The 142,228-nt window shown below is 43.2% G+C and overlaps 11 protein-coding genes and 1 pseudogene across 23 annotated transcripts; 7 read left to right on the forward strand and 5 right to left on the reverse strand.

Annotated features, from left to right (window-relative positions):
- Nucleotides 1–4,103: 4,103 nt before the first annotated feature.
- Nucleotides 4,104–4,944, reverse strand: LOC144717048 (pollen-specific protein C13-like). Its single transcript, XM_078592364.1, has one exon. It carries the CDS (start codon nt 4,628–4,630, stop codon nt 4,139–4,141), a length of 492 nt encoding a protein of 163 aa, XP_078448490.1. The 5' UTR covers nt 4,631–4,944; the 3' UTR covers nt 4,104–4,138.
- A 26,480-nt stretch (nt 4,945–31,424) lies between these two features.
- Nucleotides 31,425–33,526, reverse strand: RBL14 (RHOMBOID-like protein 14). 2 transcript variants are annotated; one of them, XM_078588399.1, is made up of 3 exons: nt 33,276–33,526; nt 31,904–32,694; nt 31,425–31,787 (listed from the first exon to the last, which is right to left on the reverse strand). In XM_078588399.1, the coding sequence occupies exons 1-3, from the start codon at nt 33,480–33,482 to the stop codon at nt 31,781–31,783; spliced, it is 1,005 nt and encodes a 334-aa protein (XP_078444525.1). In that variant the 5' UTR covers nt 33,483–33,526; the 3' UTR covers nt 31,425–31,780. The 2 variants fall into 2 exon arrangements, with proteins under 2 accessions (XP_078444525.1, XP_078444533.1); XM_078588407.1 differs by having other exon boundaries at nt 31,904–32,699; nt 33,276–33,417.
- Nucleotides 33,527–36,350: 2,824 nt separating this feature from the next.
- Nucleotides 36,351–39,117, reverse strand: BNS (bonsai). Of its 7 annotated transcripts, none has more exons than XR_013584152.1 (5): nt 38,861–39,117; nt 38,728–38,781; nt 38,468–38,576; nt 36,929–37,031; nt 36,351–36,838 (listed from the first exon to the last, which is right to left on the reverse strand). XR_013584152.1 is itself a non-coding variant. In XM_078588454.1 (4 exons), the coding sequence occupies exons 1-3, from the start codon at nt 38,949–38,951 to the stop codon at nt 38,515–38,517; spliced, it is 213 nt and encodes a 70-aa protein (XP_078444580.1). In that variant the 5' UTR covers nt 38,952–39,117; the 3' UTR covers nt 36,846–37,031; nt 38,468–38,514. The 7 variants fall into 7 exon arrangements, 3 of the variants coding, with proteins under 3 accessions (XP_078444580.1, XP_078444593.1, XP_078444569.1); XR_013584142.1 differs by having other exon boundaries at nt 36,385–36,838; nt 38,468–38,582; XR_013584146.1 differs by having other exon boundaries at nt 36,404–36,793; nt 38,468–38,582.
- LOC144713755 (protein LEAD-SENSITIVE 1-like) lies at nt 39,114–40,169 on the forward strand. The gene is made up of 2 exons (XM_078588435.1): nt 39,114–39,279; nt 39,399–40,169. Exons 1-2 carry the CDS (start codon nt 39,120–39,122, stop codon nt 40,052–40,054), a joined length of 816 nt encoding a protein of 271 aa, XP_078444561.1. The 5' UTR covers nt 39,114–39,119; the 3' UTR covers nt 40,055–40,169.
- Nucleotides 40,170–40,219: 50 nt separating this feature from the next.
- EMB1138 (DEAD box RNA helicase (RH3)) lies at nt 40,220–44,578 on the reverse strand. 2 transcript variants are annotated; one of them, XM_078588424.1, is made up of 8 exons: nt 44,048–44,578; nt 43,815–43,951; nt 42,233–42,647; nt 41,441–42,142; nt 41,196–41,342; nt 41,010–41,105; nt 40,592–40,923; nt 40,220–40,514 (listed from the first exon to the last, which is right to left on the reverse strand). In XM_078588424.1, the coding sequence occupies exons 1-8, from the start codon at nt 44,465–44,467 to the stop codon at nt 40,478–40,480; spliced, it is 2,286 nt and encodes a 761-aa protein (XP_078444550.1). In that variant the 5' UTR covers nt 44,468–44,578; the 3' UTR covers nt 40,220–40,477. The 2 variants fall into 2 exon arrangements, with proteins under 2 accessions (XP_078444550.1, XP_078444545.1); XM_078588419.1 differs by having other exon boundaries at nt 40,220–40,517; nt 44,048–44,577.
- Nucleotides 44,579–44,804: 226 nt separating this feature from the next.
- Nucleotides 44,805–55,408, forward strand: LOC144713792 (uncharacterized). Its single transcript, XM_078588483.1, has 8 exons — nt 44,805–44,971; nt 45,141–45,299; nt 45,372–45,564; nt 53,628–53,701; nt 53,791–53,940; nt 54,045–54,330; nt 54,419–54,652; nt 54,726–55,408. Exons 3-8 carry the CDS (start codon nt 45,418–45,420, stop codon nt 55,068–55,070), a joined length of 1,236 nt encoding a protein of 411 aa, XP_078444609.1. The 5' UTR covers nt 44,805–44,971; nt 45,141–45,299; nt 45,372–45,417; the 3' UTR covers nt 55,071–55,408.
- Nucleotides 55,409–69,887: 14,479 nt separating this feature from the next.
- On the forward strand, nt 69,888–72,365 carry LOC144713812 (cathepsin B-like protease 3). Its single transcript, XM_078588509.1, has 9 exons — nt 69,888–70,154; nt 70,229–70,297; nt 70,473–70,553; nt 70,649–70,891; nt 70,997–71,122; nt 71,385–71,603; nt 71,697–71,810; nt 71,924–71,959; nt 72,051–72,365. The coding sequence occupies exons 1-9, from the start codon at nt 69,903–69,905 to the stop codon at nt 72,186–72,188; spliced, it is 1,278 nt and encodes a 425-aa protein (XP_078444635.1). The 5' UTR covers nt 69,888–69,902; the 3' UTR covers nt 72,189–72,365.
- A 951-nt stretch (nt 72,366–73,316) lies between these two features.
- On the forward strand, nt 73,317–78,990 carry LOC144713796 (metal ion-binding protein). 2 transcript variants are annotated; one of them, XM_078588491.1, is made up of 15 exons: nt 73,317–73,520; nt 73,616–73,732; nt 73,819–73,890; nt 73,983–74,053; nt 74,209–74,308; nt 74,410–74,508; nt 74,594–74,860; nt 74,954–75,013; nt 75,110–75,769; nt 75,853–76,776; nt 76,887–77,066; nt 77,174–77,389; nt 77,513–78,063; nt 78,155–78,277; nt 78,742–78,990. In XM_078588491.1, exons 1-15 carry the CDS (start codon nt 73,317–73,319, stop codon nt 78,869–78,871), a joined length of 3,774 nt encoding a protein of 1,257 aa, XP_078444617.1. In that variant the 3' UTR covers nt 78,872–78,990. The 2 variants fall into 2 exon arrangements, with proteins under 2 accessions (XP_078444617.1, XP_078444624.1); XM_078588498.1 differs by lacking the exons at nt 73,317–73,520; nt 73,616–73,732 and having other exon boundaries at nt 73,833–73,890; nt 74,255–74,308.
- Nucleotides 78,991–79,030: 40 nt separating this feature from the next.
- On the forward strand, nt 79,031–80,179 carry LOC144713819 (Tetratricopeptide repeat (TPR)-like superfamily protein). Its single transcript, XM_078588522.1, has one exon. It carries the CDS (start codon nt 79,031–79,033, stop codon nt 79,850–79,852), a length of 822 nt encoding a protein of 273 aa, XP_078444648.1. The 3' UTR covers nt 79,853–80,179.
- Nucleotides 80,180–118,297: 38,118 nt separating this feature from the next.
- On the forward strand, nt 118,298–120,857 carry COAD (4-phosphopantetheine adenylyltransferase). Of its 3 annotated transcripts, none has more exons than XM_078588543.1 (7): nt 118,298–118,436; nt 119,400–119,551; nt 119,699–119,770; nt 119,857–119,916; nt 120,170–120,264; nt 120,435–120,504; nt 120,598–120,857. In XM_078588543.1, the coding sequence occupies exons 1-7, from the start codon at nt 118,412–118,414 to the stop codon at nt 120,727–120,729; spliced, it is 606 nt and encodes a 201-aa protein (XP_078444669.1). In that variant the 5' UTR covers nt 118,298–118,411; the 3' UTR covers nt 120,730–120,857. The 3 variants fall into 3 exon arrangements, with proteins under 3 accessions (XP_078444669.1, XP_078444661.1, XP_078444676.1); XM_078588535.1 differs by having other exon boundaries at nt 118,374–118,523; XM_078588550.1 differs by having other exon boundaries at nt 118,385–118,523; nt 119,438–119,551.
- A 134-nt stretch (nt 120,858–120,991) lies between these two features.
- Nucleotides 120,992–122,005, reverse strand: LOC144712472 (pentatricopeptide repeat-containing protein At2g03880, mitochondrial-like). The gene has a single exon (XM_078586790.1). The coding sequence runs from the start codon at nt 122,003–122,005 to the stop codon at nt 120,992–120,994; it is 1,014 nt and encodes a 337-aa protein (XP_078442916.1).
- Nucleotides 122,006–123,093: 1,088 nt separating this feature from the next.
- Nucleotides 123,094–126,027, forward strand: LOC144713843 (UPF0481 protein At3g47200-like; annotated as a pseudogene). The gene is made up of 2 exons (XR_013584174.1): nt 123,094–123,471; nt 123,612–126,027. The product of XR_013584174.1 is annotated as a UPF0481 protein At3g47200-like (transcript).
- The last annotated feature ends 16,201 nt before the right edge of the window (nt 126,028–142,228 follow it).

A 142,228-nucleotide genomic window follows, 5' to 3' on the forward strand; every position in this document is an offset into this window, starting at 1 on the left:
ATCTCTCATCCACTTGACACTTCTTGGACAACTTAGGGTATGGTCAAGTATCAAACCCCAATCGGTCATCCGAGTTAGTACTAATGCATTTGTAAATCATCATAGAACTCTTCTCTGATATTTCACTACTTTGGCTAAGGACTTCATTGCATCATCTTCCTTGAGCTGTCACCTTTTATACCAAGGTTGGACGATCCCATCTTGTGATCACTCAATCCTCTTTGTGAACTTCTTGATGTACCCTAACTAAGACTATTTAAAATCCCATGATTAGGGACACGTACGTCATCATTGAAGCACAATTGTCTATCCACAAGACGTCTTTAGTGTCGCAGGTCTATGGACCACTTACACAACCGTGATATGAATCAACCTGATTGGCAGTTCAGTATAATATCATTTACGGATTTGTATGGATCAATTTAGTGAACTCTTTCCACTAAAGAGCATCCACTATCCATCCTTCGTGTCTCCACACTAATGGCTATGATACCGGCCATACTGATCATATGAGTGAGGCTAGATAGTGCTATTTTATCTGGATACTTTGATGTCCTTCTCGCATATCCTTTGAATATGAATATCTAGAACACATGCTTAAAGACTAGTGATCTCCATATTACAATCTCATCATAATTCACTAAGTCCAATCATGTATTCATGGACTTCATTATAATCTTCACATGTGCACTATAATGAATATGTTCTATTATTAAACATGGAATGAGATGCGGAATGTGCGATTAGCATACCGGTCACATATATTTCCATTAGTTATATCAAAATGTCAATCAGTTTGACTCATGGCATGGTCATATAATTGGTCTTGAAACCTAGGACACCAAATATATCTTAGGGCTGGATAGATACATTTAAAAAATGACTTACAAGTCTCTAATCAGGAGATTCAAATTACTTTTAGCTTAGACGTACAAAGGTAGTTTTGAGATCAAGATGGAATTTTTTGCCTGTGCTATTAAAGGAGACGAATTCAAAGAAAAAACACATTAAATCATTAGTAAGGGAAGTGAAGATATTGGAGAAGAATTCTGAAACTATGCATTAGTAATAACGCATTAGTAATAACTACACTGATTAGGGTTGAATAGTTAACCATATCTTAAGTGATTCAAGGGTATTGTGCAAATAAAAGAGGATAAGTATTTGACAACAGATGACGATAAAGGTCTAATGAGATAGTACAGTCACAACTCTACATCATCTACAGTATGAGTTGTAGCTTTGTACTCGGAGGAGTAAAAACTTAACAGGTCCATGTGGTGAAATTGATCATTAATTAATTAGTCTACAATTTGATATAGTTAATTAACATTGGTGGCCAATTAACATTAGGCCATTAAATTTATTAACTGGACTTATACATGGACCTAGAAGGTCACACATACAACATCTACAGACATTGGTAGATATAGTTAAATTAAATGTGCTTTTGTGAAAATTTTCAAGTTAAGTTTAAATAGAGGTGGAACCCATTTTAGGTACCCATGCCACTCAGATCTATTCAGGCATCATTGTCTTATCCCCTTTTCATATTTGTCTCCCTTCAAGTGATATTGGATGTCGAGAAGAACAACTAGATCTTTAAGGATGATTGAAGAAGTTTAAGAGGAGATCCATTATTTCAGAAATCACATGGATACATCTAGAGGTTGGAGACATGAATGGCTAGAAGGTATTCATCTAATGTGCAAAGCGAGAGTGGAAATGGTTCCATGAGATGATGACATCATCTTCAATTGTATATTTGAATTTGATTTGATTTCAAAGTTTTTTATGAGAAAATCATTTTTGTATCTTCAATTTAACCCACAGAACCCAACACTAATGTTATTTCTTAGTCACCCAAGCCAGAACCCAAAATAATATTTCGAGGGAAATTCAACTTTGGTCAGATTGATTACATTCTTATATTTATGTGTTGGACCTTACTTTCTCCGATCTCCCAACTTCTATTAGCAATGAACCAACATGAACAATTTCTTGATTATCAAAATCACATGGATTCGGTGCCTATGTTCACATTGCTACATTGTTAGACCAAGAGAGAGAGGATTGTGTTTATTTCAAATTATGAAAATGTTTACTATCCACATTTCAGAGTAATTTCTCAACAAACTATCCACTTTTCCAACATCAACCAACCAGTAAATTATTGAAGATCAACCATCTATACCGGAAAATTTATTTAAAACGGCTGATTGCATTGATGGAGAAAGCAAGCATACGTGTGAGCAAAAAATGTACTAGAGATGAACTTGATGATTACTTACAGAGCCTTGCATTGGTCCTCGTGAAGACCCACTCAAATAGTGGTATGAAATTAGGTTTACACAAATTGTAGTGTTTGCAAAAGAGTTCCTCTATATTTATACCTCAAGTTCTCAATCAGAGTGTCATTTTTTTACAAGGATTGACAATTTAAAAGAGTATGACTGTCTTCATAGCCTAAATTGATACAAATGACTTTTAATTTTCTGGGCTTATAAAGCCAATGTGGCATAGAATGAGGAAGATGACGATGCGGAGGAAACTAAAGAGGACAACATTCAAGACTAAAAATATTGTGATTATTTTTGGAACTATTATTATTTGGAAATTATTTTCCATTTTGAATTTCAATCAAGGTTTGTTGTATATGCTTATTTTTGGAAGCACCAGCAAGGTGACACGTAAGTAATAATACGTTGGATGCAGTGCGACATTCAAACAAAGCTAATGGGAGCTAGGAAGCAGCAAAGAATGTGAGTGATTTTATTTCCCATGATGGAGTTTAAAGATTATTTAAATACATTATCCCATGTATGGGAAGTCCATTTTTCTCATATTTAGTTGGAAGAGTTTAGGTTACCAATTTTTTATTTTGAATGTTCTACTTTGACATTAACATTGACTAGTCAACCTTGCTGGACTGAACCTAACTTGGATAAGTTTGAGGTATTTGCTCAAAAACTAGGACCGAGCGGAGTGTCCAACCCTACTTGCAGAATGCAGCTCTCTCGATCCCGGTTTCTCATGCCCTCTCAGTCTTTAGCTCTCTTTCTCTCATCTTTTTGTCTTCTCTCTCTCGCCACCAACCTCTTGATGCATCGGCCATGGTTTGAGCTGTGAACATACGAAGAGAGGTTCCTGGAGGGAGGGAAAGAAGGAGAGTGAAGGAGAGAGATAGAGAGAGAGAGCTCTTTAACTAGAGATAACATCCCATCCCATCACCCATCCAGCCTTATTACATAATTAGCATCTAAGTAAATTGTTCCATCTTCCAGACTATGATGGTCTCCCATATCTGTCTTCCTTCACAACTTTGTCTCCTGTCACACCTCTCATGACATACCAGGGGACTTGAGAAATTGTAGCCAAACCCAAACTGAGACAGGAAATCGTGAGTCTTAACAATAAGCTCTATAGATTAGATCACGCCATTGCTGGGCCTTCTCAGATATGAAATTTTGTGAAATGGAGGAAACATTCTTGATACCATTTTCGACTTCTAGGTGAGACTTGCCCATTTGGATGACGATACCAAGATGTAATAGGGATATCAGATATCGAAAGAGTGAAAACTGATATCCACCTTAACAAACATCATTTTGTATAGGTTGTTACAGTACCAATAGCTGGTGTTGATCCGTCCCAGTATCGGCCTCCATCTTTTGTGGAGGACTGGAGGTTTGCCTGTCAATATCATTTACCAATATCCATTAATTATTTTCAATACGTTTTCATAAAAGTAAATAAATAAATGTCACAAATGTCTAATTATGTTATGTGATTAATTAAGTCTTATTATGTTAAAACTAGTGGCTGTATGCTAATTAATGTATATCTATAATAATAAGTAATCACTTTGCTAATTGGGGTGTTTCCCACTTATTAGACTGGTGAATGGTGAGCTGCGGCAAAAGGCTGTGTTCCGTCGTCCGTTTAGGAGCCATAAAGGGCCACGGAAACGACTTCTCCCGAAAAGAGCGTGTTCGAGCGTGAATTACTCAAGAGTCGAAGTTTATGACGAAAGCAAAGGATCAAGCTTCTTCTTCTTCTTCGGAAGAAGAAGATCAAGAAGATGAAGATGAAAATGACTGATGATGAGGAGGAGGAGGAGGAGGAGAGAGTGAATAATTTATTCGTTGTCGTCGCCCAGCTGGTACTGCGCGAGAATCGTCCCGCAAGAGGAGAGGGGCTCCTCCCGGAGGAAGCCGAGCGAGTTGGCGAGGCGGACGTTGGTGGCGAGGCCGCTGTTGTGTGCAAGCAGGATGGGCGCGCGTTCTCTCCCCTCCTTAATCTCCGCGCACTCCGACGCGGGACTCTTCACCAGCACCACCTCGCAGATCTCGTCCTCGTGGTCGTCCGCCACGCTCAAATGGTACGTCCCCGTTTCGTCCGTCTCCCCCTCCACCGTGTGGACCAGCTCTTGCGAGTCCTGGTGCTTGCACTCGAGCCGCACCCGCGCCCCGGTCAGGTACGTCGTGGCCGTGGTCTCGAACCCCGCGCGACAAGTGTCGCAGTACACTCTTCCTTCGACGACGAAGGATTGCGCCTCCGCCGCCGGCAGCCAAACCGCCGCGCACACGGCCGCGAGAAGGCCCATCACAGTCCAATATTTGGCCGCCATCGTCAGTGATCGGTTCTCTCTTCTTGTTCTCTTGAAGCCCGAGAGAGCGAGGATGATAATAATGGCTCGTCTTCGGTTCCCATTTATAGGTTGATGTATCCAGCCCTTGGGGGGGAGGAATGGAGAGGCCAGGAGTGAATTCCGAGCTTTGGTGGGTGGGAGGAGAAGAGCGAGGAGGAGAGAGGAAGCTATATTTGGGTTATCCTCTGTCTCTCGTCAACTTAACTTCGTCGATATCTATATTTGTCTTGGATCTCTTTCTTCCACGGTCTTCCTCTCGTTCATCACTCTCTCCCTCGTGTCTCGTCTCTCTCTCTCTCTCTCTCTCTCTCTCTCTCTCTCTCTCTCTCTCTCTCTCTCTCTCTCTCTCTCTCTCTCTCTCTCTCTCTCTCTCTCTCTCTCTCTCTCTCTCTCTCTCATCTCGCGAACCACATTTTCCTATTTTCCCTAGTATACTCAACGTCTGGCCATTCCTCCTGCTTCCAGACCCCTCCCCCGTCTCCACTATATCAGAGTTTTCTTATAGAATAGTGTCATTTATAATGGTTGTTAATTGTTATTTTCATGACAACTTACTATCAATTGAATCCAAAGGTCCAGGTGTAGGTTTTGAAGTTGGGCCACGGCCAGGGCCCGATTTAGGATCAGGTTCAGGTTTTCAAAGAAAATGAGGCAGAACCAGGTCAGCCCCTTGACAGTTTTCTTTGGGCCGGGCTATCCAGAAGAATCTGTCAATGAAATGCCTCGTCTGAATAAGTGTACAAAAGAATATTAATCAGTCATCAACGATATATTAACTGCAAATGATGATTGATAGTCAAGTAAACTGTATCTGGATTTACCCTAGAGTGTTACACTCTTATTACTTCTTATTGATGATATTTTTCATGATAGTTTTCCGTGGAAATTTATTTTTGCAATCATGCTATATTTTACCTGGGCTTCTTTCCGCTTGTTTTTCTCGTTGGTGACACAATAAATATAAACGAGAAGAGTCATTGATGGGTCTCGCAGACTTTTATTTTCCCTTCCATCACACTTTTATTATCCTAATTAATGTTCTGTAGACAAAAGGGAACTAGGTTTTCAACAATCGAAACCGAATGAGAGTTGTTTAGGGTTTTATCCTTCTTTTTTTGTTCTTACCCATCAGCATTTGCTCTTGGTGCTGCCAAGAAGTGGAAGTAGGGATTCTATCCCATCACATCTAGCCTTATTTGAGCAAACCAAATATTCCATTCAAAAGGCAGCTACGAACTGATTAAATGCAAGTAGATGATGTTCATAAGTAACCTTCTTGACTTTTACAATTATTCTCTCAGAAACAATGATATCCAGTCAGTTGAGAGTTGACATGATATTATAGGTATCTTATATTTATGGATTTCTTTATGTTTATATATGTGTTTGAATATGTTTTTTTATTATTATTCTATTGTGTTATATCTAAAGTATCTGGGCGATTCATACAATAGAAAAAATATAATTCAAAATGAACCCGGAAAAACAAAAGTTCAATGACTATCTAAACTATAATTTGGAATCAGATTCACAACCAATTGATTGCTTGAAGGAGTCTCATTAAGTCACACAACTCTTGCTTTTAGATAAATCCATTTGGTCCTCAATACATCAAACCTCTTCATTATCTTCTTAAAAAATGTTCCAAATGATTTTGTGAATATGTTATCATCATTCCAATATCCTGGATACAAGGAGGCGCTTACCAAGAAACAAGGAGAGTGCCACTGGGAAATTCCCTAGGTGTTTCTTGATAAAGCAGAAATTAGGGATGATTATGCCGTTGAAGGCTTCTGATCTATACATCAATATTAATTTAATTTTCCTTACAAGCATATGGTAAGTAATGGTTGAATCCATAGGGAGAAAGTATAAATAAGTGGATATGAACGTTATTTTATATTTTAATGATTTTTAATATATTTTCATAGAATAACTATAACGTAATAAAATTATCGTAGTGAAAATTAATATAAAAATAATTCTTAAATGATAAAAAATAATTTTACTAATTATCTAATTTATTCTAAATTTATAAAAGAATCTCAAGAATTTAAGTATCTTTTATTCATAATTAAGTCTATTCACATACCTTAGCCAGCACTTTGGCAGCCTCAGGTTGCAGTTGAAGGCAACAGTGTGAATATTATCAAGCGAATGAATACTACATCTGATTACAATAGGTATAGTGTTAGTTGCATAGACTGAAGCACCAGAATAAGGATTCATATGGATTTACCTGACCTTGTAGCAACAGAGATGGTGTGTGGAGTCAGTGGTGTTGTGTAGAATTGTGAAAGCTTAGGTTAACCTTGTAAATAAAGACCATGGATGAAGGATGATCATGTGAATCTGAAAATGAACAATATTAAAAAACATGTTGTTAGGTGTCTAACTCGTCGGATGTCTTGTTCAGAATATATATTTTGAATGAGCAAATTACTCTGATAATCATAGCTTGGAACCAAATCCAAGTGTGTTTTTTTTATAATGATGGGGATCTATCTATCAATGAAAGAATTCGGATGGATAGAGGAGTATAAGATGGAATTCCCTTTAATAATTCATACCTGAAAGTCCCGGATGAATATATGTCATAATTTGAAGTTGGAGCAAGATGTGTGATGGATAAAAATTAGGGGTATTATTTTCATTCCATCAAATTTGTATTTATTAATTTTAATCTCACTCAGGGATTTTTAGTAGAAGGTGAGATCATCACCTCAAAGAATGGATTTTAGTGATAGAATTAAATAAATAGTCGAAGCACTCTAGATAAAATCTCACTCAGGGATAATCTTAGTCAGGAATAAGAGATGAAGATAATAAATGTTAGACATTCTACTATTATTACTAACACTCTAGATAAAAATGTAGGAAGTCGTATGTATAGGTAGATAGGTAGAATGTATGGAATTAGTAGGAGAAAAAAGAGGTTTCAGAATAGAAAAATATCGTAAAACACAAAGATAGCTAATAAGTAACTCAAGGACTTTGTGGAAATGTCTCATTGAGAGAAAATATTTATCTATATTTTTTAGTGAAATTGTATTATTATTTTTATTTCATGAGAAGCACAACAATGGGAGAATAAGGTGGTACTTAGACCTTAACAGCTCAGGTTATTCCTATGATTTTTGTAATGGAATTATGAGAAGGCAATAAGCAAAATATTAACAAAACAAAGTAGTCACTAACTTAATATTTGTACGATCGTTGGTGTGTTATTCTTCATTATTTGGATTCTTCTTTTCATAGAAATATTTCCTATATTTATTTGATATGTTAACTTATCGTAATTTGTCTCTGTTTTAGATTTTCACTATCAACTTCAGTGGTCTCACGGCAGTTTTCCTCAAGGTGAGTAAATGGATATGCATCTTTTGATCTCTTTCTCGTTCATCTCCTTTCCAAATTGAGTTGACCCGCATCCTCTCAGCTGGAAATATCAATTAAATGTGACATAATAGGAGAATATTCTCTCATTTGAATATCAAGAGTCATGTTTTGTCTGAGAGGCAGTATCAAATATATGGGCAAGGAGAGCAGCTCATTTCCTCATTGATTGATTTGCCATCAACTTGAGACTTCTTTTGTGCTGTATGAGTGCATTTTGGCCTTGTCATCATCAGAAATTACTTTTCGTTGGAAGAGAGCAATGGTCAGGGGTGGAAGCTGATAGTTTTTCCCCTAGACCATGATTTCCACCTTTTTGGATTTAACAACTGCTATTAAATCACACTTATGAACCCCTCTTGTATTTGGTGGTCCATCATCCTTGTCATCATGATCCATCAACAATGGCAGCCATGTGCCGCTTGCAGACTGGTTCTATTTCTAGCTCATGTCAATATCAGCGTTATTGATTCACCAATTGAAAGAAGAATAATGCTATAAGAGAAGGAAGAGGTCTTGGTCGTCCAATCTTTATAAATAGTATTTGAAGGACAAGATTTAAATGTGGTATTCCTAGAATGGCCCACTATAAGCAAGCTTCGGGCTGGGTTGGCTCAAAGCTTGTAAATCATCTTTTTTATTTTCTTTATTTTATAGTGGTCATGGACCTTGATTAACTTTTTCTTTTTTTGCCTTTGGCCTGGCCTCCATTTCAACTGAAGATTGCAAGGGAATAATCTCATATCAAGGTATACCAAAATGTAAACATGATATAAATTTCAACATCGTAAACACATTTGAATTCCAAAAAAAGAAATCTTTCATATGCATGCAAGCATGGGACCACAACACAATGTGTACCTTTCATGTCTATGCCACAAGCACTGCTGCGGTCTGCTGCTATCTACAGCTGTCATGGCGGATGCAGCTTGCTGCTGGCTTGATGGTTGGAATTTGTTGCTGCATGTGGCTGTAATTGTTGCATCAACTCTTTCTTTATATTTTTTAGAATTATCTCCTCAATAAAACCTTTGATGACTAATTACCTAGAAAAGCCAATTTTTTTCTTACCACAGCCTCTTTTTTCCCACTCATTTTCTGCTTAATATTCCTTAGACAAAATGGAAACAGATTTTCCATGATTCAAACAGAAAAAAGGTTTTCCACTCATTTCAACCGTTTTTATTATTCTCTGTAACCTATGAGAATGCAAGTGTTTTTGGAGACACATAGTCTATGGGAAGCCATGGAGGCAGACATGGTGATGAAGAACAATAATTGATAAGCACTGTCAATTATCTATGGTGTAGCGTCTGGTGAGATATTGGCTCATTTGGCTCATTTGGCAAGGTGATGTGGATGACCTTGAATATGAAGATTTTGGGAGTTGCTCTCATTCATTAAGCTAGAGCTTAGGCACTCAAGTGCGAGTTTGAGCTGCTGATCATGGGAGAAAATGAATCTGTGTCTGACTGGGGAAGTTATCCAAAGTTTTTACTTGGTTAACGATTATGGGAGAAAAGATATAATAAGGAATTGTGGCATTAAGGCTTCTCCAAGATACACCAACAAACTATGATTTCATTAAATTCTCCATTGAGTAGGTTGGGGAAATGGACTTGATCATAAGACGAATTAGTGTGATCGCTGAAAATTCATGAAAAGAACTTAAATGATCACCAATCTAGGAGGGAGGAGGAAATTCTTCTAGCAAGAGCCATCATAAAGGGAAAGACTAAAGAGTAAGATGAATGTTCCCATGCGCATGGATGTGGTTGTAGTAGAGGAATAGCCTGTGGCCATACTAGTGAAGGCAATATACGGAGCAAGGATGAAGACTGAAAGTCTCGAGATAAGACCAAATTTAAATATTAAAATTTTGACAAGTTTGGGAATATTTTATGAGTGCAACAATGATAAGAGAAAGGAGAAGGTGAATTTAGCCAATGCTAAGAAGGTTGAGCTGGCCTTGTTGATGACTTTGATCGGGCCTCTCGATCATTCATTACTTCAAGGAAGAGGGAGATCCTCAATTTCCTAATATGTGGTACGTCGATACTCAGGGAACCAATAAAATGATTTGCATAAAAACTCTTTCATTAGCTAGATGAAGCACACCTTGGCTGTGTTCATTTTGCTGATGTGTTAAAGGTGGATATACAAGTCAAAGGAATCATAATATTGTAGTGTCAGAGTAGAGGAGAAATGACATGGAGTAATGTACTCTAAGTCCTAAATTACTCTCCAACATCTTGACGATTGGGAAGCTTGATGAAGATGGCTGCAAGAATATGACAAAGCATGAATAACAGTTTGTTTGTGATTGTCATTTCTTAAAAGGGGATTTTTCCCTACATTTTGACATCTTTTAAATATTGTGTTTGACCCTCCAAGCCCAGATATTTGTCAAGTTAATAAATCCAAAGCCAAATAACTCATTATTGGCTAAATTAGTTCATAAACTTTATACAATATAGATTATTAAATGAATGTTTGATTCAACCTAACTGTTAGGTGTTAGAAGCTGTCTAAGTCTTTATATTCTTCCGCTAATGCTCCCTTCTATGCTGGCAGAAGACAAAGAGCTCATGGCTAGGGTTTGAATGGATCAAATAGACTGGCTTAAATACTAGCCCATAAAACAAAGTCTGTACGCCTTACAGATGTGATCCGCAGTCATAAGGGCCATAGGTGCAATGCTACTACTCTAGAAGGTTAAACGGAGTTTAATAATTCTTCTATGGAACATAAATTCCATCAGTTTCATTTTACATATAATTCTTCATCTGCCTCACACATCGAGGATGATTTCATGTACTAAGAAATCATTGGTTAACCTAGTTCAAATTGATAAACTAGGAAGTCATTAAATGAATATTTCCCTATAATTTCCACTAACCTAAACCAAGGGTTCCTTGCTATCATATTTCTTGAGTAAGTCTCCTCTTATATGAAACACGATGATCATCTAATTGCTACATCTGAACTAAGATACTCAATAATATAGTTAATTAATGATCCATGGATTATAACCATTATACAATAGTGCATCCATGAGATGTATTTGTGTATCATGTCTGTATAAGGATCACTTATATAATCATGACCATGAATCAATGTGATGATCAATTAGGTATAAAACCATGTTGGGATTCATACATATCCATTTAGTGGAGTCTTACCTTAAAGAGTACCTGCCATTTCTCCTTAGCATCTACTTGTTCAGATTGATGGTTTATCTTTTGATTTTTTGGATGGTAATACTACGGATAATAAGTGACACTCAAAGGATAGATTAAGGCATAATAATGTTTTAACCATTTTTATTTATCCCCTTCAATTGGGATATTTAAATATACCTATAAAAATAATCAACAGGAAGTTCTTAATCATTAGGTTCAAAAGGAGTGAAAATTTTATCCCAACATGAAAACCCCGTTATATAAGGGTCTAATAGACATTTACTTATTTTGGTGAAACAATATCATGATTTTATGCAAAACAAGCCATATTTTTTTAAGAGAAGTGTGCTTAACCTCATATGTATGGAATTATGAAACTTCCACCTTAATACAATCAAGTTTATAGTGATTATGTTCATGTATTAAAAAGATAATTTACTTATTACTAATGAATGCCACAATATAACTTTATTTGGTCAGTACATACTGAACCATGAACATCAGCTCAAATTTTCATGGCAGAACAAACTGACCATACAATTTTAGTACAACTTGTAAATCGAATCAACGACCTGAGCCAAATATCTTATAAATTTAATAAATCACAAAAGTATATGAGGCTGGTGGGACAATCACAGATTCCATATCTTCTTAAAAATTCATAAATACAACATATTCATTATAAATTCCTTGTGAAGCTTGTCATGAAGTTCATAAAGTTCACACTGAGTAAATTATGTAGATATTACATAACGGAGATCACTTGTCTTTAAGCATGTGTATTGAATATTCTCATTCAAAATAAACATAGGAAATACATCATAATATAGGATAGAATGACAATAGCTAGTCCCAATCATATGATGAATTTGGCCTATTCCATGGCCATTGACGTGGATATGTTAAGAAAAAATATCAGGTGCTCTTTAGTAGATAGAGTAGACCGAATTGATCTATATAAGTTCCTGAATGCTATAATATTTAAATTTGAATGAAGCTTATTCATGTCATAGCAGTGTAAGTTGTCCTTTGGATTAGGATATCAAAGACATACTGTGGGTGGATGGTTTCACTTTAACTACGACCAACAAGTTCATATTCATATAATTACAAACAGCCTTAGCTCTATTTATGATAAACTCAAAATTACCGTAAATTGCATCATTGTGAACTTGAGTTTGATCAATGATATTTATAAACCTTTACGCATGAATAATTTATCAAGATAGCCTCCACAGGGAATGGATCTTAAGGAAATAGCTCTCTCTATAGGGTGAATTTGTGATGACGACAAAGGAGGCGTATAGCATTAGAGGTCGCGATATTAATGGAGATAGTGAGAAGATTTTAGGATTAATCCTATTTAAGAAGATTGAGACAAGTGATGCACAAGTAGTTGTCACAATCGAGAGAGTGAGAACGAGAGAAAAGGATGAAAAAAGTTGTTAAAAAGTGATGATTAAATGAAATGAGAACTAGTGACCTGGAGTATTCGATTTACAATTTTCTAATTTAGGGTTTAATAAATATAAAAGGCTTGGAAGTTGACACGGGATGAATGTTACTATGGCATTGCTAATCGCAATGTCGTAACGGTTTAGTTTAATGATTGGGTTTTGCCAATCATCAACCTTTACCATTGATTAGTCGGTGTTCGATGAATCAAAAGGCGATACGTAACATTGTAAAAATAAAAATCCAAAAAATATAAATATATATTTGACTTAGAAAAATCTTATATCTATGAATATAATATCACAAAATTTAGGAAAAGTTATATGTTGTATATGAAAATTATTTTCTCTTAGAATATGTTGTCCAAATAATCCCTAAAAATAATTGAAAATTCATAGAATTCAAAATATTATTCTAAAAATAGATTGAATCATTTTAGCTTGATGTGGTACGTATACAATCAACTTAATCAAATAAAGACATAAAGATGATCATATTAACCTACTAAAAATGTAAGTTATCAGTTGAGAAATATGATTGAGTGGTCAAGATAGGATTGTTTGCCCTTGGTATAAGATGTGATGAAGTACATAACTAAGGAAATGGAATATTGGAGAAGAGTTCTCTGATGGTCTTCAAATGACTAAGTTATAGCTTATATAACCAATCAGGTTTTGATAGTTGACCATACCTTAAGTCATCCAAGAAGCTTGGGGCAAAGGAGGTACTAATGACTGAATCAATATTTGTTTGTATCTTCTAGACATGTGTAGCTTCGTACCCCATGGGTTTTAAACTCAAAAAATTAATTGGGTTAAATCAATAAACATTTAATTAATTTATATGATGATATGGATTATTAGGCCAGTAAAGGTTATTGGGCCATGAGAGTCTTTAAAAAGACTGATTCATGGCCCTAAAGGGTTACATGTTTATGGGCTTTTGTATGTTAAAAGATATACTTTAAGCATAGGGATTTAGGGGGAAATTACATGACATATGAATTAGGAAAGGCCTTGAACAAAATTCACCTATGCCAAAAAATTTTAAGTGCCCACCTTTCTTCTCCCTTCTTCCATTGTCTCCTCCATACTCTCAAAACAACTACAAAAATGCAACGACAATGGTAGAGCCATAGTAGGAATCATCAACATGGAGGAGATTTTATGTATAATACTATGAAATTTTCATATTTTGTGGAATAAAGTAATTATAACTGTGTTATGGGGTTATTTCTATGAAAATTTCATATTTTATGCATTAAAGTAATTATAAGTGTATGTTATCAACCTTAAAATCATTAAATCTACTTTTAGAGAAATATTCAGATTATTTTGGATCAAATGGTATCTTTAATCAGTTTTTGACATCCAATTTTTGAAAAATTAATTTTCTAATTTGTATTATTTCTTATGAATTTCATGATATTATAATAATTGATATATTAATTTTATATTTTGTGGATCTGTTTTTTTATTTTTTGACTTTGTATTCATTGTTTATCATGATTTATTAAAATATGCTTGGCATAATGGTGCCCTGCCACATGTCGCCATTGAATTCAATCAAATGGAAACTTATCTAAAGCTACATCAATTACTATATTTAGTAATCATTGCAAAAATGTGGAATAATGGCATTGCAAATTGCAGTGCAACAATGTTCCCAATTGTGGACTGAAAAGTCTTTAACTTTTTGTCTTTTTCTTATCGTAGTTACATGTGGCATTCTCACAGTGCACAATCTCAAAAGATGAGGTGATCAAGCCCATCATAAATGAATGGTGATTTGGCATGTCAACTGACAATGGAAAATGATGAAGTGTAAATGCCGATGGTGAGGAGAGAAAACATATGCACATTAGGATTGTTCCAACTTCAAATCTTGATATAAGATGATGAAGAAGATTGATTTAACTGAAATTTTGAGGGACACTTCATCTTCACCCCTGATTCCATCCATACCCTCTAACCTATAAATAGAGGCATGTAGACTTGTCAAAGTGATCATTAAACTTTCTTCCTACCCATGTAGGCTGATTTAAAGTTTGTGAGTTTTTGAGATACATCAAGGTTGTTCTTTTGTGTAGGGTGTGTGGAAAGAGTCAACAGTGAAGAGGAGGAAGCATATATGGACTTGTGAATTGCTTTAATATTGGCAGAATGTAAGGAACTACAGTAAGTATGCTCACTTTACATTTATTCTTATTGACATCATCTTTAGCATAGATCAATTCATCATCACACCCACCGTTGTATCATGTTGATATATTCTAATCAATTTTTTCTAGTTTCATGTCATCATCTCGTTGTCATCTTACTCATCATTCACCTTAAGGACTTATTCAGCTAGTTGCTCTCGTACATTCTTCTCATTATCGCCACTTTATCCTCATTGTCAGTCCATCTTCTAAAGTTCTAACTATCACTATCTACTGCCTACGATAATCATCTTAATCATAGTACTAAGTATCCCTATCTCTCCACACATTTTATCAGCGCTTGACTCTGTATTGTGTACGTAATTCATCTCATCACACTAATCAACTGTTAATAATCTTAAATCCATAATCATCGTTCCATTTGAAGGCAATCTGCATGAGTCACTAGTAAAATTTACTTAAATGAGTACAGGTTTATATTTTGTATTAAACTAAAAAATACGACAAAGTGAAACCTAGATATTTGAGCTTAGGAATTGGGGCCAAATACAACGTGGGTACATTTGAAATCTGGTTCATGCGCACAAGTTGAAATCTGGTACCTTTGAAATCTGGATCTGTTGCATGCAAAAACTAAGAAATCATGGTCCCGATATGTGCACATGGGATGTATTCATCAAGTTTTAATTGTTCTAATGCTTGAATTTTTATATTCTGATGTGTGAATAATTAATAGTTATCTAAATCAAAACCCTAAGACGCAACAATATATACAACATTTCAAAAATCACTGACCACCCTTTTCCATATATATCATCTCAATTATCTTTCTTCCTTTTTCTGACATCTCTCTTCATTCTCTATTGATTTTCCTTTATCTATCCACCTGCAGTCCTTACCTCTCGCTCTATCTATATATCTCCTAGCCTTACTCTATTCTGTTCTCTTACTTTCCTTATCACCCCCTTCTCTACATGCATTCTCTCTTTCTCTATGGCCTCTATCTCTATATCTCTCGCTATGTCCATCTCTCCTCTCACCCTTTTTCTCATTCCCATAACTCCTCCTCTCAATCTGCCAGAAATTCTCATTTATCTTGTCTTTCTTCCTCGTACAAAGCCCCTAAATTTTTTTAAAAAACATATTTATATTTTTACTCATGATGAATGTGCATTTATTCCAGAAGGTTCACATTATATCATACTATTTCAAACTGGGTCAGCACCAAGACTGGCCTAGATGGACTCATTGTGAGAGTGAAGCGGAACCATGGTGAGATAGAAAGGCACAACAAGAGCCAATACATACCACCTTGATAACACTATAAATTCGGTCTTTATTTCAAGAAATTTAGCACATCTGTATGCATTTAAAGGTATTAAAATAGGATTGTTATCAAATATTTACATGAAATTAATGTTTTCAAGCGATTTCTGATTTTCCCCTAATTTTCTGTTAATTTTATGAATTTTTAGGGATTTATTTGAGCTTGAAATAATTATTTTTCAATGAAAATGGCAGGTTTAAAATTTTAATTTCGAGGTAACTTAGTATGGGGATGAATTACTGAAATTTCTAGAATTTTCCAAAATTTTCTAGGATTTTATGATTTTATTTGATTTTTCTGGGTTTTATATGAGGAAGAAATGAATTTTAAAAGAGGAAAAGGATATATTTATAAGGAGAAACGGAATGTTAAAGTAATTTAACAACTTTGATGGGCTTTTCGTAAAGTTGCGTTGCAATTATACCCCTAAAAACAGCTCTTGGTCGTTTCGGCAGGGACATAGATACAATTACATGAAATGGACAAGGATTTAATTGAAAACTGGCTTGGTATTTTTGTGATTTCAGAAAAAATCAGAGGAGGGCGAATGCGGATGGGACATATACACAATTATTTTTGGGCAGCGTCAGGCGGCAATTTCTCATTTTTAAGAATGACTCTAATGCAAAACCACCAGAGAGATTTTTGTGGCCTCATCTCGGCCGTCGGATGAGAATCCGACGGCGCTTGATGAGGGGGACCACCGGGAGGTAAGTTCACTGCCCAAGCAGCGCATACAATGCGCACGCACGGGGGTGAGATGGCATCTTTTTAATCGCCCATGCTGTGAAGAACACACGCTTAGATGCGTGTCATATGTACCATTGTTATTTTTTAATCTTTTCGTTTGAATTTTGTTTTCGCTGGGGGGGTACGTGGCGCCTGCAAATTCAACTTGAAAGAAGATATTGAAACTACATCATCCAATGATGAATCGACACATCATTGCGTGTTTCAAAACAAAATAATTAAATAAATGGATTTAAATCCTATTGTTAAAATTTGTTTAAATTCATTTTTTATAACTTTTGATCCAGAAGTCCGATTGAGATGAGTTTTTTTATGGATTTGCTTGACCCCCTCTTTCTATCTGTATGATTTGATCATTCAGGTAAATCCTACATTTATAGATAAAAATTAATTACTAAATGGGGGTAAATCGGTAATTTTCACCATGTAACCTAAGAATAAAAGCTGAATTTCGAGAGGGGGGGCTCAATCTGGATGGTGCTCTATCACAACTGCAAGACAGAGAGGAGCTCCATCTTGGATCAACCTGTTTGGTACCTTTTTCTTCATTTTATTTTAATTTTAGTGTACTTTGGATGATGTTTTAGTTGAATTTCTTCATTGTTCTTCTTCAACTTGGTCTGAACTTCTAAACCTCTAGGCTTGAGATAAATGTAAATGCCCTCACTGAGACTGAGATGAGAGATTGAGATATTTTCCTAGCTATTTCAAGTGCACATTGGAAAAAGTATTAAAAAAAGATTTAATTTTTTGGAGATTAAATTACCCCCTTTTATTATCTAATAGTGTAGTTATTTATGAATTATCAAACCTACAAAAAAAACAAAACCAAATCAAAATTTCCCTCTCAACCTCTCTAATTGACCCCTTTGACCCTTCTCTTTGGATCAAAGAAGCCAATCTAGAACCCCTTATTTCTTCTATCCCTTTCATCTCTTCTACCCCCCTTTCTAACTTCCTCATCTAATTAAGGTGGTTTGATCTTCATTGAATATAAAATTAACTCTAATTAGGGTTGAATTACTCAAGAAAAACACCAAATTTGATTCCTTAGTTGCTTCCCTTGCACAATACCTTTACTTATCACTACACATCTTAAGTTAGGGGTTTGTAAACTTTATTGTATAAGCTAAAATTGACAGTGACATGGGATTAAATTCTTGCAAAACTTACCCCTATTTTTGGCTTATCACACCTCTTGTGGTAATCCTTGAAATGTGAAATCGAGTTTCTTTGATGTGGTATCAATACAGAATTTATAATATAAGATACCTCACATGAGAAGTTTTTAAGATTTTATAATATTGATTCTTAATTTGATTTTGACTTGGATTATTGATTTAACTTTTCTTGCTCAACTTTGACATTTACCAATGGGCCTGACCTACCGTAGGTCATATGAAACAGTTCCTTAAGAAAAACAAGTGATGGGGGCAAATTACGTAATCATTTTTAGTTGTTGTTATAATTTTAATTTGCCTACAATCAAATAAATTTATAAAATTTAGAAACTTACTTAAAGATGTATAAGTGAGAGTAAGGTTGTCTCCACAGGGATGGTCTTCATTTTAATATTCAATAATTGAGTTGTTATTTATTAAAATATATAAATAATACTAAACATAATAAGTATAGGAAGAGATAATTAATTAATAAGTAGAGGGGTTACTACTTTAATAAGATAATTAGAGAAGAGAAAATATCTAAGATTATATATACATATACTAGAGATACTAAGAATAACAAATAATTTAAAAGGTTAGATATTATATTTAAGAATGATAATAAGATAGTTAATAATTTAATGAGAATAAGTAATTTAATAAGAGTAAAGAATAAGAACACGTAGAAGAAGCTAAAGAAATATTTTAAGAGAGAATAAAAGGGTTAGAGTCGTATTTATAAATATTAAGAAGATAGATAAAAAGATATTTAAAGACTATCGGGTCTTAATATACTAAGTAGTTATAGAGGTATATAGATATTAGAATAGGATAGACAGATTAGTACTAGTAAATAAGAAGTATGTGTATTAGTATAGGTTTGTTTATACTGGTATAATATTATTAATATAAGTATAATATTTGTTCTATAGTTAGTATATACCTTCTAATATTTTTTATAGCTTAAAAACTATTAATATGGCTTTTGTAATCAATTTAATGCAATAATGGGTCAATTTAGTCGAACACCCGAGAGGTTTTCGACCAAATGCCCGTTAGGGGGTCGAAGAAGAGATATATGTAGTATTTACTTAATAGTAAGCTTTTTATATATATTATATATATTATATATATTATAAGAGGAAACCGAATATTAGAGGATGATTCTGTCAAACACCCATCAGGTGTTTGACAGAATGCCTGAAGGAAGACGGAAGAGAGGGAATATATTTTTTTATATTTTTGTAAAGTTAAGTGGGATAGAACTTAGTAAATCAAGAAATATTCATCAAACACAATAGGTGTTTGATGAAATGCTCGAAAGAAATCTCGGTAACAATCTTTGGATCAAAGTGGATCAGATCAAGGATAAAACAAACTTGAGGCAAAATTTAACTATAAAACTGTTGAAATTCAACAAATAAGAGTGCAAATTACCAAATTCCGCCCTGAATCGCAGCAAAGGGGTGGTGGCGCCGATCATCCCGGCCTAACTTTGGTATGCGCTGTGCTTCTCTCCCTTGATGGCACCGAATAGAGTAATCCTAACCCTTCTCTCAAGCCTCCCAAAGATTCTCAGACAGTCAGGAGGTTGTCATGACCCTCCTATTATTCTCGCCGCCAGACGGGTCCTCCCCCATTCTCAGATCTAGGTCGCCACTGCCGCCGGGCATTCGGCCCCGTTTAACAGCCTGAGAGGGATCCAAGAGGCCATCCGATGGAAGGGAAAGACCCTGGTTGCCCTCCCCGGCCGTTGGATTGCCGCTGGTCCCCCCTCACTAGCCAAAAATAGCCTCCGGCCGGGGGCGTCGACGCCCAAGGGCGAGAGAGGATGTAAATGCCCCTGGCCATTGGATCGTTCTTATAAAATGCCAATGGCTGTGATTAAATCGCAGCCATGGACCCTATGATCCAGTGCACCCAAAGCCACGTCAACGCCACGTCAGTGTGCTTTGTCAGCATTTTATCCACGCCTTCTTCTCCGATTCACTGTCAATGGGTCCCGCATCTATGTCATCATCACCAGCAAATCAGGGAGCCTTAAAAAACTAAAATAAAAATAATTAATAGAACGAAGTAGATCTCCACCGTCCGATCTTATTTAAGAAGATCGGACATCTGAGATCATATTCACCTCTTTAAATAAGCCCGAAAAGGCACGGGCTTCAGGCCAGATTGGCTCGAAGCCCGGCCTTATTTTTCTTCTTGTCTTCTTTTGATCATAGGCCGCGATCATGCTATTGTGGCCGTGCTTTCTACGGCTAAAAAAATTTAAGGGAGTTTTTATCCCATATTGAAGATTTCAAAAAAATAGACTGCTATATAAATTTTGGCCCATTTTATATGTTGAACTGAAATGTCTTACTTTTTGGTCGCGCTACCATACTCCCTCATTGGGCTTCTTCTGTGGGCCTGTTCTCATTAAGTGGCCGGCGTTCGCTGCCTACCGGGCACGCTCCTTGTTGGCTGTGGGCTGGCTTGAGCCTTGCGCTCGCTGGCCTGCAGTTGGCTTGGGCTCTTGAACTTGCTAGGCACCTTAGCCGGCCCAACAAAACTAGGTATCATTCTTTTCATAAACTTTTCCCTGTTTGTTTATTTTTTTAATTTCTCCAACTTCATTTTCTTTCCTTCCACTGCATACATGCTAAATAGATCATTAGAAAATTAAAAAGGTCTTAAATATATTTTTACTAACAAATATTTGAAGTTCTACAAATGACATTAAATGCATTATTTTATCATTTTCTCTATTTAGTGCATCAAATGTAAAATTATTTTAAAATTGAAGAAAATACATGCAAGATGATCCCAAAATCCCCTTAAAATATGTATAATTTATCACATATTTTGGGTCTGTCAACAAGGCTAGACCGTACTTTAGCAATAGGTCTAGATTTTTTTCCTACAATCAAGAATGATGACATCATCCATGACATTTGATTATTTAGCTAAAAGGCTCAATCATGAATTAAGAAGTCAGGATTGAGACAACATGTAGACATACACACAGTTTAATTGAACATCATTTTGCCAATAAAATGTGAAAGTAAAACTCATATTTATCAATTTTGCAGATGTACATATGATTGATTGGATGATTTCAGACGGATGAAATAAAAAAATTCACTTGTATATCCTGATTTGAAAATGTAATGTGACCAATAAGAAGTACTTTTCTGGGGATTTTCAAAGGCAAATTCATGAAGGGACTATAACTATTAATTAAATCTTAAAATCCTTTTAAAGATGAATTGCAAGATCATAATTATGAAATACCATAATAAAGTGCTTATCATTGCCCTAATTTTACACTCTAACTCATTGTATTTTACAATTACCTATATTTTTAAATGTTTATACCACTAAATTGGACCTTAAAACTCCATTTATCGTCAAGAATTGTACTAGCTTATTTTGAGTCTTTATTCAAAAAAACACTCTGAATATAAAAAATATCGAAGGCCTATAATCATATTTTTAAAAAATCTTGCGAACTTACAGGTGAAACAGGATTGCCATCAAGAAATGACATATTCGTTGACCTGCATGAAGAGATTCTCCCCTAAGGATTTCTATTGATTAGTTGCTAATTTTAGTATACAGAAAGATTATAAATCCATCAGATGCAGAACCGTATCTTTTGATATAGATGACAAAAAATTATTAAAAAATTGTGTCATGAATGATCAACGTGAATAAATTCTATTATATATTTTTATAAACTGGTTTTGATTTTTCGTTTAACATAAAATATTTTGTGTATCACAATTAAATATTCACAAATTCTGGAATCATGCTATTTGGTGCATTTCTTGAACGATACATAAAGAAGGAAAGATGAATTTTTGGTGCATTTAAAATGAGTTTCAGATGTGTTTTATTCATATCCTTGATTATATTCTTGCTTTCTAGTTTGAAATAAGTTCACCCTTAGTGATATAATATTTAAGATGTTCAACACAGATAAAAACCAGAACAAAAGAATTGAGTGAAATGAGAAGCAGTTCAAAATTTTGGATCTCCTTATTTCATGAAAATCTTACCTTTTCTTTCGAGCACTATGAACATTAATTTTTTGAAAATTTTACTTCAAAATTATTTGATATGTTTTTTTTAATTTTGAACTTGTTAAATACATTGTTAATTGTTTTTATTTTTGGGTAGATTAAATTTCTCAACATTATCATCCATGATTGAACAAAATTCCTACCTATAAGTTTATGAAATCCAACTAGGGGAAAACTTTGGCGCCAACTTGAAGGAGGTGACATTCTGATGATCTATGTGACTGTTTTGGGTTGAGGAGATAAAATTTGGGGTAGTAATTTTTTATTGATATTTGTGTGAAGCAATAAAAAATTAGAGAATGTTGACTAGAAAAAGAGTCTGAGAACCTATTGATGAGAAAGGGTCATCTGCAAAGGGAAAATATATTAAGTATTCAAATTCGTTTACATGGTAAAGAGGGGATCCGAATTAACAAGTTATTTTATTTACCCATATGATGTCATAAAATATCTCATAAATATAACCAAAAATTCAGAAAATAAGATTTTCATTCTAAAAATTAGATTTTATCATTTTAAGCTTGATAAAACTCACATATAATCAATTCCGATTAAATTAAGATATAAATTTTATGAGATTAATCTAATTATTATTGTGTTATGAAGTTGTACAAAGCTTTTATTATATATACATCCATATAAACATATGTATTATCAGGTCTTTTGGATTTGGAGGATGATAAAATACTTACTATGAAATTAAACTTATGGATTACTTGTTAGTTTATATTTAAATTTTAATTCTAGAAAATTTTTCATTAAATTATTGCAATTTGGGATGCCATAATGTACCAATTAATGACTTACACCTTTTGGTTTCGGTATGTATGGACATGTAGGGACGTGAAAAATTTTAAAAATTCTTTTCATTAATGTTATTAAACAGGTAAAACATGTGATGGAATGAAATTATTTGTGATTAAAATTTCCATAAATGTGGTTTGAAGGGTGGAAAATGCATGGACAGATGGCAGAATGAGTATGGTCAAAAGAAAAAAAATGATGGCATGTTCTGGAAAATCCGAGAATATATTTTTTATGTGTAATATAGTTGCATTAAGGAATCCAGAAATTCAAAAACAATATTTAGTAAATCCAAGAACTTCAATAATATGCTGGGGACCAACGTGAATTAACAAAGGAGAGAGAAAAATAAATTATTTAGAAAATCCCACTTTATAAGATCATACCTGATCATCTTGAGGGATGATTGGGCTAACATTTTAGGGTAGCTTTGTGTCCCTCTCTTATACCCATCCATATCCTTGGATACTAATAAAACCATCGATAAATGTGAAACCCATCTTGAAATTTCTCCCTTATTAGTAGGGCTAAATGAAAGAGGTGATTTCATAATCCATAAATATGTCTGGACGTTCTCATTATTGTTTGAAGAGAAGAGAGAAATTTCGGAGCTGTCGTGCACTGTCAAATCTTATTGATCATGATAGAAAATATGGATCTAAGGTTAGTTTCTTGCAGCTACATTATCGTATTATTTTCAACATTCATATCATTAGCGGAAGATCTCTTTGAAGTTCTGCTCGTAAACGCTCGTAATGTGGTAGTTTCCCATCATAGGGCTTTCTATCTATAGATTGAGCCACTACCAAAGATCATATTCATTCAGAAGTCAGTTGACTGCCTCTATAGATAAGGCGGAGCGTCCTTGGTTCAGCATTATAGCACATAGGGCTTTGGCGCTACTACAGCGCTTCGCTTTGCTACCTCGCGCGGACTAAGTAACACTAATATCTCTGATAGTCAGTCCATTTCCATCCGCCGGCTGGTGGAAGCGAGAAGTATGGGATATGTCTAGTCATTCATATCCATTATCCCCTTCATTCACTTCATTTCTCATCATTCACTACGACCCCTTATTCAATATATAAAACTTATATACGTTAATTATAAAAGCTATCTATCCCTGACTATCATCCAGTTCCATTTCCACACTTCATAACTCCCCTTATCATCTCTAGTCATTATTTAAAATGTCACTAATGGTGGGTTTCAGACCATGAATGAATGCTTGGAAACATTATTTCTGATGCATAAAATGAACTATCAATTTAAAGTATTTACATATAAATCATGGAAACATAATGTACCTTAGGGGAAACTTTTTCCACCCTTGACTCGCTCCCTGGGAGAATCATTTCAAGACGCCCATGAGCTTGGCCTCTAAATACATCCACATGATCATGGAACTCTTGTTGAATATTTCCTTGATATTCTCACCATCAAGACTCTCTAATCGAGTGAAGACTAAAACTGATAATAGGGGGGGTGTTGTTGTCTTGGGCATCTAAAATTGGTGCCCCCATATTTATACTTATCAGGAACTTTTTCTTAAAGTCTTTAATAAAGTATGTATTCCAAATTTATTTAATATATTTCATCTGATCCTCTAGGCCCATATATCATTCCAGTTAATAATTTTAAAGGCCCAATAACATTTATTGATCAACCTTATTAACTAACTGTGTCAAATTACAGATTAATTAATCAATAGGTTAAGCTTAGAACTTGTGGATATCATGCTAGTGATGGATATTATGTGGCCGTCAAGCCAATCACACTACCATGTATACTTAAGTCCATTGAATAAAATATTTACGTTCATTATTATTCTGTGTGATGTTTATAATGAAGTCCATGAATACGTGCAATGACTTAGTGAATTATGATGAGACCATAATACAGTGATCATTGGTCTTTAAACATGTATTCTAAATATTTCTATTCGAGGACATCGAATTATCCGGATAGAATGTCGTTAGTGGGTGCTCTTTGGAGAAAGAGTTCACTGAATTGATCCGTATGAATCCCTGAATGGTATTATACCTAAACGTCAATCAAGTTGATTCAAGTCACGGTTGTATAAGTGATCCACTGACATGAGACACCAAGGACATTTCCTAAGTGGACGACTAAATTTTGACTATGACTTATGAGCCTCTAATCATGGGATTCAAATAAGTTATAGATCAGATGTAGTAAGAAGCTTACGGAAATGATTGAGTGGTCAAGATGGGATCATCCGCCCTCGGTATAAGAGGAGATTGACTCAAATAAGATGATGCAGAAAAACCCCTGGCTAGGGTAGTGAGGATATTGGAGAAGGTGTTCTACAATGATCCCCATTACGCATTAGTACTAATCGAATCACGGATTAGGGTTTGACGATAAACCATACTCTAAGTCGTTCGAGAGTCTTGCCCTGATGATGGATTATATATATACGGTAACCGATGATGGTAAAAGGTTCCATGAGAGAGTTCAAGACTACTCGGTATCTTGTAGAGCACGAGGTGTAGCTTGGCACCCCACGGGCTGGAAACTTAACCTATCGATTGGGTTAAATCGATCCTTATTTAATTAATCTGTATGTTGATATAGTTTACTAAAAAGGTTGGTCAATAAATATTATTGGGCCATTAAAGTTATTAACTAGAACGATACATGGGCCTAGAGGGTCACACGCACAAGGTCATAAGGGCACTGGTGGATATATTTTACTTTTGGGGGTTTTTAAGAAAAACCTTAAGTGAAATATAAAGAGGGAAAGGGGCCTCATTTGAAGCACCCATGCAAGCCTGATTTGAGAGCCTCTCCTCCTCTCCACTCTCTTCTCCATTCATCCAAGGAAGAGTGTCTTCATGGTGAGGAGATCTTCTAGATTTTCAAGAAGAGTTGAAGAAGAAGACGTGGAGATCCAAACGCCGAGTGATCGCGTGGATACTTCTAGAGGCCGGACGCATGAACGGCTTCAGAACAATCTCGGAACGGCAAATTCAAGGGTGGAACGAGTTCCCCAAAAGGTGCTTGCAATGTTTTGTTTTAAAGATCGATTGAGAATCGATCGACCACACTTCCGCATCCATGGAACGTGTTTTTCCATGGACAAACCAAAGCATAGAACACAACAGCTAGAACTCATGATCTAGAATTTTGAGTGGAGTTAAAACTCTCTCTTGGACTTTACCATCATTATTTACTATATATGTATAACTCATTACTCATGGGACTCACATATGATTTTGAGTCTGGTTAGTTGTCAAACCCTAATTTTCCATTCAGTTAGTATTGATTTGTAATGGGGATTATTGGAGAACGTCTTCTTCAATATCCTTACTACCCTGGCTGTGGATTTGATGCATCTTCTTCTTCCTCTTAATTTCCTCTTATGTCGATGATGGATGATCTTGTCTTGACCATTCAATAACCAGCGTATATTTATTATTACTTTTGAGTTAAGACATGTTTGCATGCCATGGATAGGATTTCATACATCTTAGTCAAAATATGGCATCCATATATAAGAAGTCCTTGGAGTCTTAGTTCAATGGACTACTTACACAATTGTGACATTAATAAACCTCTTTGGCGATTATGTATAATACCATTAACAGATTCATGCAGGTTTCTTTAGACATGTCTTCCGCTAAAGATAATGCAATTTATATCCTTAGTGTATCTACACTAATGGCCAAAGAATATGCCATATTTATTATATGTGGGATCAGATATTGTTATTCTATCCCAATAACTTGATGTCCATCTCAAGTATCCAACGCATAGGTCATCCATTAATTATCAAAGAACTTAAAAATCACCAAATTGAGGTCATCGATTTGTCCCATTCTTAGGGAACGGTGGCCATTAGGGATTCTCAATCTTTCATCAAGTGGTTTTTCCAACTACCTTTTTAGAGTCATTTGAGTGAGAAAAGGATGCGGGATGCTTCAGACATAGATTTTTTAGTTTATCGCTTATATTATTGATAATGAGTCTCACAAAACATTAAAAACGTTTTATTATTTATCATAAAATCATGATTTTTTGAAAGAATATATAAATATTATGGCTCTAGATATGATACAAACTATGATCCTCTAGATGAATTCTATTATTCATATGAGACTTATCACTATAATTTTCAATATAGCAAAGATGTTTTTCGGATTGCTCTAACCACCCTTTTGAAAATAGGCAAACTATAACAACCATTTATTTTAGAAATAAATACCATAAAATCATATTTATAGTTCCTTGCCATTTCTATAAATTCATTCCGAAATACTCAGCCTTCATATCTGAGGATGCACGATTATTCTAAAGGAACCTACGATGTTTGTATTCAAATATTGATGTTTTATTGTATAAGGTGGAGAAAAAAATTCTGATACAATGACATACATAAATGAATTTATTTCTCATCGATCTCATAATCCTTCTTCACATAATGGAAATAATGGGTATTCTATCGACACTTTTATGTAAGGTGTTAATAATAATAATGAACTAGTATCGAATAATTGCAGGAAGATAATGAAAAATGTTTGATGAATACTGTAAAATTATGCTGGAAACAATTAATCAATGGAAGATCAATTGATGTGGATGGTTCAAGAAATGAGGAAGGCTATGGTAACCATTCCTGTATAATTGAATGGAATGAAAACTTTCAACATACTAAACAAAGTCAAATTTGGTTTCTGACCTAGAAATGATACCTAAAATATTAAAAATTGCATTTGGATGTAACTACGGTTTCTATGAATATGGATGAATCTTGTGAAAATGATATAACTTTAAGAAATTATTTTTTTGTTTGAAATGAGGGTGAAATGGTTTACGTCATTTTAAAATATTTTCTCAAATTCATAAATTAATATTTTCAACCAAAGTTGGAATATATTTCAAATATCATTATGTTAAACCATTGATTATGTAGAGAAAAAGTCTTGAGGAAAAATATTTTAAACATGGACTAGATTTGAAGAAAGTAATATTTACAGAATGGCATAACCATTTTGATATTTATTGCAAAACATTTTTTATCATATATTTTATCTTTTGTAAGTAAATTATTGTTATAAAGATTTTGAAAGCAACATATTTTACAGATAACCATGACCATTATATGGATATTGAAACAAAATTATACTAATGGATTTTTGGTTGAATGGTTTTGCGCATTTATAATGGTCATCGGGGTGCATTTTTGATAGAATGGTCCTTGGGGCAGAGCAGGGCGGCGACCTCAATGCGGCGGAGCGGCAGCCTCAAATCCGGTGGGGGCAGCTTAGCGGTGGCGTCACCGGCACAGGTTGGTGGCTGGCGGCAGTCAAGGTGAAAAGGGCGGCGGTCTGGCTCCCTCCTTCCTCTCTCCCTCTTTTTTTTGTTTTTTTTTCAGATCGGGAATTTTTCAAAAATTAACTTGGCCTTTTTTTCTTAGTCTTGACTTGGGAACTTAGGACGGCCCTCCATCCCTTAAATAGGGATGGTGATAGGCCCTAAGAGAGGTCCATAAGAGGGGGCCCATTAAGAAAGGGCCCCGCTTAAAAACAACTAATAAAAACACAAAGATAATAGAATTTCTAAAAGGAAAAAGGACCGTGCGAGTGGATATGACCCAAAATTAAGTGTGAGGGGGCTTTGCCTTGGCGTGCTATTGCCGATCTGGTGGGGCTCGAGCTGGCAGGTGTCGTTGGCGATGGCGTGGGTTTCGGCATCAACCTTGATGAAGCTAGATCTTGTGCTCCATCAGTTATTATGCCATGATTGACGTGTTCTAAAGACCTCTTAAAAACCACTTACAAGATATGATATGAATAATACTGATTGACATCTAGGTATAATACGATTCAGGGATTCAAATGGATAACCATAGTGAGCTCTTTCCCTAGGAGTCACAATAATTATCCGTAATGTATCCACGTTAATGGCTATGGGATTGACCATACTCATGATATGAGTGAGACTAAATAACACTTATTCTATCCAAACATTTTCATCGCCTTCTCAGGTATCTGTTGAATATGAAAATTTAGAAGATATGTCGAAATACAAGTGATCTATGTATTATAATCTCATCATAGATTAATTATTCATAGCATGCATTCATGGGCTTCATAATGACCGCCACACGAGTATTATATGAATTTATTGTATCAAAGAATATTGAACCATATGAAATATATGATTCGCTTGTCGGTCACATTTATTTATTATCATAAAATATTTTTAATTAAGTGCTAGGATAAGGTCAAGGTCAGGGATGATCTTTGGTGATGGTTGGTTTCAAAAAAAGAGGGTTGGAATCAAGACTGTCGATTCCCAAATATAAGTACAAAACTCAATTTAAAAGCATTGCTGAAGCTTGTACCTATTTAAATTTGACCTTATCCATATAATGTGTCATCTGTCACGTCCACATTCAATTAAATTGGATGGAATTTCCTCTCTGCTTTGTGATCAATGTAACATTAAACTTGTACTGATTAGATATTTTATTCGACGCCTTAATCATTTGAGCTTTTGAGGCAATACAAATAAATGGAAAATGACCTTTGCAGTGAAACTTGCATTCCTACACCCAAGGTTCATTTAAGAAGGTTTGATGCGCCTTCATGAGAAAAATTGGAGGTACACTCAAAAGGTGGAAAAACATTGGCAGTGATGAATACCTTCGGCCTGCAGGGGTAGGAATGGAGTTCCTCAGGATATGTAAGGCATCTATTTTGTCAGAGCACATTTTATTCCAACATAAGTTAAATTTTCACCTAGAAAGGGGAAGGTTAAATCTTGATAACATTTTGATCATTGGTATACCAAAACATACCTTGATTTTTCTCTTCCTATGTCATCACTCCTTGGCATCCAATTCACATGACCATTCCTGTTGCAGACGCTGCCACATATGTCACTCACTGTTGCAGCCAAATTATTCAGGTATCAAACCCTGCAATTTTTATGAACCCCATCTTCACATGTCCAAAAGTTATAGGATGTTAATTTATATCTATAAATAAAATGATAGGATTGGAGGGCATATGATGGATCACCGTCTGTTTCATCCCAATCTTTCATTCATCATCGTGTATCAAATCAGTTGATTCTACAACATGCAATTAATACGTGCCCTTAGAAAATAAAAACTAAAGTGGAAACCTTATCCTCTTTTCCATCAATTATGCTTAGTGGCTCCACTAAGAGGTCCTTTCCTTTTGTTTCTCTATCTGACAGAGCCACCATTCCAATTTTAAACCATAGGAAACCATTTGTTTTACTAGTGAACGAAACTTCTAGACTAGATCAGATTCCTGTCATTCAAGTGCACTTAATTCCGCATCTTTACTGAGTTGTGCTATGAGCAATCCCAAGGGTGTACAAACACGAATTATATTGCCTTACATTTAGTAAAACCGTATTTTCGTTTTCCTTCTTCCCTTTTCCCCCAAAAGTTCTGTTAATGCCTTCTTTTATTATCCTATTTCAATTTATTTATCTATTTATGTCTTCCCTCCACAATTTCTCTCCCTAATATATTTGACCTCTCTTCAGTTTCTCTCCCCATAATTCTTTCACTATCCTCAATTTATTTTCGTCATCTCTTCTTTGTATTCTACTTCTCCCATTCTCTCCTGTATTTCCAATGATCTTTCATCCCACCCTTTTTTCCCTGTGTTTTTTTCACGTCATCTAACTTTAATTTTTCTTTTCCGGCAGTTCCACCTTTTATCTTCTCTCTTACATGGCTTCGTCTTCCCTCACACTCCTGTCATAATTTCTGAAGTTCTACCTTTGATCTCTTCCCTTTACCCATTTTAATTTTCGTCCTCTAGCACTATCCTTTCTCCTCTATGATCTCAGAACTTGTGAATGAAAACCAGAACAAAGCAGGACAAAGAGATCTGATGCACAAACAAAGAAATATCAACAGTTATGCATCGCATCATAAGCCTGATACGCATAATCCATCAGGAATATCTGTAGCTGTTTCCATAGTATTGATGCAAGTACTCTTGGGCGTGCGCAGAATTTACAAGCCGATAAGATAGTGGAAGATTTTATTATCAGAGTAGTATTTCACAGTTCTAAAAGAATGAATATTTAAAAGAGGCAACCCAACGTAAATACCGGATGGAAAGGTGAATCATTTCTTGATGGAAGGAAAACATATCTTTACCGAAAATCGTGACATAGACATGCCAACACATGAAGAAGAAGAAATAAAAATATATAAAGGAGAATGGCAATTGCCTCTTTTCCTCTCATGGGAAAGTTGTGGGATAATAGTATCTGACATATTAGACCGAGACACGCAACTCATAAGAATCATCCTCAATTCCCAGTGGTAGATAAAAAGAGCCAACACTATTCTTGAGGAATAATAATCAAATATTACGCTCATAAGAGAACAACGTAATAGAGACAGATGCAAAATTAGGCCACGCCAATGGCTCCATCAGAATATACTCTCCTAGCGAAAAGAAGGATCTTACATTACTCTATCTGAGATGTCATAAAAGACCATAGTGTCAGGGATAGGAGGGCTGCCATTGAGGTTTAGGGCTCAGAATTAAGAGAGAAGGAATTTTTGTTACTTTCTGCGTGAGAATTCATCAAGGACCAGAATATCAGGGATAGGACGCCACCATTGAGCTGTCTCAGCAACATGAGACCCAGGGCATTTCCATGGAGGCACAAGGATGATGATCTTCTGCAGGTGGTAACGAGGAGTGATGCACAGAAAGGCAAGGAGTTGCTGCTATCTTCTCCGTAACTGTGCTTGAGCACAGTTCTGGACAATCCAGGGTTCTGAATTCCTCCTATGGCTTTAGGATCTTATTATCACAATGAATCAAACATGGAGTCAACTAACCACTAATTGAGAAAAAAATCAATGGAGATGATTCTGAGATATATGTGAATATACATCCAGTGTTTTTCCAGCAGCTACCTGTCGAATCTGTCGAGGCGGCGGCGGCGGAGCTCTTCCAACGAGATGCCAGAAGGTTGCACCGGCGTGCTGTGGGTGGAGAATGCATGGCCAGGGCGCTCAGTGCTGCACATCTCGCAGATATTGTTCCACGCCGAGTTGTTGTAGGTGCAGGCAGGGCACCGCCAGATACCGCTGGAGATACCCCTACTCCCAGGTCTGTTGCTGCCCACGTAGTTTCCTCTGCCGGAAGTACCGGGGCGGCGGCGGAGGAACCTGCGCACGAGACGAAAAGGCCACGAGAAGACAGTGGCGGCACCACCGAAGATTGCTGATAGAGGATCAGAACCCCGGCCGATGCTGCCTCGCAGTCGGAGGTACAGCATCCCAGCCAGAATTCCCCCAAGGTGCCCAAGAAAGGAGACGCCGGGGACGAAGAGCTGGATCAGGACGAGCTCCATCCAGGCAGCATACCGTGTCGGGACAAGAATTCCATGAACATAGGTGAAGTTGTCTGAGAATTGGGAATTCAGCACCACCTTCAGGCCAAAGAGCACGCCAGAAAACCCAACTGCATACTCATAGTAGTAGGCTGTCTCGTGCTCGAAGAAGACGAGCAGACCCTTGGCAAGGAGCAGCGTGATCCCCTGCGACAACGCGAGGATCGTCGCCACCATCCCCGCAAACTCCAGACTCCCCATGAAGTTCTCCAATTGAACTCCTTTCCACAACAGGGACATCATGTTGTACACGAGGTGCGACTCGCCCATGTGATACAGAGGCGACAGGAAGAACCGCTTAAGGTCGCGGTTCTGTTCTATAAAGAAGACATCCTCAGTCAGAAACTGGACAAAACACAGATCAAAGGACGGGAAGGAAAGATGGGTCTTATCCAGGAGAAGATTTACCACGATTTAAGCTACGGCTAAATTCAAAAAAGGTGAGAGAGGAGCAGCAGCTTAACTGAGAGCATGAAAGATGCGAAATTCCGGATCCGAAGTTGAGTTCGACTTCACACGTATTTACGACATCAGATACCCTGTTGGGTTATAATCTATAACCTACACGGCTATACCCTAGTCTGCTCATTACTGAGAGAATGCATAAAATATCCAGGAGAAGGTTTACCACATGTTAAGCTACTGATGAGAAAAGATTCGAAATTTCTTGTTCCGAAGTTGAGTTCGATTTCACACGGTTTTTACGACATCAGATGACACGTCGGGTAATAATCGGAATAGAGAATTGATACCCAACAATTTTGTTGACAACCGGGAGAATACATAAAATATCGCATCAAAAACAGCAAAATTGTGCCTGATGAATCTCAAAGGAGGTCAACGATGCGAGCCATGGGTAAGCTGGGAGGAAAGACGAGAGGAAAAGACCGAACCTTGAAGACGAGGTAGGGATTGAACCAGACTTGGTCAAGGTCCGGGAGAAGGCGGTCGAGCAGCGGCGGCCACCGGAGGAAGAAGAGGACGTTGGCCAGGAGGAGCGCCGCTGTCACCGGCGGCTTCGAGTCCGAGCGAATGTATTCGCTCAGCGCCTGCAGCACGAGTATCGGCAGCATCCTCCCCCGCGATAACCCCGCTCCCATCGCTTCCCCCTCTTCCACCCCACTAACTCCCAAAGCTCAAACCCCTCCCTGCAGTGTCTCTATATATACACGCGTGTGGCTTGATCAGGCTACGTGTCCTACGATGATCCTAGCCGTCTGTTCTCCATCGGACGGTTGGCTGCCGTTTAGAGGGGCAAGAAACCTCGCGGCCTCAATTTGATGCTGACGTGGCGGCGAAAGGTAGCCATGATTGCATGATAAATTGAAAACTCATAGAATATATGGTTTGACTTCCAAGGCAGATAAGAATAGTAACCATGTAAATTGTTTTAATAATTAGGGATGGACGGTTGACGGCTTTAATGGACGAGGTGGGGGACTGAATTGCCGTCCGTTCAGTCATCTGTTCATCCATTTGCATTTTGTTACTGGTCCCGTTCTGTCATTCATCAGTGACGAAGACATGATTCCCTCCCTCTCTCATGCTCTCTTGCTCTCTTTCCCTCTCACTCTCTCGCACTCTCAAACCAGGCACCTATAGGCCATAGCTTCTGCCAATGCTGTGCTGCCTCTCACTCTCACTCTCCCTTTCCCAATTGTCTTGTTCTCTCTTTCCCTCCCCCATTTTCAGTCATCAGTCATCCATCTCGAATGACTGATGATGGAAATCACTTCCTACAGTGATCTCAGATAGTTGACATGATGATTAATATTGGAACCACCTCTTTGGCCGAGAACGGATGACGAAGGCCAAGGAAGTGGGCGTATTTGCCGAGGCGGTCCACCACGACCAGGATGGTGTCGAGGCCGTTTGACTTGGGCAGGCCTTCCACAAAGTCCATAGAAATGTCTTCCCGAATATGTGAAGGGGTGGGTAGAAGTTGGAGGAGCCCGACCGGAGCGAGGTTTGACGCCTTGTTCTGTTGGCAAATGTGGCAGCCATCAACGAATTGCTTGATGTGGCGCTTCATTCCCTGCCAAAAGAATTGTGGATGAATGCGTTTGTATGTCTTGAGAAAACCGCCATGGCCCCCAGTGGCCGTGGAGTGGAACTCTCGTAGGATGGCCACAACAAGGGTCGAAGACTTGGGAAGGACCACCCTACCATCATAAAGTAACGTCTGATTTGAGATGGTAAAGTGCGGTGGGGAGGCTTGACCTGTTTTGATGGTGTTGGGGTCTTCCAAAACCTCCCGGCGGATGGCCGGTAACTCTCCCCAATGAGACCATGATATGGCCCCAAGAGCGAGGTCCTCGTGGGAGGGAAGACGGGACAGGGCATTCGTGGCGATGTTGAAGCGACCGATACTATAGATCTTGTGTGGCAAAAATCTCCGATTATTTTGAATAGAATGAAATTAGAGTATCTTGGATCCTGAATTTACATAATTATAAAATTATCCTTGCTATTATTAGAATCATACGAGTGAGAGACTTTATGATACTATGTCATGATTGGCTAATTGAAAACATTTTTTTCAGCTTTTCAAAATGGATCAAAATGATTAGGGTTTTTATTTTTCATTGTTAGCTTTTAAGTTCAATCAATAAAAAGTATTAAGACCTTTTCGCACAGAAATAGTTTAGCTAGAGACCAGTAAAGATCATCTCCACATGGTATGTAAAAATTTAAAACTCTTACGGAATATGAGATAGTGGGATGAGTGGCATGGAGAGGTGGGAACGTGATAGCAAATATCTAATATTATTAATATTAAGGGTAGAAACTAGGAGATGATCAAGAAGGGAGAGAGAGAGAGAGAGTGAGTGAGGATGAAGTGGAGACATAATGATGGATGAAGGTGGATAAAGAGATAAGGTGGGACGATGATTCAAAATGATGATGTGTTTTAGAGGCAATCAAGATAATAGAATGTGATGTATTGGTTTGGATTAGATGGACCTCACCTAATGATGATGAAGACCAGAGAATGTAAGGTAATCCCACTTTCATCCTTACAATTAGGGTTTCCATTCACTCTTATCTCCGTGTACTCTTGTTTACAATTACACATACTCCTAGGCAAAATCATTTCGAGACTACACAATTTTCCCTGGGGAAATGGCCTTCAAATACATACAGATCTTAGTTTCTTCATCCTCCTACTTCATTTATCTTTTAATTTGAACTCGATTGTGATATGTGAATGCCTAATATTTCTAGAAACATATGTACGATTTGACTTCAAAGGCATTGCTGATGATAATATAAGACACAAGTATTTTTTAATCTTTTTTATACTCAATTTTCAAGAAGGTTACTTCAAGTTGATACATATTTTTAAAGGGAGCACAAAAAAGGAAATATAAGACAAAAAAAAGGAAACTAAAACTACGTTTACATTCACTTTATATATTGTGATTTGGAAATGTGATCTGATAAGAGTTTCAATTAGGTTTTTAAAATATATTTTTAGTGGTATTGTTGCTTCATAAATATAGAGCAATTCTTCGTAAACCAGAAATACTGAACCAATATTGCTGAGGTGTAGTTATTTAATATTTTGTGAATTAAACTAAAATTCCTGATTGTTTACGATTTCTAAGATAAAAAATCTAGTTATTCAATATTTTATGAATTAAACTAAAATTCCTGATTGTTTACGATTTCTAAGATAAAAAATCTATGTGATTCAACTGAAATAACTGGGAGTTTTAATTTCTAAGACACTACCATTTTAAAAACCATTTCTCGGTCTGTAGCACCTCATGTGTATGAATGGGAGCTAAACTATGGGCCAGCGTTTGAATAAAGCAACACACATGCGCAATCGAATAGAAGAAAATAAATATCCCAGGAGGAGATCTATACTCAGAAAAATAAAATGATAATTAGAAGGATAACATAGAATCTAAATGTATGAATGTGTACATATCATAAGGTTATGATATTCAGAGACATGACGTGTAACAAATAATGCGTCGACATATCATTTAGAGATAATTGGTAGAAAAGGATATAACTGTAGAATATTTAACCACCACTAAGTATAACTAGAATCAATATAGAAATCCACCAAACAAAATCAAGGGATATTGGACTTTTAAGGACAGCAACTGGATCGGTTTGCATCAGATCTAATGAATATTTTTTATCAATCGAACAACCCTGAACATCCCTGATCGAATGATCATCATTTGATTGATCTAACAAATCAGATGCTGGATAGCAATGGATCAATAGATCATGTCCGATCAAGAAGGCTGATTGACAAAATGCGACGATCAGATTGATCGAATTGATCAGATCGATTGTAATGGGCCGATTGGACCCTTCGGGCACTGCCACTTGCCAAGCCCGATCCAACCTTCACGGAAAATTTCCAAAATGCAGAAAGGCACATAAGTTCCTGAATGAAATTCAGACAGTTCAGGGGAGAGTGAGGCCCTTTTTCCTGTGAAAATTTCAGAGCGTGCTTCTCGTACCCGTCAAATATTTTCAAGGTAATTATATGATTACAGAAACTATGAAAGACTGCCCTTACCTTCAATAGTGGGTTTTGAAAACGTTTTCTTCATCGGACTAGGACCCGCCTTCTCGATTGTTGATTTTTATTTGTTTTCCACCAGTCTCCACCGTACTTGGACCTGATCGATTGAGATAAGAAGTTGCGTCTTAAGGGAATTTCATCATCCATCACAGAACTTCAACTGAACAATTGGGAGACTTATTCATTAAAAATTTGATGATTGTATCTCTGTGTTATTCAAATGTGTTGTGAGCTATGCTAGTGAGATTCCAGTTCGCTCCTAGTAGGAGTTCTAAGCATTCATGGTTTGATGGAACCTTTGGGATTCATGTCCATCCAAATACTAACAACCCTTACATGTTCTACATTTCTGAGTTTGTTTGGTTTGGTGGAATACATGGGGTCATAGATTCCGGCATTAGCCAGGTCTCCACATATCATGTTCTGAAGCATGTCCCAAAGTTTTATGATTCATTTGTTAGGCCACACTAGTACCCAGATCCAGATTTGTGCGTGTCATACATGCGAAGGCCCCATGATGATCTTGTCTGTATCGTTCCAAGTTTATCGGATCTTCCCTGAGGTCAATATATACTCTAAAACTTTTGGCATAATAACAACCCTTAGCAATTGGAAGCAAAATCAGCTAAAAAATGAGCTTAACTGATAGTAAAAAATACTAAGCCAACCCATCCATCATCACAGTATCCAAAACACAGAAGGGTAATTCCCCTAATCATTTTCCGCATACTACAATTTCAGAATATAAAGGAATCTACTGACAAATCCTAAAAGTACTTTCGTCAATGACATGAGCTCTTCAAAGCACAAATAACACGCGAGATTTTTCTTTGAAGAGCCGCCATGAAATAAACTCCGATTATAGTTTATGCTCTCCATACACCCTCTGCCTAATAAATCGTGCCGCATACGGATGGTATGATCCTTGTGTGGCAGATGAAAATTATTTCACTCAAGTTTTGATCGCATGCATGATAGAATAAAATTTGCGTCAACAGGTTATCAAGGTTTATTTGGCTTGAAGGGAACTATGTGATGTGTGTGTACCGTATCCAAACATCATATGTATTTATATTTCATAAGAAATTGGGAAGGAAACAGATAACACATAAGAAGAGTCAAAAGTAATTGCTCAAACTCATATAATATCTTACCTCACAAAGAATATATTGCGGGATGAGCAACTGAATAAAGGAAACAAAATATTACCTCTGCTAATAAATAAAATAAATAAAAGATCCCCGTAGACCTCAAATTGACATACGGCTTTCACAACGAAAAGTTATGATATATCCATTGAACAACATTACGCTATATAAGAAATCAATCAGACGCTGACTTTGTTGAATAGCGATAAATTTTCATCTCGACGATTGATCAACGGTGAATTCATCAGAATTGTACATCTGCACGGGCAAGCCAAATATACCAGACAGATCGACGCATAGCAAAAAAATGGCTGCATGACTGATCGGACTGGTAAAAGGTCTACAGCCGATGATCAACTAGAAACAATGTGCGAGTGCAAACTACCATCAGGTTATCACGCAGGCCGCAGGCTCCGAGCAGGGGTTCGTCCATCAATGGTTGTCGAGGGCAAGGTCACGCCAGGTATCCGTCTCCACCTGCTGGCTCTCAGGACCTGCGCCTTCCAGCGATCAAACTAAGCATAAGCAATTTGTTTTTAAAAAATGAAGAAACGACGATCTCCGCGGTGATAAAAGAAGGATCGGATTTCCTCGAACACCCAATTGGCAATGAAATTTGGTAGCAGGAGAAATTAAGCGACGTACTTTGGTCCTCGGCGTCTTCGACTCGGAGGGCCACTCCGGCGGGCAGCGGAATCTCTGCAAATGATAATAGGGAATCGCAACAAGATTAAACACAAAAAAAGGAAAGCGAGAGCTTCAGAGAGCCGCAAGTCACCATCGTGGGGCAGGGTGTCGCGCATCCACTCCTCGTCCAGTATGTCCAGCAAAATCCCCAAGCTCAGCAGCTCCGCCGCGGCCCCCGACATCTCACCAACTCTCTCGTTCTTTCTCTTTCACTCTCGGGCCGAGGACCTGTAATATTAATTCGAGGATCACCGTCGGATCACCGTCGGCTCGTATTGGACGGCCGCCATGGGTCGCCCTCCTCTTTCCTTCTTGGCGAAGGTAAGCACAAATAACTAATTATTGCCCACATGGAGAAGGCGGAGAAAGAATGGGGAAGAATTAGGGCAGGTCGTCGGGCGAGGAAGAGGAAGAGGATGGGGGTGCTGTCGAACAAGGTGGATCGCCTCGAGCTGAAGCCCGGCGACCACATCTACTCGTGGAGGAGTGGTTACGTCTACGCCCACCACGGTCGTCCGCCTCCCCCTCTTCCTCCTGCAGCGGCGGAAGGGCCTAACCAATTTCTTCCTTGAAATTGAAATTTTCTTCTCCTCCGAGGGGGCGCCTCGATTGATGAATTCTTCCCACAGGGATCTACACGGGGGACGGCGAGGTGATACACTTCACGCGCGGGGGCGGCCAGGAGATGGGCACGGGCACGGTCCTGGACCGGCTCCTGGCGAGCTCCATGCCGCCGCCGCGCGCCGCCGCGTGCGAGAGCTGCGGGGACCAGAGCGCGGCGGAGGGGGTCGTCGCCTCGTGCCTGGACTGCTTCCTGGCGGGGGGGGACCTCTACCTCTTCCTCTACGCCGCCTCGCCGGCCTTGTTCCTGGCCAAGGTCCGGGGCGGGACCTGCACGCTGGCCGCGGCGGACCCCGCCGAGGAGGTGCTCCACCGGGCGAGGTTCCTCCTGGCGCGGGGGTTCGGCGCGTACGACCTGTTCCGCAACAACTGCGAGGACTTCGCCATGTACTGCAAGACGGGGCTGCTGGTGACCACGGGCTACGGCGTGGGCCGGAGCGGGCAGTGGGGCTGCGTCGTGTCCGCCGCCAGCGCCGTCGCCGGGTCGCCGCTCCGCTTCCTCACCACCGGCGCCGCCGGCCTCTCCCTCATCACCGGCGGTATCTACTGCCTCAACCGCGTCGTCTCCGACATCGGCGTCCGCCGCGACGTCGTCAAGCTCCCCGTCGAGGACCTCGTCTCCACTCACCTGCGCCCCCGTCAAATCCCCGCCGTCATCAACTGAACCCCTCCCCCGTGAAATCTCAAGTCTCCCTCCCTTCCTCATCTGGCGGCGACTTTCAAATTGCGACTTGTATGCTTCTTCTTTCTTCTTCTCGAGGCATTTATACTATTTATAAGCTGGGCACGAAAGGCAAACAATACGCGCAGCAATCGAAAAAATAAGGCGAAAAAGAAAAGGTGGCGGGTGCATATCAATCAGCCTAGGTCGAATCTAACATATCAAAACCGAGTTCGGCGGCCATGGCGGCGCCGGCGAGCGCAGGAAGGTCCCAGCCCGATGAAGAGCCGGCGACGGAGCGTACCTTCGTCCTCCTCCCCCCCCCCTTTCCTTCGGATATTTTATCATGTTCGCTTGCTCAATCTCCTGCTCCCGAGACGAGGGGGGAAGCCCAGAAGTCGCCTGGCCCGGTGCCGGTCGCGCCGCTCAGAAGCCGCCGCCTCCGTAGCGGCTTCCTCTGTCCCTGCTGCGGAGCCCCCCTCCGGCGTCAGAAAACAAGCGAAATAGAAATGTGATCACAGAGATGGATAATGTCATCACCTGCCGCCGCTTCCCCTGCCTCCGAACGGCGGCGGTCGGCTGCCCCCGCGCCGGCCGCTGCTGCCACCGATCAACCAATCATCGCCGCCGCCGCCGCCGCTGCTGCCGCCGCCGCGGGGCTTCTTGGACCAGCTGTCGCCGCCGCCCGATCTCGAGCCGGAGCGTCCGCGTCGGAAGCCGTCGTCGTCGTCGCCGCCGCGGCCGCCCCAGCCTCGGGAGCCGCCGCCACTGCCGCCGCCCCTAGACGAGCCCCGGCTGTCTCTCCCGCCCCGCCGGCTCGAGAACCGGCCGTAGTTGTCGCTCGCGGGAGCGTCGTCTTGGAGGGTCGGCATCTGCCTCGCAAGGAAGAGGCCAGAAATTTAAGATTTTCCAAACTAATCTCTTCAGTTAAATCAGAAGAAAGAGCGCTGCTTTTTACCTTGGTGACCTTGGCGAGGGTGTTGCCGGGGGGCAGCTGCTTGCTCAGCAGATCCCTGGCCATCTCCTCCGGCAGATCGAACACAGCGGCTTGCACCTGCGAATCGAGCGGGGGTAAGGGACGGACGACGGAAAACCCAGATGAGGAAGAAGCCCAGAGAGATCTGTGGGTATGTATGTTACGGACCTTGTCGTCGGCGACCATGTAGATCTTCCCGACCTCGTCGGCAGCGGCGGAGGAGACGTCGGAGAGGAAGCCGGTGACCGACCTCGGCGAGAAGTAGCCTCCTCTGGAGTGCCCGGGGTCGCGGGTCAGCTGCAGCGTCACCCATCCCTGCGAAACGAGGTCGTCACTCGTCAGAGGGAAAGAGAAGGGGGGAGAGAGAGAGAGAGAGAGAGAGAGAGAGAGAGAGGGGGAGATGGGGACGATGCCTGCTCGTGGCTGATGAGAGAGCGGGCAGAGGGAGGGCGGGAGAAGCCGCTGAGATGGGCGAGCGCGGCGGCGAGGGCGGTGGCGCCGCGGTCCTGCAGCAGCCTCTCGGCGGAGGGGAGGAAGAACTTGATGGACTCGTCGTGGACGCCCTCGAGCGTGGCGGCGACCTGCTCGGCGGAGGACTCGAGCACGTCCTGCATGACGGGCGGGCTGATGAACTCGAAGCGGCAGCCGACGTCGCGCTCGAGCGACTTGATGGTGCGGCGCTGGCTGCCGGTGAACATGAGGATGGCCGTGCCCTCCTTGCCGGCGCGGCCCGTCCGGCCGGAGCGGTGCACGAAGGTCTCGGGGTCGTTGGGCAGCTCGAAGTGGATGATGAGGTCGACGTTGGGGATGTCGAGGCCGCGCGCGGCCACGTCGGTGGCGACGAGGACGGTGAACTTGCCGGCGCGGAAGTTGTTGAGGGTCCTCTCCCGCTGGTACTGCGAGATGTCTCCGTGCAGCGCCTCCGACGTGATGCTGTTCGTCAGCGCCGTCGACACCTCGTCCGCGTCCCTCTTCGTCTGCGTGAACACGATCGTCTTCCCGCCCTTGGCGTACACCGTGATCAGGTCGCTCAGGATGGTCCGCTTCGACGTCGACGTCGTCGGCACCGCGAACAGCTTGATCCCCTCCGCCAGCTTCTCCTCCTCGTCTCCCACCTGGTGCAACCACAACAACAACAACAAGAAGATGAAATCTTGCCCCAAATCCTAGGGGGGCCTCACTCACTCGCTCACTCGCTCACTCACCAGGTCGATGGTGAGAGGGTTGTTGAGGTACTTGCGGGCGAGCTTGCGGACCCAGCCGGGCATGGTGGCGGAGAAGAGCATGCTCTGGCGCTGCTGAGGGAGCTGGTCGAGGATGACCTCGACGTCCTCCTCGAAGCCGACGGCGAGCATCTGGTCGGCCTCGTCGAGGACGAGGTACTGCACCTCGCCGAGCTTGAGGGTGCTGCTGTTGACCAGGTCGATGATGCGGCCGGGCGTGCCGACGACGACGTCGACGCCGCGCGAGATGGCGTTCTGCTGGAGGTTGTAGGAGACGCCGCCGTAGACGCACACCGTGCTCAGGTAGGGCGCCGACTCCTTGATCTCCTTCTCCACCTGCTTCGCCAGCTCCCGCGTCGGCGCCAGCACCAGCAGCCGCGCCACCCTCTTCGACCTCCTGCAACCCCCCCAACACACACACCCAGTCACGCACACACACACGCACATTAAAAGAAGAAGAAGAAGAAGAAGAAGAAGAAGAAGAAGAAGAAATGGATGGATATATGCGCACGGAGATTGAGACAGATGCAGACTATAGATATAGAGACATAGCAGAGATGTAGACTAGATTAGAGATAGGCATGGACATACTAGAGATGGATAGAGTGATAAAATAGATTTCGATGGAGATGGAATAGCTATAGAGATAGAAGAGAGAGAAGAAATTTAGATGAAGATGGAGATGGAGTAGATATAGAGATAAAAGAGAGAGGAGAGATTTAGATGGAGATGGAGATGGAATAGATATATAGATAGAAGAGATAGAGATGGAAATAAACATAGATAGAGGAGATAGATGAGATAGATATGGAAATACATATTGATAGAGATAGATATGGAAATAGATATTGATAGAGATTCTTTTAAAAAAAAGAGAGAGAGATGAGAATAGCTATAGAGATAGGGATAGAGGAGATGGAATAGATATAGCGATAAGGATTGAAGAGATGGTAATAGAATAGAGATTGAAGAGAAAAAGATATATGAAATAGATGTAAAGATAGATGACATAGAAGTGATAGAGATAGAGATAGATGAGATAGAAGAGATGGAGATAGATATAGATGATATAGAAGAGACGGAGATAGAGATAGATGAGATAGATATAGAGATAGAGATAGAGATAGAGATAGAGATAGATGAGATAGACATAGATATAGACATTGAAGAGAAAGAGATAGAGATAGATATAGGCATAGAAGAGAAAGATAGAGATAGATATGGACATATAGGAGAAAAAGATAGACATGGACATAGACATAGAGATACACATAATCATAGGCATAGACATAGAAATAGGAAGAGATAGATATAGACAAAGAGATACATATAAAGATTTAGATAAACACAGAGGAAGAGGATATAGAAGAGAGAGATATATAAAGAGACAAACAGAGAAAGAGAGACAGATATAGAGATGTAGAGGAGTAGAGATAGCGATAGACATTTTTAGAGAGAGAAATAGGCATATAAGAGATAGAGATGGAGAGAGAAATAGGGATAGGGCTAGAGATAGGGAAAGAGAAACAGAGAGAGATAGAGAGAGTGGAGGCTTAAGGCAAACCTGGAGAAACTGCCTCCGTCTTCATCGAGGGTGAGCTTCTTGATGATGGGAATTCCAAAGGCGAGGGTCTTCCCCGTGCCAGTCTTGGCCCGAGCGATGATATCTCGGCCCTCTAGCGCGGGCTCCAAGACGGCCCTCTAGATTCAACCCACAGAAATACCACAAATCAGCGAAACCCTAGAAAAAAATTTTCATCTTCCATCACATCCACCTCGCCCTCAGCGAACACCAACCTGAATGGGGAAGAGGCGGTTTATCCCGCGCTTGTGGAGAGAATCCACCAGCTGCTGCGGCAGGCCGAGGCTGGAGATGGCGAGCTCGTCGGAACTCGCGGCCTGTGCCTCCAAAGCATACCCCTCCTCCTCCTCCTCCGCGTCCTCGTCATCCTCAAATTCGAGGCCCTCGTGGTCGTCCTCCTCCTCCGAGTCGCTCGACCTCGCGACGGAGCGGCCATGGAAGCCCTTGAAGGCCTCCTCGCTGAGCACCGAGTTGGGCGTGGCGATGGCCGCGGCGACGAGCGCCCGGCCCTTTCTGGCGGTCCTGGCGAAGCAGCAAGTCGGCGGGGCCGTGGGCGCAGCCGCCGCGGCGCGGGCGAGGGCCCTCTCGGTGGGCGCGGACTGGAGCAGAGAGGAGACTCCCACGACGGACGACATGGCCTCCGACTCGGGCTCGGAGGAAGGGGGAGGAGAGAGGCGAGCGAGGGTTTAGGGGGACGAGCAGAAGAAGAGGAGAAGTGGATGAGGAAGGAGAAGAGGAAGAAGATACTTGATAAGGCTCGCCAGCCTTGGCCTTTTGTGTGGCCTCCAAAATATCCACCTCGCCCCCTTCCCCTGCCTCAACCCTTCTTATTGGGCCTCTTATTGGGCCTGCACCCCTCGGCCCAGGCCCAGTGGCCCACTCCCTCTGGCGGGACCCACCCACCTTCAGACGGCTGTTGATGAGCTGGACATATATATATTTGTAGATGAACACTCTCGCAAACTCGATCTTTCTTCTTACTTCCTCTCTCCACCAGCTGTCGGAGGAAGAGGAGTGCGGAAAGTTGGACGACGCGGTCGGATTTCTGAAGAAGGCGCCGACGAGGAAAGAAGCAAATCTCGCCGCCGGCGGTGAGCTCGTTCTTCCAGGAATCCGAGGAATCTATCGCCTCTGCGAAGGTCAACATTGAAAGGAGGAGATTTGTTTTTCTTATAGTTTTTTTTTTTTGGTGCGCATCTCCTGATCTCTTATGAGCTGATCATCTCCTAGTCTCGCTTTTGCCGGTTTTGATCTGGAGGTTTGCCTCGTCCGGTGTCTGCTCTGATATTTTTGTTCCCTTCTCCGCAGGGATTACGCCGCGTTAGGGTTTAATTCCTTCGGATTTGGTCCGGGCATCAGAAGCGTGCCTGGGCTTTGATCCCGGCAACACTTGGTCGTGATCACTGCGGACTGGATGCCTAATTGTGTCGGCTGATGATTGCCGGCGCTCGATAAGCTTCTGACGAGGTAAAAACACCGTCTTGCGGCCTTTCCGATGGTCGGTCTGATGTTTCAAGTGATCCACTCGTTCTTCTGCAGCTGTCGTCCTCGTCGTCGTGTTTGTGGAATTGGGCGGGGGCCTTCAATGGCACCAGTATATTACATTCTCATTGCATTGCCGTGCTCCGTCGGAGCAATTGCCTTGGCATTGTTACACATATATCGGCACCTCTTGAATTACACTGAGCCGTCTTATCAGCGCTATATCGTCCGCATCATCTTCATGGTTCCGGTAAGGCCCGTCTCTACGTTTTGTGTTTTTGGCTCCAAGGACGAGTTAAATTCCAACTTCTGTACATATGGATTTCGAACCTAGTTCGTTTACGTTGACCGCATGCTTGACGCTAATCACAATTTTTGTTGCCATTTTTCTAGAATTATGCGATGTAGGGATTTTTTCTAAATAAACGTGTCCCCTACCTACATCGCTGCTATAAAACACATCGTGTAATGCACCATTCCTTGTCGAAAGCTTTTCTTTTTTTGGTTTTTTATATGTGAAATCATAATTGGACAAATCGTCGCCCGATTGTTCGTCCCCCTACTTTGGGGGATTCATCGAAGAGAATCTATGAGTAATAGGTGATATTTTGCTTTTGGCCAACCAAACCAGGTTGCAAACTTTAATTTTCCATTACTGCCGCCGAGACTTATGAGAGACAAACGCTATGCTTACTTTTGCCAACTTTTTTGACGATCTACTCAAATTTTGTAATAGATGCTAGACAATGGTAGTGAGGACAAAACCTGTCTTTTAACCGGAATCGAGGGGCAAATAAGGTGGATAAATCAACTTAAAGGGAAAAAAGAACAATTGTCCGCTCCCGGTCTGTCTATAGATTAATTGAATTGAACAATTTGACTAGTGAGTGTCTATTAAGCAGCACCGCATCATAAAGTATGTCTATGGAATGTCAGCTAAGTGAATATCTTCGTCGTTCTAAATGATTATAATTTCCTCTGGTGACCTTCAGAGAAACTGACACGGTTACAGTTCACTTTTATTAGTCTTCTGTGGCACCTTAATTTTTTTTCTGGAAGAATGTTGTGATTTAGCTTTTGAAGGGGGAAGATTCAACAAGTCAAATTGTGGCAAGATTAACTGTAGGAAGACTTTGAGTTGGTGAACAAAACATTTCGTCATAGAGACACAGCAAGATTTAGTAATAGAGGCGTGGCATGTTTGTAGAGGCCGCAGCAACAGAAGCCCGATTAATTATAGAACAGCCTCAGATAGAGGATGTTGAGAAAAGAAGAAAACGCAGTCGACTGTTAAGAATTAGGGTAAACGCCCGTGATTTCATTTAGCGCACCAAGTGCCTATTTAAATTGCATTATCGGATCTTATAAAACCTGAGCCTGATATTACAAGTTATGGTCAAATCCAAAGGCAGTGAAAAACAGTAAGAACGGAAATGCAGGAAAACGGAAATATGAAAGAATATTTTTACTCTTAACATTAACTAACTTCATTTATCCGTTTCCTGACGTGATGTAAGATAGTGATGCAATCTTCTTTGGGCGGGAAACGCTACTAACCATTTCTTGTATTAACAAGAGTATATATACCCCCTTCGTTTACTGAAAGAGGAAGATTACTTCTTTGACTCATTTTGCTCTTTCTTATTGTCCGAATTTAATTATTATTGACAAACCCTAGAGAGTTTGGAGGAGAAGAAGGGTCGATGGAGGTTGAGAAATGAGAGAATAGATTGACATAAGAAAGTAAGTGGCTTACATTGGGGTATTTATACCCTATGAGAGAGAGGAAATAAGAGCTCCTAAAGGGCTTATAGAATAGGGCCCAAGAGGAGGATAAGCACTTAACTAACACCCCCCCGCAAGCGAAGTATGGATGTCGTCCATATTGAGCTTGGATAAAGCACGTTGAAGCAGCGGCCGGGATAGTCCCTTGGTGAGGACATCCGCTGCCTGGTCAGCAGAGGAGACGTATTCGAGGTCGAAGAGGCCCTCGTCCATACGTTCCTTGAAGAAATAGCGGTTGCGCTCCATGTGCTTGATGCGCCCTTGCTGTCCGGGGTTCTTGGCCAAGGCGATAGTGGATTTGTTGTCACAGAGGAAGTGGATTGGTCCCACATACTTCACGTGAAGATCGGCGAGGATGTTGTGGATCCACTGTCCCTCGGCTGCCCCATCAGCAAGAGCACGAAATTCGGCCTCGGCACTGGAGCGGGACACCTTGTCCTGCTTGCTACTTTTCCAGCTGACGAGGCTGCCAAGAACGAACGTGCAGTACCCCGTGGTAGACCGACAATCCACAACGGAGCCAGCAAAATCGGCATCGGTGTACACCTTACCGTCTTGTCCGAGCTATGAGGGAAGAGGAGTCCCTTGCCCGGGCAGCCCTTGAGATACGAAAGTACCCGGTGGGCGGCTTGACTGTGGATCTCCCTCGGTGAGTGCATGAACTGACTGAGCAGGTTGACCGCGAATGCAATGTCGGGCCGAGTGTGAGTCAGGTAGAGGAGTTTGCCCACCAACTGCTGATAGCGGTGAGCATTTGTCAAAGGAGAGTCCTCGCCCTTGCCCAACTTGACGTTGGGGTCGATAGGAGTGCTCACTGGCGCACACCCGGTCATTCCTGTCAAAGTCAGCAAGTCGACGGCGTATTTCTGCTGTGAAACAAAGAGGCCCCGTGAGGAGTACGCCACCTCAAGGCCGAGGAAATATCGGAGAAGGCCAAGGGCCTTGATCTCAAATTCCTTGGCCAGGGCGGTGCTAAGACGAACGGCTTCAGCAGCATCTGATCCCGTGATGAGGATGTCGTCGACGTACACAGCAAGGATGGAGATCCCGGTCGGACGGTGGCGGAAGAACAAAGTGGCATCTCCGTTGCTCTGAGTGTACCCTTCGGCTTTCAGAACAGCGGAAAACCGGCGAACCATGCGCGGGAGACTGCTTTAGTCCATAAAGGGACTTCCGCAGTCGGCAGACGTGGCCAGGGGGGCCGAGAGAGTAACCCGGCGGCTGCTGCATGTACACCTCCTCCGTCAAGTCGCCATGCAAGAAGGCGTTCTTGACGTCGAACTGTCGGATAGCCCACCGGAAGTGAGCCGCGAGGGCCAGGAGGAGGCGAACGGTCTCCATCTTCGCCACAGGTGAGAACGTCTCGAAGTAGTCCACTCCGTAAGACTGGGTGAACCCGCGAGCCACAAGTCGAGACTTGTAGCGCTCAAGGGTGCCATCCGCATGATGCTTCTTGGTGTGGACCCACTTGCAATCCACCGCCCGCTTGCCAAGAGGGAGGGGGACGATGTTCCAAGTGCGGTTTCGGAGTAGAGACTGCATCTCCTCGTCCATCGCCGCTTTCCAATTAAGAAAAAGCGATAGCATCGGCTAAGCGGCGAGGGATGGGATCTGACTCGATGCGAGCAAGAAACAGCCGGTAGGGAGTACTCAGCCGGTCGAAGGAAAGAAAATGCGAAAGAGGATAACGGGGCGTCTGAGTGCACTGACGAACCCCTTTCCGGAGGGCAATGGGCCATCCCAACTGGTCGTCATCGTCGAGAGAGGTTGAGGATGGCTCGGCCAACGGAAGATGAGCGGAAGCAGTGGGGGAGGGGGAGTCCTCGGGGGGAGGACGAGAAACCTCCACGGGAGAATCAGATGACGGAGCAGGGGAAGAAGACTCGTCATGGGAGGGAAGGAAAGGGTCATCAAGGGGAGGAGGCGCAACGGGAAGCGAGGAGGATGACTCGAGAGGGGACTGATCGGAGGAAGGAGGAAGAGGAGGAGCATGCCGGATGGCGGGAAGCGAAGATGGGGAGGACAGCACGTCCAAAGGCCCCTCGGGGGTCACCGACGGAGAAGAATCAAAGGGAGAGGGATCATGGAAGGAGGAAGAAGATGCGGGAGCGGTGGACTCCAAGAGAGGAACGGGCCCCAAGTGGGGAGCCGAGGGAGCCTCATCCAACGGGAGGCGGGATGAGGAAGAGTGGTCCCCAAAATAGGGTTCATGCTCGGCAAAGGTGACATTTGCCGAGATGAAGTATCGCCGAGACGGCGGATGGTAGCACCGATACCCCTTCTGAAGAGAGGAGTACCCAACGAAGACGCACCGAACAGCACGAGTGTCAAGCTTTGTCCGGCCCGGAGACGTGTCGTGGACATATGCCGTGCAGCCGAATATCCGTGGCAAGAGACCCGTCCGCAGGCACGTGTCGGGGAAGGCCGCGCTCAGCCGGTCCAGGGGGGTAGAGAACGCCAACAGCTGGGTGGGAATGCGATTGACGAGATGGGTGCTCGTCAGAACGGCATCGCCCCAATACGGCCACGGGGCCTTGGCGTCGATAAGGAGCGTCCGGGCCGTCGAGGTGACATAGCCGATGCGACGTTCGGCTAGTCCGTTCTGCTCCGGGGTGGCAGGGCATGAAGATTCGTGGAGGATCCCCCGGTCGGCGAAGAAGGCGTCGAGGTCGTTGTTGAAGAAGTCGCGGGCATTATCCGAGCGAAACCGCTGGATACCCCGACCAAACTGCGTCGCCACCATCGCACAAAAATGACGGACATTCTGCGCAACTTCCGACTTCGCGCGGTGAGGAGGTAGACCCACATATAGCGAGTTGCCTCGCCCACAAGTAGAAGGAAGTACCGATGACCTTTCAAGCTAGGTTTCGGGCAGGTCCCCACGCCGCTATGCACCGGAACAGCGGGACAGATGTGTGAGCCGAGGCGGAGTGAAGGAAGAACGGCGATGCCGCCAACTGACAAGCGTCACACACCAAGGTCTTAAGGTCCAAGCCAGAACATAATTCAGGGAAAGACGGTGAAGAGTCGCAAAGGCGGGTGGCCCAGCGCTGGTGCGTCATCAGGAGTCGTCCCCACCGCTGCTCGGCCCCGTCCGAAGTGTCCGGTGCACCGCGAAGCACTGCGACCGTCCCCATCATCCAGCAACAGCAGCCCGTTCTCCGCCTAATCCGTGTAGTCCGGCCGACCTTGTCAGACAGAAACATGCCGTCAGGTTGGAGATGAAATGAGCACTGGGCGGCATCAACAAGCGTTGTGGTGACAGAAGTACAGCCCGCAGGTCGGGAACGTGGAGGGCGTTGCGGACCACCAAGGCCGTCCACATAGACTGCCCGATTCCAGCCACGTAGTCGTCCACCCCGGCCGTGAGAACAGTGCGTGCACCACTATGCCGGACGTGAGACGAACCGAGTGTTGAGGGGTCATGTGCTCAGTGGCCCCAGTCAAGCACCCAAGTCGTGTCCCGTCGACCGCGAGTGAAACGCCGTATGGCCGCAATACCAAGTGTCGGCAGGGGAGGAAGACGCACGCAAATGTGCGAAGTAGGCGGTCGAAGAAGGCTGCATGGCTGCCACCTGATCACGGAGCCGGGCAAGCTCGGCTTGGATGCTGTCCAGAGCCGTGGTAGGCGTGCTCGGGCCGGGGAAGATTCAGATTGGGCCAACATGGCCTTGCTGTCCGCCTCTTTCATCTTTCGCCAGTCGTTGAGACGTTTAGTGCACTTGTTCTTCCAGTGGCCCGGCTTCCCGCAATAGGTGCAGACGGGTGTTTTTGCAGGGCGGGCAGCGGCTGCCGCAGTCGGTAAGAGGGCCGAGGACTGCCCAGCAGCGGCAGCAGGTGCTGCCAGAAGCGCAGAGGACTCAGCCGGGTCGGAGGTGGGAGTCCCATGGAGAAGGAGATGACTCTCTTCCTCCTGGAGCTCCTGAACCAACGTCTCGAGATCCGGAGGGCCATCTTTGTTGTGCAGGGCCCGACGACGAATGGCCTCATATTCCCGGTTTAGGCCGTTGAGAAACCCCATGATGCGCAGGATAAGCATGTTCTGATAGGTCTTGCACGTGGGGTCGTCCGTTGGCAGGTAGTGGTCCACTTCATCCCTCGCCTTCTTGTGTGCGAGAGCATAATCGGAGATCGACAGAGAGCCCTGTTTCAGGTTGGAAGCTTGAGCAGCGAGGGCGTAGATGCGCCACCAATCATTCTCCCGCCCGCAAAATTTCGTGGCTTGGTCCCAAAACCCTTTGACCGTTTTCTGATGGGGAAAGCGGTCGCGGAAATCGGGGGCCAATGTGAACGTGGACAGCCACCCAAGAATGAACTGCTCCTCGGCGTCCCAAGCCGCATAGTGAGGGTGATCGGCGGTCAAGGGATGCTCGGTGCAGTGCTTGTACAGTTGACGGGATTTGAGGGTGGTCTCGATGAAGCGAGACCACTGCAGAAGATTCGGGCCGCGGAGAAGAGTTGATTCCGGGACCAGAGGCAACGGATGAGTGATCTTGTAGGAGAGCGGCTTCTCCGCAAAGTCGGTCTCTGTGTAAGGCATGGTTTCCTCAAGAAAAAAAACTGGGGGGGCGGCGGCGGCGGCGGCGGCTGCTCTTCGCCACAGTTGACCTTCACAGCAACTGACTGGCTGCGGCTTGCTGTGCGGCTGGCTGTGAGGCTGGCTGCGCGGCTGACTGCGCGGCTGGCTGCGCGACTGGCTGTGCGGCTGGCTGCGCGGCTGGCTGTGCGGCTGGCTGCGCGGCTGGCTGTGCGGCTGGCTGTGCGGCTGGCTGTGCGGCTGGCTGCACGGCTGGCTGTGCGGCTGGCTGCGCGGCTGACTGCGCTGCGGGCTGCGCGGCTGGCTGCGCGGCTGAGCGGGCTGCACGGCGGCTTTGCTGCTGTGCGGCTGGCTGGTCGCTCGGCGGCTGGCTGCTGCGCTGCTGGCTGGTCGCGCGGCGGCTGGCTGGGCGCGGCGGCGGGGCGCGCGGCTGGCTGCTGCGCGGCTGTGCTGGCTGCTGAGCCGGCCGCGCGGCGGCTTGCTGCTGTGCGGCTGGCTGGTCGCGGCGGCTTGCTGCTGCGCCGCTTGCTGCTGTGCGGCTGGCTGGTCGCGGGCGGCTGGCTGCTGCGCTGCTGGCTGGTCGCGCGGCTGGCTGTGCGCGCGGCTGGTCGCGCGGCTTGCTGCTGCGCGGCTTGCTGCTGTGCGGCTGGCTGGTCACGCGGCGGCTGGCTGCTGCGCTGCTGGCTGGTCGCGCGGCGGCTGGTCGCGCGGCGGCTGGTCGCGCGGCTGGCTGCTGCGCGGCTGTGCTGGCTGCGAGGAGGCTGCTGCGAGGAGGGAGGGAGGGTGAGATCAAGGGGATCTCAAACCCTAAAGGGTGATGTCAAACCCTAGAGAGGAGAGGGAAGATCAGGAGCCCTAGAGCTCTGATACCATGACAAACCCTAGAGAGTTTGGAGGAGAAGAAGGGTCGATGGAGGTTGAGAAATGAGAGAATAGATTGACATAAGAAAGTAAGTGGCTTACATTGGGGTATTTATACCCTATGAGAGAGAGGAAATAAGAGCTCCTAAAGGGCTTATAGAATAGGGCCCAAGAGGAGGATAAGCACTTAACTAACAATTATGCTGTTTATTTTTCCTCAAACAAAAGTATGCAGTTCATGTACGTACTTGACATTTGTCTAATCTTTCGAAGTGAGCATTACTTTTGTTCTTCATCAGAACTGCACCCATAGACACTGTACAAAGATTATGTTATAACTTCATATGCGTTAGCAGTATTGTAGTCATTTTGCATTTCCGTTTCCGTTTTTCATCTATATTTTTTGGGACCCAGATATAGGGAGAAAGGAAAATGAATTATCCACTTATATCTCCAAGTAAAAGTTCACTCTCCATTTCTGTTTGCGAGGAGTGAAGTTGCTGTAGTCCGCGCGCCAGTTCCTTCTATGTCTCTTTCGTCTCTCATCTCTCTCCTTTCTCTGACCTCTCTGTCGCACTATGTAATGTATTTACTTATTTCTAGCTCTCTTTTGCTGAACTGTAGTTCCATTCTTTCCGATTTAAACTGGAAAAGATTTGCATCCTGTGGGTTGTGTTGGTGAATGATACATTAGCCAGGCAGCTGGGTTACATATTAACCGATTATCATCACCTTTTCCTCTAGTGGTACGATATGGTCTTTTATCAGATGGATAACGGTTGTGGAGTGATAATGAAATATCTTTTTGGAATAAAATGTGGCGTAGAATTTTTAAAATCTTCTTGCGTTGTGTTGAGAATCTATGTGCATTAAATGCCACAAATTCAAATTATTTTTCTTTCTTTTCTCTTTTGATTCTAAGGGATCAGAAATGAGTTTATTATTATTCCATTCTCTAATAAATTGGCTAAGATTTTACTTATTAAATATGCCCCGTTGTTTCTTATCCAGAAAGTTTGAATGAATATTTTTTCAATGTGACCCCTGTTTGCGGTTCTCGTGTGTGACTTTCCATGTAATATCTTTCAGGATCGGCAGCCTGTAACATCCATCTGCTTTGATTGTTTCAGGTTTTTGCGTTGATGTCCTTTCTATCCCTCGTACTGAATGAGAAGTCCATCTATTTTGATTCAATTCGGGAAATGTGAGTTGTAATGACTGCTATCCTCTCAGCATCTTATTCAAGCAAAATTTTCTATATTTTTCTCTAAAATATTATCCTCAATGTTTCAGCTATGAAGCGTGGGTTATCTACAATTTCCTTTCTCTTTGCTTAGCGTGGGTTGGGGGACCTGGGGCTGTGGTCATAAGCCTGAATGGCCAGGTTTTGAAGCCATCTTGGTGCTTGATGACATGCTGCTTTCCCGCCATACCTCTCGATGGGTACGTTCATCCATGTCATCAGTATCATCATCATCATCATCATCATCATCATCATCATCATCATCATCATCATCATCATTATCCTCATCGTGCTTATCGACCAGGCGGTTCATTCGGAAGTGCAAGCAAGGTTGCCTGCAGTTTGTGATTCTGAAGCCCATCCTGGTGGCCATCACCTTCATTCTGTACGCAAAGGGCAAGTACAAGGATGGGAATTTCAGTGTGAACCAGGCATACCTGTACATTACCCTCATCTACACCGTGTCTTACTCCATGGCCCTGTATGCCCTCGCTCTCTTCTACTTTGCCTGCCGAGACCTTCTCCGGCCCTTCAACCCTGTCCCCAAGTTCCTCCTCATCAAGTCCGTGATCTTCCTCACCTACTGGCAGGTACATACACTTCCAGGCATGACATACATCTATGATCTGTGCATGCATGAATGGATGCATCACCTGTTTATCTATTGTGGTGGAACAGGGCGTGCTGGTGTTCCTGACGGCCAAGTCAGGGTTAATAGACGGAGCGGAAGAGGCAGCAGACATGCAGAACCTGATTCTGTGCGTGGAGATGCTGGCAGCGGCAGTGGGTCACCTGTATGCCTTTCCCTACAAAGAGTATGCCGGCGCCAATGTCGGCGCATCGGCGGGATTCACGGCAAGCCTCGCACATGCCCTCATGTTCAATGACTTTTACCACGACACCGTCCACCAGGTGGGTTGTTTGCTTGTCTCTTTGATTATTCAATTATTTGCCTACTGAATTGTTTGTTGCATGCACTCACCAGTTCGCTCCTACATACCACGAGTATGTGCTGCACAACATGAGTGAAGGGGAGGAGAGTGCAAGAAAGTACCGGAGCCGGACATTTGTGCCAACAGGGCAGGAGATGGAGTCCGTCAGGAGGAACCGGCACCCAGGACAGCCGGTGCTTTCAGCCAGTTCTAGCCTGTCCACGTCAGGATCAAACACCCCACACCGAGCAGAGAGCATGTCCTCCTCCCTTGTCGTCGACGCCTCCTCCTCTGCCGCCCAGCCCTATGACCTCTCCATCCTCCTTGATCTCAGTGGCCCTGGTGCTGCCCCCTCCGCCAGCCCAACCCACGTCCCTGCAGACACCAACAGAAAATGATGCCAACTTATGGCAATGGCATGGTAATGACAAGGCTGACTGATGATGATCAGGGTAATGATGATGGTAATGACAAGGATGACTGATGATGATGCTAAGGGTGACAATGCTGCTGCTGATGATGGTGGTGGTGGTGGTGGTAATGATGATAATACAAAGTTGGGTAGTTCTGGCGCTGTACATTTTGCAGCTCCCTGAGCTTTTCAGGTGTGATAGTTTGGGGATGAGATGACCCCCACCTACCATCCGCATTTTCTCTTCCTTTTACTGCACTCCATTCCTATACTTGTCAATACATTATTTTGTAGTGGCAACTGGCTCTCATGTTCTTTGTTCTACCACGCTATATTCCACTAATCATTTGTGATTTTGATTGGTAGCGGCCAAATCTTCCAAGTAGTTTCTCATGATAGAAAAATTCGTTAGCGGAAGCATACCGTTTTCCATTTCCTTTGAATGGATTGGAGTGGATCTTCTGAATCAATGCAGGGGAGACTGAATCCTCATCTGCAAATGGGGTCTGGAGGGTCTCTCATACTTGCATGATTCAGGGACCACAACCATACTTTTATAGGCCTTTCATGGGCATCAGTTTACAAAACCACCCATTACGGTTATGTAACTGATCCGGTTTTTACAAATGTGCAACCATAGCAACATGATCATATTATGCCTTAATCCCGTCCTTATAAAACCACATTAAATGGGATAAAAACTTGCAATAATAACCATGATATACAGCACATTGTGTGTATCCCCATATTAAGATCCAACATCTCACCCATTCTACTAGTTCAGTTTGTCAAGCCACTAGTCCACAGAATTTTTATGTCGAGGATTCTGCTATGACAAATATATAGCAACTTATCCATGGGAATCCATTGAAAATTTGTGATTTTCCTGCTTGTTGAATTCAGATACATATGACAAATAAATAATAGTACTACATAACTGAAAAAGTAGAAAAGCCAACGATGTAAATAGTTCTCCCTCAAACACAACAGTGGGGATAGAGTCACAATTTCTATTGGGGTTGCATGAAATATGTAACTGAAAGTAATGGACTTTGTGAGATCATATTCAAAAAATATAATTGTGAATAAAGTATGTTTGTTCTTATAAAGTGTAAGATAAAATATATGCTATTGGTGTTAAAATATTTACATTTGAACTAAATATCACCTTTTTTTAGTAAAACTGTCTGTAATTTTCTCTACAAAAATCATTTCAAATTATGTTGTATCAATGTCAAGAAGTTACCTACTACGAATACAAAAATGCATAAAGATGGAGGATTCAATGCATAATTATTTGCTATTTAAACCCAAAATTCATAGCAATGGCATTATTATGTAATGTTATGATACTTCTGACTACTCAAATTTTAGGATCCATGTTTCTCATTATATAATCATGTCTAAAAAAAGAGTTACAATAGTTTTTCATACCAAGCCAGAGTAACTTGTTTAAAAATATACAAAATAATGTTCTTATTGAGTTTGAACCCCTGGCTATCATAACAAGTCCTCAAACATTTGAAGGTTCATGGTATGTCATATAAAGCAAGTGGATCACTTGATGATAGGAGTGCTTCATCATCGACAAAAAATATGATCAGAGAGAGATCAGATTCTTCTCAGATTCAGAAATCTTATTTTGATCATTATTTGGACCATCGTCTTGTGATATTCTAGTGTGTCATCAGATCTAGGTCGATCACTTATTGATCAACGTGATCTAGACCTGATATATAATATAATCAGATTGTGCTCAAATTTTTATCAGAATCAAACATCTTATTATGATCAGAATATGGTCCGTTGTTTTATAAGGCTGGCACATCATCAGAAGCAGACCTATCACTTGCTTGCAGGCTTACCTTGTATAAAATCTGATCAGATTATGATCAAACTTTGATCAGAGTTAGATATTTTCATTTGATAACAACCTGACCATTGCTGGATCAGATTATTGAATATCATAAGAAGAAGGTTGATTAGAAAGTGATCATCACACTTATGGCACAATATATTATATACTCATATGTCTAATCAGTATTTTGATGCATAGTTGGATCAGGTTTTAATTACATACCAGAGTATTTACCGCAATATTTTCATAGGTAAAACTCAAAGCGTTCATTGATGCATGCATAACTTAGTTATAGAATGTTGGAAATCAGGAAGGTAATTGGTTATTTGAACTGAAAGTTCCCTTGGCAATCGTTGATGCAAGATACGTGTTGTGTCTTGTGTCAACGACTGGTCGTTTGACAACGTATCGGAAACATGGTTGATCCAAAAGTGAATTCACATTTCCAGACTTTCAAATTCCCAAGGCAATCTCGATTTAAGTTTTTTTATTTTGAATTTTCCAAAGCAAATTCACCATGAGACCTAAAGGGAGGCAGCCTTGCATGCATAAAAAATAAACTAACTCCCCAAGTGAGTTCATTTCTTTATGCGAGTACCTGTGCACAAAATATATAACTTCGCTTTGAGTAGGTAGATATCTTCCATGCGTGTATATGTAGATATCAACAACTTCCTCAAGGTTGTAGATATTGCCATGCCCCCATTTGCATTTGTGTTTCTAAAATTAAATCAATGTGAAACTGCATTTATTGTATCTAAACTAAGAATAGAGTGCTTCACTATAGCGCTCATTTCAGTGTATATTAATTCCAGAAATGAGGGACTTGGTGCAGCCCTCATTTGGTTATATATGTTTTAGATAAAGCTCATCTTTTATTTTATACAATAAGAATCAATTAAATAAGATATAAAAGATAATACTGTATCATTTATTTAATAATATATTTATTAACTATAATATATAATAACCAACCTTAATAATTAAATATATTGGCATACATATTAGTTATCCGATAATATATTTAAATGAATAGATAACTTAATTTTCCAGCTTGTGAGGGACCAATCTATACCTTGTGATATAGAAGTTATAGAGTATTACATAAACTATCTTATGAACCTTTATCGCTATTAATTACTATATATGTATAACCTTTCGTCTATGTAAGACTCCCAATTGACTAAGTGATGCAGGACAGCGGAGGAAATCTGTGGTGGCATCCGTGAAGACGAAGGTGACACCTTGCAGATGACAGAAACAATGCCAACGACAGCTTGCAAAGAACAGAAACGACGCCGACAATGGCAACAGCTCGTCACAAACGAGAGGAGAGCTTGGGTGCGAAAGCGTCGGCGTGGCGGCAGCATGGCGGCGGCGGCACTAATGAGTGAAAATGAAGCTTTCTCTATTCAAATTTCATCAATGTTTACATTGAGGGAGAGGACTTTTATACCCTTCTCCCTTGTGACGTCGGGAATTACAAGAAAAACCCAAAAATATTGAAAGAAAAGAAAAGGCAATCTAAGGTCCATTACATTCTATCCGGATATGTGGTGCCGCCCATTAGGGTAATCGTTCACTTTTCCCTGCAGTTCTCCGCCACAAAGAATATGGTTAACTATCAAACCCTTATATGTCACTCCAGTTTGCACTGATGTATAACAGGGATAATTGGAGAAAGTATTTTACAATATATCTACTAACCCCTATTGGTCCTTAATGTTTCCACACTAATGGCCAAAGGGATCTGACATACTTATCTTATGAATATGACTGGATATAGTCATTCTATTAGGATATTTTGATGTCCTTGTTGTGTATCAGTTGAATATGAATATTTATAGTATGTGCTTAAAGACTAGTTATTTTGATGCAACACGTACGGCCGGGATCGACGGGGCGCGTTGCAACACAGGGTGGCGGTGAACAAACACGTAATTCGCTATTGAATGCGGGGATGCACGTTTATGAAATAACGAGAACTACGGCAATAACTGAAATAGGATGGAGCCCTGAAAGAGTTCCCGCACGTGTCACGTACGATCCGACTCCCAATGACCCGATATATCAATCGAAGGATGCCGTAGGAGCGGGTATCCTCGATCCAACTATCTATTCCGGAAACAAAGTGTCAAACGGGGAGACGAGAGGAGATAGCTACCCCAAACCCAACGTACGGGAAACGGCGAAAGGCAAGGCCCGATGGAGCCGCGGACTAAGGTCTGGTAGTCGCGGTGGTCGAAGCCGAGTTTTAATTGGCCTGGCGGTCTGGCGCGGCGAGTCGAAAGACGAATTGGGTTGGTCGGCCGATGATGTCAGAGCGTCGAGGAGCAGGAGCGTCGGCGACGTCCGGCTCAGCTCGGAGGGCTTCGGATGGGCGTCGAACGGGCGAGGGGCGTGCGGCCATGGGTCGAGGCACGGGCGCGGCCCTAGTCGGATTGCCGTCGCGGAAGGCGATCGGGCGCCTGGTCGGATTGCCGTCGGCGCTTGGCGGTGCCGACCGGGCGAACTGATTCGGCCGGCCTGGGTGCGGACGTCCTCGAGGGCGGACGGGCGTCCGAGGCCGGTTCGCCGGCGGTGTTCGGCGGTGCCGGTCGGGGAAGCCTGTGGGGTTGCGGGGCGGAACTGTTTCCCCTCAGTTGGAGGGCGAACGGGCGTCCGAGGCCGGGTTGACGGCGGTGCTCGGCGGCGCCGGTCGGGGAAGCCGGTGAGGGCTTCGGGGCGGAACCGTTCCCCCTCAGTTGGAGGGGGGGCGCGTCCGAGGCCAGATCGGTTACCCACTGGGGCGGCGGGCGCACGGGAGGCCGAGGCCGAACGGCGATGGCGGTCACCTTGGTGACCTCTTGCTGAAGAGCGGCGGCGATCGGGCGGGCACAGCGGCGCAAGGGCGCCTGCGGGACCTGGCGGCGGCGCCAGAAGACGTCGGCGAGTAGTGGCGGCAGGGGCCGGAGGCGACCGGCAGCGGCAAGCGACGGCGGCGGCGGCGGCAGGCAGCGGCGAGCGGCGGCGGCGGCGGCCCGCTGAAGCCCTAATGCTTCTCCTCTTGTCTTTTTTTTGTCTTGACAGAAATGCCCTTCCGGATCAGCGTTTTTACCTTCGAGTGCCCTTACTTGAATCCGAGTCACACTGAGTCAACTCAGTGGTGACTCGCCGGTAGGGTTGGACTGAGTTGACTCAGTGTGGGAGTCGGTCCGTTCGCCCTGAGTCAACTCGTCCTTGACTCGGCGTCGTCCTCCTTCGGCGAGGGTTCCGACGCCAGCCTAAGAGGGTGCTCCAGCAATCTTGGCAGCGGCTGGTCAGCGTCAAGAGATCCAGGGGGTTAGTCTGGCAGTCCGGCAACCCCCTGAGGACTCTGCAGGGCGAACTGGGCGCACGGGCAGCCGGTTCTCCTTGTCAATCGAGCTAGGGTCAGCTGGCGGCTGCACCGCGCGGGAATCGACGATCACGGCGGCGCAGGTGTGGCGTCTTGGCGGCGGCGGCGGCGAGCTCCGGCGGTTCCTCCTTTGAGAGACGGAAGGAGGACGGTGGCGGCGACGCGGTAGCGGCACAGTCCGGTGTAGTAGGTTCGGTTTGCAGAACGACGGCGACTGGCGACGGCGGGCGAGGCGGTGGCGGCTTCCTCTTCTCCTTCAAGGGGTCTCTCCTTCTAACAAGCTGCAAAACACAATTCAACTTCTCTAATCTCCTCTAGGGCATCTCTTCTCCTTTTATATTGGGAGAAAGGAAACCCTAGGGGTCGGCCCGTAAAATGTGGTTCGAAATACGATGGAAGGGCCAAAATACAGAGGCCCTCCCCAAACAAAAGACAACGAGAAAGTTCAAGAAAACGCGAGGGAAAATAAATAGGGGAAGCCTTCTCGTCACGCCGAGTATTTGAACCCCGGGTCCTTCTCGTCAGCTCGAGCTTCGCGACGTGGTTGCTGACATATCGCCGCGGGTTGACCTGGTGCTTCAGCTTGCGGATGGTCCCCCATCATATTTCTATTTTTGTGATCTCATCATAATTCACTAAATCCAATTATGTATCCATGGATTTCATCACAAGCATCCCACATGCAATATAATGAATGCAATGTATCAATCAACATTGTATGAGATATGTAAGGTAGGCTTGGCTTGTCAATCACATCTAATTTCACTATCTTCAGTAGTCACAATATAGTAGGAGAACACTATTAACACAACAACTGATTTACATGATGGCGACTCTAAGGTGGAAGAACTTGTCGACAAGCTAGGAAGATCATAGTGACTCACCATTTCTATTGGTGATGTAATCGCTGAATCAAGAATAGCTGTTTGGGCAATCTGTCGATTCATAAAGTGCTTGCTACATTATATAGCATTATGTAACCAGAAGCAAATGAAGATAAAATGAATAAAGCTCTACCTTTCAATTTGGTGGAGCGTCACTCATGAGGTACCTAGGAAAGTTGTTGAGAAAGGGGATGCCATCAGTGTGGGCTTTGACTACTTTACATTGGGATGAAATAAAAAAGGAGCTTTTACATGACTAGTGGGATATGCTCACCAAGTTCATCCTCATATTCTGGTCGCTTGAGTACACCACTGAGCATGTGAGAAGGTAGATGTAGTTTGTAATTGGCAACATCCTCCTCCTTGTGCGTGCATTGACCTATCACATTGTGGGCGTCCTTAAGAATCACCAAAGGGACATTATTCTTGGGGAGGAAAATAATGAAGGATGTGATGGTATCTTTGAATACTATGCGTGCTGCCATGAACACAAAACTTGATGAATATAATTCATTTCTTTCATATGGACAATATTGGCCCAACTATCGCAGTTCTTGATCTATCTCTCCAAGGGTCAATGTTTAACGAGCAATTACATCCCTAATCATTGTTTTTTTCATAACTCCCAACCTAGAAGAAAGACATGAAGGAACCATGGGCCTTCTATGCACATTGAGAAGGATCTTATGAGAGAAGCTATGTGTACAACAGCATTGCAGACATCATTGGAATAATTGGAGACCCTAATACATAATATGCACATTATGGAGAAGGATATACACATGAAATGGTGGGGCGCCAATGGAATTCTTTTTCACTTTGCATTCACAGAATATTGCCTCTGATTCACTCTAGAGTCTGCAACCAGTTCTTTTTGCAAAGGACTTTTCTCAGCATGCAGATATGGTATCACTAAGATTGATCTCGTATAAAGGCACCCGCTTTTGGGTGCTACTTTGTGAGAAGTGTTGGCATCAATGCAAAGATGTCAACTGGTATCAAATTGTGGTATAACTGACGCGTAGACATGGTCGTTCGGTTCGCTTTGTGCGAATTTGAGCGATTTGTGCGTTCTGTTCGGATTTTCGAACAGAACAAAGTTGAAAACGAACATAAATTCGCACAGACCCCTGTGTGGTTCGCATTGTGCGAATTTTTTTTTGTCAATAAAGAAAAAGAAACCCCTCGTCGGCCTTCCATCTCCCCGTGACCCCATCTCTACTCTCTCGAGTCTCGATTCTAGACTGAGTTGAGTCGACTCTCATCCCCCTTCTCGATTTTTAGGTATTTGTCCTCCCCTTCTTCTCTCTGCGACTCTCTGTGCCTCGTCCATCGCTGCTCTCCCAGCTCCCCCTGCTCGGCTGCGCCCTCCTTCCCTTGTCGGCCAACGATCTCCCCGTCTCCCTTCTCGGCTACTCATTCCGTTCCTCGTCGGCCGTCGCTGTCGGATCTCTCCACGAGGTACGCATGCTCTCTTCCTCTCCCTTCCCTTCTTCTCTCTTTCAGTGACCCATCGTCTCTCTATTCTTATCCATTTTTCCATCTCTCACATTTACTCTCACTCTGGTTCTCTGTCTCCCGCTCTATCACTCTCTCTTCTTCTCGCTCTCGTCGCTCCTCTCTCCGTCCCCCTCTCCCTATTCTTGTTTCTTCACAGAAGGCCTCTCCCTCTTCTTCTCCAATGCTCTGTCTCTTCCTCTCGCAATAACTCTCCCTCTCTGTCTCCGTCTCCCTCTCCAAATCTCTGTCCCCACCCCTCTCAATCGCTCTTCCTCCCCTTCTCGCTCTCCCTCTTCATCTAAAAATCTCTGTCTCCACCCCGCTCAATCACTCTTCCTCCCCATCTCCCTCTCCCTCTTCTTCTCCAATTCTCTGTCTCCACCTCTCTCAATCACTCTTCCTCCCCCTCTCCTTCTCCCTCTTCTTCTCCAAATCTCGGCTCCGCCTCGCTCAATCACTCTTCTTCCCCCTCTCCCTCTCCCTCTCCATTCCTATGCCTCTCCCTGTCCATCTTCTTCTTTTTTAGACTTCTCCATTGTCCCTTCTCTCAATCACTCTTCCTCTCCCTCTAGGCCTCTCCCTCTCCCTCGTCAATGTTTCAGGGGCTGTAAAATATTGTCACATTAATCACTAACTATAGTACATTCATTATGATGATTTTTATTATTTTCTATTTTTAAAAGCTGTTGTTCAAAGCTCGTCCATGCTACTATACAGAATCTAAATACAAAATGATCTAATCTATATATTTTAAAACATATTTTCAGTTTCTTACTCAACATTTAGTGATTAGCATCCGCGGCAACAGAAGATTTCATCCATGAAAAAATATGAGACAATCTCTTCATACGGAAAGGACACTTTCCCTATATTTTTTTTGCTTATGTTTCCATGGGCCTTTGGAGAAGGCATACCATGTAATCTTGTCGTTCTCCAAAAGATTAAATCATGTGATATGATGTAAATTAACTTATGCATTGGTCTATTATGTGGATACGTATGGTTAAGGAGAAACCAAATTTGTCATGATTCACTGAGACAATATAAATTATTAAAAATGCAAACTTCATAAACTTTTAACTGATCATATATTTCCATCCATTTACATATAGTATCTAATATCACAGATCACTTGATACTTTCCAAGTATTAACATGGAGGTATCATGTGATTTCCCTTTTTATTTCCTTTTTTAGACGCAATATCACGGATCACGTGTATTGTATAATATGTTGTTTTATAAGGGAAAACAATGGAAATTATTCACATGTCACCTCTGAAAGGCTCGAATAATATGATAGGGTCAATTTAGGAAACTGTGAGGTGTAGAATGCAAAATCTTGGGCCTCACCATGCCTTCCCTATATCCGTTCGAAGTTCATTCAATTTATATAATTTTGGTTGTTTTCAGTTTACATAGTTCTGAATGGTTTTTTTTTCCGAAAACAAATAGTTCTGAATGGTTTCTCATACTCGGCATGATCATATCACGAAAATATATTTCCATTTATTTTTGAATGTAAGGTGCATCACAGATTGAGTGTATATTGTCTTATTTGAAACGGTAATTATTTACACAGCCCATGAGTAGGCCTCAAATGTAAGAAACTATACTGGACTGAATGTAAATAATTTTTGGGCTTCTTCTCTAATCCTTTGTCACATTTTTTTTTTGATAATGATTTTATCACAGATCTCTTCTAAATTAGCTTTTTTCAATTGATGACAAACATTTCAAATTATTTACGTCCCATGAGTAAGGCTAAAAAATGGATGTGGGTCAAATGTAAGAAACTATCATGTGCAGAATGTAAAACTTTTGAGCTTCCCTATGATCCTTTGGGCAATATTCTACTTTAATTTTAATATGAATTTTTGTCACACATCACGTGTATGTTTCTTTATTTCAATCATTATGAAAAGAGAAGAATTATTTACATGTCCCATAAGACTAAAATACAATGATAGGTCCAATTAATGACACTATGGAGCGTAATATAAACTTATTGGGCTTGTCGATTGATCCTTTGGCCATTATTCTAATTTATTATTTAATATATCTGTCTCCCCCTCTCACGGTCTCTCTTCTTCTGAGATACTCTGCCCCCCTTCTCTCTCAATCGCTCATCCTCTCTCTATCCCTCTCCATTTCTATGTCTCCCCCTGTCCATCTTCTTTTTCCCAATTCTCCGTTGTCCCTTCTCTTAATCACTCTTCCTCTCCCTATCCCTATCCTTTCCTTTGTCTCTCCATCTCCATCTTCCTTTTCTTCTCCAACTCTCTGTCCCCCCCTATTGCATTTACTCTTCCTCTCCTGCTCCCTCTCCATTTCGACGTATCTCTCTCTCTCACTGTCTCTCTACTTCTGGAATGCACTCGACAAGATCACTGTTCTGAGGCGGATTCGGGCTGAGAAGCGTTGAGACCATTTCTGAAGTCATCTGGAATTGGAGCTGCGTAGTTTTGGGTTAGTTTTTATTATTGAAACTGATTTTAGTTCGTGCTGATTTGGCTTGGTGTTTCCAAATACTTTCCTCTTCTCTACGTTGATTTCACCATTTCTCTATGTCAGCGTATATTCTTGTTTGTCTTGCCATCTTGCATTCTTTCAGTGCTGATGTTTGAGTCTATTTAAGAAGGAATGGTTGCTATATCCTTGATTAAAATTTCAGAACCATGGTATTTGTGTTAGATCCATGAGACAATGATCTTTTCGATAAAACAACCTATCTGTACTATGTGGCGTAAAATTGGATCACATAATGTTTGCTAACTTTTCCGTTGATTTCTCTGTATGTTTACCTCCCAATTGATTTATTTGTCTTTCTCATAATTTAGGATGATCTTGTAGCTTAAGATGCCTAGAACACATCAATTGCATACCTCTGCCTCATCCAAGAGCTCTGCGTCGACAGAGGGGAGTGTTGGCCACAACCAAAAGAAGAGGAAGAGAAAGAACGAATGCGCTGCCCGAGTACACTTCACAGAGGTGGCGCCTAGGGTTTTCACATGCAATTTATGTGCGACTCGCACTAGGGGTTGTGTAGTGACAGTAGAGCAGAACAAGTGTAGCTGCAATACGGTGCTATGGCGACATTTTCTAAATGTGCACCGTAAAGAGTATAACAAACTGAATGTTCAAGAAGGGAGCTCTTCCAACCAACCGTCAGTGGCGAACATCTTTGATAGACCAAGTACAGAAAAATTGTACTTCACTGGTCGCACATCGGAGACAACAAAAGAGGAGCTTGTACGGTTCATTTGTCAGTCAACCGCACCATGGAACATTGTATGCAAGAAATACTTCATACGACTACTGCGATACATCGCACAGGAGGAGATTTCGATCCCATCGACAAGGGCTGTGAAGGAAAAAGATTTTAAGCTTTACACTGAGTAGAAGATTGGTATTCGCGACCAACTAGAGGGTGTCGAAAAAGTGGCCATTAACTTTAGATTGTTGGACTTCTGCCAATCGAATCTCATTTTTAGGACTCACCGTTCATTGGATTGATACAAAATGGAAGATGTGTGAATGTGTCCTCGCTATATGTCAGTTGGAGGGGTCGCATAGTGGGGAGTGCTTGAGCGAGATTGTGTTGGAGGTTCTCGCCGATTTTAAGTTGAGCGCAAAGGTCTGCGCGGTGACAACGGACAATGCGTCGAATAATTCAACCATGATGGCGACATTAGAACAAGAGTTGCGCTCTGGGAACGCCCGTTTTACTACAAAGAGACATGTGTTGTGTATTGCGCATGTGATCAACTTAGTTATGCAGGCCAGACTGAAGGCGCTCGATGTCGTCGACGATGGCCCTGAGGCAACCTTCATTGACGAAGTAGACCTCACAGACATTGACAACGTCTTTGATGTAGAGGAGTCGGATACTCCTGCAATTTCCTTAGGTGACGTTGTTCGGCGCCTGAGAGAGGCGGTTGTCGCTATACGAGGATCGTCGAAGAAAGAGGCAAATTTTTTTCCTACTACCAACAGTTGAATATGTCAAGCACGAGGAGGATCTCGATAGATTGCCCTATAAGGTGGAGCTCGACTTTCAAAATGCTCCGCGGATGCATTGAGAAGAAATTTGTCATCGATATGATGATGTCAAACATGCTTCCCAAACGTTCTTTACTTGATGCAGAGTGGGACCTCATTGAAAAATTTATTGACTTACTCAAACTACTCTGGCACGGTACCTCTGTCGTTATTCGGAGCAAGTCACCGACGTCAAATGAGGGTATAGTCATTATTAAGGGTATGATGAGGCACCTTGAGCGTATTAGAGTGGGAGTTACGGACTCCTCCATGCTTCCTGTTGGACACGCTATGTCCGCTAGGCAAAGGAACGCCTTATCTAATGTATGTTCAGCTATGCGGGTGAAGTTAGACAAATATGTCTCCTTACTGACACGAAATGAGGCTTTCACTATTGCCTCGCAACTCGACCAATCCATGAAGCTTCGCTAGATTGATCCACATGCGAAGAATGATGTTTTGTCTACCGTTCGCAATATCTTGGAGTCCCATTCGGTATCCAGGAATGTTGGGAGTCGATCCACCGAACGATCTGCTCTATCAATGACGAGTGATTTCATACAAATGGAGCTAGAAGAACTACTAGATCCCTCTGAACTACCACAAAGAGTTGATCCTATTGAGGAGCTCGATGTATATGTGACGGTCCCCCCAGCTTTCGGCACAGAGGTGTTGCATTGGTGGAAGACGACAGGTAGCATTAAATTTACATTTTTCATAGTCCTATTCTCTTGCTTCCATGATTGCATATCTGATCAATTTTACTCTCTTAACAGGTCAGCTTTCTTACCTACGTTAGCGCTGGTTGCAAAGGAATTCCTAGCTGTGTAAGCGACGAGTGCGGCGTGTGAGCCTCTATTCTCAGAAGGTCGCCGTGTAATCAACTACAGGTGCTCGCGACTCATAGTAGATAGCGTAGAAGTCCTAATGATGTTGAAGTCATGGTACATCAACGACGATTTGAGAGCGGATGAGGACGAAGACGGTGATGAAGATGATGGGCCATTCGACATTCGTGTCGACGCACCCTAGAACAGCAACGTTAGTGTTTTTAACTCTTGAACTACCCTCTAACAGAAAGTATGCCACGAATCTCATCTATGAACGTCAATGATACGTTGACTATTGATGTTCAAGCACAGAATGATCCACAAAAGTTATTCTTGTTACAAGTGAGAATGTTCATATATCCTCATTTATTTCTCCTTTAAATGCTCCTCGACTGTTATGTTTGTCTGTTAAAGTGTGTTCGCTCTCTTTTAGTGTCCCTATTGGTTTCAAGCACAATTATTTGTGCATGTTATCATTCATCACATACATATTATGACGTCTCCCACAAAATGCAGGTACATCCACAACGACGCGAAGGCAATGGAGGGCGCAGGAACCAAATATAGGGGCGCCCCACGAAGAAGTGTGCGACTTTTACAACGAGGAATGCAAAAGCAACCCCAAGGCCCGACTGTTGTTGTCATCAGCTCGGACTCTAAACCGGACGATTATGACGTCAATACACACACAAACAATACAGATGGGGGAAACGCAGAACAATTTTCCCCAATAAAAGAGCAATTTATTGTCATAGGCTATCAGCGCATGCTTATAGACATTGTTGCTGTCCTGAAAAAAGACTTCAAGCTTGCGACAAATGCCGAACGAGTTTTGAATACTCAATGGGATGACAGCGAATTCTGGGAGCGCTGCAATTTCACTCCAACAATGATTGATGTTGTCAAGAAAAACATCCATCGTTTCGCCTCCCAGCTCTGATGTTTATGAAACTAATTTGGCAGAACATCATTTACCTTTCCTAAATGCACTTTGACTTTTCCATTTGTAACCGTTTCCTAAATGCACTTGGACATCTTTTACGTAGTAATTGTCGTTGTGCGTGGACTCATTAATTTTGTCATTTTAACTTCCAGTGAGTAATAACAAGTCATAACCAAACTACTTTAAGCTAAACAATTAAAACTAAAAATGCCACATTTAATTTTTTCAATTAAACAAGTGTGATAGATTAGTAGGATAGTTTATTAGGGTACGCTTCTTTATCATTTTCCTCATTTTTAGTTTTAACTCTCAATTTTTTTTAAAAATAAATTATCACTCACTTATAGATTAATAATTCATCTACCACTGAAATTTCTATTCTTCTTATTGTAATGTTAATTACAATTTCTATTCGCACTTGTCATCTTTGAGAATTTGCAACCATCTTAGAAAATTAATTCATCATGACAACAAACATTCCCTACTAAACTATCCATTTAAATTGTTATTCTCCTCTTCTATATGTTAGTTAAATATATACAATAACTTAGAATATTTTTAGTTCAGTTTACTCTCCTACATACAGGGCAATGTTTCACCAAATCTGTGCAATTTCATGCAATTTACAAGCAAAATATGCAATTTTTCCACTTCATGTGCGAATTGTGTTCGTTTTGTGCGAATTTGTTCCTTTGTGCGAATTTGTTCGTTTTGTGCGAATTTGTTCGGATTGTGCGAATTTGTGCGGATTGTGTGAATTTGTACGAATTGTGTGCATTTGTTCGAACATCTGTTCTAATTTTCGCACATAAAACGAACAGAACAGCGAACAGACCCCTGTGCGGTTCGTTTGTGCGAATTTTTTGTTCGTTTTAAACGAACAGAATAGAACGACCATGTCTACTGACGCGTATTTCTCATATTACATTATCGTTTGGAAGTAGAGCTGTATTTTAGATTTTTAATATTATATTTGCCTCATAATATCCCCATGTAACTATCAATATCCAAACTCCAACACCATATATATGGATACCGAAATCTACTGACAGCATACAAGATATTTCTCATAATCCCCCCCCCCCCCCCCCGATATTTTAATTGGCGCCGTCTTTTCCACCTCAGATATTATCTCTGCAATTGAAAGTTGAAACTGAATTATTCATGTGTTCCGGGAGGGTGGTGGGCCAGTGGCGCCCATACGTGCGGGGAGCCAATCAACGACGAGCTGTTAGACGGCGGATCGGCCCGCGGCGCGGGAGGCGGCGCGATCCAATCGGAGCGTTCCCTGGCACGCCCTGAGCGGAAATCTACGGTCCTCCTTCCCTCGCGCCTTGCGTGCAGGACTCTTGTCTCTGCTCCTCCGTCTCGATATCTTCATAATTTCGATGGCGACGTCACATCGATCTCGATCGGGGAAGATCAGGCGCCGTGATTGCCCCGTCTTCTATAATAAAATCCCCTGCCTTCCCCTCCCACTTCCCCAACCATCGCTTGCGGGGCGGGGCGGGGCGGGGCGGGGCGGGGCGGGGCGGGACGCGATTCCTTTCAAGATCAGGAGGACGACCATGGCGGCGACGCCCCGGGCCGTGACTGTGGTTGCCTTGTCCGGCCTCCTTGTCCTCGCCTTCCTCGGTCAAGTAGCGCCCCGTTGCACATCTCCGTTGGTCTCGTCCACGTATTTTCATCATCGGCTCATTCGTCTTGCCTGCAGGTGGCCGCGGTGAAACCCTTCCCCGTGATCAGGCTCGGAGAGAAAGACAGCCGCAGACCCATCCTCAAGGTAGGTGTTCCCCTTCCTACCACTCACCGTTCCGTGATCATTCACCGTTTAGTAAAAGTTCAGATCCACGAAATTAGTGGGTCGTTGATGGATTCATTATCGCCCGATCAAATCGACTTATTCTTCGTCCGCGACGTTTGATTGGGTTTTTTTTATTTTGTATGCCCCAACGTAGGAATCCATCGTGAGGGAGGTGAACTCCAACCCCGAAGCGGGATGGCGAGCGGACTTGAACGCCGCCTTGTCCAATTACACGGTAGGACTGAGTGTTATTTGTTTTCCCAATTCATCGTTCCTCCTTCCTCGGTTGTTTTTCCGATGATAATAATATGCCGGCCTCCTCGTGCGCAGTTTTCGCAATTCAAGCGTATGCTGGGTGTTAAGCCGCTGCCGAAGAACCGTCTTTTCGATTTTCCGGTGAAGACTCATCCGGAATCCATCAAAGCAGCGCTTCCCAAGGAGTTCGACGCGAGGACGGCGTGGCCCCAGTGCAAAACCATCGGCAAGATTCTCGATCAGGGCCATTGCGGCTCCTGCTGGGCTTTTGGCGCCGTCGAATCCCTTTCCGACCGTTTCTGCATCCACTTCGGCCAGGTATCTATCCATCCATCCATCTTTCTTTTCTCTTCTCCTTCAATTCAACTCGGCTGGAAGGAAGGAACAAAAAATCTGACATGATTCTCGAATTCCCACGAGCAGAACATCACGCTGTCTGTCAACGACCTTCTCTCCTGCTGCGGGGTGATGTGCGGCGACGGCTGCGACGGAGGATATCCCATCTTAGCCTGGCAATACTTTGTCCAGAGCGGCGTGGTCACGGAGGAGGTGCGACCGACTCTTTCACCCATCGCTCGCTGAATTCCCATTCCCTGCCAGACATTTACTCTTCTTCAGAAAACCCACCCACAAAAGGAAGAGGAAAAATCGTCAACTAGTTAACGTCATCGACCATGATCGACGGTTGATGATGAGAGGAAGACTCCTGAACGATGACCCACGTAGATAGAGACATGGGTCATCGTCAATTGTTTCGATCAGATACGTGTTTGGATCAATCTGAGTGGGGTTTTGGGATTTGACTTTGCAGTGCGACCCGTACTTCGATCAGATCGGGTGCTCTCATCCGGGGTGCGAGCCCGAGTACCCGACGCCGGTCTGCGAGAAGCAGTGCAAGGCGGGGAACCAGGTCTGGCAGAGATCTAAGCATTTCAGCGTGAGCGCGTACAGAGTGAGCTCGGACCCGCGCGACATCATGGCGGAGCTCTACACCAACGGCCCCGTGGAGGTCGACTTCACCGTCTACGAGGTAAGCCATCTGCTCCTCCTTTCCCTCTCCGTTTCTGTCTCTTCTTCTCTCCACTCCACGCTCGTCTAATCGATCGGCCTCGTCGGCGGGCAGGACTTTGCGCATTACCGGTCGGGGGTGTACAAGCACTTGACCGGGGAGGTCCTCGGCGGCCACGCGGTGAAGCTCATCGGATGGGGCACCGTCGACGGCGGCGACGACTACTGGGTCCGTTCTTCCTTCATCCCCCTTTTTTTTTTAATTTTTCCTTTTCTTCTAGTGATGGTCATCATTGTTGTTCTGGAACTCCGCTGATACGCTCTTTTCCCTGCACGATGCAGCTGCTGGCGAACCAATGGAACCGCGGCTGGGGCGATGTGAGTGGAACTCTGCTGATACGTTTTTTTTCCTTCGTTTGCCAAATTTTTGATGGGTTGGGATGTTCTGTTGTCTGGTTTTTGGGGGCAGGATGGATACTTCAAGATAGCGAGGGGAAATAACGAGTGCGGGATCGAAGAGGACGTTGTGGGGGGCCTGCCCTCGACCAAGAACCTCGCGCTCAGCGCCGTGGCGGCGGAGGACGCGGAGCTGAAGCACGCCATCTGATCCGATGCGCTTCGCTGCACGGGGGAGGGAATCTACGCGTCAATCTGCTTACTTTTGACGCGTTACTGACTACCCATCAAATCAATCTGTGTCTTTTCGGTGTCCCCAAAAACGCAAAAGAAAAAGATGGTGATGAACCTCATGTCTTATCTTTTACTAAGAAAGAAGCCAAAGAAATACCGGTGGCCGTGGCATCGTTCCGGGGAACGAGGGACATGGTAGGGGAGCTACGTTTTTGGGCCCCCTTCCTGTCTTTGTGGACGGCGAGCTCTCCGGCGGAGCCCACTTCAACCATCTCTCTTTCCATCACTGCATCTCACGCCATCTCTCTTTCTATCACTACATCTCTCTCTATAAATATTGAGTTTATTGAGTGAGGGTGTTTTCCTGGGCTCGGGCGGAGGAGGGTCGGTCCTGTCGCTGGTGGGGAGGAAAAAACGTAGAGGGGAGGGGTGCTCGTGTATTCGGATAAGGAAGGGAATATGCGGAGATGGGGACGGACAGGGTGTGGACGACGTTTCAAGGAAGGGCCCGATCCGCCTCCCCGCAGCTCGGGCTTGTCTGTGCATGGAGCGCCCTGCACATCTCTCTCTCTCTCTCTCTCTCTCTCTCTCTCTCTCTCTTTGTCTTGCGAAGTTTGGACACTCTCTGTTCACGTGAAGCTGAGCTGGGCCCATCCGCCGCCAAGATATCGGCACGAAGGTGGCGGTAGATGGACCGACTCTCGCTCTGACCTGCCTGACTCTTGGCCCGTCCTCTTCTGCGATTGGCTCATCCCTCCTCCTCTACCCACACCGGCCTTCCCCTCTCCTTCCTCAACGCCCCCTCCCGTTATAATCCCCCCTTCTCCTCTTCTCATCCTCTTCCTTGCTTGCTTGCTTTCTTCTCCCCAACCAGCCCCAATTCTCCCCTCTTTCTCTTCATATTGCGCCGCCGCCACCGCCGCCGCCGCCGCCTTCATTTGCTGCCCGCGACGGGCTCGGAGATTACGGGGTTCCGGGCTATAAAAGCCGCGAGGAAACTGTCTTTTCTCGCCCAAGGAGGACTGTAGAAGGCCTCTCTCTCTCTATTGACTCTATTGAGTGAGTGAGAGAACTGAATCGTGGTAAAGAAGAGCGGATTCCTGGTATGCCGCCTGAATCGCGGGCGACGGTGGCACCTTCGCCTCGAAAGAGAGTCGTTTCTCCAGGGGAGATGGAACCGGAGCGCGTGATGAGCTGCAGAGGCGGGTCTGTTCTTGGCAAGAAGACCATCCTGAAGAGCGACCACTTCCCCGGCTGCCAGAACCGCCGCCTCTCCCCTCAGATTGAAGGCGCCCCCAACTACAGGCAGGTCCGTCCCTTCTCTCCGCGACCCCGTTGAAGACGAGAAACCCCTTTTGCTTTCTCTTCTTTCTCTTAAAGACGGCCTCGAACACGCACCAACAGGCGGGCTCGCTGTGCGTTCATGGCGTGGCGATTCCGACGGCGCAGGGGATCAGAAACGTGCTCAACCACATCGGGAAGCGGAAGAGGATCCTATGGCACAGTCTACGGGAAGAACCGGTCAGCAATTATCCGTCCTTTTTACAGAATAAATCAATTATCCGTTCCAAGAACTCCTGCCGACGCCTGCGCAATACTTCGAACAGGTGGTGTACATCAATGGTCGCCCGTTCGTGCTGCGCGACGTGGAGCGGCCCATCTCTAATCTCGAGTACACGGTCTGTTCGCTGTTGGTTGTCTCTTTCTTGAATTTCTTCGTATCTCCCCCGGCTCCTCCAACTCACGTACCTTGTCTTGTTCTTTCTTGCAGGGCATCAACAGAGCGAGAGTAGAAGACATGGAGACTCGCCTCAAGAACGATATCCTCATGGAAGCGTCTCTGTGAGTTTCTTCTTCGAGCCCGTTGCTTGCTCTTCTGAACGTCGATTCTTCCCCTGAGAGACCCCCCCCAAAGCCCCCCCCCTCCCCGTGTGTTGGTTTTGTTCATTTATTCCATCTGTGATAGCTCGTTTCTCTCTGGGTACCTGACTTAGCAGATATGGAAATAAGATCCTTGTAACTGATGAACTGCCCGATGGTCAGATGGTGGACCAGTGGGAACCAATAATACCCGATTCTGTGAAAACCCCGCTGGAGGTAAGTCTTTCCTTTATTGGGCTACTGTTTTTCCTTTTTTTCCCCATGAAAAAAACTTCTCCTTGACTTGATTTAATTCCTAGAGTTTCCAACTTGTTCAGGTTTACGAAGAACTGCAAACCGAAGGTTACATTATAGACTACGAACGTGTTCCCATCACAGACGAGAAGGCTCCCAAGGAGCAGGATTTCGATATCCTGGTAGGTTTTCAATCAGCTTTTACGCTGTAATCGTCGTCGGGTCCAAGTAATTTCAGTTTCGAAATGGCCATGGCTTTAATTTCAGGTCCAGCGGATCGCTCAAGCGGATCTAAACACGGAGATCATATTCAACTGCCAAATGGGTCGGGGAAGAACGACCACGGGCATGGTCATCGCCACTCTGGTCTACCTCAATCGCATCGGCGCGTCCGGCATTCCAAGAACGAGCTCCATCGGCAAAATATTCAGCGGCGGAGCGGCGGCGGCGGCCGGGGATAACATCCCGGACTCGGAGGAAGCGATTCGCAGAGGCGAGTACGCGGTGATTCGAAGTCTCATTCGCGTCTTGGAGGTACCGCGCGGCATGATTCTCTCTCTTTTGGTGGCTCGAGATCGATTGATCGCCGCTCCTGTTCAATCGGCCTTCCTCTCCTCTTTGGTGCAGGGCGGGGTCGAGGGGAAGAAGCAAGTGGACAAGGTGATCGACAGGTGCGCTTCGATGCAGGTGCGTTCGTCTGCAGATTTTGATTAGTGCCCGGCTCATCCGTGGAACATAAATCTGAATGTTCTTATCCTGTTTTCGGGTTTGGTTTGGTGGCAGAACCTGCGAGAGGCCATCGCGGGGTACCGGAACAGCATTCTGCGTCAGCCGGACGAGATGAAGAGGGCGGCGTCGCTGTCCTTCTTCGTGGAGTACCTGGAGCGCTACTACTTTCTCATATGCTTCGCCGTCTACATCCACACGGAGAGGGCGGCCCTCCGGACGGCTGGGTCGGACCAGGTGTCCTTCGCCGATTGGATGAGGGCGAGGCCCGAGCTCTACAGCATTCTCCGCAGGCTGCTGAGGCGGAATCCGATGGGGGCGCTGGGATGCTCCGCCGCCAAGCCGAAGCTGATGAAGATCGCCGAGGCGGGCGGCGTCGATCGGCCGTGCGAGATGAGCATCGTGGCGGCGCTCCGGAGCGGCGAGGTTCTCGGGAGGCAGACGGTGCTGAAGAGCGACCACTGCCCCGGCTGCCAGAACCACGCCTTGCCGGAGAGGGTCGACGGCGCCCCCAATTTCCGCGGCGTCGCTGGCTTTCCCGTCTACGGCGTCGCCAACCCCACCGTCGACGGCATCCGAGCCGTCATCCGCAGGATCGGCGCCCGGCGCCCCATCCTCTGGCACAACATGCGGGAGGAGCCGGTCGTCTACATCAACGGCAGGCCGTTTGTTCTTCGCGAGGCCGAAAGGCCCTTCAAGAACATGCTCGAGTACACGGTAAGCCCTTCTTCTTCTTCTTCTTCGTCGTCTTCTTCATCACCATCACCATCATCATCATCGTCATCACGGAATTCTTGTAGGGGATTGACCGGGAGCGGGTGGAGAGGATGGAGGCGCGGCTGAAGGAGGACATATTGCGGGAGGCGGGGCGCTACGGAGGTGCGATAATGGTGGTGCACGAGACGGAGGAGGGGCAGATCTTCGACGCGTGGGAGCGGGTTGGCGCGGACTCGGTGCAGACTCCTCTGCAAGTGTACCAGCGGCTGGAGGCGGAGGGGCTCCCCATCCAGTACGCGCGGGTGCCCATCACCGACGGCAAGGCCCCGAAGAGCTCCGACTTCGACGCCATCGCGCTCAACGTGGCCGCGGCGCCCGCCGACGCCGCCTTGGTCTTCAACTGCCAGATGGGGAGGGGGAGGACGACGACGGGCACGGTGATCGCCTGCCTGCTCGTGCTCAGGATCTGGCACGGCCGGCCGCTGACAATGCCGGCGGAGGCGGAGAAGGGCCTGGAGAGGCTCCCCGACTGGGGTTCGTCCTCGGGCAGCGAGGAGGCGCCGGAGGAGGGCGGCGGAGGCGGCGGGGAGGAGGAGGCCGGTCGACAGCGGCGGTGCTTCGTGATCGACGACATCCCGCTGATCAAGAAGCTGACGAGGCTGTTCGACAACGGCGTGGCGTGCAGGGAGGTGCTGGACGCGGTCATCGACCGCTGCTCGGCGCTTCAGAACATCCGGCAAGCGGTGCTGCAGTACCGGCGGGTGTTCAATCAGCAGCACGCGGAGCCGAGGGTGCGGCGCGTCGCCCTCTACCGCGGCGGCGAGTACCTGGAGCGCTACTTCCGCCTCATCGCCTTCGCCGCCTACCTCGGCAGCGACGCCTTCGACGGCTTCTGCGGCCAGGGCCAGACCCGCGTCCCCTTCAAGACCTGGCTGCACCAGCGCCAGGAGGTCCAGGCCACCAAGTGGAGCATCCGCCTCCGCCCCGGCCGCTTCTTCACCGCCCCGGTAGATCGTCATCGTCGTTATCTTCTTCTTTTTTTCTGATCACCCATATTCTTCCTCATCATCATCATCAGTCATTCATCATCGGTGTCATCACTCATCATCATCCTCAGGAGCCGAGCGAGCAGCAGCAGGCGCAGGGGGACCTGGCCATGGAAGCGATCGTCAAGGCCCGGAACGGCTCCGTCCTAGCCAAAGGCTCCATCCTCAAGAGCGGGGGGGCCTTCCCCGGCCAGGACGCCTCCTCCGCCGCCGCCGCCGCCGCGTCGGCCGGCGTGGAGGCCCTCTGCCAGGTAGAGAGAAAGAGAGAGACTCCCCTTCCCCCCCGAGCGAGTGAATCTGCGGTCATCGATCGCCCCACTCTATCTAACCCGCCCACCTCGCTGTTTGGCCTGGTCAGGCGGCAGGGTTCCCCGTGTACAGCCTCCCGTCGCCGACGACGGCGAACGGGGCCAAGGAGATGCTCCGCCGGCTCGCCGCCGCCGGCGCTCAGAAGTTGGTCGTCACGGACCTGCGGGAAGAGGCGGTGGTGTACATCAAGGGCGCCCCCTTCGTCCTCCGCGAGCTCGACCATCCCGAGGACACGCTCAAGCACGTCGGCATCACCGGTCCTCTGGTGAGCGGCTGACTGACCCGTCTGACCCTGAATCCTGATCGATCGATCGATCGATCGGTCGAAGGGAACTTCACTTGCCTCTCGAGCTCTTCCGTGAACGGTGGGGTTTTGGTGTGATGGCAGGTGGAGCACATGGAGAGGCGGCTCAAGGAGGACGTGGTGGCGGAGCTGGCTCAGAGAGGCGGGCAGATGCTGCTGCACCGCGACGAGACCAACCCCGTCTCCGGCCGCTCCTGCGTCGTCGGCTATCGGGAGACCCTCGCCCCCGACGACGTCACCACCGCCGCCGAGCTCTTCGCCGCCCTCGCCCTCGCCCTCGGCGGCTGCGCCCTCGACTATCTCCGCGTTCCCATCTCCAGAGAGCGCGACCCCCTCGCCTCCGACGTCGACGCCGTCCGCCGCCGCCGCCCGTCCCCCCAGCCCGCGGCGGTCCACCTCTTCATCTCGCAGCCGGGCGCCGGCGGCGCCGCCTACGCCATGGCCATCACCTGCCTGGGGCTCGGCGCCGGTGCCGGCGACGATCAAGGGCCCGCGACGCCATCGCCGCCGCCGTCGGAGGTGGTCGCCGGCGATGAGATGCTCAGGCACGGGGACTACCGGGACATACTGAGCCTCACCCGGGTCCTGACCCGCGGGCCCAGGAGCAAGGCGGAGGTCGACCTGGTCATAGACAGGTCTGCTTGCTCGCCCTCCTCTTCCTCCGTATACTACTACTATACATGTGACGATGATGATTACGATCCTCGTCGGCGTACTTGCTCGCAGGTGCGCCGCCGCAGGGCATCTCCGCGACGACATATTCCGGCACAAGAAGGAGCTCGAGAGGTGCGCCGATGGAGACGAGGAACTCAGGACCCACATCATGGACATGGGCATCAAAGCCCTCAGGTTCGTGGAAGACCGGCGTCTCTGTCTCCGTCATCATATCATCATCATCATCATTCATCATCATCATCATCGTCATCATAATCTTAAGCATCATTGTCATAATCTTAATTCTTCATCATCATCATCATCATCATCATCATCATCGTCATCATAATCTTAAGCATCATCATCATAATCTTAATTCATCATCATCATCATCATCATCATCATCATCGTCATCATAATCTTAAGCATCATCATCATGATCTTAATTCATCATCATCATCATCATCGTCATCGTCGTCATCATAATCTTAAGCATCATCATCATAATCTTAATTTATCATCATCATCATCATCATCGTCATCATAATCTTAAGCATCATCATCATGATCTTAATTCATCATCATCATCATCGTCGTCAAAATATTAAGCATCATCATTCATAATCTTAATCATCATCATCATCATCTTCATCGTGCAGGCGGTACTTCTTCCTCATCGCCTTTCGTGAGTACCTTCACAGCTCCTTCTCTGCGGAGACGACCTTCGCCAATTGGATGGCCGCGCGGCCGGAGCTCGGCCACCTCTGCGATAATCTCAGACTAGACTAGAGCACTTGACCGGCTGTATTTCCCTACCACTGTACATAGACAGACATCGGCGATGCTCCTCCTGTAGATGCGTCTGGTGAGAGAAATCGTCCCTGTTTGCGTGACTGTACTTAGAATAAGAGTTCTTCTTCTCATCTTCCTCCGCCTCTTCTCGGGCGGATGGCGGCGGCAAAGGCCCCGACGGTTTCATTTCTCGCGCGAGCAGGGCCGGTCGTCGCCCGGAGTCCGGCAAGAGCAGCGGCGTCGCATCGCAAGAAAGCGGCGCCGGTGGTGTTACCGGCGCTGCTAGAGCGGCCGCGCCGGCCCCCGCCCCCCGTTGCCGTCGAGCCCCGCGGGCCACCGCGGGCGGAGAGCGGGTCGGGAGCCGGCGACGTGCTCCGGTTGATGGACGCGCTGCGCGTGCCGGTGGAGGCGGACCTCTACGCGACCCTTCTCAAGGACTGTGCCGCGGAGAGCGACGCCGGCGGCGCCCGCCTGGTCCACGACCACATCCGGCGCCACGCCAAGTTCCTCCTCCTCGACCCCGCCGGAACGCCTCTGATGAACCGCCTCCTGCTCGCCTACGCCGCCGCCGGAGACTCGAAGAGCGCCCTCGACGTGCTCGGCGGAATGCCGATTCCGGCACGGGACGGCGTTTCGTGGGCCACCGTGATCGCCGGTCTCTCCGCCGCCGGCGACCACGCGGCGGCGCTCGGGCTATTCGCGGAGATGCTCCGGCATCGGGGAATCGCCGGGCCGCCGTTGGGCGCGCTCGTCTTGGCCGCGGTGCTGCGGGGCTGCGGCGAGACGAGGGACTACGGGTTGGGCAGATGCGTCCACGGGCTGGTCCTGAAGACGGGCGCGCGCTGCCTGGGCGCGTCGCTCGCCCGGTTTTATGCGCTGCTCGGACGAGAAGTCGACGCGCGCAGGCTCCGCGCCGCCGTCTCCTCATCGCCCCGCCGCAGCCGGCAAGGGCGGCGGACACCCCCTCGGAAGGAATAAATAACCCGAAAAGTGTCAAAGTATCAACAATTCACCAGGCGCCGCGCGCGTTACTCCCTTACTCGGCAGATTAGACACAGCGTGAACGCGGTGCGCTAGTCGAGGTTCGCAGAGGGCACGCGCAAGAGTGCACCACGGTACCACACCGGGCTGCGGTGGCCAGTGGGTGGGTGGGAGAGCTGCGCTGCGTGTGGGCAAAACGTGACATGGATGTTGTGCAACATGGCCCATGTGGGCAAAACGTGACTTTCTCCTCCGGGCAAGAGGGTGCGGCAATTCTCTCAAGTTGTAATAGACTTTTCATTTTAATCACATGTTTGATCAGTTCCGATTAACGTTTCTAGATGGCAGGTCATTCGTCAAGTGATACGGAAGAATTAGAGGTAATTATATTAAATTTCTTGCGTTCTGTTGACTGTGTTGCTTCTGTGTAAACCGATGAGGGAGAGATGAAGGTAGATCCAGAAGATACCGGTGATGAGGCAAGATAGGGAGATGTAATTAGGTGAAATGTTCCATGTAATTGAAAAGTCTGTGTTGTGAGTGCCAAACATCAGGAATACACAGGGGTACCAAAGTGAGGCCATAGACCAACTTATGATCATTATGGAATTCAATCATCTCCGTCTGCTGATGTAGGATCGATGTCGTTATCAGTCACCTTAAAGTGTCCCCTCAAACTCATCGTGGGGACAATTTTAACTTTGAGGTGAAGGATTAAACATCTCAATAAAGATATTAATCCAATTGAACCAAAACAGGTAAAATTTGGTTTAAACATCTGATGAAAAATGAGTGAGAAAGTCACCTCATGCGAATATATTGACCGAGTCAACTCTCTAATTTCTGAGAGATATTTTTTACATTTTTATTTATTTATGGAAAAACGATACTATAAAAATGACAATAAGCACATTATTGTCATGTTAATAAATTTAAACAAGAAGAGCATCGCTGAACATTTTAATACGATCACTTTGACATACCTGTTCGAACTTTGGTAAAATTAGGGTGAAAATGGTTATAGAAATTTAAAAAAAGTATATTTTCAGAAATTAAACATAGAAAGGATAATTATCTATTTCTTCTAGTGAAATTGGACGGTCGAGATGACTGTGCATCGTGCAATGGGAGTGGCCATGTTGGGACGTCATATGGACTGCAGCTTTTGCTAATTTTGAAACAAGTCTGGACTGTCATGCATCAGTTGAAGCCATGTGTCACTTTATAAATGACTAATTCCATGAGCCAGTCACTTGTTCTACTAATTCTGATTGTTGTGCAATCATTTTTTTCAAGTGGTGGCCACCCAATTTCTTAGAAACCGATCAAGGGCCACACATTTAAGATGATGCTTCCATGGGTCGTGGTTCCATCTGATCCATGCTCCACATTAAATTCACAGCCTTTAATATTCCTGAGTGTGTCATGTGTACCTGAAGAAAACCTCAAAACCAATATCAGAAATTTAGTGTTCTTACTGGAATATTGATGGAGGACCATCTAGTCGGTCACGCCCCAAACCGTCGCCAGCCACGTCGTGAAGCCCGAGCCGACGTGAAGAATCTATAGTTCCACAATCAAGCTTGAGTAGCAACATCGTCTAATCAATTTGAGTTTTGTATCTTTACGTTCTTTCTTTCTTTCGTCGTCTTTGGATTATCATGAGGTCCCTTCTGCGCGAGTACCGGCCTCCTGAATGTTTTTGTTTATTTAAATTATGAGTAAGTGTCCTCTTTAGGGGAAGAAAACCTCGATGGGTTTCTCCTCTCCTAAGGAGTCCTCTTAAGGGAAGCCCAATAGGCTCCCCCTTAAGAGGGGGCCCAATAGGGCCACCTCCCCTTCCACAATTGCCACTTCTGGTTATAAGAATGGGAAGAGTGGACGTGGAGAGGAGGCTGGTATTGTTGAAGAACTTTCAGATCTCATTTTTTTTGGTTGATAGCAGTTACTTTGGTTGTTCATCATTCTACCTGGTTCCAAAAGAAGAAGAAGTGCATCAGAAGAAGAAGAAGTAGATGATCGAGTGCATTAGTGAAGATTGGTTCTTTGTTCGTTGACGAAACAGACATTGGTGAACTGCTCTTCTACATCAAATTCGAGGAGGGTTGCTTCCCTCTCGGTCATCAATCGACGATCGGTCTGACATGCCTTTGTTCCTGACGAATCCAGGCACTCCCGTTGAAGGCTGAATCAGCGCCCTCCCATGTTAAAATTATATCATTCCTGAACTGCAATCAATCGTCCAATATCCTGTTCCTTGAAGTCCGTCATCAATTAAACGACCGTATTGTGTTGCTGTTTGAAAAGGTGTGTTCACATTGGGGATTTCACCGTCAATGACTTATTGTTTCAGGCTATCAGTGCCTTCATCGAAGATTGGACAAGATTGATCGCTCCGTCGGCGGTCTATATTCACTTTCTGCTGCTGTATTCAGTTGTCTCGATCGATAATCCAACGGTTGCCCTCACGACCGCTGACCGTCGATGGTCAGATAGTTGGGATTAGTTGCCATCGGCCAATCTCTGGTTGTCTATTTTTTTTTCTTTCTGTCAATACATATCGGCTTCATCAAGGAACCTGATCGCGGATTGATTAAAGGATACCCCGTTCAATCCCTTTGCTGTTTAAACTTAGTATCTATGATGGTGGCACTTTCATTATTGAGAAGGTGGAAAGAAATGTATTCCCTGAATTCGCTCAGGGCTAATGTGATTATTGCGAGCTTTTGAACCATAGACCTTCCATCGGAAGACTGTGCTCCGAATTTGGGTCCCTTTCCAACAGTTGACCTGCCCTCCACTTAAATCTGCCGGTCCTGAATAAGTGATATCAGCTTCCACTTGTCCGCGTGATTTCCGAAATGGATTCCCATTTCACTAAGAGTTCTGCAATTTCACACCTTTTCGACATCGACTCTGCCTTTTGCGACCTAAATCAAGAAAGTGGTTCAATTCCGCAGGTGTGTCCATTCCCTTCTCTTTAAATGCCGTGTTGATTAGTTCTTTCAGTGCCGATCTCTATTTTGCTCATCGCCACGAGTGAATTAACATGAATTTTAGGATTAGCCACTATATTTGTATTTAGATTTTATTGACGGTGTCGGGCTCGATTGGTTACGTTGTTGGTGCGGACACTCTTGGATGAGATCGTTCACCACTTGTCGTCTTTCAATGTGCTCGCACGAGTCATTGGGAGCCTGCTCGTGACATAACCCTTCACGTGTCGCCCAATTGAGCTGCGTATCGGGTCATCCGACGAACGGATAAGCCGAAAATAGGGGTAAAAACTATGCAATTTTTAGCCCTTGTCGTTGTGGATTTTGGCTTATGCAATAAAATTTATAAGAACTTCACTTAAGACGTATAGTGATAAGTATGAGTGTCGTCCAAGGAAAGCAAGTAGGAAGTTCAATGTGATTATATTTTTGGTGTTTTAATCCTAATTAGAGTGAATTTGATCTTCAACGAGGATCAAGTCACCCTAATTAGATGAGAATTGAGAAAGGGGGGCAGAAGAGGTGAGAAGAATGGAAGAAATGTGGGCTCTAGATTGAATTAATTGATCCAATTGGATGGATCAAAGAATTCAATTAGAGAGGTTGGTAGGAATTTTTAATTTGGTTTTGGTTGATTTTTGCAAAGTGATAATTCAGAACTAAAATGGGGTAATTGAGTATCCTAAGAATTAAAACTAAATTTTTTAGAGTTTTCTTTTGGAATGCAATTGAATGCCCAGGTGAATCCCTCAATTTCTCCTCTCAATCCTAATCAGGGCTTGTACATGCCGCTCAAGCCAAGCAATTTAGAAGTTCAGATAAGAATGATCCAACCATATAGATAGAAAGAAGGGATCAAGACGAGCAAATCCATAAAAAAATCATCTCAATCGGACATCAGGATCAAAAGTTATTAATAAATCAATTTTAAACCAATTTAGTCCATTGGATTTAAAATTGATTTATTTATTAATACACGCAATGACGTGTCGACTTCCCATTGGCTGCGGCGTTTCAACTCCTTTGGCGGGCACTCTCTCATCGCGCCACGTACCCCTGACGAGAGAGTAAAAAAAACAATTAAATTTTCGTTAGTGCGCATTTTGCGTACGTTTTGATACGCACGCACACGTGCGTTTTTTCGTTCCTTTGCCTACTTGTGTGTCGCCACGTCACCGCCCGTGCACGCGCATTGTATGCGCCGCACGGGCGGTGAACTTACCTCCTGCCACATACACATGTGTGATCGCCGTTGGATTTTTATCCAACGGCTAAAGTTGCGCCACGTCGACAAGGCGGGAGGCTCTTTGCGTTTTTTTGTTCAAGAAAGCCCTTAATAAAACAAGCAATTGTAAACGAACGCCGCCCAAAAATATTCGTGTATATGCCCTTTCGGCACTCTCTCTCCTCCGATTTTCTCTAAAATTAATAATGAAATTGCAAATAAACCCTGAATGATTTTAAATTGGATCTTTACGCCTGCCGTGGCGGCATCGAGAGTTGTTAGGGTCTTTTGCAACGAAACGCTGCAAAAAGGCCCGAAAAGTCTAGAAATTGCATAAATAATTTTTTCTTATAAATATGCCCTTTTTAATAGAATAAATGCATTTCTTCTTGAAATAAATCCCAGAAAATTCCTAAAAATTCGTAAAAAATTCTAGAAAATTCCCTGATTAATTCCCATGTTGATAAATGTCGAAATAAAATTTTTAATGTGCCATTTTCATCCAAAAATAATTATTTCGAGCTTCAATAAATCCTTACAAATTCATATAATTAACAAAAAATTAGGGAAAAATCAGAAATTACTTGGAAGCATTATTTTCGTGTAAATATATGATAACAACCCAATTTTAAGCCTTTTAAATGCATAAATCATGCTAATAACATGAAATAAAGATCGAAATTAGGGTGTTATCAGTCGTACTTCTCATTGTTTCTTCAACTAAACACATCATTTTGCATCTGCATTTTGTGTTTTATGTTTGTTCGATCATTGTGTAACATGATCTGATCATTCTCGACAGTTGTGTTACATCAAATATAATATCCAAAAGGGCATATATGTTTGAAACCCCTAGCATTCAAACTGGTCTAAATCTTCCCCTCTGTGATCAGTGGGCTATCTCTGGTCCACCTGTTGGGTTCGATGCCTAGGTTCGTCCATCGAAGACACATTTCCATGGATGCAGAAGCATTTCGATTGATTCACAATTGATCTTTAAAATAAAACATTTAAAGTACCTTTTGCCACTCTGAGATTGTTCTGAAGGCTTTCATGCGTCCGACCTCTAGAAGTATCCAGGAAATCACTCGGTGCTTGGATCTCCACGCCTTCTTCTTCAACTCTTCTTGAAAATCTTGATGATCTCCTCACTATGATGACACTCTTGGATGAGAGGAGAAGAGAGTGGAGAAGGGGAGAGGCTCTCAAATCAGGCTTGCATGGGTGCTTAAAATGAGACCCCTTTCCTTCTTTATAGTGTTCGCCCGTCCCGATATCCGTTCAATATCCGATATCGGACAACCGATATCTTATATCCGGGATAAAGTGGGACAGTTTAGGATATCGGATATCAGATATCGGGCGATATCTGTCTATCAGGGGTTAGACGGATATCGGTACCGGATACCGGGGGGTGAGGACAAAGACGGTATCGGATACCGGATTTCGGAAAACCGATATCCAGATATCGATTTCGCGATATCCGGTATCCGATACCGACCGGTAAAATGATAATCAATCTACTATAGTTTTACTTAGTGTAAATCTCATAAAAGACTTTAATATGTCTTCAATGCTCCTTATTATATAGTAACAAATATTTTTTTATCTTTCCATATGGGATAAAGGGATTCCGAGTTTACCACAAAACCAGAATCCCTTTATCCCATATGGAAAAAATTAAAAAAAATAACTTGTATATAATAACTTCATTGTATTATAATATAACAATTGCCACTGGTGCCCCCTTTCCAACTTTACCCCCCTGCGAAGTATGAAATGTTTAGCGAAAATATTTTAAGAGAAACATGGCTTCATGTCTTCTCATATTTTTAGAGAGCAAGGCATGAAAAGCTGGATGAGAGGGAGGGGGAGGTGAAGGGAGAGAGAGAGACTGAGAGAGAGAGAGAGGGGGGGAGAGGGGAGATGGGGGCAAGAACGAGAGAGAGAGAGACTGGGAGAGAGAGAGAGAGGAGGGGAGAACGAGAGAGAGAGACTGGGAGAGAGAGAGAGGGCGGGAGAACGAGAGAGAGAGAGACTGGGAGAGAGAGAGGGCGGGAGAACGAGAGAGAGAGAGACTGGGAGAGAGAGGGCGGGAGAATGAAAGAGAGAGAGACTGGGAGAGAGAGAGAGGGCGATGCGGATATCGAAAACTGATATCCGCATCCGATATCCGATACCGTCATCTATCCCCCTGAGACGGGAGACGGATGCCGGTATCGGACGGATACCGGTATCGGATATCGGCACTGTAGCAACCGATATCCGGTATCCAGATATCAGAAAAAATGAATACCGGAAATTTCATTTTTGGTATCCGCTTCAGCATCTGTCCCGATACCGGCATCCGGTACTGGCATCAGGACAGGCAAACACTACTTCTTTATATGAAGACACTTAAGGTTTTTCTCAAAAAGCCTCCAAATTAAAATATATCCACCAGTGACCTTATGAATTTGTGTGTGTGACCCTCTAGGCCCATGTATCGTTCTGGTTCATAACTTTAATGGCCCTATAATATTTATTGATCAACCTTATTAATTAACTATATCAACATATAGATTAATTAAATAAGGATAGATTTCACCCAATCGATAGGTTAAGTTTCCTGCCCGTGGGGTGCCAAGCTACACCTGGTGTTCTAGAAGATACCGTCATCGGTTATCGTATATGTATAATCCATCATGTGCGCATGACTCTCGAATGACTTAGGGTATGGTTTATCATCAAACCCTAATCCATCATTTAGTACTAATGGGTAATCGAGATCATTGGACAACACCTTCTCTAATATCCTACCGTAGCCAAGGATTTTTTGGCATCGTCTTTATCGAGTCAATCTCCTCTTATATTGAGGTCAGATGATCCCATCTTGACCATGCAATCATCTCCATTAGCTTCTTAGTACATCTGAATTATAACTTATTTGAATCCCATGGTTAGAGGCTCGTAAGTCATAGTCAAAATGTAGTCGTACACTCACGAGATGTGCTTGGTGTCTCAGGTCGGTGGATCACTTATACAACCGTGACTTGAATCAACCTGATTGATGTTTAGGTATAATACCATTCAACGGATCAATTGAGTGAACTCTTTCTCCAAAAAGCACCCGTTATTTGTCCTCAGTGTCGCCACACTAATATCTACAAGATCAGCTCTACTTATCGTATTAGGATCAGCTAGTGCTATTCTATCCAGATAATTCAATTTTCGTCTCAACTATCCATCGAATAGGAATATTTATAGTACATGTTTAAAGAATAGTGATCATTATATTATGATCTCATCATAATTCACTAAGTCATTGCATGTATTCATGGACTTCATTATAAACATCACACGGAATAATAATGAACACAAATCTTTATTCAATGAACTTAAAGAAACCTGGTAGTGTGATTGGCTTGACGGTCTCGTAGTATCCATCACCACCTGTGCTCTACATGAGTGATGTTGATAACATACATCATGTACATGCATATACACATCATATTCATAATTTTAAGTCTTAAATTCATCCATAATGATGCATGTTACTTTGTCCATGAGCATGTTATTCCGTCAAATTCTCCTTTTTTTGATAGTTAAGGATAATTATTTGATTTAATGAGATTTGAGTTTTAATAAGATCGACGTATTATGAGGATTAATTATTTTTCTTGATTTAAATGATGCAGAATTTAAGTGGTGTGTAAGCCAAGATGAGGATAAGAGGCTATAAAGGAGAGTTTGGAGTCAATCATTAATCATTATTATTTTTGAACAATCATTATTTTGTAACATGAGTATTTGAGAATTATTTTAAAATGTTAGATCAAATGATTAAAGAATTCAATATTATTTTTGAACAAGTATAAGTTTAAACCAAGAAAGGCCGCAACATTTTTGTTGAGTTTTCATTTGGAGCATAGAGATGTAACTCAATAAATTATTGTCATAATGAATCTAAAAAACTGCACCCCAGATCTAATTATATTCAACTATCACCTCCATAGTCAGCACAAGATCCAAACCGGAGATCTCATAAAGACAGGATGGAAGATATATGAATCTTTCCTGCTTCATCAGATACCATCCATAGTTCTCCATAGGTGAGAAAACAAAAATGAAGGACCAACAATAGATTCCTCATCAGCTACTGGTGTTGCTCATATTTAACCCCTCTCTCTCTACCTTTATCTTTCTCTCTCTACACAGGCCTCTTACTAGACTTTTTTCTATATACAACGAAATATAAAGAAACTCCAAAAATTTAATCCTGATATAAACTTTTCAAATTTTGCTGATATCAATGAAAGACAAGATATAAAATAGATTATTTTTTCTACTTCATCTTCCGCTTTCCTTAGTTCTCTTTAGGTGAAAAACCTAAAACAAAATAGTAACAGAAGCTTCTTAATTAGAAACAGTTATTTCTCACATTCAATCTTTCTCCCTCTCTAAACAGGCCTCTTAGTCAACACATTAGTATGTAGTAACAAAAGCTTCCTCATCAGCAACAATTGTTGCTCACATTTACTCTCTCTCTCTCTATCTCTCTAAACAATCTTCTTACTTAACACTTGTGTATATACTATGCCAGATGCATAATCTCCAAAATAAATCCTGACCAGACCCAGGTCAATACCATGCAGGTGTCCATCTCATCTTGCATTGTAAGACTACAAAACTAGCAGCCAACAGCAAGGCACTCTCGTATCTGCAAAGCCTCTCCTTCTCGAAGGCAAGAAACAGGAGAAATTGTAAGTTTATTTTAATGATCCAAACACATTCCAACAGAAGGGATCCTCTGCAAACTCTCCCTCAAATGGCAGCAGCCCAACTTCAGACATGGTGATATTAGTGCATGGTGTGCTCTAGTTGCATGTAAGATGCATTAGGGGGCTGCTCACATCGGAACTGTATATGGCAGAGCTGTGAATTTGACACCCTTTGTTCAAGTAGTAGTATTGGTCAATGATAATGCAGTTTCTGATGTTCTCCATCATGATGGATTCAAAGGACATGGCAAAGACAGACCCTATCCCTACTTGCCAGGTCTTGATACGCAGCCCATTTTCAGAGTTTCTGATTGAGTTTTTCACGTTGATGTGGGAGACATAGGCCTGAGAATTTTGCATGTCCAAGATTCCTATGCTGAAAATCCATGGGCCAATGAAATGAGTTAGGGTTTGATGTCTTAGATGGTGTTATTAATGGAGGGAGTGGATGCATTGTTGATGATGGAATGAGAGGGGTTGGGTTTTTGCTAGGGTTTGAAATCTAGGATGGTATTTTTAAGGGACGGATTTGGATGACTTAGGGTTTGCAGAGCTTGAATCTAGGGTAGGATTGTTGATAAAAAATGAGAAGAGTTAGGACTTCTGTGGGGTGTGAAATCTAGGAAGGTATCTTCAATAGATGATTGGATGGATTAGGGTTTGTGGGGTTTGGGATCTGGATTAGGAATGTTGATGACCAAATGAGAAACATTAGGGTTTATCTGGGGTGTGAAATCTTGGATGTGTCATTTATGGAGGGGTTTGGATGAATTACTGTTTGTGGAGTTTCTAATCTGGGTTAAGATTTTTTATGACAAAATAATAATAGTTGGGGTTTTCTTGGATTGAAATCTAGGGTGGTGTCTTGAATGGAGATTAGATGAATTAGGGTTTTTGGGGTTTTGGATTTGGGTTTGTAATATTTTTGATGATGGAATGCGAAGACATGGGACTTATCTTGGGTTTATATCCATGATGGTGGCTTTAGTGCAGACATTCAATGAGTTTGGGATTTTGGAGTTTGGGGTGTGGGTTGAGAATTTTATGATGGAATGATATATTAAGAGTTTTTAGGGTTTTCTAGGATTTGAATATAGGATACTGTCTTGAACTTACAATAAGATGTTTATTTTAGGAGCCAGATGCTTCAAAGTTTTTTTGGATTTATTCCTGAAGATGGGTAAATTATTCTTGATGATTCAATGTTTTGTAAGGATTGAACTCCATAAGGTTGTCTTTAGTGTAGGGATTGTATGCATTAGGTGATAAGTTCAAATTTAGGGTTTTATGTCATTGTTTTGATTCAGACTTAGAAAAAAAAATTTATAAAAAATTTTCACTTAAATACTCTATAATTAATATAGGGAAAGTGAGGGGTCGATCCATAGAGAAGCAGAAATTTAATTTCAGACTTTTTTTCTCAATCTTGCGATGAAGAAAATGATTTTAAAAGTGAAAAATACAATTTTACATGCCACACAAGCACTACACAAGCACAAGTGTGTTCCCAATTTTGGGGTTGTCCCTGTCCTACAAGCACTGCACGACAGCACACGTCAACGCGGGTTGGCAGCTAGAAGAGGGAAATTTTGATTTTTGAAATGATAAAAGTGATATTTTAATGTCAATTCATTTTTGGATCCAAAGTGGGGGATTCTTTAGGATATATAGAGACATAGGGAAATATTTTATAGGGAGATAAACGTGTTTAGAGAAAAAAATGTCGAAATGAGAGGATAGAGAGAGAAAATGAATAGATGGTGTAGAGAGAGTTTGAGAGGGAATTTGAAGATGTAAATGAAATATTTTTTATGAAAATTTGAGGTAATGAATTAGGGATATTAATTTAGGGGTAGAGAGAGACATAACCAATTAAAGAAAGAGAAAAGGTCGAAATGAGGAGATAGAGGGAGAAAATGAAAAGAGAGTAAAGAAGGAGTGTGAGTTACAATTTGAGGGTGCAAATGAAAAATATTTTTTTTTAAATTTGTAGGGAAGTAACTAGGGATATGGATGAATGTCTGAGAGAGAAAAAGCATATTCTAGAGAGCGAAAGTAGAGAAAATGAGTGTTTAGAGGGGGAAAGCGATGGATTTTAAGGGTAAATGGATGGGAAATGATGGAGAAAGTACAAATCTAAAATCCTAAAGCCTCAACGCAAGTTCAATGAGCCCTCAATGCATCCTCTCAAGTTTAGATCCTTATATTTTTCCAGGATCAGGCATTTTTTCAATGCAAACAAGAGATGAAATTAAGAGAAAACTTCAATAAACTTACATTAAGCAGGTTGAACAACCTGGATTCTGAAAAATGCCTTGTCCTGCTGGCCAACAACTTGCTAGGGCACCTCCAGAATGAGGGGAAATGAGGGAAAAAAGTCTATTTATACATTGGGAGAATTACTAAAATACCATTTTGAGCATTTTCTATTATCTTTACTCGCCATTTTGCCTCTTTCTAGACATTAGTTGGGAGCTTCCCCTTATAATGTATAGCCTTTTCTGTATAAGGCTTTTGATCGTCCAATAGAAAGGTCAGGTAGTGGCCCATCTTCCTGAGATTTCTCTTTTGAAGGTCTACAACTCCACTCGATCCTTTCATGCATCTTTGTAGAATCACTAAGCTCACAAAAATTCTCTAACTCTTTAAGATTTACCATCTTCTCATTCCAGTAAATTTCTGCACATGTGAAACTATAGAATACTCATCAGTTCTAAAATTTCTTGACTTCAAATAAGTCAAGGAGTTTAGTCAAAAATAACCATAATGTGCAAAAATTAGAATTTATAGCTAGTGAATAAATATTTAGTTAATTAGAGTGATAACATGATAAATTCTAATAATACCAAAAACATTTAAAATATACTAAAATATACATTCATCTATTATGTTATCAAAACCCCTGAACTTTATTCATTGTTAGTCCCTTAGCTATGTGCCTTAGATTCTTCTTTAGAAGTACATCCATCCCGTGAAACAAAAGGACTCAATTATGAAGTGTTATGAGTATCAATCACATCTCTAAGTAAATATTGCCCATAAAATACTAAAGCACTAATGATCAAGTCCTTTGTTGTGATGGAAAGTAGTGTTCATGAGGAGGGAAGCTTACTTCTCTCTAGGTATGGTACTATCATCATGAAAAGTTCACACACTTTTAAGAAAGATGGCTCTCATCACTAAACAAAACTTAACCTCGTCTTACCCCACACAATTTCTCTCTTCCACATGAAATTTGAAATCAGTCATTCTTCTCATCCAAATTCTAGCACAGAATATCAAGAGTGTACCAAAGGAATATATGTGTGGTGATGTTAAATTCAAACATGGGTACCTATACGTAGGAAAGAGAAGAGATAAGTGAGTGACATCAACATGGAAAGGATTGGGTGAAGGGAAAATGATGGATGTCAGATCGGTAGATGTTACTTAAACTAGCCCACTCCCAAAGATAGATGAATGATCAGAATACACAAAAAGAAGGTAAACTAAAATGAGGAAGTGGAGTTCATCAAGAGTGTGGATGAGAAAGGCATGTATCCACATAAACAAATGATTATAAGAATGGTAAAAAAATCATGATAAAATAAAAATGGGAATAAACAAATAGAACCCCATAATAGTTTTTTTGGAATTTTTTAGTTTTTATTTTTTTTTATTTTTGAAGGGGTGAAAGACCAAGAACAATACTTATTAGATCATATTCTCCAAGAGAAGAAATGAAATGTTTTTCTTGCTAAATGCTCTTGATATGTAGGGGCATGTGCAATGTATAGTATTTGGACCGTTAAATTGCTATTTCCTTGCTAATTTGATTCTCCACACAAGAAAGGAAGTGAAAAAACACAACCAAAAAAATGAATTTCTTGAAATTGAAATTCATCAATTCATCCCATGCTTGAGAGAATGAGAAGAAATAAGATGAGAAGATGTAGAAGAAACAAATAGGAAGATAAAAATGAAACTATATCATCAATAGATGATATATTTGGGAGTTAGGCATCTTTTAAGTGACATTAAAGTTAGCTCAAAGGATAAAATCTAAGTTCACAAATACATAGGTTGAAAAAGATGGGTTGTGGGTGATGAAGTAAGGTAGTACACATGGTTCTCAAATTAGCTTTAGATGGGTCAAGGGCAGGTGATTCTGTGCTTATGACTTGAAGAAATGACTATCTCTCCTTTCTGATGAAATTCTTCATGATGCATATCCTTGAAAAAATAGTGGGATCCAATCAATTCATTCATTACTCCCTTCCACAGTGATATTACTTCTACCTCTTGAATTTCATGTCTGCTCCTCACCCTACTAGACATCCTAACCACTTAGGAAATGACCAAGAGTGTCTAGACTCATGTATTATACCATCACGAGATGCTTTTGATCTGCTACAAGAGCCTAACTTCTCCACTCGTGCCTTAGGGATCATGGTTTGAACAACTTCTCAAGGTGGGAATGATTATATGGAATGTATGGATTCAATATAATGACATTAAAACAATCAATAAAAATTAAAAATATGATCCATTTATGCATAAAGACCTATTGCATTTTCAGTTGCACACCTAAATTAACCTCCCAACTGCCATATGCATTGATCCAATGCAAATAATAGTAAAACAAGGGAAGGGAAACAAAATGCAAACCGAAATGGAATAGGTGCTGATTATCCCATGGGAGTTGGCTGCCATTAGACTCGTTTATTGTGCTTCAGCTATCCTTCTGCTTAATGAAAAATCTAAAAAGAATAAAAATAAAATAATAAAACAAGAAGAAAAACAAATGGGTACCGTGGCCTTAATTGTCCAATTATAAATAAGCAAAATTAAAATGTCTTAGTATGAAATTAGGCTAAGAAAAGGAAAATTTGTAAAAGGTCGAACAAGGAGATGGTTAAAGAATCAAGAAATGGTGGTTGAGCTAGGATGTCTTCAAGGATGATGACTATAGGTTGTTGTATTTGATCTGCTTCAAGACAGGGCTTCGACCTTTGACCATTGACTGTAAAGGACTTTTTGGTATTTGTATCTGTAATAATGACTGCACCAGAATCAAAAATCTCATTAATAACATAAGGTCCATATCATCATGATTTAAATTTCCCAGGAAATAACTTCAAACGAGATTTATAAAGCCAAAGTCTTTGATTCTCATGCAAATTCCTCTTGTTCAAGACCTTGTCATGAAAGTGCTTCATCTTGGACTTTAGATGAGAGAATTCTCATAGGCTTCATCTTGTTCAAGACCTTGTCATGAAAGTGCTTCATCTTGGACTTTAGATGAAGTTCATGCAGCTGAAAAAGGTGATTCTTTCCTGCATCATCTAAAGAGAGATTTAGTTTCTTAATATCCCAATATACCTTATGTTCAATTTCATTAGTAAGGTGGCAAGCTTTCCCATAGACTACTCTATAGGGGGATATTCCTAAGTGTGCTTAATAGGCAGTCGTATAAGCCCATAAAGCATCATAATGTCTACTTGCCCAATCTTTCAGCCTTATTATTTTCTTCAAAATATTTTTAATCTCTCTATTACTAGCTTATACTTGCCCATTAGCCTGAGAGTGGTATGGGGTAGTCCTCTTATGATGGATTCCATCTTTTCAACAAATTCCTAAAGTGAGAATTATTAAAATGACTACCACCATCACTAATGATTGCTCTTGTACATCCAAACCTGCTAATAATATTCTGTAAAATAAATTTAAGCACCACTTTGTGGTTATTAGTGGGAATGGCTTCCACCCACTTGGAAACATCTTCCACCCACTTTGTACTTCCCCATTCATATTTCTCTGAAATTGTAAAAGGTCCCATGAAGTCAATTCCTCATATATCAAAAACCGCAACTTCTAAACAAAATTAATAGAATTCAAAAAAATCTTTGTGCATGGTAGGCCAGTAGAAGCCAGCTTGCAAGATCTTGGAAGCTGTAATTTTAGGAAAATAATGTTCTTCATATAGAGAAGAATGGGAAGATTCTATAATCTTCCATTGTTCTTCATAGGGTATACACCTCCTAAGTCAAGCGTAGTAGATGGCCAGTGGCTTCTTTTCAACCCTTTGGCCAAAAACTGCCCCTAATGCAAAATCAGAAGTGTTGAGGTTTTTGTGTTTTAATGTACACTAAATTACATTAACATCATGAATTTATAATTAAGAAACTAATTTATAATTAGAGCTTAAAATATTTTAAGATTATGTTTTTTAAATGTGTTAAAACTATAAAATAAACTAGAATAATCATAAAGTACTTGGGAGAATGAAAAATGTTTTTTAAAGTTTCTGAAAATAGTTTTAAAGTATTAAAATGTTATTTTAATACTTTAAAATATTTTAAAAGGTCATTTCATATTTAACGTATGTTGAAATTATTTTTAGAAGCCTTAGAAATATTTTTAAATACTTTAAAAATATTATAAACATTTTTATGAATTTTTTAAACAATTAAAAGTATTTTAAATAGTGCAAAATTGACTCCTAAATAAATTTCTGGCATTTTAGTTCATTTAAGAAGGGCCCAATAAGGCCTAAATGGGCGGAGCCCATTAGCCTTAGTGGCGGACCCGACGGGCGGATTTAACCAGTTAAATCCGAGGTCGGGTCCGCTACTAAAGTTTGAATTAAATATATATATATATATGGGGAGAACGAGATTTGAACCCAAGACCTCCGCCTCAGTAATGAAGCGATTTACCACTGCGCCAGAAGTCATCTCTTAGTGTAGAAATAAATTATTTATATATAATGTACTTTGGACCCGAAAAATCGAATTAGGAAATTCGATTTATTCCAAAGGTCGGGTCCGACGGTTGACTTTCCAAAATCATTTCTTATTTCTAAAAATTGTATTTTTTCTGACTTTTGAAATTCCTATATTAAACCTAACTACTTTAATTAGCATTAATTACTATAATTAATTTTTTAATTAAGGAAACTTTCTATAAAACTTTGAAAAAATCATAAAAAATTAATTACAGCTCCTTTTGAGATTGAATTTTTTTGAAATTCTCAAAAAATTACAATCTACCCCTCTACCCCTATAAATACCCCTTCAGAGCAAGGGTTGATGTATCCTCTTTGAAAACCATCTCTCTTGAGCTCTTTGTGTGTGAAGAAAGTGCTCCTCTTTGTGAAGTTCTTCCCCTGCAATTGGTGTGACTGTGCTTCTCTACTCATAAGGGAAGTTTTTCATTTTGATCATTCACTCATTTAGTGAAAAGGTTGATAGATTCCTTCACAATCATAGTCTTAGTGGTGATTTTTCATATAGTATTGTGAAGGATAGTGGAATTTTGATCTTGATCTTTTGAAAGAAATATTTGAAGTTGATTTCTATGATCTGAGAGATAATTTTGATAGTAATTTGATCTTAGATTGAAATAAGATTTGATTCTTGTGCTTGTGATATTATCATATACTCATCCATCATTGAGTGCGGTGATTGACTGTTGAATCAATCATGGGGAGTGGCATTGTTTTCCTTTTTACTAATCTGAGCAGGTGAAGAAGATTCAGAAGGCGGGGAGGTGACATGGGTGGCATCAAGGATGTGACGGTGACGAGAGAAGTAGGCGTACGAGGAAGTGCTCATGATGGTCTACCCAAAGGTGTTCGGGGTTGAAGCTCGTGCACCAAGGAACGAGAAGTGCCACCGGAAGACTCCTCAGCAACTCTGTAAGTTGGGTGAGGGTACCTTACAAGGGAGGATCCTTGATAAGGATATCCTGAGTCCTAGTTTGGACTCGAAGGGGGACCTTGGATTGACTCGATCACTTAGCGGATCGAGGAACCAAGTAAACTTGGTGTCTTAGAGAAAGGAGGTGAGAGTTAAAACAAGGAATCATTAAAAGGTATTTAGATAATATAAAATCAGAAAAGCTAATTCACCCCCCCTCTTAGCTTCCAACAAGAAGCATCTCACATTAGTTGAAATGGTTCATCCCAATTAGGGGCTTGTAAAATTGGAGCTTAGATGAGAGTTTATTTGATCTGAAAAAAGACAGTTTTATCTTGAGAATCAAAAATAAAATCAACATCTTTTTAAAGCAAATTAGTTAAGCATTTGGAGATTTTAGCAAAAGCCTTAATGAATCTTCTATAGAAGCTTGCATGTCCAAGGAAATCTCTAAGTTACTTGATGTTTGCAGGAGGAAGGCCCTTGATCACTTATATTCTTGCATTGTTTACCTCCAGTCCACTTTTGCCAACTTGATGGCCCAACACTATCCCCTCTTGCACCATGAAGTGGGACTTTTCCAAACTTAGGTCTAGCATTTTTTTGCGCTTATATGCAACACCTTAGATAAGTTAGACAAACATATATGAAATGAAGAACAAAAAAAAGGTCATCCATAAATAGCTCTACATAATCTCTCACTGATGGGGGACCATCCAGCTGACGTTGGAACGGTACGAGTCCAACCACACCGGGCTGCTCGCGTCGATGCTCGCCAACATGGGTTTAAGTACTCTGCGTAAGCATCTCCTATTTTCGTATTTTATTTGTTTTGTCTTGTTGTAATTTTTGTTCTTGGATTTTATGGAATGGGCCGGTGGTTGGGCCTTGTCCATGTTATGTTTTCCCATTTGCTTGTAACCGTTTAATAGAGGCCGAACCACATCTCGCGATGGTTCGTCCTCTACACGACATCACTTGGCACCTATCCTCACTATATAAGGGGATAGCATGCCCAAGAGAAGGCAGGCATTTGTTGAAATTGAAAGTTGGTGGCGTAGATGTCAACGCATCAACACCGAACGCGCCGTAAATGTCAACCGAAGTCAACATCTCTGCTACGGACACACCGGCACTATCAACCGAAGTCAACACCTCTGCCACAGACACGCAGCAACTGTCATCAGACAACTTCAACATACCAGCGTTACGCACGTCTCCACGCACGCACACTCCTTCGTGCATCATGATACGTCGCCAACAGTAGATCAACAACTGCCCCTTGGCGTGACACGAAGCACGTCTCTCGTCTTTAATTTCTCGTCGTTAAGTTGTGTTTTCTCTTTCCTCCAAGGCCTATATATATATGCCATTGTTTCAAGAAACAGTTAGGCAGTCATTATTCAAGAATCGAGTTTTTGTTTAACTCTTCTAGGAGGACTGCCCAAGCCTCCCTATCCCTTCTTCAACCCTACCTCCGCCGCCGCCGCACTGCCTCGCGTCGCCAGCCTGCACACCCCTCCCCCCCTCCCCGTTCTTCCCCTCCCACTCCCTCTCTCTCTCTCTCTCTCTCTCTCTTTCTCTCTCGCCCTCCCTAGGTCGCCCTAGGGCGCCCAAGGCCACCCTTGGCCGCCCCATCAAGGGCTGCCCAAGGCCGCCCAAGGCCGCCCCTCCCAGGGCTGCCCCAAGGCCGCCTCAGGCCGCCCCATCAAGGGCTGCCCAAGGCCGCCCAAGGCCGCCCCTCCTAGGGCTGCCCCAAGGCCGCCCCAGGCCGCCCCATCAAGGGCTGCCCAAGGCCGCCCCCAGGCAGCCCCAGGCTGCCCCATCTAGGGCTGCCCAAGGCCGCCCCATCAAGGGCTGCCCAAGGCCGCCCATAGCCAGGCTCAGGTCGCCCCTTCCAGGGCTGCCCAAGACCGCCCCATGCAGCCCCACGCCGCCCTTCAGGCCATCCCAGGCCACCCTGTCCAGGGCCACCCAAGTTACCCATCCAGGACTGCCCGAAGGCTGCCCCGGGTTGGTTGTCCCCGGCCAGTTCGAGCGCGCCCGTCTAGTTCGTGCCTGCATTCATCGGCTTTGCTTTCCACCAGGGCCGTACAACGCCTGGAATGCCTAGGCTCTTTAATCTAGTGGGCCGTTAACGCCCAGATTCGCCCAGACTTGTCACGATTAGAATTCCCCGCAACCTCTTCACGCACTACGATGCCGAGATACGCCTGAACTCTTTCGTGTTGAAGTGTTCTCCATATTCCACGAGAAGTCTCCACCGCCGTCAGATTTGTTTGATTTGGATTTTCCTAAGATTCTCTTCGAGCGTTTCTATCGTGACGTGAATTCGGGTATTCATTTTGGTGTTTTGGCATCGTCGCGGTGGGTGAAGACAGTACTCCCGCCCTCGACGAGGATCAGAGCAGCACCACCAGTATTCCATCAGTTTTAAACTCTGAATTCGTATGTTTGGATTTCTGTGGTCTGTTTTATCCTCCCCATTCAAACCCGTCTAGCACCGTTCACCCATCGTTGTCGTATCCATCCCCTCAGTCGCCCTTTTCATTAGCTGTCCTACATCAAAAGTTGTCTCTTCGTTCTATCTTAGTGTTAGAGAGGTAGCGTTAGATAGGAATTAGAGTGTAGAGAGAAGTGGCTATTCTCGCACCACGTCGAGACTACTTCGTGGGACATCGTCAACTGCCCTCGTCGAGACTACTCCGAGGTCGCAATTAAAGAAATCAAGATCTGTCTCTCTTGGAGTCCTCATCGGTCCCTCGTCGAGACTACTCCGAGACCGTTCGTGGAGATCCTAAGATTTGCGGACCGTGATCGTCACCGCCGGCAGTCCCTCATCGAGACTACTCTGAGGACGTGCCATCGTCATTAACCACCAAGACCATCGCCCTTGCCAACAAGGATCCTCCAAGAATCAAGAAACTGACATCTTCTCTAGAGTTATTGGGGTAGTTACAAGTCAAGAAACCCCATTCTTGCGCCTCCGCATGCCCAGCCGCCGCCGCGCGCAGGCACCAAGCCCGCGCGCCCAGCCCTGCCGCCGTTCACCCGTCCGCTGCCGCACGCGCGGGCACCCGCCCGTGCGCCCTGCTCCACCTCCGCGCGCCACACATGCTGCCGCGCGCCGACACCCAGTCCGCGCGCCCGGCCCCACCGCCGCACCCCCCGGCCAACGCCGCTCGTAGGTTCTCCGCCCGCGTGCCCAGCTCTGCCCAGCGTGCGCCCGGTCTGTCACCACGCGCAAGCCCCAGCCTGTGAGCCCGGCTCCGCCATCGTAGGTCCCAGTCGCCGCCGCTCGCAGGCTCCCTGCCCGCGCACCCAGCCCGCCGCTGCTTGCATGTCCGCTGTCCCGCGCGCAGGCACCCGCTCGCGCGCCCTGCCCCTCTTGTGCGCGACCATTCCACCTCGGCGCATAGGCACCCAGCCCGCGCGCCATGCTCCACTGCCGTGCACCCTGTCTGCTGCCGCGCGCCATCACCCAGACCAGGCACCAGCCTCTCTCTCTCTTGCCAGCGGAGCATCTCGTTGAGTCGCCTTCGTCGGTCAGCATTCTAACGACTACTTTGCTGTGGACTATCGTCACAAGGTACCTACTCGTCTCTCCTCCATTAATTCCCAGTATTATTACTTGCTGCAGTGCCGTCTCCCACTATCACTTCCTCTGCCTTGGATTATAACAACGCTTGTTATAGGATAACCACCGTGTCGAGAGATAGGATTTCTTGTGGAAGATGATTACTCGTTAATTCTTAGATGTGGAACAACCCAGGGCCGTCAAACACCCCTTACTCGTAGACGTCTAGCACGTCTTAACAAGTCATTGGGAGTCTAACCTGATCAATATCTCCTTAGTGGATGTCATTGACCGTAGCTCCTCACCCGTAGTCGTCTATTATTGCTCGTCAAGAGTTTTAAACCGGCATTCATCTCATATAATTAGATAAAAAATCAACCCATTATCGCTCCTGTGACGTAATACCAGCCGACCGATCCTGGCGATCTTCGTATTACATCACTCACTAATTCAGAGAACATGGCACTCGTGCATCTTTGTAAAGTGGCTGGTGCATTACCCAATCCAAAAGGCATCCTCCTAAAAGCAAAAGTTCCGACATGATAAGTAAATGTGGTCTTTTTTTGTCATCTTCATGTATAGATGATAAGCCAAAAATAGGGGTAAAAACTATGCAATTTTAGCCCTTGTCGTTGTGAATTTTGGCTTATGCAATAAAATTTATAAGAACTCTACTTAAGACGTATAGTGATAAGTACGAGTGTCGTCCAAGGGAAGTTAGTAAGAAATTCAATTTGGTGATCTTTTTGGTATTTTAACTCTAATTAGAGTGAATTTGATCTTCAATGAAGATCAACTCCCCTAATTAGAAGAGAAGTTTAGAAAGGGGGGTGGAAGAGATGAGATGAATAGAAGAATTGGGAGCTCTAACTGGATTCTTTGATCCAATAAAATGGTCAAAGAATTGAATTAGAGAGGTTGGAAGGAGTTTTTTAATTTGGGTTTGGTTTGTTTTTGCAAGTTTGATAATACAGAACTGAAATGGGGGTAATTTAATCTCCTAAGAATTAAAACTAATTTTTTTAGACTTTTTCTTTGGAATGCAGTTGAATGCTTAGTTGAATCCCTCAAATTCTCCTCTAAATCCAAATCAGGGCTTGTACATGCCGCTCAAGCCAAGCGATTTAGAATTTCAGATCAAAACCAAGAAGAAGAAACAAGAAATTCAACTAATCTCATTCAAAATGCATCAAAGTTCAAATACAATCAAGGAAAAAGTACCAGATAACTTGATCCAGGGTGGGACTCCTCTCTGTCTTGTAGCTGTGAAAGAGAACCATCAAGAATGATCCCCTCCTCTCGAAATTCAGCTTTTATACCTAGGTAAAATATAATAAATTACCATTTTACCCCTAATGAGTAATTAATTTATATCTATCAATACAAGCTTGATCTTGATGATCCAACCATACAGATAGAAAGAGGGGATCAAGACGAACAAATCCATAAGAATATCATGTCAATTGGACTTCTGGATCAAAAGTTATTAATAAATGAAGTTAAACCAATATTAACCATTGGATTAATTCATTTATTAATCAATTTATTTTTTTTAACCACAAGCTGACGTGTCGCCCGTCTATTGGAGGTGACTTTTCAACTTCTTCAGGTGGGTTTTCTCTCCTTGCGCCATGTACCCCCTGGCGAAAATAAGAAAACAAAAAGAAAATTCAAAAAGCGGAAATTGTATACATCTCAATACGCACCTTTGCGTGCGTCTGGGCGCTGGAGCTCCCACTGAAAATGCGCCACGTCACCGCCCGTGCGTGCGGATCGCATGAGCCGCACGGGCGGTGAACTTACCTCCCGCAGCCTCTCTCTCTTCACGCCCCATCCGATCCGCATCCGATGGCCACAAATGCGCCACGTCGCCCCCCCAAAGGCTCTTTCTAACATTTTTCGGCGACGTCCCTTACAAAACAATTTCTTGCAATCCGACGCTGCCCAAAAAGTATTTATAAAGGTACCCTTCTCGCATTCTCTCTCCTCCGCTTTTCTCTAAAATATTAAAACAATTAATAATACATTTGCAATCAAACCCTGGACTATTTTAAATTGGATCTTTATGCCTGTAGTGGCGATCGAGAGCTGTTTTCAGGGTCTTTTGCAACGAAACGTTGCAAAAAGGCCCTTGAAAGTTCAGAAACTGTAAAAATACTTTTTTTTTCTATTATAAATATACCTTTTTTCTTAGAATAAATGCATTTCCTCTTTAAATAAATCCCAGAAAAATCCTAAAAATTCGTAAAAAATTCTATAAAATTCACTGATTCATTCCCATGCTGATAAATGTCGAAATAAAATATTAAATATGCCATTTTCATTAAAAACTAATTATTTTGAGCTTCAATAAATCCTTAAAAATTCATATAATTAACAGAAAATTAGGGAAAAATCAGAAATTACTTGAACACATTATTTTCATGTAAATATATGATAACAGCCCAATTTTAAGCTCTTTAAATGCATAAAATCATGCTAATAACATGAAATAGAGACAGAAATTAGGGTGTTATCTATAGAAATTTGATTATAACCTGAATAACCATCAAGAAAACAAAAATATTCTTGTCCTGAAAGTTTTTTATAAAATTTGATCAATAAATGGAAGAGGGTAGTGGTCTTTCTTGGTAGCTAAATTCAATTTCCTATAATCTATGCAGATTCTCCATCCTGTGAGAAGTCTAGTTTCAAGTTCTTCCCCTTATCACTCCTTTGTACGATTATTCCAGATTTCTTAGGCACAACATGAACAGTGCTCACCCATGGGCTGTCAAAAATTGCATACATAAAACTAGTATTTAACCATTTATTGATTTCATTTTTAGCCACCTCTAACATATGAGAATTTAGGGGCCTCTGGGCTTCTCTAGATGGTTTGACGTTATCCTGAATAAAAATCCTGTGCTCGCAGACCTCTCTACTAATGCCATGAATGTCATAAATAGACCATCCTATAGCTGATTTATGCAAAGATAAAACTTTCAACAATGCATCTTCTTAATTGGTAGATAAATTAGAAGAATGATAACTGGGTACGTTCTATGAGATCCTAAAAATACATCCTAAAAATCCATCATGGTCTTCTCCCCCTAAGAGGACAATTAAGCACAATTAAATAAAAGAAAACACATGCAGGAGGCTTCTACTCATGCGCGAGGGCCTTCCAAAAATCCAAAGATGACGAAAGGATGAAAAGAATATAATGACACACGATACGAAGTGAGATGACGATGCTGCTTATCAAACCTGATAGTGGAACTGTAGATTATTCACATCGGCTCAAGCTCCGCGACATGGCTAGCGACAGGTCGGGGCGCGATCGATTGGATGGTCCTCCATCAACATGCAAGGTCTAAGTGTATTATGATGAGATCATTCTACAGTGACCGGTAGCTTTTAAACATATATTTTTGATGTTCTTCTTCCATGAATATTCGAGACTGGCATCAAAATATCTTTAAATAATAACACCATTCAGTCCATCTAGTATAATTATCTTTAAGTCATAACTATAGGGAATGTTACAAAACCCTAACATAAATCAACCTGATTGGCCTTTGGTATAATACCATTCGGGGATTCATACAAAATCTATTCAGTGAACTTGGAGTAATTTATGCAGAATTTCAGAATGATTACATCGCATGACGATGAAATTGCTAGAGAATCAAATGTGATTTTAGAGATATCCCTTTGAATATATTTGTTGGACTTCTAAGAACCAATTAGAGGGGTGTAGGACACATCCTTGTAAAGTGAAAACAAGAGTGGCTGGAAAGAAGAGTGAAAATAGGAAAAATATCTAATGACATTTTAGATCAAGTCCTACATATAAATGGTGTCTTCATCTCTTTCTTTCTCTTTACTACGTTATAAATTTACTCCAGCAGTGCCGGCCAGCAGGACAAGGATTTCTATGATCCTGGTTGCTTAATCTATTTTATAATCATATTTTGAAGAGTTGCCACTTTTTATCCTTTTCTTTGGACTAAAGATTTCCAAATACTGATAAAAAATGGATCCAAGGTTAGATAGCGGGATCGCACACTCAATACATAAGCATCAGCAATTAGGTAGCCATATTATATCCATTTTCTCTTTCTCAATTCATTTTTTCTCTATAAACCTTAAATACTATCTACACTTAAAATATCATTAAAAATATGATACATTTAGCCTTCTAATTTTTCCTTACAACTTCTCTTTGCAGTTTCACTTAAAATATTGACGGAGGCAAATTGTGGTGTTAATTTTAAATGTCATTGTAAAATTAATAATAGTAAGAACAAATCAAATATAGAAACTTACTCAAATGTATATAGTGAGTAAGGTGATCTCCAAAAGGACTGGCCTTTAGGTATATATTCAGTAATTGAGTTGTTAGTTATTAAGAAATAACAATCATATAACACAAGATAGTAAATATAAGAAGAATTAAGTAATTAGTAAGTGGAGAAAATATTAGTTTGATAAGATAAATAGAGAAGATAGAATGTTTGATATCATATTTATATATATTATAGGTACTGAGAATAATAAAGAACTAAGAGATGAGATATTATGTGTAAGGAGTATTATAATATAGTTAGTGAAAATATAGATATGAACTTAATAGAAATAAGTAGTTTAATAATAGTAAGAACAAATCAAAATTATAGATAGATATATTACGAAAGAATAAAAGGGTTAGAGTATTTATATACTAAGAAGATAGGTAAAGAGAGAGTATTAAGCAATTATTTAACTATAATATACTATGTAAATATAAGTAAAGATAAATATTAAGAAGGAAGAGATAGTAACAGAAATTGCTAAGTATTCATATAATTATAGAAGACCCATATGTATAAAATACTCCTTAGAATCAGAATAGATTTTTTTATATATATGTTATTTGATTTATATTTTTAATGTCTTTCTATGGTGAGAAGTCGAATGTAGAATGGGTTATTTAGTTGAACACCTCGGGGTGTTCGACCAAATACCCGATACGAGGTTAAAATTGGAGTTAATATAGCAATTATATAATTTATATAGTGTTTATATGATTTTCATGTCTTCTATATATTTATTTATAATCAATTTTGATAATCAATGGTCGATTTAGTCGAACACCGGACAGGTGTTCAACCAAATGCCCAATAGAAGATCGAGGTGTAAATGACATATGTATTATTTCATTAATAGTAATTTTTTTGTATTTTATATAGTTTTTACAAGTGAATATCGAGTATAAAAGGCTGTTTCTGTCGAACGGCCATGAGGTGTTCGACATAATGCCTGAAACAAGATGGGATAGAGGGAGAATATGTTTGTACAGTTTTACAACTTAGAAAAATCAAAATATATTCATCCACCATGTGAAGTGTTTGATGAAATGTCGAAGAGAATTTGCTGTACCAATTTCAACAAAACAAACTCGATCACTATCTAGACTGAGTGAGAAATTTAGCATCCAAATTAACATAAAACATGGAATTCAGCCAGAAATAATCGTCAGATCACCTGAATGGTCCTGATTTGAAAAGAAGGGGTGGCGGTCCGATTGTCACAAGTGAGCTTTGGTTTATGGGTCCCCTTCCTCTTCTCCTTCTCACTGTCCACAACTGCCGACACTATCACGACGCCGCAGCGTACTTCCAAAAACAGATGGGATCTTTGCTGCCTGTGAAGCCTTAAGGTCAAAAGATGGATTTATTGGGGCATTTGGGGGCCCTTTAATCGCTTGGAATGGATCCCTTAGGCCGTCCGATGGAGGGGGACGGCCCTGGGGATCCTTCCAGGCCGTTGGATTGCCTCTGGTCCCCCCTCGACGGCCGAGAACAGCCTCCGGCCGGCAGCGTCGAGGGCCAGGGCAAAATTGGATGAAAATGCCCTTGGCCCTCTAATCGTCCTTATAAAAATTCAACGGCTGCAATTAAATCGCACAGGTGGACCCCTCTTCTGGTGCACCCCAGTTGTCACCATGTCAACGCCTCGTCGACCCCCGTTAGTCTCTATTTCCTTTGATTCGCTTGAAAGGGGGCCCGTGATCCGCGTCAACTTCCAACATCCAATAAGAGGGCCTCTCTCTTCAGACTCTGCAATTCTTGTGGGCCTCTTTGTGGGTCTGTGTTACCTCTTAAGTGGCCTTCTTGGGCTTGCTAGCTAGACGCGATGTCCTGTGCCGGCCGCGGGTGGGCTTGAGTGCCCTGCGCACTCACCTCTTGTGGCTGGCTTGGGCGCTGTCCCTAGCTAGCCAATTTATAACCCTTTGTTTTATTTTTATTTAATTTTTTATCATTCTTTTTTATTTCTCCCTTCAATAATGTATTCTTTTACTTCCAATTCTTCTCTACCAAAAACATATAAACTGAAATACTAGATTCAGCATTAAAAATTACATTGTCTGAAACATATTTTTACTAAAAAATGTTTCGAATTGTAGAACATGCATGAAAATGACATAAAAATGCATTATTTCATAACTTGCTCTATTTAGTGCATTTCATGCAGATTCTTGTAAAATTGGACAAAATACACATGAAATTATCCTGAGATAACTTTAAAATATGTATAATTACATGAAACATTTTGGGTTTATCAAATATATATCTATCTTCTGTCACATTCTATCATTGAGTCAAGTATAGATCAAGGGTAATATAAAAAAAGTTATCATTTTCACATTATCATGATTGGTTTGATGTCGGACATCATGAATGGCATCGTCCCACAGGTAATTCATTAATGTGAATGGAACTATGTGAGTGCAAATGACCTAGATGGAGTGTACGTGCAGGTCCAACTTGTGGGAAATTATGGAGTTCCGAGCTCCGGGTCGGGTGATTGAGGACGATGAAGGTGACCTTCTGACCCTCATCGGAGCGACGACGACAACTATAGTGCCAAATGGAATTAGTTCCATAGGGGCTCGCACGTAACAAACGGGCTAAGTCCGTACCTACAGATACACTCAGTTTATTGAAGTAAATCCTGTCACCTAATCTAAACCGAGTGTGGTGGAGTACATTCTACAATATAATGTAGAAAGTAGTATAACAGACGACCAGGAGGAACGACATACCTCTTCGGTTGCAACATTTGTTGTCAATGGCTTTGTCGGTACAAACTGGTGTAGGCGAGTACGGTGGAGGAGTGACGAAGAAGTATACGTGGTAGCTCAACAAATGACGGAGGGGCACACTAGAGGCGGCACGATGTTCCACCAAAAGCTAGAAGAAACATGATGATGATGTGGAGAATTGCTATCGGACCAATTACGAAGTTGATGGAGCAGGACCAGCAATAACAAATACCTCCAACCTAAAGGAGTTGTGAGCCACATGTACATCGGATCTGGCAACGGTTAGGCAAGAGTCATACACGACAGCCGTGGCACAAGCAACCTAGCAGAACAGCACCACATGCGTCCTGGTAATATCCAGAACAAACAGTCATGGTGTAGATAGGCCAATGGCGTTGCGGGGATGGGGCAATACCGATCACGACAACCACTTGATCAACATGGCATTAGAGTGTGCACTGATGGGGATGATGGCGAGGTTCCTGTAGGCATGCAAAATGCCTTTGTAAGGCCGCATCATTAGCGACTTGGACTGAAATGCCCACATGTCAAACGACACTGGTGTGTTTTCGTTAGAATGTGGGAACTATGGGATCAATTAACGCAGCGGGGTGAAATGTGATGTCCAATGCGGAAATCGTTGACTGTCAGCATTGCGGAAAGTGATCTTTGAATAAAATGTGATGACACGGGTGTATCATGATGAGTACGGTGAACTCATTGTGACAAACACAACACATGGAGTTGGATGAATTAAAAATAATAAAGAAACGTGAACATGAGCACGGACGTGATCTACCCGGGGTATTTAAATCCGGGTGTCTTCACAGATGCTTTGGCGTGCCAGTCGAGCTAGACATGGACCGACGATAATATTGATGACGGCTAGGACAGCTCCGATGAGGTTTCATCGATGTCATTTGGGCACGCTCCATCAGAATTCCATTAGGGTACTGCACAATGTGAACAAATTTTCTTGGCCTGGGTTCTATAAATATGGGTCGCACACCCACAACTGTCGCCCACGGTGACTAACGTCAACATGATACAATATATAATTTTCAACTTCCCAAAATTAAATAATAATACTTATAACTAAAATATTTTTTATTTCAATATTTTTAACCTTAAAATAAATCATAAAATGCTTTAAATTTACTATTTATCATTTCTAATTATTTATTATGAATTAAGTTTTTTTGACTCTATAAATATCAAAAAATACTATTACTTATCCTTGTGCAAATTAAATAAAATTTATTTTATACTATATATTCAATCATAAATAGTAAATTTAAAAATTTTAATCTATTAGATTTATCTTATACGATATATTCAATAAAAATCCAATAAAAATTTTAAATATTTTTTTACTCATAACTTTATTTATTTCATCTCCAAGCAAAGGAAGATTCATAAATTGATTTCTGTCTCTTTATGTATCCATACCTTATGTTCTCAGTCATATATTATTTCTTCTAAAATTTCTGTAAATTTTTTTCGTGAATGAAAATAAAAAATGACACAAAACCACTAAATTGAGACTTGTTAATGAGCCGTATCAAATGAAGAAACTTTCATATCCTTTTTTAGTATCCCTAAATAAATAAAATTTAAATGATGTGATTAAAGAGTAGTCATCATTATATGTGATATCATCATAATTTATTAAGGTATTTTATTTATTCATGGATTTCATTGTAATCATCACATGGACACTTAAAGGAATATATGATAGCAATGTGTATCACATATATTTCAATTGGTTTAGGCCACTATATGTTTTAGTCGATTATTAACACTAAAAAACTCTCTAGAAGATATTTCTCTGTATGTTGATTGTCTCTCTTCTTGTCACTCTAGAATCATTATTCACAAAGGCAACCTGCGAGTACATATCTTTTTAATTTTTTCTTTCCCTTTTTTAATTCATGTTTCCATATCCCTCAATTTATTTCCTCTTGGTGACTCCTCTCATTCTCTTGTTCTCTCTATCATCTCCATTTCCTTCTCATTATGTCTCTGAATTCCATTCCTTATGTGATGAACTCAATTTTTATGGTTTAATTAAATTGTTGTTGTGATTCGAGTTTCATGCGATCAAATTATATTACCTCAGTAAGAATTGTGCCCAAGGGCCGATCCTCAGGGAGCCTAGGTATTGAGACTAGGTGATTTCAATTATCATGACAGAGAAATATCTAAGATATTAAGAATATGATTTTTGGTGAGAGATGAACAATTGTGAACGTTGAGAAGATGACAGAGAATGTAGATACTGATCGAGTATGTAAGTAGGTATATTAGGTGTTTTTAATGTTTTTAGAAAGAGTTGATGGTAGGAACAAGAAAATAAAGAGAGAAACCACGTAAGATTTTTATGTGTTTCCATAATGCAATGATGAAACCAAAATTGAATGAAAATCAAATAACAACTAGAGTATGAACTGGAAGTAAAAACAAGCTTGGAATAACACAAATCGTCTAACAAATCACGTTGTCATGCGCCGATCCTAGATTGGGAGATGCTAGACTTGCTCTGATTGCTTCCTTGATTGAATCTTGCTTCTAGATTCAATTTCAAGCATATGTGGCTGGCAAGCCAATCACATATTCCACATCTCCTTTGATGTTCATTGGTAGAACATAGTCATTATAGTGCACGTGTGATGCATATAATGAAGTCCATGAATACATGATCGGCCAAGTGAATTATGATGAGATTGTAATACGCAGATCGCTACTTTTTAAGCGTGTGTTCTAAACATTTCTATTCAAAGGATACGCGAGAATGACATTAAAGTATCCGAATAGAATAGCACTATCTAGCCTTACTCATATGATGAGTGTGGCCGGTCCCGTAACCATTAGTGTGGAGATACTAAGGATAGATAGTGGGTGCTCTTTAGTGTAAAGAGTTCACTGAATTGATCCGTACGAATCCCTGAATGGTATTATACCGAACTGTCAATCAGGTTGATTCACGTCAAAGTTGTGTAAGTGGTCTCTAGACTTGAGACACCAAAGACGTCTTGTGGATGGACTGTTGTACTTTGAATATGGCCAATGAGTCCCTAATCATGGGATTCTAAACGGCCTTAGTTTGAGTACATTAAGAAGTTCACGAAGACGATTGAGTGGATAAGATGGGACCGTCCACCCTCGTTATAAGAGGTGACAGCTCAAGGAAGACAATGCGATGAAGTCCTTGGCCAACGCATTGAAATATTGGAGAAGAGTTCTTTGATGATTTTTGAATGCATCAGTACTAAATCGGATGACCGATTACGGTTTGGCAGTTGACCATACCCTAAGTCGTCCACGGAGTGTCAAGTGGATGAGGTATTATACGTACATGGTAACTGATGATGACCAAGTTCCATGAGTAGGTCAACACACACTCCTTTGTAGCTTCTAGAGCATGAGGTGTAGCTTGCCACCCCACGTGTTGGCGACTCGACCTATGGATTGGGTTATGATAAGCCTAAAAATTATATGTAAATATGTCGTTTATTTGGCGTTTAGACTTATACAATAAAATTTATAAATACCCTTAATCACTAAATGTAGAATATAGAGCAAGCAAGGGGTCGAACCACAAGGAGGCAGCAAGCAAGAATTTTTATTCAATTTTTAATAAGTTAATTCAAGAATGAATTAATTTGAAATTAGTAGACCTTAATTATACTTAATTATGTTTTTAATTAATCAAAATTAAGTAAAAACTTAATTTTGATTTAAACTACTTTCGATCAAAACACTCAAAATAGGATAATTTTAATTATAAGATCAGATTAATTCGGATTATTAATTTCCCAATTATTATAATTTTAAAGACAATTTTAATGAATTAAAATTGGGAATTTAATAATCACGAAAGGGATTTTGAAATTAGACTTCAAGATGGATGAATTTTCGACTCAAATTTTATATTTAGGTTTTTTATACATTAAATTAAATTTCAAAACAATAAAATTTGAAATCTAGAAAGATAAAATAGGAGATCAAACCTAGAGAGAGAAAGTGAAGAATTTTGGGAAAAAAGGGAAATCAGACCCTAAACTAAAAATATAATATTGCAAAAATGTTCAAAATTGATGTCTAACTAAAGATTAAAAATCAGATCTCGAATCACACTCAACATGCAATGCTAATTTTATTCAAAACAACTTCTATGACATGTACATTTTGCCCATGCCTTGGCATTTTAGAATCATTCAAGAAGAAGTAAAAAATAGATATCAGAAACTTACAACTTTGAATGTAGGATCAAGATCTATCGACTTCCAAAGCAACTCCTGTGTCCTTCCTGGCCAAATCCTTGGGAAGAGATTCAAAAAGTGAATTTCGCCTTTTTCTAGACCTCTATTTAAAGATCCAACTGTCTGGATTGTAAAGGGGGAAAAGACAAACATGCCCTCAAAATTTCAGCCCAATCAAACGTCTAGATCTCAAGATATCAAGGTTTCACAGAGGATTAATCTGGGTAGTTGGATCTCTTTTATTTTTCTTAAAAAATGAGATTTTTCTATTGGCTGGCATTGTTTTTCTGTTTTCCCCATCCTTGGATCTCGATCTGACACGTTCTTGTCCGCATTCATAGGCCCAATCATTGAAGAGTGATTGTTTGATTTAAATGGCCCAGAAAATGCCATGTTGCCCTTTCATGTTATTTTTTTCTATCAAATTAGCAGAAAACGACGAAGTCAGCTGCAATTTTCGACACACGCATCGTCGATTTCTGCGTGCATTAAATGCACGCGGCGAATTGACGTCGTATGCACATCGAATCACACTGAAAAGGCAATGCCAAATCCCAGTTTGGGTACAACACTCGAGTAGGGATAGGGCAGCAACGTTTAGTGGCAAAAGGTGGGTGTCGTAGAGTGAATGCCGTTCACGGTCCAGCGCAGTTAGCACGTTGATTCACAGCGATCAAACTGCCCCGTAGGCTCTTGAGACCATTGAGGATGTTGGGTTGTAGAGGCCTAGATCTGGATGAAGAAATCAAAATGATTCGTAGCGAAAGACTTTTGCGAATTGAACGGCATCAACGAGAACATTTAAATGAGGTACCTTTGCACGAATATCATTCGTGATTTCCTTGACCCCAGAGCAAGACGAGTCAAGCTGCTCATGTGTGCAGCCTCTAGACGTATCTTTGCGATCCTCGGCACGTTGGATCTCCTTCTTCTCATAGACGAGCCCCGTTCTTTCTCCATCGGTGTCGTTACATTGTCCCAATCACATCAGGGATGGAGAGGGGGTGTGGGGAGAGTGGAGAAAAAGGGGAAGGCCCGTGAAAAATTCTGGCATGGGTGAATTTCATTCAGAGCCTTCCCCTATTTATACTAAGTGGGTATTTTTCATAAAACCCCCAAAAACTTAAGTATATATTTTGATGTCCAAAAGACCATTTACGTGTGACTCTCTAGGCCCATGTATCAGTCTAGTTAATGACTCCAATGGCCCAATAACCTTTATTGGCCTTCCAAATTAATTAACTATATCATCATATAGATTAATTAATGTCAGATCAATTTAACCCAATCCAAAGGTCGAGTCTCTGACACGTGGGGTGCCAAGCTACACCTCGTGTCCTAGAAGATACGAAGTAGTGTGTATCGACTCACTCATGGAACATGTTCGTCATCAGTTACCGTGTATGTATAATCCCTCATCCACTTGATGATCCTTGGACGACTTAGGGTATGGTCAACTGTCAAACCCTAATCGGTCATCCAAGTTAGTACTGATGCATTCGGAAATCATTGGAGAACTCTTCTCCGATATTTCACTGCCTTGGCCAAGGACTTCGTTGCATCGTCCTCCTTGAGCTTTCACCTCTTATACCGAGGGTGGATGACCCATCTTGACCACTCAATCGCCTTCGTGAACTTCTTGATGTACCCGAACTAAGACCGTTTAGAATCCCATGATTAGAGACTCGTTGGCCATTGTCAAAGTACAACCGTCTGTCCACAAGACGTCTTTGGTGTCTCAAGTCTAGAGACCACTTACACAACTATGACGTGAATCAACCTGATTGACAGTTCGATATAATACCATTCAGGGATTCGTACAGATCAATTCAGTGAACTCTTTCCATTAAAGATCACCCAATATCTATCCTTATTATCTCCACACTAATGGCTACGAGACCGGCCATACTCATCATATGAGCGAGGCTAGATAGTGCTATTCTATCTGGATACTTTGATGTCCTTCTTGCATATCATTTGAATACGAATGTTTAGAACACATGCTTAAAAACTAGTGATCTCCGTATTATGATCTCATCATAATTCTCTAAGTTCAATCATGTATTCATAGACTTCATTATATGCATCACACGTGCACTATAATCAATATGTTCTATTAATGAACATGGAACGAGATTTAGAATGTGTGATTGTCTTGCCGGCCACATATATTTCCATCTGAGGCGACCGACAGGAATTGCCACGATAGAGGCACACTAAACAAAGATCTCGCTTGGTCAACTAAAGGCCAAGATTTTCGTCCCACCAAAATTAGTCGACAAATCAAAAGAGCCCCCCGCCATCAAATTGTGGCAGGAAGGTCGTTCCTGATGTCAGATTGTGAACTAGAAGTCATCCACAGGGGTCAGATCACACTGGTCCAGATTTAAGGAGATCCAGTGGTCGTTGGCTCAACGACGGCGAAGAAATCGGTGAAAACTCTTCCCAGACTATAAGGGGCCTATAAAATTCATCGTCGATGTTGCATAGTGAGCCAAAGATTTCCAATTAGAGACAATAGAATGGCTAGAGATGCCTATCGCCAACAAATCACACTGGTACAAAATCCATGGAAGTCTGGCAATTGTTGGCGTAGCGACAATGAGAACAAATCGATGACCTCTCCCCAGTCGTTAGGGGCCAGCAAAACTGGTTTCCAATGTCTAACTGAGGGTCATAGATTATTCACCACTACCAATTGGATGGCAAGGAATGTCCGTTGCTGGCAATTCGCACAAATAAGGGGTTCGCGGTGATCCAGCAACCGTTGGCTCGTCGGCGGCCATAAGAAGTCGGTGACCTCTTCCTAGACGATAAAGAGGCTAGGGTCAGACCAGGAGAGGTATCCGTCTCACTCTAGAGGAGATCGATCCCTCTCCTGGCGCCATCTAAGGCCGTTGATTCTTCTCTATTTACTGTTCGTTCTTCCTTCACGCGATCCTTCCTTCTCCTCCTGAATTTTGAGGGGAGACCAAGAGTTTCCAACAACAATGCTTCAACTTAGAAAATTCCAGGTCTGTCTAATTTGGGCGCCCTCTCTTCCCGTTTAAAGGGGAGGTCAAAATGGGACCCTAATTTGGGTAAAAAAAAGGGAAAGAAAGGGGTCCATTGAGGGGGCCCTAATATATTTGGCCCCCTCATTACAAGGTAAAAGGGGAAATTAAAAATAAAAGAAAGAAGAGAAAGAAGGAAGAAAGGCATAATGGAGGGGATCCACTGATGACGACAAAGGAAGTACGAGACGTGTCGCAAACGCGATGAAAACACATGATGAGACGAGAAAACATAAAACATGAGAAAGAACGAAGAAACAAAACACGATAATTCAAGCAATTTTACCCAATCTTCGACGAGGGTGGCGAGCGGCGCGGACGACTTCATCGACAATCTTCGATGGCGTGTGCCATCACTCAGTTTCTTTATTTTATCTCTTTAAATTGACTATTTAATCACCATAATTCAATTCCTATTGATGCTATCTTTATCCAAAATATCATAATAATTGCACATTTTCCCCTTTAATCTCCCATTAATTTATGTCTCATTCTTTGCCTATCTAAGGTTCATTAATTTCACATCAACAGATGACTATGTTTTCACTTAGACAAATTTTGGCTGTCTCTTGAATTCCTGATTGATTCACCCCTTAGAGAACTTGTTATGGACTTATTCAAATTTCATATAAGTCTGAAATATTTATTCACTCTCTTCTTCTCACTTTTCATCTTTGGCACCCCACTTACACATCAACAATATTGATCTTGTTGGGTTCGGTGCCTTCGTTCCTCCATGGAAAACACAATTCCATCGATGAGGAGGTGTGTTGATTGATTCACAATCGACCTTTAAAATCATACATTGAGTGCACCATTTGGGGAACTTATTCCACCCTTCACTTTTCCACTCCGAGATCATTCTAAAGTTGTTCATGCGTCCAGCCTCTAGAAGTATCCATGCAATCACTCGGCGCTTGGATCTCCATGCTTCAACTCTTCTTGAAAATCTAGAAGTTCTTCTCACCATGAAGGCACTATCTTTGGATGAGTGGAGAAGAGTGGATAAAGGGTGGGCTTTCAAATATAGCTTGCATGGGTGCTTGAAAATGAGAGCTCTTTCCCTCTTTATGTTTCACTTATGTTTTTTTTCAAAAACCCTAAAAGTAAAATATATCCACCAATGCCCTTATGACCTTATACGTATGACCCTCCAGGCCCATGTAACATTCTAGTTAATAACTTTAGTGGCCCAATAACAATCATTGACCAACATTATTAATTAACTATATTAACATATAGATTAATCAAATAAGGATTGATTTAACCCAATCGATATGTTAAGTTTTCAGCCCGTGGGGTGTCAAGCTACACCTCGTGCTCTAGAAGATACCGAGTAGTGTTGAACTCTATCATGGAACCTTTGCCGTCATCAATTATCGTACACGTATAATCCATCATCTGCGCGAGACTCTCGAACGACTTAGGGTATGGTTTATCACCAAACTCTAATATCGAGGGCAGATGCTCCCGTCGTGACAACTCAATCATCTCTTGAAGCTTCTTACTACATCCGAGCTATGACTTATTTGAATCCCATTATTAAAGGCTCGTAAGTCATAGTCAAAATGTATTCATCCATTCACGAGATGTCCTTGAAGTCTCAAGTCAATGGATCACTTATACAACTATGACATAAATCAACATGATTGACATTAAGGAATAATACCATTCAAGGATTTTTACAGATCAATTCAGTGAACTCTTTCTCCAAAGAGGACCCATTATCTGTCCTTAGTATCGCCACACTAATAGCCAGAGGATCAACTATACTTATCGTATAAGTAGTGCTATTCGATCTGGATAATTCAATGTTTGTCTCGACTATCCATTGAATAGGAATATTTAGAATATATTTTTAAAGACCAATGATCATTGTATTACGATATCATCATAATTCACTATGTCATTGCACGTATTCATGGACTTCATCATAAACATCTCACGAAATAATAATGAACGTAAATATTTTATTCAATGAACTAAAATAAACATGGTCATTTGATTTTCTTGATGGACACATAATATCCATCAGATCTATGTCCCACCACACATGTGACTGGTAGAGAAATTATTTCCCTCATTTTATCACTTATTTTGATAAATTATTTTTTAAAACTACACGAAAAATATCCCACAAAAGTTCAAAACATACTCTCTTTATAAATTAATTCATTTTTTATAACTAACTTCCTGAGGACTGACCCTATCTCATAATATAAGAGTTATAAATTTTCAAAGGTAAATTTCATAAATATTATTGCATTATTCTAAAACACCATTTACATATTTAACATACAATTAAATCACCCATTTTTGGCTCATCAGCTATTAAGAGAAAGAGAGTGAGAGAGATTCCACTACTGAACTAAAATTGGGGTTTAATGTGGCTAACTAGTGATGATCAAAGGTCATCTCCACATGGAACATGTATTAGAGGTTTAGCACCTTTAAATGGGAATAGGGGATGTGAAGAGAAAAATATATTTAATTATTGAGATGACCTTTGATTAAGAAAACATATGTTTTTTCAATAAAGGAAGAAAAATATGGTGAGATGGTAATTTAATATAGATATACGAAATTTTTGAGGTATATAAAGGAATGGAATAAGTTGGTATACTAAATGATGATGATATGTGTTTAAAAAATTAATATATTATCTTTTTCTAAGTTTAATTTTTATATTCCTGAATAAACACTCGTCACTCTTTTCCCTTTGAGAAAAAGTTTTATCTTGGTTTGGGAACCGAGTGATGGATATTATATGTCCTACCTAAACAATGAGTATGGCCGATCTTGTGGCCAATAGTATGGATATACTAAGGAAAAACAATGGGTTCTCTTTAGTAAAAGAGTTCACTGAAGTAAAACATATGAATCCGTTGATATTGCGCCTATGTGTCAACGAGAATGATTGATATCCCAGTTCTATGAATGTTATGTTCAGTTGAGACACCAAGGATGGGTTGTATGGATGATCATGTTCTATTGAGACATATGAGTCCCTAACTATGGAGTTCAATCATCCCTTAGCTCAGACATAGAAATAAATACCCACATAATGAGTGGTCAAGATGAGATTGTCCACCCTCGGTGTAACAAGAGACTTAATCAAGGAAGAAGATGGATCCAAATCCCATTATATCATGGTAGTAGGAATATAGGAGAATATGTTCTCAAATGTTCCCCATTATGCATTAATACTAACTCAATGAGGGATTAGTGTTTCACGAGTAATCATACTCCAAATCATTTAGTAGTCTCACGCAAACAAAGTATTATACTTATACAGCAACCAAAGATGGTAAAGCTTACATGAGAGAATATTAACGCTACTTTATATCTTTTAGAGCACGAGCGGTAGCTGAGCACCCCACAGGTTGGAAGCTTAACCTATTGATTGGGTTAAATTGATCGTTGATTAGTTAATGTGTGTGTGTGTTTATATATTTAATTAATATGTTAATAAATGGCATTGGGACTTCAAATTTATTTACTAGATTGATATATGGGGCTCATAAGGTAACACATAAGATTAAAGGATGTTAGATGTTATACTTTTATGAAAAGTTCCAAAAAGTGTAAACAAGTGGGGACCCAGTTTAGGTTCTGGTGCCAAATATATCTCGGTGTCCCCCCCCCCCCCCCCCCCCCCCCCTTTGTGTTTTCTCTTAGTCTTTTGGGAAGACCATTATGTAGAATCGTTTCCTCCACGAAAGTTATAAAGCACAGTAGAAAAGTATACTATTTTAGAAAATAAATGATCACTCTCTCTCTCTCTCCACCCACCATTATCGCCACTCACTCCGCAGGCCGCAGCCTTTGTCTGCGTGACGTAACGATTCGTCAGGGGAAGTCTAAGTAAGCGAGGGCAACTCCATTTTGGGTTCTTAAAATGCACTTTCGGCCCCTGACAGTGCTTCCGCTGCCGCATGTCAAGTCTCTGGAGGCATCCAGGTGAGGTCCTACCCCATTGTCAAGATGCTGCTATTGACGAGAAGGGGAAGATTTGCCGGCTTCCTGGATCCCCCGCATCTCTTTTCGGTGGATTCTGCTTCTGAGAAGGCTTGGTTTTGTTGGTTGATAGATGGCGCTGGCTTTGATACTTGCTTCTTTTTATCCGATGTCTTCGTGGGCATTTGGGGATAATCTCTCTTTTTTTCTAGTTGTAGGCGCGATGAATTCGTGTCTACTCGATTTTCAGCGTTGTTTCTCTTTTTTTTTCCTTTTATGTTTTTCGGAGTAGGGGTCTGTCCTCTTTTATTCTTTGAAAATTTCTAAACTGTGGTCATCAATAAGTATCGGGGTCTGCAAAAATTATTTGTCATGAGACCTCTTTTTTGGCAAAAATTATTTGGAGGTTCTCTCACCCAATTTTTCTCGTCTTACGTTTGGGGTAGAATCCCCACGGAAAGGATTTTCAAGTAATTTACAAACCGATCAACACAAGAGCGGATTAGAATGAATCTTTTAACATTGACGTCGCTGAGATCTTTGCTCTTTCAAGGACAAGCTTCTAGGACGAAGAAAATAAAAATATGCTTTCTGATGCATCATACGTATGCCTCCAAACTTGGGGATTTTACGTCCTTATTTTTTTGTATCGTAGAAACTCAATTCGCTTCCCGTTTGGAAGATAAATCAATTGGCTAGAACTATGCCTTTTTCTAGGTTTTACTTTATATCAGTCAATTTTATTACAGTTTGTGAGTTAGCCCTTTCTCCAGAACTATCATTTTGTTACGGCGGAATGGATACATTTTTTAAGAAAAAGAAATTATGATAGAAGAAATCATCTGGGATTACCTTTTTTTGTGAAAAATTCATCTGGGATTACATTAAAGAAAGGCGACGAACATGCAACGGAGATTGCTGTTTTTCTCCCATTTTCTCCATCTTCTGATAAATGTCCATTCACAGAAATGTCAGGAGATAATTCTGCCGTGATTAAAACCCAGGATACGTCCCTCTTGCTCGATCCTGTAGCCTCTGGTGAGTCGGACCACTATGGTGCTGTTGTACTTGGAGGAACATTTGACCGTCTCCATGACGGACATCGCCGCCTCTTAAAGGTGTTATAAAAATCCGAAAGCTTCTTTCTCTTCTTTCTTTCCAGTTAAGGCTTTAGGTGCCATTTTAAGAATTCTCTTCTTTCTTATCATATTCTGGATTGGGAAGTTTAACTGGCGTCACTGCTTTATTTGACTTCTTGTGGGCAGGCGTCGGCGGACCTTGCTAGAGAGAGAATCGTGGTGGGCGTCTGTGATGGACCAATGTTGGCGAAGAAGGAGGTTTGTTTTTCCCTTATCACATAGTCGCATCTCCTGATATAGCACTCTCCAAGCCATGTGATGTTTAAGAACCTTGTAATTATCAGCTAAGGGACATGATCGAACCAGTGGAAGTCAGGATCAAAGCCGTAGAGGATTACATCAAGGTTAGTTTTGAATTGAATCAGTGCAGACACTATATATTTGCCATATTTATGTTTTAAAAATTTATATATATATGCCATATTTTCTCCGTACGGATAATTTTTAGCTATATATTTCAGACGTGCATCTTTTGCATGCATACTAAACTCATCAGGAAACCAATTTACTTTCTTCATTCACGCGCTAAATTTTGCTCATTTGATGCCCAAATATTTGGACAGTCGATTTAAATATAGTCCGTGGTGGTTCTTGCAGTCAATAAAACCAACTCTGAGGGTGCAAGCAGAACCTATCGTCGATCCATACGGGCCATCGATCGTTGATGACGATTTGGATGCCATCGTCGTCAGGTTACAAACATTAGGCTTCTGATTTCTGCATCATGTAGTTTTGTCTAGTTTTGCCTTTGGGAAAACCGAGGTCATGCACGCTCATGTATTATTTTATTTAAGGAATTCAGTCATTTTTTATCTTTCACCATTCCTGAATTATTGTTTGTCCTTTTCATTCGAGCATTCAGCAAAGAAACGTTATCCGGCGGCCTCTCGGTCAACAAGAGACGATCTGAGAGGGGTTTACGCGAGCTGAAGGTGCGCATCTTCACTGTCATCATCATCATCATCATCACCATCATCATCAACATCACCATCATCACCATCATAATGCAATTCTTGTGGCTGCAGGTGGAAGTGGTCGACCTTCTTTCCAGCGATGCAAACGGGGAGAAACTGAGCTCGTCAATGCTGAGGAGACTGGAGGCGGAGAAGACGAAGCCGGCGAGTGTAGTCCCTAGTCAAACCAGCCCCGAGCCATGACTGTTATCGACAGCTCCTGGTCGAACCAGTCAGCGACCGTGATGCAAGAGCGCCGCTGGCGATGGACCACGCTGATATTTGTAGAAAAAACAAATGATTTTGAGAAAAAATGAATCAAATTTAATCAATGAATGCTGGGAGGTGACAAAAATAAAGAACCAGCCTTCTTCGTGAGAGAAATTATAGAAAAATAATAAAATGAAGCTGATTAAACTTAATCTTGTCCGCTCATTCTCTGCTTATCACTCATTCTATATGGAGACTAGTGCTGTGTCATGGCGTCGTTCAACAGCCGTAAGACGGCGTAAATATCCGGAGACTGGGGATGTGTCTCGTCTCTGGCGGCGAACAAGTGAACCGTCTCTCGCACCTGCACCCAGCTACAGCCGACCTCGCCCTTTCCCGTCGCTCTTCCCTCCGGACAACATCTCTGCTGCGCGGCCGGTCCTCCGTCGGCCTGGAGCTCCCCGCGGCGGCTTCTCCCGCGGCATCCGCGCAGCGAAGCCCTCCGCAAAACCAGCAGCGAGCGAGGAGAGGCGGCGGCGAGATCGGCGGGCAGGGCAGCGGCGAGAGCGGCGGCCTCTTGGAGCATCCCCGCCCGCGCGAGGAGGTCGGCCATGCAGGCGTAGTGCTCCGCCCGCCGACGGACGCCGAAGTCCCTCTCCATGCTCTCAAAGAAGCGCCGGCCCTCGTCCACGCGGCCGCAGTGACTGCACCCCTGCAGCAGACCCACGAAGCTGATCCAGTCCGGCCGAAACCCCGCCGCCCTCATTCGGTCGAACATGGTGATGGCTTCGCCCCCGCGGCCGTGGCAGCCGAGCCCGCCGATGATGGCGTTCCACGACCCCACGTCGCGCCGTCGCATCAGGCCGAAGAGCCGCAGCGCGTCGCCCAGGCTCCCCGATTTTGAGAACACGGAAACGAGCGAATTCGCGACCAGAGTGTTACCGCTGAATAGGCCCCGTCTCATGACGTGGGACAAGAGCTGCAGGCCGACGGAGAGCGCCGACAGATCCGCCGCGGCGGCGGCTGCGCTAGTGAAGGAATGGGGAGCGGGCCGCGCGATCCCCCCCCGGGAGAGCATTTCTCTGAAGATTTGCAGAGCCTGGGCCGCCGCGCCGCGGTATTGGGCCCCCGAGACCGCCGCCGCCCACGCCTCCGGCTGAGGTCCGCGAGACTGCTTCAGCAGGCGCAGGGCGTCGCTCAACCGTCCGGCGCGGGCGAGCCCGCCGGCGGCGGTGGTCCACGTAAAGGCGTCCTTGAGACGGTCGGGCATGACTAGGAAGAGCTTCAGAGCCGCATGCGTACCCTCTCTCGACGTTGTTCTTCTTCCTCTTCCTCCTCCAGGAGAGGAGGAAGAAGAAAAAGAGTATCCCATGATCATCGAGTTCCAGGACACCGCGTTCCTCGAGGGCATGTGATCGAACACGGCTCTCGCTTCGTCGATCTTCCCCTCCCTGATTAGGTCGCGAATAAGAATGTTGCTGGAGCGGAGAACGAGATGATTGCCCTCGACGGGCTGCTTGGTTGAACAGCGTCCCCGCGTCTGGGCAGGTAAACCCGGCGCCCATCCTCTTCGCATGTAGAAAGAACTCTGCTGAAATACTCCCAGTCCCAGGTCGAGCTCCCTCCTAGAAGAACATCTCCCCGTAGACGTTGCAGTTTCTTGGATTGATTCTGACGCCAAGGAAGTCGGGACCGGGAGATGAGCTCCTCGCCCCTTCCTCGGCGACCTGTAAGTTGCGACTAGCAGACGCAGTCTCGCGGAAAAGAAGGGACAAAGGATTAGAGAAGGTCGTGGAGAAGGGGGTGGAGGTGGCGCAGGCGGAGAAGGGGGCGCGGGCGGTGGCAGTCGTCAGCGGGGGGGCGGGGAGGGCCGGCGGGGAGGGCCGTGGGTGGGAAGGGGATAAGGGGGGTCGTGGGCGGCAGGGGAAGGGGGGCCGCGGGTGGCAGGGAGAGGGGGCCGCGCAGAGAGAAGGGGGGGGGTGGGGTGGTTGCGGCGGCCGGGGAAGGAGGGCGTGGGTGGAAGGGGGTGCTGCGGGCGGAGGAGGGAGGGTTGTAGAGAAGGCGGGGGGCGGCGGAGAAGGGGGTGGAGCCGGTGGGGCGGGGAGGGCCGGCGGGGTGGAGGGGGTAGGGGGGTCGTGGGCGGCCGGGGAAAGGGGGGCGCGGGTGGCGGGGTGGTGGGGGGCACGGCCGGTGGGGGTGTGGGGGCGCGGGTGGGGTGCGGCCCACGCCCCCCCCCCCCCACCCGCCCCCCTCCCCGCCAGCCCACCCCGCCCCCCCCCCTGACGAACGCCACAATCCCCGCCCGCCGCCACAATCCCCACCCGCTAAACTTTTTAATAAATTTTGCTCTTTATTAATAAGTACATCTCCCCACCCGGCCCACGACCCCCATAAATATAGATGCACTCAAAATATGTATCTTCCCTTCGGACGAAAGATATCTTAATGACTGGGTCAATCCAGACAGCCTGTGAGACATCCATCCATTTTAATGACTGAGATGCAATGGGGCCTCTCCACTTGAAGAAAGAGCTACATTTATTAAAAAGTACGACTCTCCATCACAGATCATCGATAGAAGATAAAAACTTATCTCTGCTCAACAAAATGAACCAGATCCCCAAACACTCTAAGCAGAAATTCATGTGAAAGGATCAGACGAAGAGATAGTGAGCAGAAGCTGATCGTTCTTCCCAAGGCACGGAGACCATCGTTCAGCAGAGATGGCGAGTGCAGGTAGGCGGGATATTACTCCTAACATTTGTTTATTATTGATGTTCCTTGATCCTTCTCCCAAACGGGATGCATTTTCTATCTTTATCATTTAGCACCAAACTTCGGGTTCTTATGTTCTACATGCTCTCAATCTTCCAAAGGTGAAACCTCTAGTGACTGCAGGATCGACATCGTCTCCAGGCCACAGAGATTTAGAGAACCAATATTCAGAGCCCCTCCTTGTATACGAAACTTGATGCCAAGCGCATACGATCCGATTACCATTTCTTTCGGTCCATACCATCACGGAAAGGAATCCCTGAAAATTAAGGATCGTACAGAGACAGTCTTCTCAAGAGGACTGAAAATATATGGGGGCACTATTTCGAGGCGGTGTGGATGATAAAAGATGAGGCAAGAAATTCTTATGCTGGTCCCTTGACGGATGCAAACGGTGTAGAGTTAACGGATGATGAATTTGTAAACATGATGACTCTTGATGGATGGGTTATTGTAGAGATCATAACTATGATTAATATTGCACAAGAGCGGGAGGCAACAAATTGGTCAATAGTTGTGCCTATTCTTCGGGAGATGCTGCTCTTGGAGAATCAGATTCCCTTCATTGTTCTTGATAAGATTTGGAATTTTCAGCGAAGCTCAGGCCGTCTAGTCGATTTTTTCCTTTGGCAAATGAGGTCAAAATATTCTGGAACCCCTGATGATGGTTTTTTCATTTCTGAAACTCCGCTCCATCTGGTTGACCTGCTTGGCCTTGTGATGTTTCCTAATCCGTATCCACTTCAAGACGCAGATCACCTGTCGATTCCTTGCCTGAGCGAACTCCACGGAAGAGGCATAGATCTCAAGAAAAGTCAGAGAGGCAAGGGTCTTAAAGTGTCATTTTTTAAAGGTTTGATGAGCATGAATCCTCTCAATATTACGAAGTACACGGATACCCATATCAGGAATCTGATTGCTTTTGAACAGTGCTACGAGAAGGCCAGGGTAAATGCCTCCAGCTATGTTGTGCTCATGAACTCCCTCATTCAAACGTCACTAGACGCTGCCATCCTCTCCTTAGATGAGAAAGGCATATTGACCAGGGAAAATGCAAACGATCATGCTGATATCGTCCATCTATTTAAAACTTTGCGCGAGGGAGTGTACAACTTCAAGGTGGACCCAGATTGCAATCCAAGAATTGTAGAGTGGATCAAAAAGAGAGAAGGATCCTGGGAGAACTCCCCCAAAATCTTCATAGTTCCAGCCCATATCCGGCACGTCAAGCCGAGCGCATATGAACCAACGGTCATATCTTTTGGACCCTATCATCACGGCAAAGAGCGTTTGAAAGCGATGGAACACGTAAAATGGTGGTACAGGGATGATCTACTCGAGCGGTACCAGAACAAGAACTGGACGGGCTGCCTGGAGGCCGTAAGGGCAATGAAAGATCAGGCAAGAGGATACAATGAAGAGCCGTTAGGTTTCAGAGATAGAGAATTTGTGCAAATGATGGCACTTGATGGATGCTTTCATGTAGAGCTCAGACATAAACTTGGTATCAGAGAACACCGTGCCAAGGTAGACTGGACAATAGTAAGCTTGATCCAAAAGGACATGATGCTCCTTGAGAACCAGATTCCTTTCATCATTCTTGAGGAGGTATGGAAGTTTTTTGATTGTCGGCATAACGATCTTGGAATCTCATTGAAGGATAACTTCATCTGGTTTATCAGGGATCTTTATTCACCAAAACCAGATCTCGAATTTCCCGTTCCCCAAATTCCGTGTCATCTCATCGACTTGCTTCACCTGGAAATGTTTCCCCCTCCGAATCGAGTTCTATGTTCTGAGGATGAGCCAAATTATAATGTCAGTTGCATTCCCCGCCTTTTTGAACTTCAAAAACAAGGGGTAAAGTTCAGGAAACAAGAAGCCCGCGGCCTTCAAGTGTCATTCGAGAATGGGACAATGATTATTAATTGCCACAAAATCAATAGTAGCACGGATTGTATTTTGCAAAATCTGATTGCCTTTGAGCAGTGCTATTGGCAGGCTGGCACAGAAGCATCAAGCTATGTTGTGCTCTTAAACAACTTGATCCGCATGTCGGAAGATGTGGTGATCCTCTCATCCAGAAACACAAACATACTGATCAACAGGCTTACTAGTGAAGAAGAAGTTATCAATCTTTTCAAAAGTTTGTGCAGAGGAATAGATATCTTCAACGGGCCAAAATTTTGTGAGGAAGTCACGGTATATCGCTGCTCAAGACCCCGACAATGGATGAAAGAGCTATTGCAAGATTACTTCAGCAGTCCATGGTCTTTCATGGCGGCCTTTACAGCTGGTTCAATTCTCGGGCTGACTGCCGTACAGACAGCCTACACGATTAAATCATTGTATAATAATTAAATTATTCTATCATAAATTAAATCATTCTATAAAAAATAACATCAATATAGGAGAAATTCATTGCATCAGTAGGTGATATAATCTTTGTACATGTAATTCTGATTGGACTGGAGAACTGGATCTAGTTCAATCATTTTTAAATTTTCTATTAAATCTGCACTGTAACATCATTTTTGTGACCATGGTCGTTCATGGCAGCCTTTACAGCTAGTTCGATTCTCCGGCTGACTGCCGTACAGACAGCCTACACGATTAAATTAGTCTATCATAATTAAATCATTCTATAAAAAATAACGTCAATATAGGAGGAATTGATTGCATCAGATGGTGATATAATCTTTGTACATATAATTTTGATTGGACTGGAGAACTGGATCTAGTTCCATTGTTTTTACATTTTCTTTTGAATCCGCACGGTGACATCATTTTTGTGACCATGTTCTGCTCGTAACCGTTCCTCGAGAGGAATCAATGACAAGGCTTCCAAGATTGAGAAACTCAGAGAAGAAGAATGTGAAGATTTGTGTTCCCTTTATGTCAGCTTAAGCTGTCGGCCTCCCCTTATCAGGCAAAACCCATCTGATCCCTCCACATTTTCCATCTCTCCCTGAACTACCATCTTACCTCCGAATTCACTGCCTATATTCATCTCACCTAAGCTACCATTCGCTGCACCTCTGCTGCATTCTACGTTGCCTAAAAATGTATATTTTCTGCTATGAATTTGGCCATCCCCGCCAGCCGACCGTCTCCCGCCAGCCGACCGTCTCCCTCCTTCCTTCGCGTTGGTTCATGAATTTGCCATGGCACAATGTCCGCTGCTGGCACAGCTGTGCTGTGCTGCACCTCATCACTCGACAACGCTGTCACCGGCCTCAACACACTCCTCTCTCTGCTCCAGTGCCATAACGTGGGCCGTCCCAACTTATCTCTTCTATGTGCTCAAGAAATGAAAATAAGCGGCGAGCGAGGGAGAGACCGAGACAGAAAGAAATAGAGAGAAAGAGGAAACAAGAGAGACAGACAGTATAAAAGGAGGAAAACTATAAGAAAAAGCTGAAGATGGATCTTGACTGAAGAAAAAGAGCTAGATAGATCGATAGAAAAAAGGGGGAGAGAGGCCGTAGAGAGAGAGGGAGAGAGGACATAAAGAGAGAGGGAGAGAGGGAGGGAGGGAGGGAGGAAGAGAGGTAGGGAGGGAGGGGAGAGAGAGAGGGAGAGAGGGAGGGAGGGAACGGGAGGTAATTAGAGAGAGAGAGGGAGAGAGAGAGGAGAGAGACTCGTACGAATGTAAAAATAGGTAAAATATAAACAATAGCTAAAAGGGATGATAATGCACAGAGGGCGATATATATTGTTCATACATAGAGGGGGAAAACATGGAGATTTATAATTTTGGAAAATGTTTTTTAGTCCCTTTGCTCCTAAACTATGATGAGGTACCAGGATTCATTCGTGCAAAATCTGGAGTAAAAAGACAAAGATGGAAAGAAATTTCTTCTCCATTTTCAATGCTATATTTGTTTGTATCTAAATGTATTTTAGATAGAAAAGATACTATTAATAATGACAACGTTTTTGACCTTTCGATATGAAATTAATCTAATGATCAAGCATCCATTCTATCAGATTTCGTTTATTGAGCATCCAATTTTCATTTGTTTCACCTAGTATAGTTGGTTCCACAAACCTCAAGTTATTCTTCAAAACATTATTTTTTCCTCTATTATAGGGCTATAACGACTAAGTGGCTTCAAAAAATTTTTCAACATGAAAAAATGATGCAACTTTATGATAAATAACTGTGGGAAAGAAATATTTTCACTTATTCATGATATCAAGTCTTCAAATTACAAGTTAACACTTGAAAGGAGGCCCAATGTAGATTATGAGATCATTTCATTATCTAAAGACGTCATCGATATAGTTATATATCTTTAAAGCCAAGAAGACGAGGACTAATATGTGAGTTGTTAGCAATATACTTAGTTATGATTCATTTTATTTGTAAGTTGTAAATAAAAATAGAATTACTAAGTTATGTTTGAGGGGGTAGGGGCGAGGAGGTGGAGTTGTTAGCAATACCTTACTGATTCATTTTATTTGTAAGTTATACAAATGATAATATTCAGCCCGGCATTTTTGGTACTGTGAATTCTGGGCACAATATTTTTCTCGTGGTAAATAATTCAACTTTGCTAAAAAAAGCATGATTCCAAGTCCTATGTGTCTGGAATCAGGTTAGAAATAAAATTGGTCTTTCAAAGTCAGTCAAAAACAACATGTAAATTTCTGAAGAGGTCCAGAATCTGAAACTTGCTCTATGTAACACAATGATTTTTATTTTTGACAAAATGCTCAAACATCAATTGTCTTTTTGTACCATTGCATTAACATTTTTTATGACTAATTCAGGATATGCATTAACATTTCTGAACTAATATTGACCCACTGAATGAGGTTGAATTTATATGATCCTCTTCGAACATTCCTCAAATCAACACATTTTTTACATAATGGAGAGAAGTAACATCCACAGGCATTTTGAGCTGAAAGTTTTTGGATATTTTCATCTTTATATCCTCTATCTGTCCATGATTTGGATCTTTAAACAGACACCCTATTCTTAATGTAAACATTTCTTTTTGGATTATCTTCTTAATTAATTTTTGCCATTTTTTGGCTCATTCCAAATGTGATTCTTATCCATTGTTGATTTTCAAGAGTGAAGGATGGAAGGAGTGGTGAATCTGATCAAGAGTCATAAATAAAAGACACCAGTAAGTGTGTTGGGCATGTGAAAATAGGGTTAGTTTGATATTTTCTTCTTTTTATCTTACTAGAGAATGACCAAGGATCTCACCTCATTGGCCCATATCTGATTCCCAGCCCTGTTTTAACCAGTTGAATTATCTGCATCACTTGCTCCACTCTGCTGCTTGCCATCACATCTCTTCCACCATGTTTGCCACAAACCGTGGAAATAGACCTCAAACATATTGCACATGATCGCATGCTCCAGCTTAGGCAATTTTGATATAATGAATCAGCAAGGTATTTTCACTATAAAAATAAGGTATTTTAAGTAGTATAAATATCATTCACTACAACAAAAACACCAGATATAACATTTTAAATCGAATGAAATAGTGTTTCATACTTAAATTCCCAATACTTTTTCACAAAATTTGGATAAATTAGGTTGATATCAAAGATTATTTCTAAGCTTATTAAATATATATTTAATATAATTAAAATTAATAATTACTGAAATTAAAATCCAAAATAAAGCTATAAGCCGACCAAAAATTAACTTTATTGAATATGTGTTATCTGTGCATTTGGTGTTAATTGGTTTGTGTTTGTAAGGAAATTATGAATATGCTTGCATTATCTAACAGTCTTAAACACATATTTAACCATAAATTAGGGTTTACCAATTCACTCGCCCATTGCGTAAATAGAAAGAAACTCTTACCCTTACTGCACTTCAAGGGAAGTATCTCCATGGGCCTTTTACTCATAAAAATTACAGTTATTTAATTTATGACTTGAGTGGGGTGTACTGGTTTGGCTAACGAAGTGACTATAGATCAATATGTGGCTACATGATCTTCCTTTGACATAACCTCAAATCTTGGATTTCTGTAAAATAACCAATAGTTGTGACATCCATCATCAGGGATGAACATAAAGCTCTAGCCAATGCCATGGCCAAAGTTCTATGGCTATATCTATCCTTCATGAGCTATGTACCAACTACCCATCCAGAAGAATTTCTGGTGAGATGGCCTAAGGCTCACATGCCTGGCCCCAAATCCCTTTATTCTAAATTAAGAAAAAACACATAGAAGTTAACTATCCCATACTACATATTTGTTGTTTAATACAGAAGTACTAAAATATGTATGTTTCAAGCTCAGATCAACTTGACGATGGACCTTCATTTTTCATGCACTTCATTTTTCTTGGTTACAAGATAAGCTCAACATCATGGCAGTAAGTTTCTATATGAGTATGAGAACAATAAAAAAAATTTCCAGCTCTGCAAACTTGGTACTGGCAACTCATAAATTATCTTCCATTATAAACAGGTGATACGAAGACGAGTAAGTTTATATTCATATATTGTGGGTACAACTTTCTGTACTTGAAATCCTCTTTGGTCTGTTTTATTTTTTTAATAATTTGATGTAAGGGAGTAAGTTTGTGTTCGTCATGAAGTTTAAGAAGTTTGATCCAAGAAATAGAAAATGAGGCACGAATACATTTAGAGAATGCCCGATTTGCGGAATGTAGGATAAGGATAAGCCCAAATCTGTCATGGCATACACACAGAAAAAAGTCATTATTAGGTGGTAATTCATCCTGAAATCATAAAATGATGCCAATTCTAAGATCAAAAATTGCATTTCTGTGAATTTTGAAGCCAATCCAAAAATGCATCATTTAAAGCGATTACATGCTTGTCTTGCGAGACTAACCCCACTTAAACTCTACAAAGTCAAGTGGTTAAATTCTCAATCTTTTCATGAGTTTTTGGACGTAAGGGAACATAAAATGGCACACGGTACGAATGCAAGGATACCGACAACGATCAGAAATGTCATCGACTCTAGTGCAATGCCAAATCAGTTTTGGTTATGCGTGTTGGTTCATGCATGGAAAACTGTTGGGTTCTTTGCCTTGGTTCTTCCATGAAAAATATGTTTCCATGGATCCAGAAGAATGTTAATCAATTCATAATCATCTTTCGACTCAAAACAATGAATGTACCTTTTGGGGAACTTGTTCCACCCTTCAATTTTCAACTCTGAGGTCATTCGAAGTTGTAAAAAAGTCATTAGTAACTCGGGCAGAGCTTCTCTCTCCTCCGCAATTGGAGATTTCATCATAACTTCTTCTACAGACCTTGGATCAACGCGGGTTATGTTCCATTGGATTCAGAAGGCTCTAATCTATCAGAATCAACTATAAGCAAGCCCAAAACAGGTTTCTAAAGCTTTGATTAGAGTCTTTTGACTCCAAGAGGTAAGTTTTTCGTCGCTTTTCCTAATCACCAATTATCTTATGATTTAGATGCGCCAAATACCTCAAATCTATACTTAAACTGTTTGTCTTGACGAGGCGCATCGAATTCTATTGTTAATTTGCCATGAATTAACTGTTTTATTTACATCTTTCGCGTCTGAAATTCTCCTCGCCGAAAGAGCTAGCTCGCAGCCCGCAATCCGATGCGGGCGGCTGAGCCACACGGGGGCTTGTCTGACAGGGAAGCCACGTCGACGGGCCCCCTGTGTCTGGATGCCTACGTGGACGGAGGAACCGGCATGCCAGCCACCATTTCCCCGCCCACATTAGCCGTCGGGAGCAGCCACGCCGTCGGATCTGACAGCGCGGCTGCATCCGACGGACTCACACCCCCCAAAAAAAGAAGAAAAAAACTGAAAAGTCAAAACAAAAAAAAATAGGACGCTCGGCTGCCATTAAGGCTGCCGAGCAGCCGTTACGTGACTCCATCTGGACCGTCGAACCGTCCACGCGGCGTGATCGCGACGGTCCAACTGATGGACTCCTAGCGGACCTGAGGCCTTTAAAGAATAATGAGCCGTTGACATTTAATGCCAGCGTCTCCGTTAACCTCCCTGCTTGCCCCGAGGTCGCCTACCCTGCCATGTCAGATCCAACGGCGAGGATCGAATCTTTTATTAACAAGGATTCAATCGGAGCCGTCGGATTCTTGAAAGACCCAAGAAAAATTCAAAAAAAAGACCCGTTGGCAGTCAGCTTACCGCCCCCGCCCGCCTTATTTGACCATTCCACGACTATAATGCCGGCATCTAATGCCTCCCATCTCGAGCCTCGTCCCATGGCCACGTCAGATCCAACGACCGTGCTTCAACGCCTCGATCCACATCATCTACGCCTGGCCGTTGGATCTGACGACACTACTCACGTGGAAAGCGACGCCGGCACAGTTGGCAACGCAATAACTGCGAAGGTGGTAACTTCACCACTGTCGGCGCCTACCATTCTTGACTTTTCTAAGCCCTTGCACCCATCCGATCGGAAATTGAACTCCCCCTCCGTTGAACCAGATCGTGCCACGTCGCCTCGATCCCTTGCCTTCATAACTCACGCTGAGGTGGCCGCCCTCTCTTGTCCACTTGTCGACCCATGTGGCACACATGGCGATATACTATTGGCGCACACGGACGTGACGGGCCCGCTAAACCTGACTGGACGGGCTGTGGATCTGCCATATGCCAAATGCACGCGTCGACTAAAATGCCCTTGTCAGCTAACGTGACGAGACTTCTAAAGGCAGAGCTGCCCTATTTAAAGCATATATATATCGCCACGACTCGGCTAAGTCGACTGCCGTCGACTCGGTGAGTCATCACCGCGTCGACTTGGTTGGACTCAGCCGAATCGAGCGGTTCGACTCGGTCCCTTTAGGCCACGTTGACTCGGTCGACAATGGCCGAGTCGGACTGCCCAACTCGGCCAATTTTGACCGAGTCGACTCGGTCGATTCTGACCGGGTCGAACCGGTCGACCCGGCTGAAACTGACCGAGTCGAACTGGTCGACCCGGCAGAGATGGACCGGGTCGAACTGGTCAACCCGACAGAGATGGACCGGGTCAAACTAGTCCACCGGGCCAAATCTGACCGGGTCGAACCGGTCGACCCGGTCGAACCTGGTCCAGCTGACCGAATCGACCAGGTTGACCCGGTTATCTTTGACCGGGTTGACCTGGTCGACCTGGTCACCTATGACCGGGTTGACATTGTCAACACAGTCAACACTGACCATGTTGACCGAGGTGAGTTGGTCAATGTTGACCAACCCAAATCGGTCAACGTTGCCCAGATTGACCGAATGATCAACAGCGACCAAGTTGCTCCAAGCGACTTGGTCAACCCTTCACTGAGCGATTCATTGGTCACCTTTGACTTGACCATCCCGGTTAATATTGACCAAGCTCACCATGCTGACTCGGTCAGCATTGACCGCGCTGGCTCGGATAGCATGGGACGTGCGGAGTTGGTTGACCCCAAGGTCAACCACGCCCATGTTGACTCTTTAGTCAACATTGACCAAGTTTACTCCTCGGTCAACATCGATCAAGTTGACCCATTGGTCAACTCTAGATCTCATTTGATTACTACCCTTGCAGACTTCACCCCAGCTTAGAGTGACCAGTTGGTCAACCCTACACAGCTTGAATCGCCGGAGCCCACCCGAGTCAAATTAGTTGCCTTGACCAATCCTGACCAAGCCAACCAAAGTGACTTGGGAGACGCGCATTGACTGAACACGAGACCCCGTGACAGTCCCACCCTGGCTCCAGAAGCCCCACTCACACAGTCCGCACCGACTTCACGAGGTGCGGAAACACCTCCCACGACGACTTGGGCAGCGAGAGTGGCATACACCTTACCCATCCCATCTTCTACCTCACTCCCCAAACCCACACTTCCCCCTCGTTATGCTGATACAATCCCGACGCGGGGTTACACCGACTCTGAGGGTATACGCTTGGTTACCTTCTCTAAGGAGTAGGTAACACGAATGGCAATGCCATTCACCTACACATTGATCGGGCGGTTCGCTACGAAGCGGCCGCTCATCGATGACATCATGAGAGTCTATACAGCAGCAGGGCATTTCCTTGGACAGGTGGTTATTGGAGCAAGGAATCACATGAGCGTCTTCATTTGATTCCAGCTTGAATCTGACTTCCGGAAGGCCTGGAGCCGCACCACCTGGACGATCAACGACTCCACGATGCATACCTACCGGTGGACAGCCGAACAGACGGGGAGCTCACGCGACCATCTTCCCCACTCCGTCCCGGTGTGGATAGGATTTCCTGGCCTACGGCCACATTTATTCACACCTACTGCATTGGAATCCCTTGCTAGTGCGGTCGGCACTTTCATACGCGTGGACAAGGATGTCCATCTCTTTAGCCGCCCCGGCTACGCGAGAGTGTGTGTCGAGGTTGATCTACTTGCCCCCATACACCGCATGATACTCATTCGCAATGGCGATGAGTTGATTTATCAGTCCGTTGTGTACGAAAACCTCCCGCGGTTTTGTACACACTGCAGTGTATTAGGCCATACCCTTCACACATGCCGCCAAAAGGCGATGCAGACTCCCTCCACTACGGAGGGGGTATTTCTCCCCCCCTTAGCCTACGATGACTACATTGCCGCAATGACTTCAGCTAACGAGAGGCGATGGCCTACTGAGAGACAGTCATTTGGGCCGTGCCATGTGGCCACACCGGTGCAACCCACCGTTGTATCCCCTTCTACCTCACGAGCCTTAGTGGCAGCTAAGCCTCCAATGGCTAAGCCTGCACCTTCTACCTCACACTAGGTGAAGAAGGGTGCTGAGAAGCGCACAAAATCCCCACCACGGGCTCGAGAAGCCCCCTCCCGTAAGGGAAAGGAGGTCAGTGTCGCCCCATTGACCTCAAATACCTTTGCCCTACTGACGGTACCTGAGGGCCTCGACACTAGCGCTCCCATTACGGCTACACATTCCATTCGTACCATCCGACCCACCGCCTCATCTCCTCATCCACCTCGCGGGTCTGGCCCTTCCCGCCCATTACCTTCTACCTCGCGGCACTCACTTTCACCAGTCCCATCATCCCCTCATACCTCACCCTCTCCACCCGCTCCATCATCCCGTCGGCCATTTCTCTCTTCACCATCACCCCACGACTCACCCCTCTCCTCTCTCTCCACCATCTCATGGTGATGCACCCCTCCCCACCCCCCCTTCCCTCTCATCCGTCCCCATCCTCACACCCGTCCCCCCCCCCCCGCACCCCATCCCTGCCCTCCCACCCGACCCCACCCTTGCTCTTCCACCCGCCCCCACCCCTGCTCTTCCACCCGACCCCACCCCCTCGCACCCACCCCCTGTCCCCCCCTCCTCGCACCCACCCCCTGTCTCCACCCCCGCCCACACCACCTCACACCTATCCCCCACACCCGACTCCACAACCGCACTCCACCCATCGCATATTCCTTCTGAACAAAGGGAATGCTTGACACACTGTCAAGCCACTTTCACTAGTTCGGAGGACAGGGGTCGCAACACTAGCGGTCGGGATTCCACTGACAAGGAGGATGATGCCTCCCTCATGGAGGACTCGGATGTGGATACCCCTCCTTGCTTGCGACACCGTTCGAATGCATCACCACCACCTCCGCGCCGCACGTACTACACCCGATCTCGGGTGCGTCATGCGAGCCGATAGACTTTTATGATCCCAAGTCTTGTCTGGAACTATAGAGGGATAGGTAACCCTCTCACCCAAACCCATCTACTCTCCCTTATCACTAGGCATAGATTAGGCATCGTGGGGCTACTCGAGCCGATGATTACATCGGATCAATCCCCTACCATCGCGAGGAAACTTGAGATGGACCATGCTTACTGCCATCCATCGAATAAGCTCTGGCTTCTCTGGAAGCGAGACTATTCGATCACACTCTTGGCCGAAGGGACGCAGTATGTCACCTTTGACGTGTTGTGTTGCCGAAAGCCCTACCCACTTACCATTGTGTATGCTCCGCATAGACACAGTGAGCAAGAGGCCCTCTGGGAGGAACTCGCCCACCATATCCACTCCCACTCGCAGCTAGTTGAACTACCTTGGCTTATAGTCGGAGATTTCTACTGCATACGGGACACTAGTGAGCGCCAAGGGGGCCGCCCACCTCGGCTATGCTCTATGCAAGCCTTCAATGATTTTATCCACACCACTTCATTAGTGGAACCACCTACCACCGGGGAGAAGTGGACTTGGTGCAATGAACGTCAAGCGGATGCACGTATATACGAACGGCTTGACCACTGTTTCACTAATAGCACAGCATTGATGCAGTGCACCCTCACGATAGAGATCCTTCCGAGATTTTACTCGGACCACACACCGATTCTCCTCCTCCCGGATTCGAGTCATCGGGTCCGTCGTCCCCCATTTCGATTCCAAACCATGTGGTTGGAACATAGTGATTTCCATAGATATGTATGTAGTCATTGGCATGGTTCAATTTCTTACATCGCCTATGGAGACCTTCAGCTATCGTCTGAGGAACCTCAAGCTCCACCTCAAATGGTGGAACTGTCATGTCTTTGGAGATGTCCATTCACCGGTTGAGGAGCTGAAAAAGAAATTGGTTGATGCCGACCGCCACCTACAGGAGTACTGGACAGATGACATGGGAGAGCATCAGCTCCGCCTCAGAGAGCAACTGGAGGATGCCATGCGACGACAGGAGATTTTTTATCTCCAGAAATTGCGCATCCAATGGCTGCGAGAGGGTGATAGGAACACACGTTTCTTTCACGCCTCGATCCGTCATAGAGCGCGCCCGAACTATACGACCCTCCTAGAGACGCACGGACAGGACCCTCCCCAGCTAGCAGGCGCATGAGTGGAGTATTATCACTCCCTCCTCTCCTCGCAGCCCATTGTTATGAGCGAGGACATTCTCTCCTCCATCCCTTCCTTGGTGACCGACCAAGAAAATGCACTTTTGTTAGCCCCCCCGTCACGAGCGGAGATCAAAGAGATAGTCTTTACCTTGGGCCGTAACAAAGCCCCAGGTCCGGATGGCTTCACTGCCGAATTCTATACGGCGTGCTGGGATGTTGTAGGCACTGACTTGGTACTAGCTATCAAAGAGGCGTTCCAACGTAAAGTCTTCGCAAGGAGTTGGAAATCCACTTTTTTGGCGCTCATTCCAAAAGTGGACACCCCAACTTCCTTCTGTGACTTTCGTCCGATCAGTCTTTGTAATGTATGCTATGAAGTCGCATCAAAGATCATTACAAACCGACTTGGACGTTTCCTTGATAGACTTATCTCGCCAGAACAGTGTGGCTTTGTCAAGGGTCGACAGATCCATGACAGCATCACACTAGTACACGAGCTAGCCCAGTCGATAGCCACTCGTATTCCAGGCTCCAATGTCATCATCAAGCTTGATATGGAGAAGGCCTTTGATAGAGTTGAGTGGAAATTCCTCCTCGAAGTGTTGCGGCGCTTCGGATTCACGGATGCGTTCATCACACTTGTCAATGCTTGCATTAGGGAGAATCACTTTTCCCTCTTGATGGATGGAAATTCCACTGGCTTTTTCATGGCTACGCGGGGACTCAGGCAGGGTGACCCTATTTCACCTACCCTCTTTATATTGATGGAGGAGGCCTTTAGCCGTTCGCTCACACGGGCAATCAACGAAGGCCTCATCCAACCGTACTTCACGAAGAGGGGTTGCCCGATTCTTTTGCACTCCTTATTTGCTGATGATGCCATCTTGTTCCTCAATGGATCTAAAAAATCCATTAAGGAATTTATGAGTGTCCTTACAGCGTACGAGCAAGCCTCCGGCCAGCTCGTCAACGCTTCAAAGAGCAGCTATATTGTGGGCCCCTCCACCACTACGAGGTGCTCTGAGATCATCCAGCATTACACATGATACTCACGAGGCCAGCTTCCGTTCGACTACCTTGGATGCCCTATCTTTCTTGGCTCTACTCGCCACCATTACTTTGATGCCGTGCTAGGCAAGCTTAGAAAGAAATTGGAGGGATGGAAACTTCGTTTCCTATCCCGAGGAGGCCGCATCCAACTTATCCGGCATGTCCTCATGAGTATCCCGCTACACACTCTGGCGGTCCACTCACTATCTCTTATGGTTCACCGCTCTATGGAGAGCCTATGCACGCGTTTCTTATGGTCTGGTCACCTCGAGGGAGAGAGGCGTCACCATTGGGTTTCTTGGGAGAAAGTGTGCCAGCCGACGGTCGAAGGGGGTCTAGGGATCAGACGCCTCTCGGACGTCCAAGACACGCTTCAAAAGAAACTTGTATGGCGTATACGTTCCACTCACTCCCCATTGTGGAGTTTCATCTTAGCCAAATACGGAGACTGGGCCTGGCATGAGCTTGATATTCGGGGCCCCAAGCGATGGCGGACGTGGCAGCGCCATTGGCTTGAGATGATTCATGTGACCCGTTGGCATATCGATCGAGGAGACGTTAGCACGTGGTATGATACTTGGCATGCTGATGCGCCACTAGCTTGTCATCCTCAGTTCGTACCACACTGCGTGTGCCTCACTATGGCCCAGTTGCTTACAGGCAACACACCACACCTATGGGAGCAGTAAGGTCTCCCCTTGGATACCCTAACCGAGGTCCAGACTATGCCCCTCGATTCTAGTGCTGATTGTGCCATCTGGACACTCACATCCCATGAAGCACGCACGTGTCGTTCCTCTTGGGAGCATTCCCGTGTGAAATCTCCCTTACAGCATTGGGGTCAGCGCATCTGGCATCCGGTGATCCATACACGCGTCTCCTTTTTCCTTTGGAGACTCCTACACCGAGGCCTACCGACTGACGACCGAGTGACTCAGATAGGCTATTCTATTAGTTCACAGTGCCATTGCTGTCCCACCCTCCCGCACACGGAGATGATCGACCACCTTTTCTTCCATAATGAGACGGCAGTGGAATGCTGGCGTCTCATCACCGACTGCCTTCATCCTCTGACCCCGTTTGAGTGTTTTGTCAAGTTTATCCTCTTGCCAACTCGCTCTGCACGGAGCCCCATCCTCCCCATCACCATAGCTTATCTTCTATGGGAGATTTGGAAAGGGCGAAATTCTTCTCGATTTGCAGGTACACCCATGCGCGCTGTGGACATCAAGCGTCGAGTTCAGTTGTGGCTTCGGCACATTCACCCTCTACTCCCACCCTGCGACGGTTGATCAGTGCTCACGTCCGAGCTCCTTTGCTCCATTGGCATCTCGGTGACCCCCACCGCCACCTGCATCCAGTATTGAGTTGTTTATTGGCTCCCACCGCCAATAGGCTTTCTGAAACTGAATGTGGATGGTGCGGCGAAAGGGAACCCGGGGCCAGCAGGGGGAGGAGGTATCCTCAGAGACTACACAGGGAGTTTACTTTTTGCCTTCTCCTCTTTTTATGGCATACAAACTAATACAGTAGCCGAGGCCATGGCGATACGTGATGGTCTACTCCTCTGTGAGGAACGAAACCTTCACAATATCGTCGTGGAATCAGACTCACAAATATTGGTTGGTATGCTTCGTTCAGGCACATGCTCCCTGTGGCGACTACATCGTGGATGGAAAGACATCATGTGGTGCCGCTCGTGCATAGCGTGCTTTCGTCACCAGTTGAGAGAGGGTAATCAGACAGCTCGCACCCCCTCCTCTCTTTTCCACTCTTGGCGGGCGCTCCCCACTACGGCCCGAGGATGCCATTGGCTCGATTGTCTCGGCATGCCCTCCCTCCACACACGCCGCCTCCTCGCGAAGCCAGCCCCCCGGGATTAGAGGATTGCGTGGAGTGCTGGCGTTCGCGGCGTGGACAGCGCCTGCCCCGACTAGAGCGTCACCAGGCACTACTTCGAGCACACTTGACGACGGAGAGGACACACCCCGACTAGAGCGTCACCACGCACTACAACGACATCACGGAGCAGCTCCGGAGGAATGACGGCGAACATACTTCCTCGAGCGTCTGCGAGGTATCACTCATGTATCTTTCCTTTTTCCTACATATGGGCCTGGACGAGTGGGATCCGAGTGTAATTGGGACATATATACTCGTTCCACGCCTATAAATATTCAAAAACACTACATCCTATAAATAAAATCCCCCTGGGTGGCATCCAGGGCACGGCTCGATCGGACTACGGGCACAACCCTGGGGTTGGCCGTACCCGGCACCGTGTATTTTGCCAAAAAAAAAAAAAAAACTCTGAGGTCATTCTAACGTTTTTCACGCGTCCAGCCTCAAGAAGTATCCACGCAATCACTCGGTGCTTGGATCTCCATGCTTTAACTCTTCATGAAAATCTAGAAGATCGTCTCACCATGCAAACAGTATCCTTGGATGAGTGCAGAAGGGAGGGGAGAAAGGGAGGGGCTCTCAAATCTGGCTTGCATAGGTGTGTGAAATGAGAGCTCTTTCCCTCTTTATATTTCACTTAATTTTTTTCTCAAAAAACCCTAAAAGTAAAATATATCCACCAATGCCCTTATGAACTTATGCGTGTGACCCCTAGGCCCATGTATCATTTTAGTTAATAACTTTTGTGGCCCAATTACAATTATTGAGAAACATTATTAATTAACTATATCAACATATAGATTAATTAAAGAAGGATCGTTTTAACCCAATCAATAGGTTAAATTTCCAGCCTGTGGGGTGCTAAGCTAAATCTCGTGCTCTAGAAGATATCGAGTAGTGTTGAACTCTCTCGTGGAACCTTTACCATCATCAGTTTTCTATATATGTATAATCCATCAGTCGTGCAAGACTCTCGAATGACTTAGGGTCTGGTTTATTGTCAAACCCTAATATGTCAGTCGATCAATACTGATGCTTAATGGGGATCATAGGATAACGCCATCTCCAATATCCTCACTACCCTGGCCATGGATTTTCCTACATCTTCTTCCTTGAGTCAGTCTCTCTTATACTGAGGGCGCATGATCTCTCGACTACACAATCATCTCCGTAAGCTTCTTACTACATCTGATCTATGACTTATTTGAATCTCATGATTATAGGCTCATAAGTCATAGTCAAAATGTAGTTGTCCATTCACAAGATATCCTAGGACCACTTATACAACCGTGACATGAATCAACCTAATTGACATTTAGGTATAATACCATTGACAGATTAATATGGATCAATTCAATGAACTCTTTCTCCAAAGAGCATCGACTATCTGTCTTTAATGTCACCAAGCCAATAGCCACAAGAACAACTATACTAATTATATAAGTAAGATCAAGTAATGATATTCTATTCTTATAATTCAATGTCCATCTCGACTATCCATCGAATAGGAATATTCAGAATATATGTTTAAAGACTAGTGATCATTGTATTATGATCTCATCATGTTTCACTATGTCATTACACATATTCATGGAATTCGTTATAATCATGACATTAAAATAATAGTTAACATAATTTTCTATTGAATGTAATTAAATAAATATGGTCATGATTAGGATCATCCGTAAATTTAGGGAGTCAATCCGATCCAAGTTTGTGCATTTTAAGTATTTGGACTGATAACTATGTCTCTAAATATAGGGTTTGATGAAAAATGAGAAGGCCAGTATTTTACTCGTGATTTATTAGTTTTGATATTCAGATAGAGGATCAAATTCTTGATCCAATGAAGAAAGTTTGAAGTAAAAAGAAGTTAAAATGAGAAAGTTATGGTGGTTTTAGTGAATAGGGGGTTCCTGCATTTTTCCATTAGAAAGGGGGTAAAATATTCGATCCACGTCTGCATACTGGTATGCCATGTGGACTTACAAAGGTGAAGATGGCGCGTACATGTGTGTACCTTCGGCACACACGAGTAAGCAAGTGAGAGATTGAGGAGGGTACCTCAATGGTGTTTTCAAGTAGTAAGATAGAGTCGAGCTTATGATCAGGTTGATGTTTTAGTTTTTTTCCCATATGGAATTAAAGCCGACTGCATATCAAAGTACTTCTTTAAATGGTTGTTACAATTTAACCTTATAACTGTTATAATTTGATCTTTACACCTACAGCATCAACCGAGAGCCATTTTGACGGTACATTTGTAATGAAAGTTTAAGAAAAGCCCCTCCAACTTTGTAAATGGTCGTAAACCTTATTTTTATTTATTTTATGATTCTATCATTTTTCTCTATCCACACGTGCTTTACATGTGTCAGCGCCAAAGCCATCCGATTTTGATCGGAGGGCGACAATCATACGTGCCCCTCCCGCTTTACATTTGAAATTTGATGATTGTGGACCATTCGATCGTGATCTTCGAGATTGGAACGTCCATTTAATGCCACTCTTGGATTTAAGGGAGAGGGACACTATCTCACCCATTCAGGGTGTGACACCTGTCATTTTTTGCGGACCTTTGTGTTGGTTTCTAGAAGCCTTGATATGGATGGATAAACTAAATTATTTCACAGTGAAAGACTTGAAAAAAATCGAACGACATCATTAAAACATGAAATAAAGTAACTTTACACAGATCTTGTCCGAGATTTCTTGGATCGCGGAGCGAGCCAAGTTGAGCTACTCAAATGTGCAGCCTCTAGACGTATCCAGGTGATCCTCGACACGTCGTCGTTATGTCGTCCCAATCCCATCAGGGATTAAGAGGGAATTTTGGGAGAAGGGAGAAGAAGGTGAAAGGCCCTTGAATAAGTCTGGCCTGGGTGAATTTCTTTCGGGACCTTCTCTTTTATATAATAAGTGGTATTTTTCATAAA

Source organism: Wolffia australiana, chromosome 1 (genome assembly GCF_029677425.1).
Source record: "Wolffia australiana isolate 7733 chromosome 1, ASM2967742v1".
NCBI lineage: Eukaryota > Viridiplantae > Streptophyta > Magnoliopsida > Alismatales > Araceae > Wolffia > Wolffia australiana.

Bases quoted from the DNA above. Each gene is read 5' to 3' on its own strand.
- LOC144717048 (XM_078592364.1), bottom strand. From the start codon at position 4,630: ATGGCGGCCAAATATTGGACTGTGATGGGCCTTCTCGCGGCCGTGTGC.
- RBL14 (XM_078588399.1), bottom strand. From the start codon at position 33,482: ATGGGAGCGGGGTTATCGCGGGGGAGGATGCTGCCGATACTCGTGCTG. The intron at 32,695-33,275 runs GTTCGGTCTTTT...TTTATAGAACAG, and splicing joins ATCCCTACCTCGTCTTCAAG to AACCGCGACCTTAAGCGGTT.
- BNS (XM_078588454.1), bottom strand. From the start codon at position 38,951: ATGTCGGGGGCCGCGGCGGAGCTGCTGAGCTTGGGGATTTTGCTGGAC. The intron at 38,782-38,860 runs GTGACTTGCGGC...TATCATTTGCAG, and splicing joins CGACACCCTGCCCCACGATG to AGATTCCGCTGCCCGCCGGA. The intron at 38,583-38,727 runs GTACGTCGCTTA...GATCGCTGGAAG, and splicing joins CGAAGACGCCGAGGACCAAA to GCGCAGGTCCTGAGAGCCAG.
- LOC144713755 (XM_078588435.1), top strand. From the start codon at position 39,120: ATGGAGAAGGCGGAGAAAGAATGGGGAAGAATTAGGGCAGGTCGTCGG. The intron at 39,280-39,398 runs GTCGTCCGCCTC...TTCTTCCCACAG, and splicing joins TTACGTCTACGCCCACCACG to GGATCTACACGGGGGACGGC.
- EMB1138 (XM_078588419.1), bottom strand. From the start codon at position 44,467: ATGTCGTCCGTCGTGGGAGTCTCCTCTCTGCTCCAGTCCGCGCCCACC. The intron at 43,952-44,047 runs GTTGGTGTTCGC...GGTTGAATCTAG, and splicing joins ACCGCCTCTTCCCCATTCAG to AGGGCCGTCTTGGAGCCCGC. The intron at 42,648-43,814 runs GTTTGCCTTAAG...GGGGGGTTGCAG, and splicing joins GACGGAGGCAGTTTCTCCAG to GAGGTCGAAGAGGGTGGCGC.
- LOC144713792 (XM_078588483.1), top strand. From the start codon at position 45,418: ATGGCACCAGTATATTACATTCTCATTGCATTGCCGTGCTCCGTCGGA. The intron at 53,941-54,044 runs GTACGTTCATCC...CTTATCGACCAG, and splicing joins CCCGCCATACCTCTCGATGG to GCGGTTCATTCGGAAGTGCA. The intron at 54,653-54,725 runs GTGGGTTGTTTG...TGCACTCACCAG, and splicing joins ACCACGACACCGTCCACCAG to TTCGCTCCTACATACCACGA.
- LOC144713812 (XM_078588509.1), top strand. From the start codon at position 69,903: ATGGCGACGTCACATCGATCTCGATCGGGGAAGATCAGGCGCCGTGAT. The intron at 70,298-70,472 runs GTAGGTGTTCCC...GCCCCAACGTAG, and splicing joins GCCGCAGACCCATCCTCAAG to GAATCCATCGTGAGGGAGGT. The intron at 70,892-70,996 runs GTATCTATCCAT...TCCCACGAGCAG, and splicing joins TCTGCATCCACTTCGGCCAG to AACATCACGCTGTCTGTCAA.
- LOC144713796 (XM_078588491.1), top strand. From the start codon at position 73,317: ATGCCGCCTGAATCGCGGGCGACGGTGGCACCTTCGCCTCGAAAGAGA. The intron at 74,861-74,953 runs GTACCGCGCGGC...TCTTTGGTGCAG, and splicing joins GTCTCATTCGCGTCTTGGAG to GGCGGGGTCGAGGGGAAGAA. The intron at 76,777-76,886 runs GTAGATCGTCAT...CATCATCCTCAG, and splicing joins GCCGCTTCTTCACCGCCCCG to GAGCCGAGCGAGCAGCAGCA.
- LOC144713819 (XM_078588522.1), top strand. From the start codon at position 79,031: ATGGCGGCGGCAAAGGCCCCGACGGTTTCATTTCTCGCGCGAGCAGGG.
- COAD (XM_078588535.1), top strand. From the start codon at position 118,412: ATGTCAAGTCTCTGGAGGCATCCAGGTGAGGTCCTACCCCATTGTCAA. The intron at 118,524-119,399 runs GTGGATTCTGCT...GTCCATTCACAG, and splicing joins ATCCCCCGCATCTCTTTTCG to AAATGTCAGGAGATAATTCT. The intron at 120,265-120,434 runs GTTACAAACATT...TCGAGCATTCAG, and splicing joins TTGGATGCCATCGTCGTCAG to CAAAGAAACGTTATCCGGCG.
- LOC144712472 (XM_078586790.1), bottom strand. From the start codon at position 122,005: ATGCCCGACCGTCTCAAGGACGCCTTTACGTGGACCACCGCCGCCGGC.